General features: G+C 31.7%; 14 protein-coding genes and 2 long non-coding RNA genes across 32 annotated transcripts in view; 3 read left to right on the top strand and 13 right to left on the bottom strand.

Moving 5' to 3' along the window:
• Window positions 1–8,248: 8,248 nt before the first annotated feature.
• Window positions 8,249–9,237, bottom strand: LOC107411297 (uncharacterized). The gene has a single exon (XM_016018852.4). The coding sequence runs from the start codon at window positions 9,096–9,098 to the stop codon at window positions 8,436–8,438; it is 663 nt and encodes a 220-aa protein (XP_015874338.2). The 5' UTR covers window positions 9,099–9,237; the 3' UTR covers window positions 8,249–8,435.
• Window positions 9,238–23,825: 14,588 nt separating this feature from the next.
• LOC107411298 (histone-lysine N-methyltransferase SUVR3) lies at window positions 23,826–26,178 on the top strand. 2 transcript variants are annotated; one of them, XM_060812867.1, is made up of 3 exons: window positions 23,826–24,131; window positions 24,198–24,576; window positions 25,143–26,178. In XM_060812867.1, the coding sequence occupies exons 1-3, from the start codon at window positions 23,886–23,888 to the stop codon at window positions 25,529–25,531; spliced, it is 1,014 nt and encodes a 337-aa protein (XP_060668850.1). In that variant the 5' UTR covers window positions 23,826–23,885; the 3' UTR covers window positions 25,532–26,178. The 2 variants fall into 2 exon arrangements, with proteins under 2 accessions (XP_060668850.1, XP_015874340.3); XM_016018854.4 differs by having other exon boundaries at window positions 23,826–24,576.
• Window positions 26,179–31,150: 4,972 nt separating this feature from the next.
• On the bottom strand, window positions 31,151–34,695 carry LOC107405317 (uncharacterized). The gene is made up of 8 exons (XM_016012353.4): window positions 34,547–34,695; window positions 34,296–34,410; window positions 34,152–34,187; window positions 33,875–34,012; window positions 33,275–33,361; window positions 32,630–32,677; window positions 32,472–32,548; window positions 31,151–31,765 (listed from the first exon to the last, which is right to left on the bottom strand). Exons 2-8 carry the CDS (start codon window positions 34,368–34,370, stop codon window positions 31,618–31,620), a joined length of 609 nt encoding a protein of 202 aa, XP_015867839.3. The 5' UTR covers window positions 34,371–34,410; window positions 34,547–34,695; the 3' UTR covers window positions 31,151–31,617.
• Window positions 34,696–36,007: 1,312 nt separating this feature from the next.
• Window positions 36,008–36,838, bottom strand: LOC107405316 (RING-H2 finger protein ATL48). The gene is made up of 2 exons (XM_060812917.1): window positions 36,771–36,838; window positions 36,008–36,569 (listed from the first exon to the last, which is right to left on the bottom strand). Exons 1-2 carry the CDS (start codon window positions 36,836–36,838, stop codon window positions 36,008–36,010), a joined length of 630 nt encoding a protein of 209 aa, XP_060668900.1.
• A 6,862-nt stretch (window positions 36,839–43,700) lies between these two features.
• Window positions 43,701–44,817, bottom strand: LOC132800027 (RING-H2 finger protein ATL48-like). The gene has a single exon (XM_060812916.1). It carries the CDS (start codon window positions 44,815–44,817, stop codon window positions 43,927–43,929), a length of 891 nt encoding a protein of 296 aa, XP_060668899.1. The 3' UTR covers window positions 43,701–43,926.
• Window positions 44,818–46,383: 1,566 nt separating this feature from the next.
• LOC107405320 (uncharacterized) lies at window positions 46,384–49,849 on the top strand. 4 transcript variants are annotated; one of them, XR_007238324.2, is made up of 5 exons: window positions 46,384–46,838; window positions 47,404–47,560; window positions 47,756–47,934; window positions 48,302–48,436; window positions 49,713–49,849. It is a non-coding gene; the product is annotated as an uncharacterized LOC107405320 (long non-coding RNA). The 4 variants fall into 4 exon arrangements; XR_003054168.3 differs by lacking the exon at window positions 48,302–48,436 and having other exon boundaries at window positions 46,397–46,838; XR_003054169.3 differs by lacking the exon at window positions 49,713–49,849 and having other exon boundaries at window positions 46,397–46,838; window positions 48,302–48,602.
• LOC107405321 (LOB domain-containing protein 20) lies at window positions 48,962–51,057 on the bottom strand. The gene is made up of 2 exons (XM_016012356.4): window positions 50,144–51,057; window positions 48,962–50,063 (listed from the first exon to the last, which is right to left on the bottom strand). The coding sequence occupies exons 1-2, from the start codon at window positions 50,537–50,539 to the stop codon at window positions 49,698–49,700; spliced, it is 762 nt and encodes a 253-aa protein (XP_015867842.3). The 5' UTR covers window positions 50,540–51,057; the 3' UTR covers window positions 48,962–49,697.
• Window positions 51,058–51,689: 632 nt separating this feature from the next.
• On the bottom strand, window positions 51,690–57,609 carry LOC107405323 (probable inactive leucine-rich repeat receptor-like protein kinase At3g03770). 2 transcript variants are annotated; one of them, XM_048465084.2, is made up of 8 exons: window positions 57,340–57,609; window positions 55,244–56,684; window positions 54,424–54,557; window positions 53,696–53,936; window positions 53,300–53,505; window positions 53,155–53,207; window positions 52,761–52,872; window positions 51,690–52,302 (listed from the first exon to the last, which is right to left on the bottom strand). In XM_048465084.2, exons 2-8 carry the CDS (start codon window positions 56,577–56,579, stop codon window positions 52,057–52,059), a joined length of 2,328 nt encoding a protein of 775 aa, XP_048321041.1. In that variant the 5' UTR covers window positions 56,580–56,684; window positions 57,340–57,609; the 3' UTR covers window positions 51,690–52,056. The 2 variants fall into 2 exon arrangements, with proteins under 2 accessions (XP_048321041.1, XP_015867844.2); XM_016012358.4 differs by lacking the exon at window positions 57,340–57,609 and adding an exon at window positions 56,858–57,320.
• A 9,582-nt stretch (window positions 57,610–67,191) lies between these two features.
• Window positions 67,192–70,113, bottom strand: LOC107405319 (plant cysteine oxidase 2). The gene is made up of 5 exons (XM_016012355.4): window positions 69,281–70,113; window positions 68,780–68,904; window positions 68,481–68,658; window positions 67,665–67,868; window positions 67,192–67,495 (listed from the first exon to the last, which is right to left on the bottom strand). Exons 1-5 carry the CDS (start codon window positions 69,564–69,566, stop codon window positions 67,362–67,364), a joined length of 927 nt encoding a protein of 308 aa, XP_015867841.2. The 5' UTR covers window positions 69,567–70,113; the 3' UTR covers window positions 67,192–67,361.
• A 1,857-nt stretch (window positions 70,114–71,970) lies between these two features.
• On the bottom strand, window positions 71,971–75,972 carry LOC107405318 (small RNA-binding protein 11, chloroplastic). 2 transcript variants are annotated; one of them, XR_007238576.2, is made up of 6 exons: window positions 75,692–75,972; window positions 74,501–74,660; window positions 73,654–73,722; window positions 73,465–73,571; window positions 73,254–73,397; window positions 71,971–72,257 (listed from the first exon to the last, which is right to left on the bottom strand). XR_007238576.2 is itself a non-coding variant. In XM_048466182.2 (5 exons), exons 2-5 carry the CDS (start codon window positions 74,619–74,621, stop codon window positions 73,305–73,307), a joined length of 390 nt encoding a protein of 129 aa, XP_048322139.2. In that variant the 5' UTR covers window positions 74,622–74,660; window positions 75,692–75,970; the 3' UTR covers window positions 72,848–73,304. The 2 variants fall into 2 exon arrangements, 1 of the variants encoding a protein (XP_048322139.2); XM_048466182.2 differs by lacking the exon at window positions 71,971–72,257 and having other exon boundaries at window positions 72,848–73,397; window positions 75,692–75,970.
• Window positions 75,973–76,803: 831 nt separating this feature from the next.
• On the bottom strand, window positions 76,804–85,402 carry LOC107405322 (protein RRP6-like 2). The gene is made up of 14 exons (XM_048465238.2): window positions 84,561–85,402; window positions 83,347–83,502; window positions 82,840–82,998; window positions 82,678–82,761; window positions 81,890–81,969; window positions 81,729–81,779; window positions 81,055–81,163; window positions 80,386–80,468; window positions 80,086–80,131; window positions 79,765–79,852; window positions 79,451–79,620; window positions 78,210–78,548; window positions 78,015–78,116; window positions 76,804–77,756 (listed from the first exon to the last, which is right to left on the bottom strand). Exons 1-14 carry the CDS (start codon window positions 85,248–85,250, stop codon window positions 77,112–77,114), a joined length of 2,802 nt encoding a protein of 933 aa, XP_048321195.2. The 5' UTR covers window positions 85,251–85,402; the 3' UTR covers window positions 76,804–77,111.
• A 6,018-nt stretch (window positions 85,403–91,420) lies between these two features.
• Window positions 91,421–98,259, top strand: LOC107432764 (co-chaperone protein p23-2). Of its 9 annotated transcripts, none has more exons than XM_060813018.1 (10): window positions 91,431–91,637; window positions 91,755–91,938; window positions 92,368–92,527; window positions 94,488–94,522; window positions 94,619–94,664; window positions 95,023–96,117; window positions 96,573–96,675; window positions 96,844–96,928; window positions 97,633–97,673; window positions 97,918–98,259. In XM_060813018.1, the coding sequence occupies exons 1-6, from the start codon at window positions 91,633–91,635 to the stop codon at window positions 95,055–95,057; spliced, it is 465 nt and encodes a 154-aa protein (XP_060669001.1). In that variant the 5' UTR covers window positions 91,431–91,632; the 3' UTR covers window positions 95,058–96,117; window positions 96,573–96,675; window positions 96,844–96,928; window positions 97,633–97,673; window positions 97,918–98,259. The 9 variants fall into 9 exon arrangements, with proteins under 9 accessions (XP_060669002.1, XP_060669001.1, XP_060668998.1 ...); XM_060813015.1 differs by having other exon boundaries at window positions 96,837–96,928; XM_060813017.1 differs by lacking the exon at window positions 96,844–96,928.
• Window positions 98,260–103,495: 5,236 nt separating this feature from the next.
• On the bottom strand, window positions 103,496–104,346 carry LOC132799844 (protein PHYLLO, chloroplastic-like). The gene is made up of 2 exons (XM_060812575.1): window positions 104,078–104,346; window positions 103,496–103,877 (listed from the first exon to the last, which is right to left on the bottom strand). Exons 1-2 carry the CDS (start codon window positions 104,121–104,123, stop codon window positions 103,561–103,563), a joined length of 363 nt encoding a protein of 120 aa, XP_060668558.1. The 5' UTR covers window positions 104,124–104,346; the 3' UTR covers window positions 103,496–103,560.
• Window positions 104,347–105,569: 1,223 nt separating this feature from the next.
• On the bottom strand, window positions 105,570–108,205 carry LOC132799990 (uncharacterized). The gene is made up of 5 exons (XR_009634931.1): window positions 108,069–108,205; window positions 107,694–107,960; window positions 106,269–106,370; window positions 106,126–106,191; window positions 105,570–105,695 (listed from the first exon to the last, which is right to left on the bottom strand). It is a non-coding gene; the product is annotated as an uncharacterized LOC132799990 (long non-coding RNA).
• A 19,554-nt stretch (window positions 108,206–127,759) lies between these two features.
• Window positions 127,760–129,540, bottom strand: LOC107432761 (UDP-glucosyltransferase 29-like). The gene has a single exon (XM_016043943.4). The coding sequence runs from the start codon at window positions 129,309–129,311 to the stop codon at window positions 127,947–127,949; it is 1,365 nt and encodes a 454-aa protein (XP_015899429.3). The 5' UTR covers window positions 129,312–129,540; the 3' UTR covers window positions 127,760–127,946.
• Window positions 129,541–134,735: 5,195 nt separating this feature from the next.
• LOC107432758 (uncharacterized) overlaps window positions 134,736–138,408 on the bottom strand; it is a 5,659-nt gene continuing 1,986 nt past the window's right edge. For all 3 annotated transcript variants that reach the window (XM_048464824.2, XM_048464825.2, XM_048464826.2), the window contains 6 exons: window positions 138,121–138,254; window positions 137,810–137,987; window positions 136,829–137,384; window positions 136,308–136,420; window positions 135,956–136,199; window positions 134,736–135,245 (listed from right to left, as the gene is read on the bottom strand). In XM_048464824.2, coding sequence (XP_048320781.2) covers window positions 135,015–135,245; window positions 135,956–136,199; window positions 136,308–136,420; window positions 136,829–137,384; window positions 137,810–137,987; window positions 138,121–138,254 — 1,456 coding nt within the window. In that variant the 3' untranslated portion in view covers window positions 134,736–135,014. The remainder of the gene's footprint in view (window positions 135,246–135,955; window positions 136,200–136,307; window positions 136,421–136,828; window positions 137,385–137,809; window positions 137,988–138,120; window positions 138,255–138,408) is intronic.

The following is a 138,408-nucleotide window of genomic DNA, read 5'->3' as shown; positions in this document are numbered from 1 at the left end:
CATATATTTCAAAAAAGTTTACAATGTATATACACACTAACAAACATAAATGATTAACCACTACTTATTAAACAAGAAAGATAAAAGATAAAATATTCAAGCTCAAAATCAAGTTTCAGATTACGCTTTTTTCATGATAAACTGTACCAAAGTATTATTTACATCAACTGGTGATTAAAAAATAAAATAAAATGGTTCTTAGAATTGATCATAGATTAGGATAGATTTTAGATAAAGACTCTTTCCTTTTGGCCAGGGGAAGGGGGAACTTAGTATAAATATCTATAGATTAGTAGATATATGTGTGTTTGTGCATTTATATATATATATATATATATATAACAAATGAACATATATATCTTCTTAGCAAAAAATAAGTGTACATATATATCTTCTCCTTTTAGATAAGAACTAACAAGAATCACATAGCGAGATATGCAAGATCTGATAGGTTTAGAGGACCTGGAAACTATTAATAATTGAGCCCAAATTTAGGTCCCTGCCTAAACCTTTAGACACAACCCATTTTCTCCCACCTAACAAAGCATAAAATTCTTCCTTTAAACTAGTCATGACCTTCTAAGGCTTCAAAGGGCTCAAAACTTTTTCCTCATCTGGCATTGGCTCCACTCTCACGTTCACCTTTTTCAGGGAATACAAGACAAACCAAGCTATTCATCAATTAGCTAGGGACCCAATAAAAGAAGTAGACTCCAAATACTCACATCTTTACCAACTAATTAATCAAATAAAGCCTTTAATTATCTAATATCTTTCTTATCCATTTGTGGTCTATCAGTTCTCCCTTCAAAAGCTAGCTGATTGGCGTGAGAAATCTAGTCAAACTTTTAAACTAAAGGGGAAAGTTTTCTTTTAGGATTTGAGCTTAATCCTTGTTGTTCCATACAGATATATCTATATATATATACACATATAACTATCATAATTTCGTTTATTATAGTTTTTAAATTGATTCAAACAATGAAATTTTTAAAATATATATTAATAATTTTATTTAAGCCATATTATAAGGTTTATTTTGTCCTTTTAAAAATTTAGTATTTCCTTATATTTAGATAGTGCAGAACTATATTTTAAATTGTAATCTTTAAAATTTAATAGCTAATAATAATTTAGTCTTGTCATCGAGGTGTTCTTACGCAAGAATGATTGTGCATCAACTTCAAATTGTTATTTTACTTCTTTACTTGAAAATGGGGTATGTGAAAAAAGGCAAAACCATACATGTCATAACGCGTGTCATGTTGTTGGGCTTACGATATATGAAGATTCAAGAATCTGGAATTGCAAGGCAGTGCCTGAATTATATGTGAGCTTTATAAGAGAATGAATGGAAAGAAAAGAATTGAAAAGAAATAAAGACATACTTTGGTGATTAATTAATGAAAATGGTTGAATCGAATGTGAGACACGTGGCTAATGGGTCAAAATCGAAAAGTCAATGTCAAACAAGCAGCCAAGAGAAATAGTCGTAAATTATTTATGTATGTAATGTATAACAAAAGTAGCAGCATATATAGCCACATATTATATGTATTTTGGTTATCACCAAAAAAACAAAAAATCTATATATATATATATATATAGGCAATGGGTCATATAAGGCCTTATATATGCAAGATAAGCATAGATGAGTCGAGTTTAATGAGAAGGAGAGAGGAGATGAGAGCCTCTTTAGTGCTTGAAAGGGACTCTTCAATCATACAGAACTATGTCACAATCTCTCACCCACCCTTTATTAGACTCTTTTTCTGATCTGTTTTTGCTTTTCCCTTTGACACCCACTTCAAGATTTATAAACCCTTGAATTATATTATATATGTTAATTGAATGAATTTTCTATGAACAATGAATTACAAGTTCATGAGGATAAAAAAAATAATAATAAATAAATAAATATATATATATATATATATATATATATATATGATGCATATTTACACATATTTATTAATAACCTCATCCATCCACTTTAAGAAAGAGAATATAAGATTGCACAAGTTTTCCTTGTAGTTTGAAATTTTTGCATTCTTGCAATTTCATTTTTAGCAAAAACTTCCCATTTGAATTATACTTTATTTGCAATTTATCCCCTTTCTTAGTGTAAAATATAAAATTGGATAAAAATTGAATATGGTGTGACCAAAAAAATAATTAAATTAATATAATATATGTTTTCACTTTAAAAAATAAGGCTCAAAATTTTAATGTAATTTCTAAAAACATTAAAATTTTAAAATTATCATTATAAAATTTAATTATCTTAGTCTATCAATGACATGGTAAATTTTGTTCCTTTGATTCATTATGTTTCTTCTCTTAAATTTTTTATACAGTTTTATAAAAAAAAAAAATTGAAGAAATTAATTGTAAAGAAAGGCAAATTCAAAAGGAAGTTTTTGCTGAAAATGTGCAAGTGTAAGTATGAAATAACTTTAAACTATAAGGATGTTTCTGCAAAAGAAATAATAATAATAAATAAATAAAAAGGTAAATGTGCAAAAGTTTAAAGCTACCCAAAAAAAAAAAAAAGTTTGTGAAATTATCCTTGCAATTAATACCAGCTGAAAGAAGATTAAACAACAAAAACCATAAATTTCTTGTTTTGTAGAAAAAAATTAGTTTTGAGTAGTGTAAATTTTCATAGATATTAAAAAATTGTACATATAAATCCAACAACTCAACAACAAAGATTAATTTTGCGTAAACTTCAAGGCCTTAGAATTTTATTGAGGAACTCCTTGAGTACTCAAACGAGTTAGTTTTTTAATCATTTATATCCATAAAATGAGGAAAGTATTTCAATCAATGAGTTTGTTGGTATTCATCATTTAGATTGATTTTCGACAGGCTTACGTAACTATTACATGTACTCGTTTCCAACTGGTTGTTTATGTTCACTCCAACAAATTTTATTACCCAATGAAACATATTCAGTGTAACGGTGCGGACCCAAAGATATTTGGTGTCATTTATCAACATCATCTTCATCATTATTATTATTACTACTGATATCTGTCAAAGCTAGGCCATTAGCAAGAGCTTTAGCAATGATTTTGATTAAGATATTATTGAAAACGAACTGGTTAAGTCAGTTTTGCCAGCTTCTTCTGTTTATTATTATTATTAATTATCTTTTACATATTTTTAATTAATTGATTGATTAACTATAAAATGCTATGGTCCAAAAGGGGTTGAAAAAAACAAAGAAGCAGCATTTACTCTCGAATGAATATATATATATATATATATATATATATATATATATATATATATATATATAAAGTAATGGTCTAATAAGCTATCTAGTTCACTTTATCATTGACTATTTAAGAATAGAATTGACAAATCATATATAGAAATATTAATTTAATTTTTTTTTAATAATAAAAAGCTAGCAAAGTAAAGTGAACTCTTTAATAGAAGTCAATTAAATAACACTAAATTTTTTTTAAAAAAAATAAAAAATTTCATGAATTTTTTTTTAATCCGTATTTAGTTTTATGCCACATCAATATTATATACCATAAGGTGAGATAGATAGCATACTAAATTAAGAAAAGCATATTCAATATGGATTTTAATAAATTTTTATACGCTTTTTAAATGATGACTTTTGCGAGTTTATAGACTCATATAAGCTTTTGTAAAGTTTATAAAAGTTATGATAGATATTTATAGACTTTTCTAGACTTGCAGTTAAATAATTTTTATAGAGTTTATAAATTATAAAAGACTTTTATAGATTTTCATTTTAAAAGAATAATGAATTTTTATTGACTTTTAAATATAATATTGACTCTGTAATAACATAAATATATTTCTCATATCAATAAAAATATTTGTAAAAATAAAAAAATAAGCTACCTTAATAATTAAAATTTATTTATAAAAAAAATAGTAACGGAAATTCATAATAATTTTATATTTTTTTCAGTGTTTAAAAATATATTAGATATTTTAATTTTTTTTTATATGAAGCAATAGTAAATGACATAAAAGAAAATAAAAAAAAAAAAGGAAAATGGTCATTGAGGCCATTTCTCAAACCAAAAAATAGGTTTATTGCACTTTAATACATTTATATACTTAAAAAAATCAATTGTTGCATTTAAAAAAAAAAAGAAAAAATAATTGTTAAATCAAGAACATAGACAAAAAAAATATACTAAAATTTATTATTATTATTATTTGTTAGGCTTTGGTTTTGCAACAAAGGGGGAAAGAGTGGGAAGAAGAGAAAGGGAGGCTCCAAAATGAAGTATAATATAAATTTTAATTGGAGACGTTCAAAAAGTTTTTAAAAGTTTACAAACGTTTTGGGGGAAGCGAGAGAGAAATTGTGAGCTAAATATTTCCATTTTTAACTAAAAAGTCAATAAAAATTTGTGATTTATCAAAATCTGTAAAAGTCATTGAAAAATTAAATATCTCTAACTTTTATGGACTTTAAAAAAATTTTAATTGAATACACCATAACTTTTAAAAATTTTAAAAATGTTTTTAAAAGTTTAGATTGAATACTCCGTTACTTTGATCAACATTTTAAAGTTTTTAAAAATTTATATTAAATACCTCATGACTTTCATAGAGTATTTAAGTTTATATTCAATATACTCAAACTTTTCAACTTCATAAAAATCATTTAAAATTTGAATTGAATACACCCCCTAAATTTTTTATATATGTGTATATATATAATTGAAAATAACTTACTAGCTTTTTTAAACCTCTATTAATTATATTACTTTTTTCATAGAATGAAGTTTCCTGATGACCAAATTAACAGTAAATTAATTTTCCTTTAAATTAGTCTCATTTTAAGATAAATTTTCATATATTAAATGGAACAATAGATGAAAAAAATTATTGTGTATCATACTATTCTTGAGATAAAGTTTTCATGTTACAGTTTGCATTTACAACTAAATCATTACAAGATGTATTTACATATTTGGGCTAATGGTAAAGCTATTGAGACTATATCTTCATTTTAACAATCATTTTTTTATCAATACACCTTGATGAGTTTCTCATCAGGACCTTTTTTTTTTTTTTCAGTTATTCGATCTTTTTAAGAATTAAAATTTAAAAATGTATTTTAGATTTATATAAGTATAGTAAAATACTAAAATCGTAGAAGGACTAAATAAATTTATTAGTACTTATATAAATCCTAATGCGTTTTTAAATTTCAAACTTCGAAAATATCTAAAGGACGACATGGGAGGTCCTGATAAAAAATTTATAAGGATGTTCTAATGAGAGACTAGCTAATACTTTTAGATTCTGAATTCAAACAAACCTATTTGAAATCCTCCCTGAATTACAAGCCGATTCACCAAAGAGTTTTCGTTTATCACTCCAAGTAATAAGCATTAATGGGACCAACATTAAGATAAAATATATATATATATATATATATATATATATATGTGTTAAGTAGAGGCATTTGATTATGTATTGTTAAATTGTCACATGATGTATAAATTCTACTAGTATCCCATTACCATTGATGATGAATAATTTTTTTTTCCTTTACTAGATGTTTTTATACCAGGTTAAAAAAAAAAAACAAATGAACGTAAATGCTGATATAAGTAATTATTTAATGGCCTCCATATAAGGTAGTGGTACTCTTCATGGACATTATTATGTTATAACAGCTAGGTTTGATAATAGCATATAGACGACCACAAATTTGTTGTTTCCTTGATATTTCCTTTCCTTTCAAAGTATTACAATTTTGAGATTTTTATACTAATACCTTCTAAATTATGCATGGACATTATTATGTTATAACAGCTAGGTTTGATAATAGCATATGGGCAACCACAAACTTATTGTTTCCTTGATATTTCCTTTCCTCTCAAAGTATTACAATTTTTAGCTTTTTATACACAATACCTCCTAAACTATGAGATTATAACAACGTTATCTTATGAACCTTTTAAACCTTGATCACAGCTGTATTGTAATAAAGGTATTCGCCAATAGCACATAATGGTCTCCATCTCCATTAAATTAAAACACTAAATAGTTTTTTTTTTCCTTTTATTTTATATATATATATATATATTTTTTTTTTTTTTCAGATTATAACATTGGATGGATTTGATAAATGTTATTAGTTGGTATGATATTTGATTGATTGCAGTTTGGTATTATCAATTTTCAAAGTTTTACAATTTAAACTTTTAATTTTCTGACTCAATAATTTAGACCATCAATTTTTTAATTTATTGTTATTTGGACCTTATTTAACTTTTGACTGCTAAGTTTAATAATCGCATAACATGATTTCTATTTATTTGTATCAATTTTCAAACTATAAAGTATCAATTTTTAAATTATTTTTAAAATTTTACATTTTAGTATCCCTTTATTTTATTTTAAATTGATACAGGTTACCTAATTAGTATTACAACATATCAAAATTTAAATTAGAAAAAAAAAACTAATTATAAAATTTTGCACATAACATTTTCTAGTTTGAAATTTGATACATTTTAATATTAGTTATGTGAGATGGCTGTTAAGCTTTATTAATCAAAAGTCAAAAATGTCTAAATTGCAACAAACTAAAAAATAAAAAAATCTAAATTGCTAAATCAAAAAATTAAAACTTAAATTGCAAAACTATAGAAGTCAATATTATCAAAGTGCAATTAACCCTATAATTTTTAACATTAAAATGATTGATAAAGTCTAAACTCTAACAAATGTCTTAATGGGGCACTATTGAGAAAGTTTAAACGGTAATGTTACTAGTAGTACAATTAGGAGATAATTTACAACATTAGACATAGTTAGGAGGTTAGGAGGTTTTGATGCATCAATATCCTACAATTTTTAACCTTAATAAAAATGAAGAATTACTTGCGGATCATTATATATTTACCCTTGGGCTAAACATGTCCCATCGGCCATGTATTAAAATAATCACCAAGTCAAAGACTCCAGGACTGAAAAATTTAAATTTAATGGAAAATATCTTTTTCTTTCAGGGAAATTCAATGGAAAATATCTTCTATTAAATTGTACAGCATAACTTCAGAGATTAATTTGGATTTAACTTTAGAGATTAATTAACTATACGAATGATTTGACAACTAGTATTAAACTAGCCAAACAAAAATTAGTGGGGTAATCATTTTAAATATAAATTACACTTGAACTTGACAGGAAATTATATATGCGCGCAAATTAATTAAATAAAAATGTTTGCAAATACCAAGTGAAGGAAGACCAAAATTCCTTTTCTTTTTTTTTTTTTTGGGGGGGGGGGGGGGTGGGAAACCAAAATTCTTTGAAAAATATAAGGAGGAAAACAATATGGAACTGGTTAGATCTGAGTAACAGAGTTCTTCTTTCTCTTTATTTTATTATTTTTATAAGCCCATAAAAGGTATGATACGAATCGAAGAAAACTATACTCCGACCAAAAAAGTAAAAAAATCAAATCGTATTTGATTTCTTGTCTGGTTCATATGGCAGCCTAGTAGCTCAGCTTTGTACAACTAAAAGAAAGAACCAGAACCACTAATATCACCATCATAGAAAAGGAAAAAAAAAAAAAAAGTTATAATACCACTAGACAGACAAAGCTCAAAAACCTAATAAATCCAAAGCTCCAATTCACCAACCTAGAACGCGAATGCATTAAAATTCCATTCACTAACCCAAAAACACACCGCTCTGTTTCGAAAAGCACCCTTTACCTTGCAAATCTGGTACAATTTGCTACCTATGCCCTTCAACTTTATAAAAAGAAGAGACTCACAGCTTCGTATATCAGTTTGTAGACTCAATCATTTACAACCATTTGATCGTGCAGATATTTAATTATGGATAGCTATTGCCAACTACGTAGTATCCGAGTTCAACCATAATAATTCTGCGTGTATATATATATATATTATATACGTATATATAACTATAAAATTAATAATTTATATAAAAACCCTTCTTTTTATTATCAACATGAAGTAGATAACGACTGAAAAAGTGGGGGAAAAAACATGTAAAAACATGAACGAAAACTCAAAAACAAAAATGATTGTTCTTCGTCCAAGCTCTTTTTTTGAGATTAGTCTTGTTTGAATCTGACTCAAAAGCAGCAAATCCTTCACAAGTTAAAACATTTACAAGGCCGACCCCTTTGATTGACATACATATATATATATATATACTTTTTCAAGTATATAAAAAACTGACAAAGCCGAAAAAAAGAAAAGTAAAGTTCATACTGCTCAAAGTGGAGGGCTATGTCAAGCTTTCGGATCGAATTTCACAAATACATGTATTAATTGGTGTACATATATCTCTCTGTTTTAATCTCCATTGACAATCATGTCACCACAAGAACCACGAACAAAGAAGAGCGCCAATACATATATACGTATTAATTTGCATCATCGACCCCAAATGTTATGTGCTGGAGATTCAAGAGTCGCCATTCTTTTCTGCAACTTAAGGTCCTTATAAAACCTCTTTATGAACTCCTCAGCTTCCTTATCAACTTGACCATCTCCAGCTTGTTCGTCTTTCAACGGAAACGGAGAGTCCGTTATTCTCAACTGTCTAACCATCGGACTTTTCCCGAACCCTGGCAAACTCACCAACGGCGACGCTTCAACCGCCACGTCATTACTATTATTATTGTTGTTGTTGTTGTTAAGATATATCTCGAGCACTTTCTGAACGGCCGTAACCGTCGTGACGTCGTCGTATCGGTAGGTGGATTTGGAGAACAGGTGGTGGTGGTGCCTGTTGCGCTTGTGGTTGAAATGGAATGGATTAGAAGGACTGTTGCTGCAGCTGAACTCGTACTCTCTGGGAGAGACGAAGTTGAGCGCGTCGTTGGATCGGCAACTGAACGAAGAGTGGTATTGGTGGAGGAAGATGTTGTTGGCTATGGCTTTTCCCGCCATCTTCCCTCTTTTCATCATCAGATGGAGGTCTACCATTATTTTGCTCTTTGATAGACCTTTCCTCACCATGTAGAACACTATCCGTACAATGTTCCATAGTTTCTTCGCCACCTCTGGTGGGCTCGATTCTATTTCCATTTTCATAGCTTCAAAGAAAAAAAGAGAGAAACTCTGTGTGTGTGTTTTTTTTGTTTGTGTTTTGTTAAAATCGAGAGAGAGAGAGAGAGAGAGAGAGAGAGGAGAGAATTTCAAGGTTTCTCTGGTTGGATGAGCGAAACTTGCCGAGGGAGAGAGAGGTATATAAAGGACCAGAAAATAATTATTTAATTAACAATAATTTAAAGATTAATTGTTCATAATTACAAACGAAAGAGGTTTATTCAATACTCTCAAGCCTAGCGCGTGGACCAGTGGCGTGCCTTGTTTGTGCTGTTTTGTCGTTTCATGATCCATTAATCATTCATATCTGCCGAGTATTGGGTTTGGAGGACATCTCTATCCTTCCAAAATAATGATCCTTCTAAAAATAGATCCATTGAACCATCGAATCTCGTTTACTAAATTATAGTGCAACTCAATTGTATACAAAAATATAAAATTGGATTCAATTTCAAATGGTAGAATAATTTTTTAAAATTTTGATGAATGAATATGTTTGTTTCATTTTTAAAAAATTATATTAAAATAATAAAATAGTATATGTTTAAATAATAAATTAAATATTTTTTAACTTATAATATTTGAATAATTACAAAAATATTGTCACTAATTTAACATGTGAAACAATGGCTAAAGTATAAAAGATATATTTTATCATGTTGTAATATATTCGTGTTTTTTGGTGTCGTATCGTATGGTATTTATATTAAATTTAGTTATCTAAATATACTCATTGATAACATATGTAAATTTGAAAATTCAATTTAGAATAGGTTTCAAATCATGAAGTTATTTAAAAAGAAATTTGCAAAATGAATATCTTTGTTTCATTTTTTCAAATAAAATAAAAAAAAAATACGAATCGACATATGTATAAATAGTAAACTAAATACTTCTATAAATATAATACTTGAAGGGTTACAAAAATAATTTATTAATCGAGTATAATGGGTTTATTTTATGTTGTTGTGCTTCATCGATTAATCTTCGATAATTTATTAAATTTTATTTGAGTAAACTAGAGTGTAAACAAACTGAAAATGATATTTTTAAGCTCGATTCAAACATATAAAATTTTAAAATTTCTTGTTTAACATTAGCTATTTTGTTGATAAAAAAATTCAAAATTAGCTAAGCTCAGCTTATTATAAAAATAAAAGCCAAAAAAACAAAAACATTTAGTTTTATTAATTTGTTTACATAGCCAAGTTATTGATGTATTTCAATTATTATTTTATTTTTTTGGAAAATTAAATATAAAAAGAATATTTATGTATTGTAAATTTTCCATATATTTATGTATTTTATGAGTTTTATTTACAATTTAAAATTGATTCATTTTTTAGCTAATGAAGTTCAAATGAATGTAAACCTAGTTGGTCCTGAATCCCTTGAGTTTGTTTATAATTCTAGTTTTACTGATACAATTATGATATAATATTATCAATCCGAATACAAAAATTATTATGTGGATTTGTATTTTATGAGATTTTATCAAATGTAAAAGTAAAATAAAATAAGTGAAAAATAAAGGATTAGAGAGAGTGATATTCACGCGCAAGGGTTGGGAGTTATGAGCATGATAAATAATGGGGGGAATTTTTATATTTAAAAAAATTAGATATTTCGTGCTTGTTGTTTGAGTGTAAGTGGGACATGAAGTTACTAGAAAGTCCTTGTGACAGAGAGCAAATTACTTAAGCATGTCCTCGGGCTTAATGATTACCTAGATATTTGGAGCGTCCTATATTCCCTTAGCTTTAGCCTTTGCCATCGATACCAAGGTACCTCCTGAAGTTTCAGATGCTTGCTCTGGTTATCAAGTTTGATTCCATTTTTAAATATTATTTGTTTTATATATTTATTTCAGTTTTACAATAATAAATAATAATTTTAGTCAATTTTTTAATCTAATTAATCATACAAGAAAACAAATTTAATATTTATTCTTTCAAAAAAATTTTAATTCATGATTGGGAAAAAAATAATTTATGTAAAAAAATAAAATTGTACTACTTTGACTTTTAATATTTAGAACATAAGATAATAGTTTTTAAAAACAATAAAAATTAAAATATATAATTTAATTAAACTATTTTATTTAATAAGGTCAACAAAACGAATGAATAGGTTCAAGTGGAAAAAACAATGGGAAAGGAGAATGAAATTTCGAAGGAAAATAGCTGGTATTGGGTCTCACATAATTAAAGCTTGGTATAGTTTTGGTATGTCAGAGTTTGAAATCAATTTCTTAGTGTACTAGTATTTGCAGGGAAATTTCAATTTGAATTGTGAGTCTTCTTCTTCTGAAAAAAAAAAATAATAATAAATAAGAAGAGGAAGAAGAAGACTTGTGAAAATTAAATGGGAATTTTCTATCAAATTGAAGCTAGTGAAGGCACCATGAAATTAATTGGAACCATGAAAGGACTTGTATATACTCCTTAGACGTTGTTATTATTATTATTTTGTATGTTTTGGTACAAGAAATAATTTTCAGAATTCGCTACTCCATATATTATTTGCTAAAAAATTAAGTAGTCTGGTCTCTTACGCACCAGCTTCTTTCCTTTAGTTTATTTATTTATTTTTTTTTTTGGGAACCACAAAGCTTCTATTTTGATTTTTTTCATAATAGATTAATTAATCATGCATCAATTAGGTATATATTAAATTTCTTTATTTTAAGAAACAAATAGTCATTCGTTAGGCATATATTTGATTGAATATCCTTGTTGAATTGTCTAAATTTTTTGGTTGTTTTAAATCTCGAGTTTCATGATTAAAGAGTCAGGATAATGTCAACTAGGAATATTGGTTGGAACTTGGCTGCTAATGCAATGTATATTTTAAATTAGAGAAGTGTTCCAAATCAAAATATTTGATAAATAAATGGATAAATCCAACAAAGGAACATTTTGGATAATTAAGACCTCTGTTTAAACACCATTGAATTTTAAATTCAAGATAAACAGTTTAATACTAAAATCATTATTTTCTTCATCAAAACCTTTTAAGTTGAACAAAAAATAAAATCTAATTATATTTTCTAGCAAACAACTAAATGATAAAAATTATATCTCTTTTTTAATGTTGGATAACAGTTACATATATTTTTGTCGTGAAAATATAAACTTATTGAGAAAACCAATACAAAAAAAAAAAAAAAAAAAACAACAACAACAAGAAATTATTACAAATCGGTCAATTGATTTATTATAAAAGGTTCATTGGGACATGTTAGGGAGATCCATAAGCTCTAAAGCTCTTGAACATTTGGAAAAACCATTAAAATTAGAGTATGATAGATATTTTCAAAAATCATTCTCACAAAAAGAAACCTCTCCAACTTTTGTAAATTGCAATATTTTACATGTGAATGTGACAAAACATTGCTTGATTACCATATTATAACACGAGCAAAAAATTGAGTACCAAGATATTTAAGAAAAAGTTTCAAAAACCCATATAAACTTTGCATACAAAGAGGCCTAGAGTGGCGGCAGCATACAAAAATGTACAATCAAGCTGAAACAATGATATGACCATGCGGGTGAGATTCACGCGGCAGACGGTCATGTGGTTCATCAATGTGTGGGGCTTCAGTAATCGGTGGGTGACCCAGCCAGCCTGACAAGGTTGACGGAAATCAATAATAGCACCTACTCTCTACACGTGGCACTCAACTTGTAGTCCTGCTCGGCTAGATCTTTTACCACAAAAATGACATTCTTTTTTTTTTTTTTTTTGAATATATATATTTTTTTATGTGCAAATATATTTGAGTACATGTTCAATAATATATTTCTCTCTTCCTTTTTTTATATTACTTTTCATACAAAGAAATTATATGAAACATATCTATATATAAAAGGTTGAAGCAAAATGTAAGCAAGTTTGAAAAATTAAATGGTTTGTTTATAGTAATTCATTCTTCTTAATCTTACCCAAATGATAAGGAATTAAACTTCATATATTCAATAAAAATTGTCAATGTCTTGAAGACACGGGTTGATTGATTGATAAAAAAAAAAAAAAAATTAAAGAAACAGAAAGAAAAATAAGGAACAAAACACAAAAGGGAAAGTTAGAATAATTTAAGGATGTGTTTGTCGCGTGCGAAGACTTTGAAAAGCCACTGGCAGACACCTCGGCGTTTTGGTTCTTTCATGTAATTATTGGTGAAAATGATCGGCGAGGCAAACCAATCAGCCGGCCTCCACGCCAATTGGTGCATTCATTAGTCTTCTTCACAACCTTAATCCCTTCTCTCTCTTTCTCTCCCTCTCTGGATCTCCAGTCAAGTGATTGTTTTGGTGATATTGAAATGGGTAAAACAACTTTTGAAAAGATAAAATCACTTCTCGACCAAAAATAAAAAATAAAATTATACATATATATATATATATATATATGAAAATGCTTTTTGATGATTTTGTTAGAAATCACTTGTAGAAGATACAAGCTCTAAATTTATGTTGAAAAATATTGGTTTGACAATATATATTTTTTTAATCTTTTAATTTTTTTTTTCACAATTTTGTATTAATGGATGATATGCACTTTTGCAAGTTATAGATGAAAAAAAATAAAAAAATGAAAATAAAATAAGATATATACTGCTATCTTATAGTATTGTCCAATATAAGCTTGGTAATAATATTTCGGAGATTGTGTCCTTTCTTAGGAAATTTAAATTTCTTGGGAAAAAAAATAATTAAGAAAAGAAACGGTGTTAAATATATAATACATTGGAATGAAACTTTCAAGATGGGCCAGGCATAGACATAAAGATTGGAAACGTATAAATCAGCAAGGAGGAAATTAAAGCCACTGGGGACCTTATGTCGACCTGTCAACTGCTGCCTATGGTTTCTTCTAATTTCAAAAAGTACTTCTCTATTCTTATGGACGACATTTACACCTTTTTCTTTTTTGCGCAATACCAAGTGCCACATTTCATTCACCCAAAAAAAAAATAAATAAATAAATAAACAATTTTGCCACATTTCGTACCCACCCTTTAAAAAGATAATATATTATTTATAAAAAAAAAAAATTGATACGGCAAGAAGCTTACGAGGGACTTATAAAAATGAATACGAAGAGGATTTTTATATAGCTTCTATGTGTCAATCAAAATAATTCAAATAAGAACACATCTTTCAAAAACACATAATTTATATATATATATATATATATATTAATAAAATCTAAATAAGGAAAGAGCAATATCCCATCCATGTAGGGATCTTATATTAACTATTATTAGTTGTTGATTCTTTTTTTTTTTTTTTTCCAATTGGTTGAATTTTTTGTTTTTTTGTTTTTGTTTTTTTATCTATATAGCATCTTACATATGATATATTTTTTTTAAATCCTTTATAAAATCTTTACTATATCAAGATTATATATATATATATTATAATTTTTCTACCATAAACTTCAATTTGGTTCCACAGTCGGCACATAGCGACTTTCAAATGCTTGTAGGCGCCTAGACGCGCCCATCATCATATGCATATATCTGTTGCCAACTCTCAATGTCTGCTATGATAATCCAAATTGAAGTATATGACAATGACTGTTATTTAGAGCTTCTTTATGTATTTAATTTTTTTTTTTAAATTCATTTTCAATTGTTTTCAAAACTAGCTACCTAATAACAAGTTTTGTCATCTTATATTTATCTCTGGGTTTCCAAAATGATTAGTGCATTAATCAGGTATATAACTATATAAGCTAGCCTTTGCAGATCAGTGAAAAGTTTTATAATTTCTACTAATTTAAGTAATAAAGAAGAATACTTGAAAAGAAAATAGATTTAAAGCTAGCTAAAGTATTTAATTAATTGTAAGTGAAATTGGTTGCTTTATTGGTATGTCATTCACATCCGTATATATTTAGAAGATTATGAGTTTGAAATATCAAAACGGAAAAGAATTGTCATAAATTATATATATATCTTTAATAATTTTTTAAAATTAATTAAACTTTTGATATATCGGCCGTTTATTGGGCACTTGCTCAATCAGTTGTAATTTTTTCTTTTATGGGATCAATCAGTTGCAGAATAAATTAGAAAGTTTGATGCATATATATAGTTGAAACATGAAAATTTTCTTCTAATTTAGTTTAAACTAGAAAGAGATTACCAAATCTATAAGAAGAAGTCATAATTTTTCTACCAAAAACAGCTAGAACAAAAAGATACATCAAAACTAGGTGACTGTTTTTTCATCATTTGTTTGAAGGTGATTATTTTTCTTAAACAGGTTCAAAGACAACTTAATTATAAATGATAATGACATATAGATCAAGTAATGCCCAACTGCCGCCCTAAGGAAAAATAAACTATAGGAGCATGTTTCTCCAAAATGATTATGGTGGGGAAAACATGAAAATACCATGTTAGTTTTTAATAAAGCATTAATTATCTTAATTAAATTGAAAAAAGGTAATTAAAAGCATTCTCACCCTGATTAAAATTTCCCTTTGTGTGTCAAATTTTGATTAGTCATATTGTCTTCTTGTGATTGGTTAAAGTTGTTTAGGTTAATTGGTTATGGTTATTCTTTTTTCATGAAAGAAAATCGCATAAAGGGGTGTTTGATTGGGGAAGAGAAACGCTTTTTTCTATTTAATATTGACCTCCTTTTATAGGGATGCCATCTGTTGTTTTTTCAAAAAAGATTATGCTGCAATACAAGGAAAGCAAACCCACCAAACATGGATGGGACACGGTTTGTTTACTTCTTTTAATAAAAACCATGTTTGGCTTGCTTTTGTTTTGGGGGTCTTTTGCTTCCACTGGAAGTACATGAAGAACAAATAGAACTCTTTATATTGGGAGTTGGACTGGTAAGAAATTCTTTTGCATAGGACCCTTTTTTTTTTTTTTTTTTTTTAAATAATGAAATATGATTGGAAGAGTAGAGATTGGCTTACTCCCTTCGACCAAAGTAATAGTGGTACTCGCTCTCTTTAGTCAGAACAACCGAAACACCTTACAAACTTATCTATGAGCACCTCTGCACATAGAACTCTCCATTTGTTTAATATCTTTGCAAGGGGCACCAATTGGTAATATAATTAGGATTAATTACATTTTAATATCTTATATTTTTACATAGTTTGATATTGAATTTTTAAATTTAAAATGTTTTACATTAAATTTTTACTTTATAATTTGTTTCATAGTATATTCTTAATTTCCAAATTGACTAGTAGAAAAATTAAAAATTTAAGAAAATTAATTATTTTTTTAAAATTATAAACAAAATAAGAGAATAATTGATTAATGAAAAAACTAATCATTTTTTTAATTTTTAAACTTTTTGTTAGTCAATTTGAAATTGAGGGCTTAATGCAAAACAAATTATAAATTAAGAGTCTAATATGGTACTTTTTTAAATTTGAAGATCAATGTGTAATCTAGTCAAAGTAAAGGGTACTAAAGTATAATTAATCCATATAATTATATCTATATATTAGTGGTTAAAAAATTTATATTACCTAGATAAAATAAAGTAAACTCCAAATAAGTGAGTTATCGCATTGTTTGCTATATTATTTTTCGTAAACAATTTGATATATTTAGCATTGGTTTGTTAAATTGTATTTTTTCTTTTTTTTTTACAATATAATTATGATTGTTAGAAATAAAATTTTCAATATCAAGTAATTCTATTTTCGTTCCTTTGAGAATAGTCTAGACACAAGGTTACAGTTTTTTATATTAAAAAGTTTAAAGTTTGAATCCTCCACCACTATATTAAAAATAATAAAAAGAATAAATAAAAATAGAAAAACAAACAAATAAATGTTTTCTATATTAATTATGTACATTTTTATCTAATTTTGATATAGTGGGAAATTTATGAAGAAGTATTGTAAAAGACAATATTCACAGTTATCAGATCAGATATTTTTCCTGACAGTCCTTCTTCTATATCAAACCCTATATCTTTATTTGTTGAAGAATTTATAAAAAATCCATTTTATTAAAACAAAAAAAAGCATTTATAAAATCCATTTTCCATTTTGGGCTATGATTCAATTTGGTGAAAAAATTTCAAGTTCTCTCTTCCTTTTCTCACAAACTAACGAACCCCACATTTGTGCATCTTAAGTGAGTCCCATTAGTTTGTGAGAGAAAGGGGCAGTGCTACCGAGAGCATTGAAAATTTGCTTCAGTTTGGTGTTCTATCATTTATTTATTTATTGTGTTTTTTAACAATGTCACGATTAAATTATGACATATTTTTTTTAATGAAAAAATTGACATATAATTGATCATAAACTATACTTGAATTATATATTGTTTTATAATAATCAAATTGAAAAAGAAAAATATCAGACAATAGCTATATTTTTTTATTTTTTATTTTTTTGCTTCGAAAATATTAGACAATAATTGAATATACTATAATATGCATAATGGATATGGTATGTATAATGAATGACAATTTTTGCAACTTTTTTTTTTTTTATGTGAATTATACTTTCTTGATCATACTTTCTATGACATAGTATAGTGATTATATCCAAGAAAAAGTGCTTAAACTACTATTTTATTTTATCACCGGTAGTGAAATAAAGAAAATTGTATATTCTTTAGATCATATTCAATGATAAATATTTATTACTTTTAATATAATTTAGAAATTGATTTTTTAAAATGTAGGTGGCAAAAATATAATAGTTAATTCTAAAATTGTTATTAAATGATAATGTGCATCAAAATTATTTATGCCTACTAATTATATATATATATATATATATTCTCACAATTTACATAAGCAATATGAATAGGGTTTTAAAAAAATTACTCTCCAGTGGTAATATTTAGATTGAATATCAAGCTAATGTAATTTATAAATTATCAAGACGAATTCCTACTTCTAGAGGCTTTATTAAAAACATTGTAAAATTTGCTAAATAGCAAAAAATTTATTAAAAATTCTTTTTTTTTTTTAAAAGTTAATAAAAATATAATTAGTTAATAACCATAAATAGTTTTTGTACATATTATTATTGAAAAACAATTTTAAAATTGATTGTATATTTATACAAATTAAATTTAAATAATATTAATATCTATATCACATAAAAAAGAATACACATCTACAATTGAAAATGCTATTATAAAAATAGTTTTGATGCATGTTAAACTTACCATATATCTCTCTTTTTTGGTTTAAAACCATAAAATAAACAGATTAGGTGGTGTGGTAACTTCCAAATCCTCTTTCACAAACTTGTATCGAATCTTACATGGAATCTATATGATGTGACAGCTTTTAAGGAAATGAACTCGGTAGTCCCTGGACCTAGGGATGTCAATTTGCCCCGTCCATCTCCAAAACCGCGGTGCACCGCCCCTTTCCCCGAAAATTCGGGGATACGGAGCGGACTCAGGGAAAATGCCTAAAAACCGAGTCGGGGACGGGCCGGGGACGGGGAATAATAACCCCGCCCCGAACCCGCCCCGATATACATATGTATATATATATTTATTTATTATTTTTTTTATAAAATTTTATTTATGTAAAATCATTTTCTTCTTTTTTTATTATTTATTTTTCTAAATATGTATTTTATTATAATTGTAAATTTGTTCCTTGATGTATTTTATTATATTTTTATTGCATTGTAGTCATTTTCTTTATATTTTAATTATAAAATAATTTTTTTATATAAATTTTAAAAAAAAAATATCAATTAAAAAACAAAATGGGGAAAACCGTCCCGCCCCGTTCCCACCCCGCAAAATCCCCGATCCCGCCCCGCACCTAAAGAAACGGGGAAAATCACGGGGATGAGATGTAAAAATCCCCGCGGGAACGGGGACGGGATTTTAAAAACCGGCCCGGCCCCACCCCGTTAACATCCCTACCTGGACCACTTGATTTTTATTCTAAAACTAAATTAAATCCTTGGTATGTACTTAATACCTCTCAAATCCTAAATTTAACTTAATTCTTGTAGTTGTCAATTAATTTGCCTTTGTTGGGCATGCTGCTTATATTCACCCAGATTCGTAACACTGAAGGAAGGAAGGGAAATTGTTGTACATAATAAATAAATAAACTTATTTATGTAGTTGACAGTAAAAAAAAAAAAAAAAAAAGAAAAGAAAAGAAAAGAAAGAAAAAGAAAGAAAAGAAAAAAGAACTTAATTCATGTAAAAACATATAGTTTATTTCTTAATACAGCAGTGATGTGTCCACAATTTTAAGTGTCATTTGCATGACCCAATTAATGGAAAATATTTATGTTATTGATAGATACGAAACATCACAACCTCTTCATAATACTAAATATACTAATTTTATTTTTCAAATTTCAGCTCAAATTAAAAAAAAAAAAATCAGAACAAATAAATGCATGTGGTAATGATTTATTTATTAATATTTGGTCTTAATTATTTTTAATATCAAAATCACTTTCATTTATTATAAATAAATGAATTATTATATTGCATTAATTATTATATAAAATTTAGTATTTTCTTTTTGATGATCATAAACCAATTAACTCTTAAATAAAATAAGAAAATATATAAAAAAAATTATTTATATTTATAGTTATATTTGGGGATTATTCATTTTAGAAAGTTTATTTTGTTCTTTTAAATTTTCAAATACAAATGAAAATATATTAGATAGAGAAGTCATACTTTTTTTATGTAGCTAATTGATTGAGAATTTACTATATATATATATATATATATTTTTTTTTTTTTTGAAGAAGTGTTTTTATTCTAAATCACATCCCATTTAAAAGAATAAGATAGAAAAAAATTAACACCAATAATACTACCAAAACCAATTTATTTACCGACTTTGGTTAATGATGTTGTCATATTTTATTGTGATGGGTTTTTGTTATTTATATAATATATTTTCTTAATCACAATAACAAAGTTATTTATATATTTAGTTATATTATTTTTTAACCCCAATATATTGTGACATAATTTTTTTTTTTAAATGTATTGTGACATCAATTAGTAAACAAAGTTGGTGCTTGCAGCTAGCTTTACTTCTAACTATCACATTATCAATTCCCCCACCCCACCAAAAAAAAAAAAAAAAAAAAAAATCTAACATATTATCATTAATTAACTGCATTAAACATGTCTTGCAATTTAAAAAAAAAAAAACTATATTAAAATATGTAATTTTTTTAAGATATTAAATGTGCAAGTTTAGTAACTATTAGATTCCAAATATAGGACTAATTTCACTTTGGTATTTTCAATTATCTTAGTTTGGCGATTTAGGCCATTAATTTTTAAAAATAGTTATTTAAGCTTTTAAGTTTTTAATTTATTATAAATTGATCTAATTTTTAATTTAGCCAAATAAATAATTAACAGTTTTATCCACTTGGCTACTTGATTGTCTTTCCTCACAGACACTACCATATTTTATTTGCAGGATTGAAGAAGGTGACATTAAGAAGACTAATGACTTTGAGTCCTTTAATATATATATATATATATATTAATCAGTTTCAAGTAAGATTTATTTTAGTTTATTGAATTAAGATTCATTTTGGTAACTATTAAATCATATTAAAAGTTAGAATTTAAAATTTAAAAAGTTTTTAAATATGAATAAAGTGACATATTAAAATCTTATTTAAGAAAAGCGAATTCATCATAATCCAGTGATCAATAAATATAATTTTAAATCTCAATTCTCAATACGATTTATGAGCCGAAAAAAGATTTCATATAAAGCTTCATATTAAATACCATATTTGAGTTTGATTATAGATATATATATATATATATATATATAAAAGAAATCCAACCAATATCATTTTTAAACTTCTTTTATTTGAGAGGGCTTGAATATAATGGGGGTGTATGTAAGAGTTTAATGAATTTAAATTAAGTTATACATTTTGAAAGATTGTTATGGAATTCCATAGATATCATAAATAATTCATAAGAATCCAACGAAATTTTTGAGGTTAAGATTGGATTTTATATTAATAATTTTCTTTACAATTACTTTTAAAATCCTTTAAAATCTATTAAAATCCATCATTTTTTAAAATCTTTTAAATTTAATGACTTTTTAAATACCTGTAGATTTTAAAAGAATTCTACAGAATCCTAATTGAGTACACCTGAATTTTAATGAATTTTTATAAAATCTATTAAAATTTGAATTGAATATCATTAGAGTATAGATTCCTTTAAAATCTAAATTGAATACCTCTAAACTTCTAGATACTTTTAAAATTCTTTAAATTCTAAATTAAATACACCCTTAAAGTTTTTTCTAACTTGATCATATATACATATTTCCTATTTTACTTCAAGAAACTAAGCAATATTTATATATATAAATGGAAGTAATGGCTTTGCGTATTCTTTTTGAAATATTATTCTTGTTAGGATATATTGACCTATGCTTCAAGCACATTATTGTAATTTGTTATGCTTTATATCAATCTATATATATATATATATATATATACACACGCGCACTCTATTTTGGGCTGAACCAAATGACAACATATGAGAAAAAATGGTCTAAGTTAATTTATTGGTCCACTTGTATATATATACATCATGATAATCATATTCAACTAATTGAACAAGATCGCCTATTTCTCATGGGATAACCCTGTATAGCTAGTTAGCTTCAAAAGACAAAGTGATTAACACGGCACTATGCATGCATCCTACACAAAATTATTAGTTTGAGAATTGCAGCTTCCAAACTTGAAATTATGCAGAAAATGACTGCATATATATATATATATATATATATATATATATATATATATATATATATATATATATATATATATATATATAGGTATTTATATTTTTTCTCGAACATATAATATATAGAGTCCCAACTTATATTAAGTCGAGATTATTATTTTACTATTATGTTTTCTCTTTTTTTTTATTTAAAAAACTGAGAGACAAAATTTTATTATTAAAAAATGATCTATATGGATTTTAGTACTATTAAAATTCTATATAGATATTGTGAATTTCATATAAATCTATATAGAAGAGTTATTAATACATTCAAATCTTAGCATTTAAAATGATTTAAAAATTTATAAAGAAAATTTTGATGCTAAAAGGTTTGGATGGACCTAATATGAGTAAGTCAATAGTATATCCACACACACACACACATATATTTATATAAGAAAAGAGGAGTTAACAGCCCTACAAAGAACCACAAAGTCCCATGTCTTTTTGCTAATTGCCAACTACCTTGATGATTTTTCCTTCACTATTAAATAAAGGTGGATTGCTGCATTATTCTAGATACTTAAGATCTAAATTATTGGTGGTCCGGCACAAGACATGTACTAATTAGGGCTGCAATTTTCATGTCATTTTCCTGCTTGTTCTTCAAAGTCTTCTATGTAATTAAGCAGATGGTAAAGTCTCTCTTATTTATTATAATATGGAATCACCCTTCTATCATTCATGCATGCCATTTTTTTTTTATGGATATTAATTATTTTAATTGTTGAATTCCATTCCAGTCTTCCTCACCAAGTCTAATTATTCATGGTGGGCTCAATTATACATATAATGTATTCATGGTTGCTATAGAAGCAAATTAAGCCTGCTGCAATGTCTATATCTCTCGCTCATAAGCTTCTCCAACCTTATCTCTTATATAGTGGTGTGTGGTATGCATATATGGTCACGACTTATGAGTAGTAGTTTTATGTATGTCGCTGGTTTGTCTAGCTTTGAGTCATGAAGGTTTAAATATTAAACCTCTTTAAGCCCGCAGATAAACAAATAATGCTGGAAATTATATTAGGTTTATAATATGTGCATTAAATGACGGACATAGACATTACACAAATATATTGATAATGTATTAATCAGTGAATAAGATACATAACATAAATCCCGTTTCACAAACCAATGGAAGCTTGCTTTGCGTAAATCCCGTCTCACAAGCCAATGGAAGCTTGCTTTTATAGACGCTTTTCAACATGTCTCTTTAGCTCGTTTCAAAAAAAAAAAAAAAAAAAAAGGTCTCTTTAGCCAGTTAATATATAAATATATATATAATATAAAAAATATTTTATTTTCCGAAATATTTAATAGTTTTTTTTTAACATACATTAAATTGGGGATGAATTTTTTTTTTAATCATAATAAAAAAAATAAACTTCGGGCCTTATTACTCAATCTGAGGATTACCATATTAACCATTGTCATTATCATCCGAATGTAACTATTTATGTTTGGGTTGTAATTTTGGCAAATGGTCGGTTAATTTATTGGTACCTAAACAATTTTGAATATCTTCAACAGTTTGAAAATTTAAAGAATAATAATAGTATTTTATAATGGTATTACTTCATGAAAAAAATGGTATTATGTCCACAAATATTACATTTTAAATACCATAAAATAGATGAGCTGAGTTACTCTACAACCTAGAGAAGAAATTTAGGGTATATCTTTCTTTAAAAAATTTGGAAGTTAAAAAAAAGAAAAAAAAGAAAAAAAAAAAAAAAAGAAGAAGAAAGAAAGGAGAAGTCTTTCAGAAAATCAATTTGGTTTTTGGTGGTGTGTTAAAATGTTAGTGGGTGTATACAGTTTGTTCAATTGTGTAGATAGTTACACAAACCCCACTCCTACCTTCTCCAAGCCCAAGTGAAGCCCACAGCTTGACAGGCAAACAAAACCCGATCCACCTTCTTGCGAAACCCGTGAGAGCGAGGAGAAGGAGACAGAGCTTTTCACTTGCACTGAAAATGAGCCAACCAGAATCCAAAAAATTCTGCGAACCCATTTATCAAAGAGACCACCAAACACTCTCCAACAATTCGTTGCTCATCCAATGCGCAGATTTGGTCCTTCCATGGCTGAATCCCAAGGAACTCGCCGCCACCTCTTCCACATGCAAATCCCTCCGTCAAATCTCCAAATCCATCACTCTCCGCCGTTCCTCAGACTCTTGCAGAGCCTTCGAGAGCTTCCCAATTCCCTTCCATAACTCGGTGGATCACCAACCTTATGCGTTCTTCATCTATACCCCATCGCTGATCTCGTCTTCTTCTTCGCAGTTCCCACGTCGGCAATCTTGGGGCTCAAGCTCTGCTGAGGACGACAAATGGGTGGGTCGTCGATTCGCCATCGAAACGGTGCGTTTGGTGGACGAGTCGGGCGAGAGAGTAAGTGGGTGTGGTTGCCAGAAGTGTGGGGAAGAAGAAGAAGAAGGAGATGGGTTTGGGAATCGGAGGTGTCCGTGTTTGAGGTTTGATGGGTTTGAGGACGTGGTGAGTGAGTGCGGGCCGAGTTGCTGTTGTGGGTTTGAGTGTCCGAACCGGGTGACTCAGCGAGGTGTTTCGGTTCGGTTGAAGATTGTTAAGGATGAGAGAAAAGGGTGGGGTTTGTACGCCGACCAGTTGATTCCGGAAGGTCAATTCATATGCGAATATGCAGGTATTCTCTGAACCAAAAATGAAATTGTTTGTTTGTTTGTTTTACTGGATTTCTATAGCATTTTGTTGTCCTAGTGTATGATCCTTAAATGTTTGTAGTATGATTGGCTTTCCTAATTTGCTTATGTGTTTATTGGGAATCAATTATGTTTAGGCAAATAAACTGGTTGTGTGATTGTATTGTTTAATTCAACATTGGAATTATTATAATGGGAGTAATCAATAAGAAATAGGATTTTTCACCGGCAGGAATTAAGTAGGATTTAGATGGGTTCAAACTTTTCTTAGATTGCAGTTTGCAAAATTGTGGGATACTCTTTGTTAGATTATGACTATGGATATGTAATTTGTCTTTCTGTTGAACATAACATTTAAACTATGGCACATTTTGATATTCCTGAGATTTACCTATAAATCTGTGTGTAGAACATTGAAAATAGCTTGTGAATTGTATGCACTTATGTACTCTCTCTCTCTCTCTCTCTCTCTCTCTCTCTTATATATATATATATATATGTTAGATATAGTTTTCTGAATATTTGTTTCATTGTAATTTGCTTGAGAAAGGCGAGCTCTTGACAACCAAAGAAGCAAGAAGGAGGCAACAAATGTATGATGAACTTGCATTAGGTGGTCATTTTTCCCCCGCACTTTTGGTTGTGAGGGAGCATCTTCCATCTGGAAATTCTTGTCTAAGATTCAATATCGATGCCACAGTGATTGGAAATGTAGCTCGGTTCATTAATCATTCATGTGATGGTGGTAATCTAACAACAACACTGGTTAGAAGCTCAGGATCTTTGATTCCTCGCCTTTGTTTGTATGCTTCCGAAGACATAAAAAAAGACGAAGAGCTTACTTTTAGCTATGGAGGAATCCGGCTGCATTCCAAGGGTTTGCAATGCTTCTGTGGCAGCTCTTGTTGTTTTGGATCATTACCCTCAGAGCAGACATAACAGCTCTTTCTTGCTGCATAGTAAGGTTTCTCTGCTGCTGGAGCTTGAATTCTGTTCTTATAGTAGGGGAGAGAAAGGAGATTAACATTTGGGGGTTCCATATAGTAATGTTGATTGAGTCATAATTCCAATTGTAGATCATAGATTTTGTTATAGATAAAATTCGTTTATTTAATGCAAGTAAAGATCTTATCCAGTGCTGATTTTCTCTCTCTCCCTGTGATATAATTGAGTTGGAAATTCCAACGGCCACCCAAATATGGTATTGCTTTGGTGAGTTTAAATATGGAGTTTGTAGTTGGAAGTGTTTTGTAAGATTGCCAGCAGTTTTGATGAATCATGCAAGAAAAAGTTACTTCCAGTTGCTTCATTTTTGATGATTTAAGATGATGACCAATTTAACTCTTTTCAAGGGTGTCCTCTTTAGTCTGGTTTGAACCCAGTTTGCTTATCAGCCACAACATTAGTATGGTTTCTAGATGCACCTTAGAAATTGTAGTATACATTTAAATTTTTTATTATTTTTGTATTTATATATAATATATATACACACACGTATACATGTTGTATGCAGTGTTTATGTGAATGGATATAGATGTGGATTGGAATTACAATATTCTAGTTGATGTTCATCTATCTTTGGTCTATCTTCATTCTCTTGCACCTTTTCTTTAATGTTATGATTTTCTTGCTAAATCAAAGTGGATTAACTGCATCTATCAAGAAGATAGTTATCATTATTATAGTAATGTGTTTGCTGATTTTACTAATTTGGATTCAGAATGTGAATGAATCAAAATGTGAAAGATGAGGCAATTATATTATAGTGTTTATTGGAATCATGTTTGGAATTAGAATAGCAATAAAAACGAAGGTTTTACATATATGCTGCTGTATAAGTATGATGAAACATTGTTAGTACCATACAAAGAGGACCTGATTCATATTTATTCAACCAGGAAAAGATGCATTTTTTTTTAGTGAAAAACATGGCTGCAATTGGGCAGACAGGTCAATTCAATGCCAGTAGCAGATAAGTCTTGCAAGCAAATACTGCAATTGACCCCCCACCAACTGCTCTTGATTCTAATAAGAAGAAGAAGAAGAAGAAGCAACTTGAACTTGAAAGGCCTGCTTCTTAAACTCGTTAATCACATCAAATTTCTTTAAGTACCGTTATACGATTAGCCCTGACTCGGGGGAATACTAGCTGAAACCGATTCAATTTCCAGACGAGCCACAAATTGACATACAGAATTAAAATTAGAATTCTGATTCTGAGTAGTAGTAGCCAAAGCTGATGATGGAGCAGATGCCAGGGTGGGCAACAAGATCAACGATGCATACTGACTGCTGCTGCTCATCAAGGATTTGGGTAGAGTACTGGACTAACAGTTGCATTTTAAGTTTGAGGATATATTTGTGTTGGGGCTGGTGTGAGAAGAAGATCTGTGACTCCACTTACCATCACTTACCGTGGATTCTTGACATGGTGGAAAGGGAAATTGTTATGAATGATTAAAAAGAGAAAAAAAAAATTCCCTTATGGATTTACTGCGCTCTATTTGACTGGCACAATTTAAAAAATGTAATGACATGTGTTCATTAACTCATTGTATGGTTAAAATTATTTCTCATTATTTTAATATCAAAAACTTCCATATATAGTTTTTTTTAGCAAATATCTATTAAATTCAAAAGTAGACAATTGTAACCATCTTAATTCTTAAAAAAAAAAAAAAAAAAAGGGTAAACTAAGAAAATCTTGAAAAATAATAATAAAAAAAGTGCTAAAAAATCTGTACACATACTTAAAAAATTTGAAAAGTAATTTTTTTCTGAAAAATAATAGAATTTTTAAGAGAATAAGAAGTTCAATCATTTTAGCATTGAATCTATTATATAAATATATAAGATAATTTTATATTATTTAAACAAGAGAATTTTATCAATTATTTAAAATTTACAAAATAAATTTTCTAAAATTCATCTTTTTGTTCTTTTTTTTTTTGGGGGCTAAACGACATCTTCATTAATTAATGTTGTACCTGATTATTATTCCAACAATTTTGGTGAAGTAAATATTTCAAATTTAAAAAAATAAATGGCTCAAAAAAAATCAAAGATACAAAAATTATACTAGCAATAATTTTCCATTTAAATATTTTGATTATTTGTTACAAATTAAGAAACACAAAAGCAACTTAACACTATTTTAATATTATTAAAATATTATCCAATTTAAAGATCATATTCTTGCTTTATTTAAAAAAAAAATCATAGTTTTGCATCCATCGTAACAATTATAATTTATTATATTTGATAGAGATTCTCACATCTTCTATAAACATTAGCATAGATGTAAATGATTTACTGATTGATTTGATATCTATTATATTGGATTCCACAATATTAATTAAGGAATTTCCATTAATCATAAGCTTTGTGATGGGAAACACATGGAACAAAATGATCCATAAGAAGGGGGGGTAAAGCAGGCCGCTCGTAATGTCACATTGTGCAACCTTTAATATAATTTATACAATGATGTGGTACTAGTATTATCGAATTAAATTTGTTAAAGAAATCTTGCAAAAGAGAAAAAGAACTGGTAAAAGAAAGTCACTAAATTTATTTCTTGTATATCTTATTCAAATATATATATACATATATATTGATTTCTTGTATAACAAGCAAACCTTAAATACAAACAAAACAAATAAATAAATCAAAGTAAAATATTTATGGTTAATTCGAAAAACTATAAATGAGATAGTACTGAGGAGGAGATCAAACATTTAAATGGTTAAATTTGTCATCAAGATTTTGCAAACATAAATCTCTACAAATAGGACAAAAGTCAGATTTCTTCAACCATTCCAGAATGCATTTTTGGTGAAAAACATGGTTGCAATTAGGCAGACGGATCAAGTGAATGCCAGGAGCAGTAGATATTAAATCTTGCAAGCAAATACTGCAACGGCTTCCCATCAACTCCTCCTCCTCCTCTTGATTCGAAACTCGAAATCTCTTCAACTTAACAATTCCATCAATTTTCTCAAATTCCCTAGTGCCAATATTAGCAAAAAAGCATTCAAGTTCCACTTGAGCCACAAAGTGAAATATTAGATGATTGGAATCTGGATTTGAATTAGAATCAGAGTTCTCCAATGCTATTGCAGTCACAATAGATGCCACTCGCTCGGCCACAAGATTCATAGAGAGCACAGGCCACTGTAGCTCCTCTACATATATTGGCTTGAGAAGAATCTTTGCCGCGCAATGAAGGTGAACCTTATCGGGATCCGATAAACAACTTGAAAGTCCACGTTCAATACTGGACCTGCATATGGTGGGATTTTGAATATTGTCGGGATGACATGGCAGAGAAATTGAATCAAAATGTTTGCTGATTTCTGGCAATTCATAATCACGCCCATCGCTGCAAACAAATTTCATCTTGACTTTCATGCACATGTCCAGTGAAGAAGAAGAAGAAGAAGAAGAAGAAGAAGAAGAAGAATTAGCTTCTTCTTCTCTGCACTTCAACTGCTCCGCAACACGTTCTCCATCAACGCTTACATTCATGGCAATCCTCACCATGGCGCTGATCACCACAATATAGAAGAAAGAATTTTTATTTTTATATTTTATAAAATATATGAGCAAAGAAATTAGGTTTAATTAATGGTTATCTGTGTATATATATATATATGTGTGCGTAGAAATATAGGGATACCTGTTTGTTTGTCCGTATCCGATTCGTAGCTATCTTGGGCAATTTTAATTTTATTAGGAATGCGAATAATTTTACCTAATATATGTCTCCTTTTTAAGTTAAGCTCCACTAAAACCCTTAACTAAATAGGATAATATCAAGCAATTGCATGTTATTCGAATTAAGAAACTCTTTTTGTATATGTGTCTGTTATATTCGAGGTTAACTTAGGGACCTTATATATATATATATATATTATAAATGCACTACTTGCTTGCCACGTGTCCTTATGGAACAATACAATGATAAAAAAATTTGGACAGTAACCCAGAACTTGAATCTCCAACTTCCAATATTAAATAAAATAAAATAAAATAAAATGTTGCTTGCCTGGCAGGTGATTGACTATCGTATAGTTGGACCTACAAAAAGGCCATCTGGATGTGTTTGTGCTTTATCTGGCTATTAAGTCTTAACCACACTTTTGCTAACATTTTTGTTTTCGATTTTGTTTTCATTTTTAAATATATATTTTAATTGTGTATAATAGGTTTATACTTTAAATAATAGTTAGTCATTTTAGCTAGCTAGAAGATTAATTAAAAAAATAATAACAATAATGAAAGTCATATCAAACTGTTTATAAAATGAGTCTCACTTTTGTGAATGTTTTTCTTTAGATGATTGTTATTCACTACCATTCAAATATGCATTTAGATTTTTCAAATATAAAAATCACAAAACAAACCCAAGTTTCCAAATTCCAACAGTTTTTTTTTTTTTTTTTAATGTTTTATTTTAGCTTGGTGCCTGAACTCCAAACACGATTCTAGTTTTTGTAGGATGCATAATGATTTCTAAGAAAAATTGCAAGGCTACAAAATATATATATTTTTTTTTCCAAAGAAGAAAGGAGTATATTTCCAGTACTCCCGGAGCATGTTTTCCCCTTCTAATACATCGATGAGGCCATGTGTGGACTTCATCTCTGTAGAGCGTGGAGCATATACTCTGGAAGTAGTGTAGTTTTTTTCACAAAAAAATGTAGAAAAAAGTGAACATAGGAGAAAGGGGCTCTATTCTTAGTCTTCCTTCCCTCTCGGTTTACATCATTTTGTTGGGTAGATGGTGAGAGATATGGGCTATGGGGCAGACAATTCTATCTTGCATGCATGATTGATGAAAAATGGGCAAAAAATAATACTAGTAATTCAATTTGACATAATGTTATATTATAAAGGGGGAGATTAAAAAAAAAAAAAAAAAAAGGGTTAGATTTGGTAGAGCCCTCAGCCTCTCTCTAGATGTCCTTTTTTTATAATTGCTTTTGGAAGATATTATATAATTTTCCTTCTAACTAGATACAAGGGATTTCTGATTTCTGTCCGTTCAGAAATTTTAAAATCTATTCCATCAGTTTTCAACATTATAAATGGAACAATGTATATAGATGTTTGGGCAGCGTAAGTAGAATAGAATCACACAAGGTTAAATGATAGCTTTTTAGTAAGGGTTATTTAGTTCATTGCCCAATTTCTTTGTTGCAAATACCAAATAATAACTAAACACAATCGTCCCTGTAAAATAACGTTGACATTTTGACAAGTTGTGTATACAGTCCAAATGGTAGAGCAAATTAATTTTCCCAAGCATAAAAAATTCATACCATTTGACAATTAGGATTGACCCTTTTGCCCGTTCCCAAATTTGGTATTTAAATGTCCATTTTTAGTATCCAGAGACTAACTTTGGAATAACCAGTTAATATCATTGTTTCCATAGCCTTCAAATTAAATCCTTTATAGTTGAAGGTAAGTAATCTCTTCTTGTCTTGGATGTTTTATCGAAGAATAGGGGATGACCGAACGTTATCTAAATGATCACTTGGACTACAATGATAATAGAGAAAGTAAAACCACTGAAAATACACTCTTAATGCTGATCATTCATCACTATAATTTGAGACAGCAAAATAGACCTTAAAACCATCCCTTTCTACATAATCGACATGAGATATACCAGACACCTTCCTATGGCAGAAACATCTCTTTTCCATTTTTAAATGTGACTGCAAACATAATGCAAGCACAAAAAGGATTCCACGTGATTCAAAAATCCTGGCTAAATGGTAATGATCCATAACTGAAAACAGTTAAAAGACAATTACAAACTAGTTTTGTTCTGAGGATAAAAATAAAACCTATATCCCCCCAAAAAACTGAATTTGGAACATTTTTTCACCATATTTCTATTGCAAGACAAGGTATGGAATCTGACCGATGTGAGGAAATAAAACCAAAATTCAAAGAATCCTCTCCTAGATATAAAAACTAAGACTACCTATTAACATAGCTCTGTATCATCTGTTTCAGGCCACATTACCAAAAAGGCTCCACTCGTTCACCTTGAAGCTAGAGACAGCAAGTTTAAAGACCTCAGCCATTGGCATACATCCAGATTGTGTAGCAGGAACAGCAAAACCAGCAGCAACAGCATTAGCACTTTCGCTCAGAGGACTGCAACCGCAGCAACATAGGAACATAGGTGTAAGAGAATTGCACATGGACACAAAAAAAACCTTTACATTAGGAAGAGCTCCGCAAGTGGCTTTTCTTAGCAACCAAATTCCTTTCAACTATTTACTTCAAAATTGAGAGGGAAAGAGACTTTCTGCTCATATCACTTGCTTCTGAATTTTTATGCCAAGGGTCCTCAAACATCCACTCATGTCAGAAAAATTTCTTTAGGCCAAATTGATCATGGAGATGAAATCTTAACTTGGTGAAAGAAAAGTACTTAATGTCCCATTGAAGGCTGTATATCTTTAGGTTCTTGGAAAATTAAAAGAGCAGGACATTGACTCATTAGAGCCCTTATATCTTAAGGTGTTTGAAAAGTTAAAAGAGTAGGACCTTGACAGTTCATGTGCCATGACCATATCTTTCCTAACCATTGTCTAAAATCATTTTCAAGCTACAAGAAAAAAGGGAGATATACAGGGTTCTACTATATATGAGCAATTGTACTTATTTGTATGGACCTACTTCCCTCCTAAACTCTGTCTACAGGACATAAATGAGTTTGGGCTAAGCTACTTTGTAAATAGTAATTCTTTTGGTAGAATCTGTCCTGAAGGAGATCAGTTGGTAAAGGATGCTTTAGACAACAAAAAGCTAAAAACCATCTAAGTTGCAGCAACTTATACTTGACCTTGGTACTTACTTTATGTGAATGGGCTCATAAGCAGTAATTAGCACATCTGTAGTAACTTCCTTAAGACGCAGATTTGCCACATAAACCTGCAGGGCTTAAACAATAAACCCCAAGTTAACATTTGCAAACAACTTAGCAGGCTACACAAAGCAAAAAACAGAACGTACCCTCACAATGTTTTGTGCTTCCCTTCCTTGCCGCCCCTTGGAAATTGCCTGTGTTTAAGTAATGAAAATTAGAACAATCACTATCTAAGGCTACTTTATATAAAACATGACACAAAAAATGGATATGTGTCAGTACTTACTATAATATCCAAAAACTTCAAGGATCAAAACTAAGGAAAGAATGCTATCAAAGTTGGTATCTGAAACACAACACTAGACTAATAGATCTGTCTACTTCAGTATTTGCAGGGTGGTAGAAAAATGACAGCCACATGCAAATTTGTTTCCCTGAACATTATATTTTCGGTCTTTTTTTTTTTTTTTTTTTAATCCCAATTCTATTACAGTAGAAATATAATCAAAATTGTAAAACTATGTTACAGAAGCAATTACTAAAGAATGCACATGGGACTCAAATGTTGATATGAAGGAAAAAGAGGCAATAATTCCTACCACAACCCATTATAAGGTACAACTATAAAAAAGGGGCATGATGCAAGTAATCAAGACAACAGAAATAGGACAGTAAAATGACTAACAATATTGCAATGCCAACATTGTATTCAGTAATGATGTGAAGATGCATAGCAAGCAACAAATAAGCCAATGCTTCCGCTTACAAAATAGGCATTGACATAAACATACCATTTGGCCTACTGCAGTTGTAACAACGGCAGGTGTGTTCCTGTAACATAATGCAGGGGCCTCGATAACTCCAGACTGTTCAATAACCTGAATTAAATTGGAAAAATAAGCGTTAATCACGCTCAAAACAAAGGGCTACAATACCCCTCCAAAAGTGAAGGACAAGAGAGCACCAATATTTTTGAAATAATGAGTTATACAATCCAGAAGAATTTGAAGTCACTACATTTATATTCTTCACTTATAATGGCTCAGCTTCCTATCTTTGTTCATGGTAGCATCTAATTATCTACAATATATATAAAAACTTTATATCTATTTAGTTAATGAGTTATATTATCAACCTAAGCATGTAAAAAAGTGGAAGTATAGCACTTTATCCGCTACCTTACCTTTTGATCCTTGGAAAATAATTAAACAAATTAAGACTTTTTCTTTTTTTTCTTTTTGGGTGCAAAGTAAGAAAGAATAGGAAATGCATAGACAAATAGAAGGCTAAATCATTTACATAGTTTACATTTGTATATAAACATGATCAGAAAGTAAAACAATCAGATAACCAGAACAACATGAAGAAAATAAAGCTAAACATAGTAATACCATGCTTCCTTCAGCATCTTGTTCAGTGGCAAGATCTTGAAGAAACCATGTAGCACTTCCATTATCACCAACATCGTGCTTCAAATCCAATAGCTCAAAGATCAAACTCTCATCCCGGGCAGGGTCCACAAACACCTCCTTTAGAGCCATTAAAGTAGAAAAATAAATAAATAAATAAATAAAATAAAAACATTCAATATAATGACAAAAAATTGATACCCAGAAACGAAAATGAAAGATAATTTCATCCCTCCTAGAAGAATAAATAGCAGCCAACCTGATGATCAGGAACTTGCCGAATGTTGCTCACATCCTGAACAAGTGTTTAGCACCCAAATGAAAAAACGAAAAACGAAAAAACACAAACAACAACAATAACAACAACTGTAACTGAGTAAAATAATGTTGAAGAATGGCTAACCTGGAACCTATCAGGAAACGTGCTAGCTATTGCACCGCCGAACAGAGGGCGCTCAGAAAATAAATCTTGGTACATTTTTTTTCAGCAAATTGAAATAAAATTTTTGAACTTGTTCCTGAAATTCGAATCAAACCCATTAAACCCAACTCAGAAAATTGTCTATAAACTGAATCCGACCAAGCAAAGCAAAGATATGTAGAAAATAAAATAAAAAAAAAACTGCGAAATTGAGAAAGCCTTTGGAATTGTACCCTTGAAGAAGCAGTGAGAGCTCGAGAGAATTCGTGTCGGTATGGAGCTATATGTATATATAGGTTGAGGTAGCTTAAATTCTAAGCTTGTTTCTCTCTGAATCTTTCGAAAATGTAAAAAATATATGGATCCAAACGCATAGTAGCTTTGGTCTATTATGCCTGGCCTATCTATTGTTGGCCCACTATTCACACACTTAAATTGAAACGTAATCAATATTTCTTTTTTTCTTTTTCTTTTGTTGCAATATTTTTTTTAATGCAAAACTAATAGATTTACTCTTTGATTTAGTTGTTTTTAGTAGTAATCAAGGATAAGCTTTTCTCCATAAACCTTTTAAATTTGGTATAATTGAAAAACAAAATCAATGGGTTGATCTTTTATTTTATTGGCCCAAACTTCCATAAAATCAATGAAGCCTGCAAACATGTCCAACAAGCATTCACTAGAATAAAACCAAGTTTCTCTATTTATTTCTTTATTTTTTGAAAGGGGGTAAAGCATATTCAGAAAAGGTTAAAGAGTTGCAAAATGGTTGATGCATATTTGCAATATTTTGGGATACTTCATTTCTTAGTTTATCACAATGGATATACCATTTGTTTTTCTGTTAGGACATGGATTGAAATTATGGTATATTTTGATTTTTGGGATTTACCAATGCATTTTTGCGGACAACATTGACAATAACTTGTCAAGTGTGTACACGCGTTGAGTTTGTTCTCAGTGTCTCTCATCAATATTAGATATAGTTTTCTGAAAATTTATATCATTTTAATTTGCTTGAGAAAGGCTACCAAGAAAATAGATGGCGACAATATATATATATATATACAAATATGATATGGACTTGCATTAGGTGATAAAATTCCCCTGCAGAAGGATTGAAATGTAGCTCTGGTTCATTAATCATTCATGTGACTGTGGAAATCTATCAGCATCACAGGTTAGAAGCTCAGGAGCTTTGATCCCTAAACTTTTCTTCTATGCTTCTCTATCCAAAGAGATAAAAAGAAAAGGAAGAGGTTACCATTAGCTATGGAGGAATCGGACAGCATTCCAAGTGTTTGCAATGCTTCTGTGCCGTCTCTTGTTTTGGTACCTTAACACTCAGAACAAACATAGAAGCAGCTTCTTGTTGTAGAGAAAGGTATGTCTGCCATGGGGATTGAATTATGTTCTTACTGTTGGGGGAGGGAAGGGGAGTGGCTTTCCATATAGTAAAATGTGGATTGAGTCCCAAGTCCAATTGAAGTATCATAGAATTTGTTATATACATAAAATTCATTTTATTTAAATAATTAGTTGCATAATGCAATTGAAGCTCTTATACAGTGCTAGATAGTTGCATAATTGCACAATGCAATTGAGCCTGTATTTGAATCCCCACCACCCAAAGTTCAAAAATAAAATAAATTAAAACCCAAATATCTAGATAAAGTATTAAAATTGGTTAAATATCATGATTTTTGCAAACATAAATCTCTACAAAGAGGACAGAAATCAGATTTCTTCAACCATGAAAGGATGCATTTTAGGTGAAAAGCATGACTGCAATTAGGCAGACGGATCAAGTCAATGCCGGTAGCAGATAAATCCTGCAAGCAAATACTGCAATCACCCACCAACAACCCCTCGTCCTCTTGATTGGCTGAAGAAGAAGAAGAGGAAGAAGAAGCAACATGAAAGGCCTGCTTCTTCAACTCGTCAATTGCATTGAATTTCTTAAGATCCCGCTTGAAAATAAGCCCCATCTGAGGGGCAATACCAGTTAAAACAGACACAATTTCCACATGAGCCACAAAGTGAAACATTCCAAATAAATCTGAATTAGAATTGAAATTGGAATTATTCAATGATGATGATGATGAAAACGATGCAGAAGATGCCACTCGCTGGGCCACAAGATCAATGATGCAAACTGGCTGGTGCTCATCGAGGATTTGGATCGGTCTGAGAAGAAGATCTTTGGCACAAAGGAGTTCGGGGGATTCATTGAGGCTCGAAAGGCTAGACTCAATACTGGATCGCAAAAGGGTGGGGTTTTGAATATTGGAATGACAAGGAAGAGAGATTGAACGAATAGTAATAGGATTTATTGGGGATTCATAAATAAGATCGTCCCCACTGAATATATGCACCTTGATTTTCAAACACATGTCCAGCGTTGAAGAAGAAGAAGAAGAAGATTTAGGTTCTTCTTCTTCTTCTTCTTCTTCTTGCCGGTCCAACTGCTCTGCAACCTGTTCTTCTCTATCAACGCTTACATTCACGGCGGCCACCTTCACCATTGCTGTGCTGATCCGATGATCACCCCAATATCAGAGAAATATTCCAGGCGGCGGCGGCGGCTATCCGGAACTAATTTTTTTGAACCATATGATTCATGACAACAAAAAGAAATTAGGTTGAAAGCTGTACCTTGCTTAGGGGTTCCGGCATGTGCATTGCACATGCCTTTCATTCAATATTCTAGAATATTTAATTAATTGATATTTGAATGTTCAAAAATAAATTAAAATTTTAAGCTTTATTTAAAAAAAAATTAATAAACATATAATTTGGTGTTAGCTATTAGATGTCTAAAATAGAAAAATTATTATTACAGTAAACAAAATGAAAGAAAGTTGCCCAACAAAAAAAAAATACAAAAATGAAAAAAAAAAAGATCTAAAATTATTTTGGTTTAGACATTGAAAAAATATAGATAAATATTTACAATTTATAATTTGGAATAAAAGAAAAGATTTGAGTAATTAACATATTTAAATTAACGAAGCAGTTGACATAGAGCAATTTCTATGCATATGCTTGAAAGAAGGTACCTTTCCTATTAGACTAATGATGTATTTGGTATACAAAATAATTATTTTATTTAAAATAAAAATATTTATTTATAAAAATTGAAGAAAAAGGAAAAGTTTTTTTTTAATATATTTGGTTGTTATATTGAATTGAATTTAATATTTAGTATTTATAAGTATTTTTCTTTCAAAAAAATATTAAATTTGGTAAAAATTAATTTAAAATCAAAATTTATAATTATTTATATACTTTTAATGTAGAATAACTAATTTACACTTAAATATATTTAAATATGATAATTATGTTGATCAGTGAAATGAAAAAATTAGCAATTTAAACTTTTAAAATGAATAGTTATTCTTTGAAATGAGGAATATATATTCTATATAATAAAATGTTTTTCAAATTGAAAATATACCAAACAAAAAATTGTTAAACCTATAAAATAACTGTTTTATTCATATTTCACATATCAAACATATCCTAAAAATTTAAAAACAGTCATAAAGCAAGCCTAATTCATCAAATATTATCCTAAAATTTACATTTTCTTTCCCTTAAAAAAGGATATATAAAACGGTATTCGCACCATGGATGTATTTTTTTTTTTTTTTTTTTTATTTTTTGCTTGACAACATTGTTGTATTTTACTTGAAGCATTTTCTTTTTTAATTAAATCTAGTTATAGTAATTTATACTAGGGGAGGGGGCATGTACATGTCTTGAAGGTAGATTTTGACATAATCATTGCCCACTAAATCCAAATGGACCATTTGTTGGATTTAAATTTATATTTCTTTTAGTCAAAAATTTTGTTGAAGTAAATTTTTAAAATTTTAAATAATAAATGTATCAAATTAGATATAAGAATTATGTTTAAGAACAAGTAAATTAGAACCACTTTTTGACAATTTAGGAAAGGAAAAATTTTATCATCAAACTTCGGATATCAATGACAAATGTTCCTCAATTTAAAGATTTTTTTTAGATAATGATCTAAGTTCGAATACTCTATCTTCAATATTTAAAAAAAAAAAAAATTATAGTTTTGCATGTAGCATAATTATTATAATTTATTATATTGATGTAGAGTCCTGCCCTATAAACTTTGTGTTTATTTGTTTCATACACATTATTGGATTCCACAATATTAATTAAAGGATTTGCATGTACGAGATAATGATAGATTAGGAGAAAAGTTATTTATTCATTGGCTACGTGAACAGTTATATGCACCAGGATGTACAAGAGATAAACCAGATAAACTATAAAAGCTAACTTCCTATATACAAGTGATAATGATAATTACATGGCAAGTATAACATCTGATAAGTACAAAGGAGACCTCAACAGTCATGTGTCCTTGCTAGCCTCCCTCAAGGTGGAGGGTCCGTCCAAGACACCAATCTTGTGGTGGAAAGTTTGAAAAATGTTTTGAGATACTAGTTTGGTGAGGGCATCAGCAAGCTAATCACTGCTGGGAACATGAGAAACACGAATGGTGCCATCTTGAACCTTGTCATGGACAAAGTGAAAGTCGATGCAGACATGCTTCATCTTAGAGTGAATTTTCTGATTTGGGCAAACATAGGTAGTCCCCAAGTTGTCATAGTAGATTGTGGGAATGGTTGAGAGCCGCATGTGAAGTTCATTGAGAAGGGAGATAAGCCAACAGAGTTCCGAGGTTGTATGAGCAGCGGCATGATATTTGGCCTCAGTAGAAGAACGAGACACGAAGCATTGCTTACGTGAGGACCAAGAAATTGGGTTGCTGCCAAGGAATACAATGTACCTAGTTGTAGAAGTATAGTCATCACGATTACCAGCCCAATCAGCATCCAAAAAGGCATGTAGTTGAAGAGGAGAATTCTCTTTGAGGAAAAGACCATGGGAAGATAACAAAGAAGACGCTTTGCTGCTGTCTAATGCATAGCAGTTGGCTTGTGCAGAAATTGAGAGAGTTTATTGACAGTGAAAGCAATGTCCAGACAAGTCAAAGACAGATATTGGAGGCAACCAACAATTTGTCAGAATTGAGTTGTCGAAACTAGTGAGGTACCATCATCAAGGTGCAGAGCAATTGTGGAGGACATTAGAGTGGCAACTCCATTTGCCATTATCATGCCAACCTTGTCCAGAATATCAAGGATATATTGGCATTGAGACAGAAACAAACCTCCAGCCGAAGAGGTAACTTCAATCCCAAGGAAATGATGAAGATAACCAAGATCTTTAATGGAGAATCGAGTAGAGACAAACTTATTAAGAAGGAGAAAGTCACTGCCAGTGAGGATAATGTCATCGACATATATCAACAGATACATGGTGCAGCTAGTAGAGAGATAAATAAAGAGTGATGTGTCAGCATAAGAATTTTTGAAGCCCTAAGATAGAAGAAGTGCCTTTAAAGTGTGGAACCAGGCCCTTGGAGCTTGCTTGAGGCCATAAATGGCCTTTCGTAATTTACACACATAGGAAGGATGTGTTGAGTCAATGAATCCTGGAGGTTGAGACATGCACACTTCCTCTGATAATGAACAATGGAGGAAAGCATTATTGATGTCTAATTAGCGAAGAGGCCAATTGTGAGAAAGCGCAGCACACAGGACCACATGAATGGTGACTAACTTGACAATCAAACTGAAGGTGTCAGCATAATCAACCCCCGGCCTCTGTTGGAAGTCTTTGGCAACACGATGGGCCTTGTCGTGTTGCACCGACCCATCTGAGATTCGTTTTATCCGAAAAATCCATCTGCAGGCAACCACATTTTATGAGGAAAAATGAGGCACCGGTTCCCAGGTTTGATTGCATAGAAGAGCTTGATATTCAGATTCCAAGAGCTCACGCTAGTGAAGAGTTTTGAGAGCTTGGGGTGCTGTTCTCGGTTCCAAATCTGAAGTAGGAGAAAGCTTTGAAGCAGAAAAGAAGTCAGATAGGATTTTTGGTTTGAAAATTTGGTTAAGTGCGCGAGTACGCATGGCATGGGTGCATTTATTTGGTTCTGACGGAAGAACAGAAGAATAGGGAGCAGGAAGTGATTGTTGTGAAGGGATGGTAGGTGGAGGTGTGGTGTTGCAGGTGCCATGTTGACATTCACGTGATGGCCAAGACCCATGTTTAGCTAAAGTAGAAGATTGAGAGAGAGTATAAGGAGAGAGATGTGAGGGAGGGACATGTGTAGGTGAGGACCAAGGAGAGATTGGATGAGAATGACATGAGGAAATAGGAAGAAGTTTTGGAGATAAAGTGGAAGTCACAGGTTGGAAAGAGGAAGTCACGGGTTTAGGTGAGATAGGTGGAGTAGGGGACAAATACTAATGAGGTGAGCCAGCTAGAATTTCAGATGAGGTGGTAGGTTTATTAGGAGAAGGATTTGACAGAAATAAGGAAGTTTTATAAGGAAAGATATGTTCCTCAAAGATCACATGCCGTGAATGAAAAAAAATTTCAGTGATAGGATCAAAGCATAAATGGCCACTTTGGGATCTTAGGGGACCTAAGTATACACACGGTTTTAAACGAGGGTCTATTTTATTGGTGGTGTAGGGTTGGAGCCATGGATAACAGAGGCACCCAAAAATTTTTAAATTTAGGTAATTAGGAGGTTTTTGAAAAAGAATTTCGAAAAGAGACTTGTTGCCTAAAGTTGAAGTGATTAACCGATTGATTAAATAGGAGGCAGTATAGAATGCATAAAACCTAATTTTTTTAGGTAGACCTTCTTGATACAAAAGAGTTAAGCCAATTTCACGAATATGTTGATGCCGTCGTTCAGCATATCTGTTCTGTTGAGGTGTGTAAGGAGTTGTAAGAAAGTGATTTATGCCATGATCATGAAAAAAAGTATTTAATTTGAGAAATTCTCCTCTATTGTCTGAATAAAATGATATAATGGGTAATTGAAAATATTTTTCAACCATGCGTTTAAAAATAATGAAAGTATTTTCAACATTAGATTTGTACTTGAGAGGATATAACCACACATACTTTGAATAATGATCCACAAAAATAATATAATAATTAAAGCCATCAAAAGAAGTTATGGACATAGATCCCCATACATTGGAATAAATAAGTTGAAGAGGTTGATAACTTGACAAGGAAGAGTGACCAAATGGTAGTCTATGAGACTTATTACACCTACAGGAATCACAGATAAATTTATTTGTGGAAGAGACAGGTAGAGAATATTTGGAGACAAGTCAACGAAGAACATTGGGAGACGGATGTCCAAGACATTGATGCCAATCTCGAAGACTCGTGTTGATAGTAGAAAAATTAATGGAAGGGATGGGAGGCTAACATACATAAGTCAGCCATTCGTAGATGTCACCATTAAGAGGCCCTATAAAGAGCACCTTTCCAGTCCGTAGATCCTTAACAAGAAAACCATGTGAGAAAAATTCTATGGAAACATGATTAGTTTTACAAAATTTGGAGACAGATAGCAAATTGCGTTTCATCCGTGGAACACAAAGAACATTGTGCAAGAAAAAGGAATTAGTGGAAGAAGAGAGGGTAGTGGTATCGGTGTGAGTAATAGGTAATTTATGGCCATTACCTACAGCAATCTCATCAGTTCCATCGTATTCAAAGTGTAGTGATAAATTCTGAAGATCTATTGAAATATAGTGAGAAGCTCCAAAATTTAGGAGCCAAGGCGTATTGGCGATGGTCTAAGGATAGAGCCAGTAGCATATGCTTGGGGTGGTGGTGGTGAATGAGGAAAAGAGGACTATTGCTGAGGAGTGTACGTCCATTGTTGACGCAGCAAGGAACAAAAACATGCAGAGTGACCGAGCATGGAGCAAAGCTAACACCTTCCTTTATACAGGACCAAAGAGTTGAGCGGACGAGTAGTGGAACCAAGGACACCCACTGGGTTGAAGCCAGGTTTCCAAAAAAATGATGTAGTAGTACTAGATCAAGAAGGAAAGCTTCTGAAATTATGATTCTTGGTGCTAGAAGCTCGGCTGACAGTGTTAACAGTCATTGACAAATCCTCTGATTTTGGTGCAAGCCGCTTCTTGTAGTTGTCATGCTCCACCAGTTTTTCGTAGAGTTCTTCGAAGGAAATAGATGTATCTTGGGTTCTAAAGACAACAGAGATGGTTTTGAAATCATTGGATAGCCTGTTGATGATATATAAAATGAGATGGTCATTACTAACGGGATTATCAATTAAAGAAAGCTCATTAGCAGTGGCTTTGACATCTTGTAATTAGTTCATGATTGTACGTGTGCCTTGTGAACGAATAAGACATTTACGTAGACTCATTAACTGTGGTCGGGATGGTTTGGCAAAAGTGAGTGCCAGTTTTTGCCATGCTTCTGTAGATGTTTCAGCAGCTGAGACAAATCAATGAAGCTCTCGAGACAATGATGCTAAAATAGCACTGAGAAGGAGAGAATCCTGACGAACCCAGAAGGTATAATCAGGATTTGGAGAACTAATGGAATCACATAAGACCGGGATGGACATGATAATGTTCCATCAATGAACCCATAAAGATTGTATCCTATCAATAAAGCATCAAATTGCTTTTTACATGGAAAATAAGTAGTTTTTGTCAACTTTAATGGGGCTTGAGTTGCAACATTAATCACCACAAGATTTTGGTTAATAAAAAGTGGTTCAGTGGTAACAGTGAGAGGACTTGGAGAATTGTGTTTTGAGATGGATGTGGAGTCAGTTGACACGTTGAGAATGTGAAAGACGGGAAAAAAAAAAAAAAAAAAACTCGTTTGAGTAGGAGAGGCTCTGATACCATACGAGATAATGACAGATGAGGAGAAAAGTTATTTATTCATTGACTACGTGAACAATTATATACACAAGGACGTACAAGAGATAAACCAGATAAACTATAAAAACTAACTTTCTATATACAAGTGATAATGATAATTACATAGCAGGTATAACATCTGATAAGTATAAAGGAGACCTCAACAGTCACGTGTCTTTGTTAGCATGAATATAAACTTTATGATGAGAAACACATAGACTGCTAAAAAAATGATACATAAGAAGGTTGGTAAAGGAGGAATACCTCCTATCTATTTTTGTTCTTAGCTAATTAGCAAACTCTATATCGCTAAATACCATGGCAGTTATCATATATTTGTGCAAGCTTTAATATAATTTGCATAATGATGTGGTACTAGCTAGTATTATATATTTGTTAATCTCGCAAAAAAGAAAAAGAAATATTGTTAATAAAGAATTAATGGGGAGCTTAGATTAAATGATAAATATGTGTGAATAAGTGGATCAATATTGAATCAAAGAATGTTAGTAACACTGAGAATTCCAATATGTAGATGCTTAGGGAATCAGATTATATATATGTTAGGATTCTAGCTTATTAGTTCTTAAGAGTTGATATTATAAAATTTTATATTTTCTTTAAATTTAATTAAGACAACCTGTTTTGAATTAATTAAAACATCAATGCTACTAGGAGGGCAAGGTAAGGTAGTAATAAGAAAATTATTCATTAAAATATATAGAATAAAATTATCAAAAGAATGAAAGCCAGAGTCGTTGCAGAATTAATTATTAACATTATATTTAAATGGTTAAATCAGTCATGAGATCATCTAGATTTTCCAAACAAAAGTTTCTACAGAGAGGACACGAATTGGATTCCTTCAACCATGAAAGGATGCATTTTTGGTGAAAAACATGGGTGCAATTAGGCAGACGCATCAAGTAAATGCCAGTAGCCCATAAGTCCTGCAAGCAAATTCTGCAATCGCTACCCACAAATTCCTCCTCCTCCTTTTGATTTCTTGAAGAAGAAGAAACTTGAAAAGTGTGCTTCTTCTTCAACTTGTCAAGTGCAATAACTTTCTTATTTTCCTTCTCAAAAATAGTACATATAGCTGGGTTAACACCAGTTAAAACAGTTTCAAATTCCACACGAGCCGAAAAGTGAAATAATATCAATCCAAATCCATCTGAACAATTATCAGACTTCTCGGCCAAAAGTGATGATGCAGTGGATGCCACTCGCTGGGCCAAAAGATCAATGGCGCTTATTGGGCGGTGCTGTTGCTGGTCAAGTAGTATTGGGGTTGGATCAGGAGATATATACGATGATGGGATGAGAAGAGCGTCTGCGGCGCCATGGAGGTGGGCCTGGTCGGGGTCCGATAAACAATTTGAAAGTCCAATTTGAATGCTGGATCGGCATATGGTGGGATTTTGAATGCTATTGGGATGACCAGGCAGAGAGATTGAAGTAATCTGTGTGGGAATTTCTGGGAATTCGTAATTGAAGCCATTGCTGCAAACCATTCGCATCTTGACGTTCAAACAGATGTCCAGCGTAGAAGAAGAAGATGAAGAATTAGCTGCTTCTTCTTCTTCTTCTTCTTCTTCTTCCCGGTTCAACCGCCCTGCAACACGTTCTGCGTCAACGTCAATGTTTACATTCATGGAGGCCAATGTCATCACCATGGCTGATCACACCACAGTATTAAAATCCAAACGGCTATCGAAGAAGTTTTTATTTTTTATTTTATTATTATTTTTTTTATTTTTTTTATTTTTTATTTTTCCTTTTTTTAGAACGATATGAGCAAAGAAATTAGGTTTAATTAATAGTAATGTATACGTATATGTATAAATAGGGGTACTCGTTTGTAGGTATCCAATTCCTAGCTAGGGAAATATTTTAATTTTATTAGGAATTCAATTAATTTCACTATATATCCCTCTTTTAAGAAAGAAATAAAATAATGGTTAACCTGCACCAAAAAAGTTAAATAAAGAATAGGATAATATCTGCTCATAAGCTTGTCCTAACCGTATAATCATTAAAAGTCCATTTGGATTGGATTGGATTATTGAAAGTTTTATTCAATTTTATTAAATTAAATTTAAAATACTTCAATCTAATTGATCTAAATTTAAAATAGTTTAATATAATCCTGCAACACAAATGAACTATTAAAATCTATAGTCGGATCTAAGATTTAAACCTTGACCTGAATGAAAATCCTTTATTCCATGTTTTAATAAAATATATACATGTATGGTAAAAGATTTAGAGTTGGTAAAATACTCTTCATGTAGAGAACAACCTTATATACATTATAATTTTTATTTTTATATTGAAGTGAGTGAATTCAAACTATCGCTTAATTATCCTAGAGACTATATACGTTGTAATTAAATTGAACTTATATCTATATAAATATATATAGATAGAACAATGCTATATGATTGATCCATGTCTGGTCATACGCATGCAAGGTACAAAGGGGCCTATGAGTACTTGGTTGGACATGTTCACCCACCATAATGTAGGCATTGATACCTACAATAGAAAAATTTTATAGATCAGACAAATATACCTACCGTTAGATTATATAATTTGAAGGACTTAAATTATTTGTTAACTGCTTAATCAAAAGGCTTTGTGTAAGGAACATCCCATGAATACAAATGTTTTGGACAAATATATTTACAAATAATTTTATTTTTTTAATTTATCTAATCAAAAATTTAGATTAAAAAAAAATAGCATTATTGTTTAGTTTATATAAATAATTAATATTTTCAAAATCAGATTATATTCGAACTCTAGCTATCTTCATTTAATTATGATAAGTTGTCTTTTGTCTTTTTTTTTTCTTTTTTTCGGTTGTAATAGATGAGTTGTTCATATAAAAAAATAGATAAGTTGTTTTAAATTAATTAAAATATATAGAATAAAATTATCAAAGAATGAGAGCCACAACACAGATATCTCGTATATCTATATCTAGTGCTACCCTTGAATTAATGACAACCTTTCTGATAAAATTAAAAGAGCCTCAAGTTTTTTTTTTTTTTTTTTGGAATAATAAAGAGCCTTAAGTTGGGCAAATAAGCCTAATTGAACAAATTGAAAACATTAGAGGCTAGGTTGAAACAAAAATAAAATTAGAACACATTCTATTGAAAACATTAAATAAATAGATGATGTGCTGAAATTGGGCATAAGCGTGCGCAAGAGGCAGGTTAAGACCAAGCCCAAGCCTATTCATAACCAAATTGACAAAACAAACCCATAGGTTGACAAGCAAAAACCCAACCCAACCACCTTCAGTAAAAAAAAACTCTGCAAATCCAAACGGTGCTCATCAATGGCGGAAAGCTAGTCCTTCTCTCCCATGGCCGACGCCAAAGGAGCTCGCGAGCCATTTCTTTCACAAGGGAAGTGGCTCTACCAAATCTCCAAATCCATTACTCTCTCCGTTCCCTCCGACGCCCACAGAGCCCTTGAGAGTTTTCCCGTTGCTAATCTCTCATCATCTTCCTCACAATTCTCTCTGCGCCAATCTTGGGGCTCGAGCTCTGCCGAGGACGACTAAATGGGTGGGGTGGACTCGGTATGGAAAACGGTGCGAATGGACGATTCGGTCGGCAGTGTGACAGGGTTTGGGTGCCGAAAGTGTGGAGAAGAAGGAAATTATCCATATGCATTAATGCAGGTATTTTTTTTTTTTTTAACCCATAATTGAAAGTGTTTGTTTTTCATTTTTCAGTGAATTTTTATAGTACTGTGTTATCCTAAAAAAAGTTATTATGATTAGCTTTGCTTATATGTTGATTAGGTATTAATTATTATTCGATAAATCTACTGGTTTATGTGCTTGTATTGTTGTATTCATACACTGGAATCAGTGTAATGGAAGGGATCAATTAGAAGATTTGTCAATGGAGGAATTCTACAGCTGATAAAACAAAATATTCTTGCATTGGGTTTAGGAATTAGATGGCTTCAGTTTCTCTGTAGTTTGATCAAACCAAAAACAATTGGCAAAATTTGAGAGACCACATTTGTTGTCTTTTGACAATGGTTCATCATTTGTCTGTCTGATGGACATAGATTAAAATTATGGCAATTTTTTATTTTTGGGAGTTTTTAGTGCGTCTGTGTGGAGAACATTGGCAATAATAACTTGTTAAGTGTGTGTATTTGTTGAGTTTGTATTCTCTTTAATATATATTAGGTATATTTTTCTGAAAATCTTTCATTCTACTTTCCTTGGGAAGACAAGCTCTTGACAACCGAAGAAGCAAGAAGGCGGCAACAAATGTATGATGAACTCGCATTAGGTGGTCTAGTTTCTCCCTGCAATTTTGGTTGTGTGGGAGCATCTTCCATCTGGGAATTCATATTTAAGAGTCAACATTGATGCCACAAGAATTGGTAATGTTGCTCTATTTATTAATCATTCATGTGATGGTAGTAATTTATCGAACATTACTGGTAGAAGTTCAGGAGCTCTGATTCCTCACATTTGCTTCTATGCTTCCAAAGACATAAAACAATATGAAGAACTTACTTTTAGTTATGGTGGATTCAGGCTACGTTATAACATTTTGCCATATGTTTCTGTGGCAGCTCGAGCTGTTTCGCATCATTACCCTCGGAGCAAACATAATGGCTCTTTCTTGCTGTAGAGTAAGGTACGTCTGCTGCGGGGGCTTGAATTATGTTCTTATAGCAGGGGAGAAAAAGGAAATGAGATTAACATTTGGGGCTTCCATATAGGACAGTTACATTGAGCCATAATTGCAATGGTAAAGTATGGATTTTTTTATGGATGAAATTCATTATTTAAATAACTAGTTGCATAATGCAATTAAACCCTTGTTTAGTCCAAATTTTATCTTATATTGTAATATAATTGAGTTGGTAATTCCAATGGACACACCAATCCCGTATTGCTTCATTGAATTTAAATTTGGACTTAATTTGCAGTTGGAAGTTTCATGTAATAACTTACCAGCAGTCTAGATGACTGATCATGTTAGGAAAAATTGCTTCCATTGCTTCATTTGTTGTGATTCAAGATGAAGACCAATTTAACACTTTTGAAAGAGGTCCTTATTATTAGCATGTTTTCAATCTAGTTTGCTTATCAGCCAACACTAGACGTCCTTGTAGGTGACATTGGGTGATTGATCCCACCAATGCAAGTAACTACAGCTGTTTTGATGCTCCAAAAGTGCTGACCAAGCCCTTGCTGTTTCCAAATTATGGGACTTTAGTAGTCGTGGGCAAGCTTCCTTTATATGATTAGTATGGTTCCACACACACCTTAGAAATTAAAGTACACATTTATTTATTTTTCCCTTTTATGATTTTATAAATGTGGGTACATGCAGTTTTTATGTCAATGGGTATTGGATGTGGGTGGGTATTATAATATGTAGTTTTTGATCCATAGTTGATCTATCTTTCTTCTCTTCGACCTTTTTTATTTTTTCAAAAAATACATATATATATATATATATATACACACACACATAATATTTTTTGATTTTCTTGCTAAATCGAAGTAGATTAACGACATCACGAAGATGGTATTAAATTATTAACAATATCTTTCTAATTTACAATTTTTTTTTTTGGGGTGAATTTCTAATTTACTAATTTAGAGTTAGAATGAGCAGAAAATCAAAATGTGAAAGATTACGCTTTTTTATTTCAAAATGCTTATTCCATTAACGTTGGAATCGAATGACAAAAGAATGATGATTGCACATTAAATATGGGTGTGTATAAAAATGTGTTAACCATTGTAAGCAATCAAACTACTGTTTCTTTTTTTTTTCCTTTAATTTGTTTATTCTTTTCTGTGATTTATAGGCATATCTTTAGAAAATAATAAACTTTTGCAATGGGTTCTTAATTTTGTGTTTAATTTTCCATTTTTTTAGTGAAAATTATTGTCTATCATTCTCATTCTTTAAGTGTGGTAAATAATGGTGTTTCCTCATACCTAATTTTGTAATTAAAACATCATTTTCTAAACCTACCCTCATTACTATTCGTCTCGTTTCACACTCAAATAAATCGATTAAGGGGCATATATATTTTTTCCCTAAAAATTAATAATTTCTCTACCTTAGATTCTTCTTGGTATATTGACATGCATTTATGACCTTTTTGAAAAAAATAAAATAAAATAAAAAAATGAAAAATTGTTGGATGTTATAAAATAGGCGGCTCAATGTGACCGCATTGTTTAATATTTAACCTCTCCATATGATTAAACTAATTTTTAGCATTTTACTTTCTATTACGTTATCTTTAATATATAAATTTATATTATAATTCCATTCTTCATGTATTAGGCTTCTAATAAAATCAAAGCATAAAACTCTCGCATGCATGCCAAACTTTTTACTTGGAAATCATAACAAAAGCTTTTGTCTATAAATATATAATGTGAAAGCGATAATGGCAATACTGATATTCATACTTTTCTGTAAACTGTATGTATCTTTTGGTATTAAGATACTAATAATAATAATAACAATAATATTGAAAAACTTATTCATCTGCGGTGAAGAATCTCATTGATGAACACATGGGGAATCCGACTCTCTTCCTCATCTTCCTCTTCATCTTGGGATGGCCGAGAAAGCTGCAGTGGCTCCAAGCTCTGAGAAGACGGTGCAGTATCGGCTCCGGCAAGCTCGAAAGTAGAGGTGAAGCTGCCTATATTGATGTGATTAATAGAAGCTGAAGAGTTATTGGCGGAGTATGCCGGCTGAGCCTGCACCATCCCAATGCTCTGCTCTTGCACTACTTGCTGTTGAGCCTGTTGAAGCTGTGAGTTTTGCAGTACGTTTGCAAATGCAAACCTACTGTTCATCAGTTGGCTCTGCACCATTGCCAGCTCCGATTGTAATGCAGCCACCTATGCATATAATATACATACATATTATTGTCCTATCATATGCAGACAAATATAATATGCCTTATGTATTTGTATAGAACCTGTTGTTGTAGAGCAAGGATGGTGGAGACACAACCATAAACGGGATCAGAGAGCCTGGCTTGAGCTTCATACGAAATGGTAACCACCGCATCCTGTCTCCGGTTTACCGGAATATGCAACAAGAGCTTGGACACGTTGCTAGCACCGAACACTTTGTGAACCGCAGCGAACCGAGCAGCTCCTTGGTCAGAACCAAAGTGGGGTGCAAAGATGCATCCACTAACACACTTCCTCCTCAAGAACTTACAGGCTCCACATGGAGCTGGTGGTGCTGATTCACTTGAGGCTGCCGGGTCTGCCGTTGGAGAGGTAGTAGCACGCTTTCCGGTGGGCTTTCGTCTGGATTCGGAGATGGCATGGTCGGGAGGTTGTTGGGGGTGATGGTGATCTGACATGAATGGAGGTTGAAGCTGGAGTTTGGGAAGAGAATGGCAAAAGATGACAAGGATGGTGCCATGAGTGCTTATATGAAGGTGGAGGGTGTGCACGTTAGTCTCGTGATAAGGAGGGGGTTGGCAAGGTGAATGAGGTAAGCTTTGGTTTTGGGAGAGAGAGAGAGAGAGAGAGAGAGAGAGAGAGAGACGTTATGGAGTGAAGGAGGGTGAAGAGAAAGAGAGTGGTGGTGTGAGGTGCACGTGCAAAGGGAGTGTTATACATAGGATATAAAAATTATAATATATAGTTGGTGTTGGTTAAAATAATAGAGTAAAATAATGGTAAATGACAATTGTATGGAACATGGAGATGGTTTAGCCCCTCATGGAAAGGCACTCCCATAATACTTGTGCTGCATATTTGGTATGATTGCTTGGCTTGCTATATAGGAATTTTAATAATATATAAAATTCTTGTTCATATTTTATAGCTTTAACGTGAATTGTATAACAAACCCACTAATTAATAATCATTTTCTTTGTTTTTTTGGAAGACTTTGCTAGATAGGAATAGGAAAGAGGGAAAAAAAAAAAAAATGAATGACAAAAAAGAAACAAGATAAAGAATTGATGATCGTATATATGAGGATAAAAATTGTTAATCATTTTAAGAATAGATGGATTGAAATTTCCACCGACTGTTAAAACTAAGCAAAGAGTCATCCTAAAAAAAGAGAAAAGAGTTGTCCCAACAAGAAGGAAAAAATAAAATATCCTAGCAAAGAGGGAAAAAAAAAAAACAGAAAAATGAAAGCACTATAATATCTAACAGTTTCCAAAAACTAAAAATTTCAAAAGAAACTACTTTGAGAATTACTATAAACTTGAAATGGTTCACAAATATACTTAACATAAAAGAGAAAAATAAAATTGCATTTAGTCTGTATACGGTTTGGACAATACAGCACAACTCATGAAATTCGCAGATGCATAGCTTCTTCATGTTTCCTCTTTTGATCACTTTTGAAACCGCGTCGAGGAAGAGCGAGCAAGCAAGCAAACTGGGAGACAATTCATGAAGAGTTGTGCTCCACAATCTGTAGGGTTAAATTAAAATCCTCCACATGATCAGTAAGATATATAGTACAAAACCTTTTTTGGTAGAAATGTATTGTACAAAACTCGGGATTCTTTATAGACATCAAAATTTGATTTTACAACTTCCATCAATCAGTCAAAGAGATATAAAAAGACTTGGTAATCACAGAAATTTCAGAAATGAACAGGACTCCTAGCTGCAGATCATATTTATCACAAAGGAATTTGAAAATTTGTAATAACTTTGCATTGACTCGCTTATTATTGATCTAGCTCTTTCCCCTGTCATCATGAAACATCAACAAAATCCCACAAGGGGATTAACAAGTGAAACATTAAAGTCTAAAATCACAAGAAAGTGAACTTTTTTTCTTTTCTTTCTTTTTTTTCTTTTTTTTTAAAATGTTTGGAATAGTGAAAGTGAAGGGTTTTTGAGGTTGTTAAGGTGAGATTGAAGAGTCCTCGCTGCTTCGGTATTCACCCCTCCATGCATCCTGAACTTGAGCAGCATACTGCAAGTTCCACAGCACGTCCTCAACTGAAGGTCTGTCTTCTGGGTTCTTAAGCAAACACCTAATACATATTTCCATCATTGTCTTCAATGATTGATCCAAGCAAACCTTATTAACTGCTGGATCAACGACGCTTCTTCTAGCTGAATAATCAGCTGTAACTGCTAGTTGTATCTGCATGGTGTCAAGGAATTTTGTGTACAAATTATGTTCTGATAACTCCCAATCGCAAAGAAAAAGAAAAAAGCATTTTACTTTTTGGTTCTTCAACATGGTACTTGTTTCTTGTGTCCCAAGTTTTCAGATCAGTATAGAAGGTTTGAAAAGTAAATGTAGGAAAATAAAAATCAAGAGCAGAGAAAAAGATCAACTATCTTAAAATTACAAGGCTGCTTAACCATTTGCCTTTCCAAACAACAGGGACAACAATTTTGATCACCACCTGACCACTTATCAATTGTTGTTTGTTGTTGTTGTTTCTTCTTCTTCTACTCCTTTTTTCTTATTCCTTTTCTTTTTTTTTTCTTTTTTTTTTTTCTTTTTTTTTTTTTTTTTGGGTTGGAGAAAAAATGAAGAAATTATCAAAAAGGAGTTCAAAAAGAAATTATAAGAGAATATCAGAAATCACTTACGTGATCTCTGAGTACATCCACTTGATCTGCAGACTTTATTGGTTTCCCCCTGATGATTTCTAATAGTATCACTCCAAAGTTGTAAATATCATTCTTGTTTTCCTGTTCCAACCTGTGAAATAACAGATTTTGAAAGGAAAAAAGTTTACAAGTTAACCAAATAACAATTATAGGAATACATTAAAGTGATTTATCTGACACTTGATTCAGACAAGGATCTCCTTTGAGGAAGATCAAGAGGGGACAAGGTCAGAACAAGAATAATGTACTTTTTTGAGTGCTTAATTGAATCTTTACACCTATAATTGCTCTGTTCATGTAACAATTACAAGCTTTTTATTCATTTGGAACCTTCAACTTCAAGAATCAATACCATCTGAAATTTTTTACCAACCTTGTATCAATGCTGAGATCTCTGGATCCACCCGAAGAAATTCCATGACCAAACTGTAAGGTTGAGTAGAGTAGTAACTAATTCAAAACTTATCAAGGAAAGAAATTAACAACACAGGAAGTGGGAAAAAAAGCTTTCTTCTTACCTTAACCATGTTGTCACCTAAAAAAGGGAGGTTATAGCTGCTAATTTTCGGAACAAGGTTTAGATCCAGTAAAATGTCTGTTATCTCAAGATTGTTTGAATTTACACCAGGTATCATCAATGATTGCAAAAATTGTACACCCTTTGCAATGCCTATAGCAGCTGCAATGCGATCCATCCAATTAAGCGATCGTCTTGGACGACCCTCTGTCCAAATAGAACATAACAAATAATAAAAATGCAGTCATAGAATGAATGTAAAAGTATAAGGAAAAAGCCAGGATAGAGGACAAATGGTGGTTAATTGTAAAAATGGAGAAGTTTCGAATTTGCTTATTTTGGTCAAAGTCTTATATCCTCCACCCCTGAAATTGAATGATGAAGTAAATGGATTTACCAGATATCCAGCTCCTAAGTGTCCCATTTGGTACATATTCAAAGATGAGAAATATTCTGCTGACACTAGAATCATCCAGGTAACATTCGAAACAATGTCCAAGAGCACTGACCAAATGGCGATGTCTGAGTTTCAAAATCAACTCTAGGTAATGCATAAAATTTTGAGTGCTTTGGCTTTTTTTCATTTTTTGGCAACTAATGACAACAAGAGAGCCATCCTTCAGCTGTCCTCTGTACAACTGAGATCATAAAAGTAGAACTCAAAAGTTACAATATGAAAAAAAATTCTGCTAAATCCACAGCTGCACTAACTTTAAAGAGAAATCTTTTCTGGTATTAGATATAGGAGATAACTGATTAAGGCCTGTTTATACTATTCAATAAAACAAACTAAAAAGACAAAGAAGAATTTGAATACATAGAAGTTATATATTTTTTCTTCATAGAATCATTCATCTTTAGCAAAGAATGAAAAGTCTATACTGAAAAGTTAATGAAATAGAGTTTTAGCTTTATGCATCACCATAAGTAACTAGTTAATGACCGGTAGTGTAAGCTAGAAGTAGTTCTGCAACATGACTGAAAAGCAAAAGCATGTCTTCTAAAGGAGATCAAGTTAGCTCTTTTAGGCATGTATTCCGAAACTCATGACAGAAAAATATTCCCCACCTCCTAAAAAAGAAGTAGAAGAAGAAAAATGAACACAATTGTAGTAAATTAGCATACCTGTCCATGAGAACCTTCACCCGTAAAAGCAGACGAATCGAAGTTATCTGTCGCCTCCTTAAGTTCTTCCAATGAAAAGGTTCGATAACCTGGAAGACCAAGTGCTCCCAGCTTCACTGTTTGAGATATATACCCTTCAGGTTAACAGAGAAGAACATAGTGTCAGATTTTCTGAAAAACGTTAGAAGAATTGACAAAAGTGCTCACATAAATTTATATATTTATGTACACACACGTATATATGTATGTAGTTTGCAAGTATTATAACTATATCTACTACAGCTACAAGTATTAGGTTTATGAAAGATCTATAACTTGGATGTATGGTTTGCAGATCAACTCCTCCCTGCCCCCACTGATAAATCCAGAAAAGCATTTTGCTACTAGAACATTCTTGCTATTCAACTCCATCACATAGCTCACCTATATATCATTTCAATATAAAGATTCATAAACTTTTACAGATAAGGAAGTGCTTGTTGTTCTTTTAAGGATAAAATTGTATTCATTTCTTCAACTACAGATCGAAGACAGGAACTTAATAAGTTTTATTGCTGTATAGAGTTTCTGACATATTACATGATATAAACCAGAATTTGCAGCTTAGTTTTCAGTTTTAATAAATTTGTTAAGCCAATACCTCCCTAGAACACTAGAAAATCACTTAGTATCCAGAGACAGCATGATCGAATTGAAAAATTAATGGAAGTAAGATATATTTGAGAAATTCAAAAGTATCTGTTAGCCAAGCTCAAGATTTTTCACAGGAAAAAGATATAAATGAACATATCTGCATTAGGAGAGAGAGATGAAAGCTTACTTGCATCAGAGAGCAACTTAGAGGTATAACCAGATGACGCGTTCTCTGTTATTGATCTTGTTGGAGATTTGTTAATTGCCCTCTTGGAACTGAGTCTTCTATATATTAAGAAAATTAAACCAACAAGTGCAATCCCTCCGAATACACCTCCAATTATACCCAGGGCTAGAACTGCTTTCGAAGCTTGCTTTTGTTTCTTTCTATCTGGTAAGATTCCCACTGCTAAAGCCTCATTTCGACAAAATGGAAATGGATGCTGATTTTGTTTCCTAGTTGCTAAACAATTCCTAGAAAACAGTACAACCTTGTCCTTAGAGTCAGGCACAAGACAGTTGGGTAGACTCCCAGTCAAAAAATTTGAGGACAAATCTACAAATTTAAGATCAGCATTGCAAGATAGGTTATCGAAAAGCATTCCTGTGAGTTTGTTTTCTGCAATATTTAGATGAGTAATGGAAGGCAGCGACAGCAACAATGTCGGAAATGGCCCCACAAACGTATTGAAAGAGATGTCCAGATATTGAAGCTGATAATAGGAGCTCACTTCAGCAGGAATACCAGACCTAAACTTGTTCTTACTCAGTACAAGGGTAACCAACTTGTTTCCAAGTCGAGGAAACTGCGGTCCAAATGCATTATCTTCCAATTCAAGAACTTGAAGGTTTGTCAAGTGACTAAAATCAGGAACCTGACCATAAAAATGGTTATGTGAAAGGGAAAGAATTCTTAGATTTTCCAGATCAGAAAAAGAAGTTGGCAAAGAACCATTGAACAGATTGTTCTTCAAACTCAAAACGGCCAAAACTGAGAATGAACTCAACCAATTTGGCAGCCTACCAGAGAACATGTTATCATCAAGAATGATTGTTTGGAGGCTTGTCAATGACGAAAGCTCCTGAGGGATGGCACCATAAAGGAAATTCGAACTCACATTGAGTATTTCCAATGACGGTAAACGCGAGACTTTACCAGGCAAAGGTCCCCATAAACCAAGAGAAACCAATGTCAAGACTTTCAAATCTTGAAGCTTGACAAGAGTTGTCATGAAGGAATCTATAGAGAAGTTCCGAGGCAACAGAGGAGCTCCCTTTTTCCCAATTATATGGAGTTGGGTTACGCTTCCTTCATAGCAAATAACACTGGAAGATGAAGTTGGTTCAGAGTTACAAAAATCTGTATTGTTATCCCAGCCACTTAAAATGGTTGGAAAGTTTAAAAGTGCCTGAATTCTTAGAAGGGTCTGAGATTGGGAGGATTGAGCTTGCTCAGAATGACAAATTGAAAGCAAAATGATAACAAGAACTAGAAACTGAGAATGGTGGGATAGTTTTGCCATTGACTGTAAACCCAGAACAAAGTGCCAATGAACATAAGGATATTGCAAAGCTTTCACAAACTAGAAAAATTTGAACAAATTGAAGAAGGTAATGAAATGATCCTCCTGCAAATCATATTAGAACAATAGAGCAACAAAATCAAACACATCGTTAATACATCATATAAACAAGGAATCAATTATTAGGAACTTTCATTCTGTCGTATACATTATATGTCTTCAATTCTTTCTATGTTTATAGAAGTGAACATGAATTATTCAGAATTCATGGAGCTAACCTCAATGAAATTTGGAAAAACAAAACAAAACTTTGACTCTGAGTCTCATTCTCAAACTTGGAGATTCAAATTAACCCCTCTAACAAAAATTTTCTGGATATGTTCTTTTTTTTTTTTTTTTTTCTTCTTTTTTTTTTTTTTTTTTTTTTCTCTCCAACAATCAAACGGGATATAGATGTAGGTAATTGAAGTCCACAAGTTTTTTGGTCTGGTACTGTTTCAAAAAAGTCAGATAAAGCAACTAAAAATAGATGACTGTGACTTGTAACTGAAGTAAATATCCACCATACATGCTCCCAAATAAAGTACATAAAAACTACACTAAAATCCTATTTTCAAAAACCCCCCAAAAAATCATACTTAGCAATTCTCACATCTCAAACTTCATCAAATCCAAAAAACCCATCAAGAAATCCAGACAAGTTACACAAGCTATTCAAATCACCCACTGGAAAAATGTTAAAAAGACCAAATTCAGTAACCTGTTTAGGAAGTACTTCAAATCTGATAAACAGACACAGAATGGGAGTTTCTTCTCCAGAAGTCAGTTTCTCATGCTCAAAGAGTACTCAGACAGTCCAGTGACACGTGGTTCAAAGGAAACATGTAACAGTCAAAAGAGAAACCACTGACATGACCTGGAAACATTCACAAACCGACATATGAAATTTTTTACCAAATAATATTAAAATTGAAACCCACTATTTTTTTCTTTCTTTCTTCCATTTTTTTTTTTTTTGGGGCCATAGTTATTTTAATTATTGCTTTTTTGGAAGGTCTAAAGAGAAAGCATTTGTTGGACTAAAAAAAAAAAAAGCCAAAAAGATTCTTGCAGAGGAGAACCCTTTATTCCTCTCTCTCAGAAACCTTTAGAAACAGTGTGGAGTCCATCAGATTTATTTTTGGCATGTTGGAATTGGAACTTACTCAAAATTTTATTCCTTTATTTATTTATTTTTTTAAATAAAAAAAAATTAAAGGTGGGCAAATGCACAAGGCACAGACTGTCATATAAGCTTTCACTTTCTGGGTTCTGATATGGTTTGGCTTTCACTTGTCATGTCACTTTGTGAATGTGGCCCCTTATTCATGGTCTCTTTGCTTTTGGCGCCTTTTTCTTTTTCCCTCTTAACTATGCTTTTAGAGTTATTCCCTGTTTTCCTTAATTTTAACAAACACAGAAAAGACAAATTTTTCTATCTAAAATTTATTCCAGATATTTTGATAATTATTATTAATTGGAAACCATTTTTGGGTTCAACGTGTTAATATAGCATGAAATTTACTAGAATAAAAAATTTTGTTGTTGGTTTTTTTTTTTTTTTTTTTTCTTTTTTTTTTTTTTTTTGGTTTCTTTGTGTGGATAAAAACAGATGTTGGTATGCTTGAAAATTCTGGCTTCTTTATGGGGCAGAAATGAAGGCAAAAATCCTAAGGCTCCTATCTAGGAAACTTTTTTTGCTTGGCCCAGTCCTAATGGCAAGGTGAAAACACATAAGAATCGAAATGGTTGTTGGATGTTCACCATTAATTCTTTTATGCACATCAATCATATTCATATATAGTTTTACAGGTTAGGACATCATACTTATCTGGCTTCCACATTCACATATGATAGCAACATACACATGTATGCAAGGAAGGAAAAAATAAAAAATAAGAAAACGTATGTAGGCGTGCATGCATATATGTGTTTGACTGAAAATTAATGCCATCGAAATGCCTTAAATTTATAAGAAAATAAAAAAAAGTTGTTAAGTACTAATCAAATCAACATGAAGTGAAGGACGAGGATTAAAATTAGGAATAAAAAAAAATTAAAATCACTTTTTTTTTTCTTGATAAAGGTTTAAAATTTGAATTTCCACCTTTAATACATATATATATATATATATAAAGACTATTTGGATTTAAAAATTTGGGTATTTTACAATAGCACTTTTCTCTTAATATAATAAAAAATATATTTTTTCTTTATAGTAACAAAAAAACCTATGCTTTTTTGAATTACCAAAAAAAAAAAAGAAAAACTATATGTTATATTGAAAATTTACTTTATGTTAGAAAATATATGTCCATATAATTTTAGCAACATAAATTTAAATTACACAAATGTGTTATCTTTAATTTGTATAAATAGACACTCGTTTTTCTTTTTCTTTTTTTTCTTTTATTGATAAATACAAAAACAATAATGTCATAGGAAGGTATGTGTTTATTTTTTGTTTGAAATGGGGATAGGAAGACTTATTGGCTAAGAAAATAATGCAATGATATTGCAGGTACCAATTTGTTTATCTACTCTTAAAAAAAAAAAAAAACTAAGAATATTTTCAATGGTTTTTTTCCTTTTTTCTGTTGGAGCTTATGTGTCAACAAATTTGGAAACTGTTGAAACTTAACTGATATAGTATATATCAATAAATAATATCTATTTAAATTTTTTTGTCCAATAAATTCTATTTAAATCTATGAATAAATAATATCTATTTAAATTTTTTCTCCAATAAATTCTATTTAAAATTTAAAATAGAATGAGTTGGCATATAAAAAAAATTATGAATTGATAAAAAGGGAGATGAGAGAATATGTTGAATCTATGACTCATATTGTCTAACAGACCTTCTATAAGTAGAAAGTCTGTGAAACAGTATCTATTTTTCTTGCTACCACGAGTTCACGTTAACATATCTTTTCCATAGTATCATTGGAGAATATTTTTAAAAAAAATTATATATCCATCTGATGTGGTAAATTTTTTTTTAAAATGGACAAAACTAATTAACTTTATATTATAGTTTATATTAATTTTCACTTTTATCAATTAAAAATAAAAACAAAAAAATTAATAAAAGCCATTTATTTATTCATATTTAATTTAACATATGACAATCAAACATGAGTTTTTTTTTTTTTTTTTCCTTTTGTCTGAGTTTGTTCCTTATTGGAAGAAAACGACTTATAAACAAAAACAGGGAGAAAATTTTAAATGCTTTGATTGCTTTAATTGCTTTTTATAAGAATTTACATATATTTGATGAAATTGTTGTGCAAGCGGTTGATTAGTTTTGGTGGGTGACAAGCTCTTACTCCTAATTTCATCTCCTTTCCATGGAAATCACGATATTCTTGAATTCTTTACATAGGGGATAAATAAATAATTAGTTTAGTTTATCCAATTTTTTTCTTAATCAGGTAACTCATTGATTCCTAACTCATTAGATCGTTGTCTCTTTAATTTTAGTTTAGAAGTCATTTTCTTTGTATGACACATAAAATGAATTAAAATAGTCATGTTGTTATTATGTATTATATTAAATGACCATTAAATTAAATGATTTTAAAATGAATGATTAAAATAAAAAATCAAATACAAACAAAGACCTTCGGTCTAATTTTTAAACTATTATTATATTCTTATATCATTTTATTGTGTCAATTGATAATATTGCATCACTCAATGCAAAGAACACCAACTACATTAGATATTATTTTAATTTTTACATTTATTAAAATAAAATAAAATAAAATAAAAAACTTACCTGATAAAATCGATCATGTGTGTTGATGGGTAAAGAAGTAATTAATTAAATAGCACATAGGGTAATATTATATTATTATTATTATTATTTTTTGAATAATGATATGAAATATATGGAATAATATGTTGCATCGAAAAAGACCGATTTGATACCAATATAGTTCCATCCTTATGTACGATAATGTACATACATCATTATCCTCTCCTATGCATGTGATATGATGAGATTAAACCAACACTATATTTGTATAGCTTGAATTAGCAATGGGGATCTGATGGTATAATGCATCTGATCGATTTCTGACATAATACCTTATTATTATAATATAATAAAAACAAAGTTGTTACTTCAAATTCAAAACCATCCAACTTACTTAACCCAATTGGTAAGAAATCGAACTAGAAACCAAAAAGGACTACATAAATTGCAGCAAACCAGCTATATATACATTTTTTTTTTCATCCCAATAATAATTTGAGAATTATTTTGTCGGTGGTGGTTAAAGAAAGTATCTAGCAAGACAACGAAGATGAACAGGGAAAAAGCATGTTTGCATGGCGTTGGGTAGCAATTGGGAATCACATTAACTTTTTGAGTCAAGACCCACATTATTAAAGTGAAATATGGTCAAGCAAACAAAAGCTCAAAACTCAAAAGCCATCTCTCTCTCTCTCTCTCTCTCTCTCTCTCTCCCCATGGAATTGAGAGCTTTATAATGGACATTTAAAGATGGTTATGAATTTAAGCCCCACACTCTCAGTCATATCCCACCCTTTTCCTATTTAATTATTTGGCTTTTCGGTTCCATTAATGAATTATATATTTTCCCAGGATTTTTTTCATAAGTTCATACCCCAATCATAACTTGACAATTCACATATATATATATATATATATATATATATATTGATATGCTATATGATTTTTGTGAAAAAGATTGGATATTGGTGTTCTTTAATAATCCCAAATCAGTTAAAATGTATAGGCTATGTATAGTTGTTTTGACACCTTTTATGCCTTTATTCTAAGGGAATATAATATGGATATGTCCTTTTGGGTGGGATCAGAATTCAGATTTACTTTAAAAACGCTAAGTTATAACGAAACATGTACATGTTTTGACTTTTAAATAAGAATTTCACTTTCATATCCTATAACCTGTAACAATTAAATTAAGGGTCACATACATTTAGACCTTCTATATACTCTGCATTTTACTTCCCAACTATAAAATAAAAAGTTTTACACTGTTTCACTTTTAATTAGTGTGTCTCTCTAATTTTGCAAAATTTATTAAATAAAATTGCATGATTGCACTAACATGATAGATTTTATTTTATTTTTTAAAAAAAATAGAAAATTAGAAGGAAAAATGCAAACAATAATAATAATTTTAGGATGGCAAAATGTAGTGAACGCTTAAATTTAACATGTAAACCATAGTTAAATTTCACACAATTTGCTAAGGTGTCTTCTAATGAAAACTTTTAATAGGATGCTACACAATATTCCTCAAAGATTAAAATAGTCATCAAATATTGATCATAGTTTAATTCTACTATGTAATTAAATTGCATTTGTTCTACACAATAATAAGTTGAGGCAATTAGAGAGTTGCACTAATTATAGGGCTTTTCTTTTTTCTTTTCATTTCTGTTTCTTGGTTTTCCCCTTTTTTTTTTATCTAGTTAATTATGTTTTGATATTCAATGTAACGCAAATGATTAATAATAGTTGGGAATAATGGATAAGCAGGAAGAATGTTGGCCTGGTGCTAAAATCCCTCACCCCTAATTTATCAAAAATATATATATATATATATATATATATCAGGAGGAGTGTTTGTCTACGAAGTATGATATGGTTGAATGTATTAAATGAAAGATTTGCTATTTTTCCATAAGTTTTGCATCAAGAAAGATAAACATGGTTAGCAAAAATTTGCTACTAATTTATACCTAAAACAAAAATTGCTACTAATCGTAACTCTTTAGCATGGAATGAGGAGGGGCTTATTGGAGGGTTTATAAACTACTAATTAATGAAATTTCCAATTGGTTATCAAAAATAAAATAAAAACTTGAAATCCCTTCAATAAATTATAAGTTGGAGGATAAATTTCTATATGTAGCACGTGCTACTATGTTTATCTTTCTTTTTGAGAGAGGCGGTAAACTCTCAACATATATATGAGAAAATTCGAAAAATTAACCAAACAAATTTTTTTTAATAGTAACTTTGATTGATAATTCCACAAACTTATATAGACAAAAATTACTCCTTGTTCATATGACTGTATAATATAACTTTTACTTTTTGGTTGAAATTAAGTGATTGGACTTGATTAGTCTATATAAGACATGGAAATGACATTATAAGGATACCATCTTGAAATTGTATCCACATATAATAACATATATGCATTATATATAGTTAATAATTGAAGCATTCTCCTATATGCATGCATTTCAGAATGTAACGATGAAAATGACTTGTCAAAGCATAATTACTATTGAAGTTTTTTTTTTTTTTTTTTTTGAAATAAGAGAAATTCATTAATCAAGAAAAAGGAATTCACCTAATTCGCTAGTTAGTTATACCAATCATAAAATTATTCAATACTCAGATTCATTAGCCTTATGTAACTTCATCTCTAAATTGAGTCATTTCAAAGATGCTGGTGAGGATAGAGTAGCAGTATTAATCATTCTCTCTCTTAATGCAACTAACAAATCGAAGGGTATTAAATCTAAAATATAAGAGAGAACACCGAAGGGAATTTCCAAAAATCTTACAGTAAATGCTTTTAGTGCTTGTTTGGCAAGTTTTTTTTTTTTTTTTTTAGTCAAAAGTTCTATTTGAAAGCTAATAGTTTTTTTGTTAAAAAATAAAGATATTTGACAAAAATCAATAAGTATTTGTTATAAAAAAAAAATATAGTTATTTTAGAAAAGCCCAAATTTTATATTTTTTTTACAAAAGCTCTTTTTTTTTAATTTATATGAATACTTAATAAGCATTTAATATAATTATTTTAGTTTCTATGGAAACTTATTGAGTATTTAATACAGTTTTTTTATTTACAGCCAAATACTTATTAACTTTTTAATGATAGTTCTTTTTCAAAAAGATCTATTATACAAAACTCTACAGACTAAAGCTCTATTTCCATTAATTATACCAAACAGACCTTTAGCATACTGATAAAAACAGCCCAAGATGGTTCTTTTGTTAATTTGGGCTCCATATATAGAAATTTTACTATTACAAAAAAAAATAATATTTGAAAAAGGAAATAGTTTAAATGACATTAACTATCTTATTATAAAATATATTTGAGCTATGATGTTAAGGCTCTATTTGGCAGGGCTTTTTTTTTTTGCTTAAAAGCTCTACTGGAAGGTTAAAAGTTCTTTTATAAAAAATAAAAGTATTTGACAAAAATTAATAAGTATTTATTGACAAAAAAATAAGCTTTTTTAAGTTGTTTTAGATAAGTTTAAATTTTAAACTTCTCTACAAAATTTTTTTTTCTTTTACCTTATATAGAAATTTAATATAATTTAATGAGCATTTAATGCAGCATTTTTATTCATAACCAAACACTTATTAGCTTTTTAATAAAAGCTCTTTTTCAAAAAGATCTATTTTATAGACTAAAGCTCCATTTTTATCAGTTATACCAAATAGACCCTAACCTTTGGACCCAAAAAAATAAAATAAAAAAATAAAAAAACTATTTCATTTGATTCGATGCATTTCAAAAGTCTCTAATTAGTTAAATTCTATCTAGTATAAAAAATGAAGTATAAAATAAAGGATAGGTTAGATATTTTCCCAAATTAGCATGATGTTGGTATACCACAAATTATAGCATTAGCATGGTATATCATGTCATTAATGTACCACATATCTAACCTTAGGTTTCACCACTAAATAATAATTAATACATGGGTGATATGGTGCAACAAACTATTTATAAATAGATATTAAATAAATATTAAAAATAAATTAATTGAATATTATATATCATTTGGTCAACAAGTTTAATAAATATTTAAATAAATCTAACATTATTGTTAAATAAATATTTTACTGGATCGATATGTTTTATTTTATTATCATATAATATTATGGATGATCATGGATCATTGAATTTATATATTATATATTTTAATTTATCATTGTATAATCTTATATATGATTATAAATGATTGAATTTATATAGTATATGATGAATGAAAATAATAAAAGGTGACATGCTGCTGCTACCGTTGTATGCGGCCGACCAAATTAGTTGTTTGGACCTACCATCAGTGATATTGAATTTAAACACCAAACCAACTTGGTCTTCCGTGGCACGTTGGGTTAGACAGTAGGTTGGTTTGGACCCAAATTTATGGGACCGGGCAAATCTTGTAAATCCAATTGCCTTCTAAGGCTGGGTCCATGGGCTGTATTTTTCAACTTAATAATTTTTAATTTTTAATTTTATTTGAAAATGGACAAAATCCAAATAACTTTACAATGATGATAAAAAATAATAAAAATAATAACTTTACGATGCAAAAAGAATATTAATTTAAAAAAAATATTATATAATAAAATATAACAATTTTTTTTTTTAATCACTTAGAACATAAAATCTTGAAATACACCTATAGCATTTCATTTGCAACCATCAATTAAATCTAAATTCTTTTTTTTTTTTTTTTGGTGAATAAATGAAATATAAATTTAATAGAAGCGCAACTAATTTATATTTTTCATTAATGTAACTTTACATTAGATTTTCGAGTGGAATGACTTTGAGAGATGTAAACGACTCATTGAATTTTAACAAACAGATTCCCTTCTGCCCATTTTCCTGTAAAGTGAAATGTTGACTATCCAAGATTTTCTATTGTTTTATCATAATAATAATAATGAGTGTTTGGCCATCAGATCAAGGGTTAATGAACTTCAAAAATTATTAGTTTAGCTGTGCCACACAAAAAATTAGTTAAATGTTTGATAAATTATATTTTGATAAGAAATTGTGAGAAGCAAAAATTACTTTGTGTTGGTAACCTTAAATTAGTGTAAAAATTTTCAATTATTAAAATAGATATGATATATATAAATGAATATATTTTTAGAAAAAATAGTTTATATGTTATTTATTTTGTGTTTTTTATATTAAAATTTATTCCAAATTTATTAATAATATATAAAATTATCAATAATCATATTAAATTCATAATTAATATAATTAAAAAATATATTTTATTATTATTATTTTAGTTTGATGTGAAGATTATTTAGGATTTTGGATTGGAATTCAGGATCGGGTTAAAGATATGGTAGTATGTTTCTATTTCTCTTTGATGGGAAGGATTATAAACTATTATAAACTATCCTGTATAAATATTAAAAAAGAAAAACAAAAATACAAAAACTAATTGTATTTTTAGCTTTTCAGAATTACAAGATATTTATCTATACAAAAAATAAAATATATTTATAAAATTTAAGTTGTTGATTTTTTTGTCGTTGTTGTTTTAAAAGAGTTATAATTTGAGTGTGAATGTTATACAAAATGAGGATAAATATAGGTGGAATTTTAAAATGATAAATCAGAGATACTTTAGAAATTTAAAACTTAGAAGCAACAACCTCCAACCTGATTTTTAAATCTAATTTGCAAAGGGCCAAGTTATAATTAGTTTTACCAAACATAAAAGTTTTCTAAAATAATGAAAAAAAATTGATTCGAAAGGCCAAGGCCATGTTTAGCAGGTAAGTTGAGAATAGATTGGAAATAATGATAGAATTGGAGTGGAATAAACCGGTTCTAAATGTTCAAACTTCAAACAGATAGCCATGAACCTTAGGGGTTGAGCAATGCTAGCTGTTGGCGGCAGTTGTTCAGGGCATATAGGAAGCTGGTTTAGTTAGGACAAGCATTCAAACCCAATTCTTATAAGGGAGGGTATGTTCATCAAGGCAGGTTGGATAATATCCATCCTTCCAATTAACCATCCAATTTTAAAAATCGCTTAAATAAATTGAACTGAATTAGATTGGATTTAATTGGTCAATCTCTTTGGCATAATATGGATTTTTTTAACACCCATAAATTCAACGCTAGCGGTACACAAGGCTTTAAAGCATGACATAGGCATAAAAAGTTTGCATAAACTGTTTATGATGTTGATATGTAGCTTTCTTATTGGACCATAGAGCATATGTAGCTTTAGTTTTTCTTGGCAATTACCTACCCTTTAGTTTTTTTTTTTCAGAGGGCGAAGCTCAGTGAGCCTCCGGTCAATTTCAGGTGCGAGAACTTTCTAATCAAAGCACTAAGCCGTCATTTTTGTGAGTCAAAATACATATGTGGAGGAATTTCTATTTTTACAATATATATATATATATACCCATTTTGGAATCTCTAAATATCCTCCTATATTTGAAAATTGTTGAAAAACCAAAACCATTTTAAATGTGAGGAATATGTATAAAATTATATTCCGTAGTGAAAAATTGAAGAAATTGAAGGCCCATGGACAGATATGGAATTAACTTTTCCATTTATTAGAGGTGGGAATAGTAGCTAGTTTTATTCATACCAGGTGCTACAGCTGGACTCCTTTGGTATTCAGTGGGTTTATGGGCTCGGTGACTGACCCTTTTGTTTGGTCAAGTTGACTAGAAAAAAAGTCTAGCTTAGCTTAGTGACCAAGTAGTCCATATATATAAAAGTAGACCGGTAAAACAAGCAGGTTGATGCCCCTTGTTTTTTACAAAAATCAATCAGATAATTTGTTTTATTTTTACTGAAATATTGAATTGATTAATAAAGTAAACATCTACAACAAGAAATTTGTATAAAAAGGACAAAAAGCTGTGTGTGAAATAAAAATAAAAGAAACAACCTTTGTAAAGGACATTTATGTTTATGTGCTAGGGGAACTAATTAACAATTACATGTCCATAACTTGTGGACCCAAATATTCAATTCCATCCATGTGTGAATTCTCAGGCATCTCAATCTCTTCCAACCATGCATAACAATCTTCTCCCTCCTCCTTACTCACTTGTCCTCCTATCTCTCCATCTGTGCATATACATTAAACATTATTAAAGTTAATTACTTGACATGTATATATTGATATTCTCATAATTAATTGATGGGAAGTAATTCTGAATAATTGAGTCTAGTTGACAAAATCACTATTTTATTGGATAATTAATGAAATTCAGAATAATTTGAAATTAAAACTTACTTGAAAATGAAGCATAAGGATGATCTTTGTAATAGGAACAGTCTCGACCATCTTCTGAAGAATAAGGAGGTCCCATTACATCAAGCACTGCGCAAGGGGTTATAGATGTAAAGGCATGGATATTCCCTCCACTTGTTGGGTATAATACAGACGTATCACAAGGAGCAGTAAACACACTATCAGCTTTCAACTTTGCCAATCTCACTGCAACATTTATTTAATACCACAAATTAACCCCCATATATATAACTATGTATAACACGTCGGAATGTAAATTATATAATATATATATATATATATAAAATACGCGCATATATATGTATAGCCATGTACAAGAGTTCCTATTGCATACATATAATATGCGCATATATATATATATATATATATTATGATAGACGCGGTACATGTTTTATTGGATATCTATATCCATTGTAAAAAAATAAAAAAATTATACATAGAGTGAATGTTTTATTGTCCAGATCAATTTATATCTATTCAAAAAATAATAATAATAAAAAATCAATTTATATCTGGCAATAAGTCATTTATCAGCAGTAATAAAGGGAATCAATTTATATCTGGCAATAAGTCATTTATCAGCTGTAATAAAGTGATTTGTTGCCGGATATAAGTTAATCCTGGTTGAAAATATTGCTCCAGCAATAAATCACTTATTAAGTATAATAAAGTGATTTGTTATCAGATATAAGTTTATTCCGGTTAAAAGAGAATTCTCATGTGTATAGGTATCTATATATATATATGTATGTATATATGTACGTATAGAGAGAGAGAGAGAGAGAAGAGGTTAATTACATTGGGAGATCGGTGTGAGAGAGTGATGATGTTGATTTGAATTGGCGATGGTAGGAGGATCAACCCAATCATAAGATTTGATGTGCATCTTTCCCATAAGAAGTTTGCTAAACACAGTCATTCCTGGATGGTTGTGTAGAGGAATCACGCCATTTGCAGGAATGAAGAAGATACACAACTGATCCAATTCATGATTACCAAAACACCAAACACAAAATTATCAATTTTATTTATATAATATATATAGTTAATTACACACACACACACAAATAATAATTAAGGGATCTAGCTAGACTTACCGAAAAATTATGGCACTTGTAAATGGTAGTGTAAGTGACTCTAGGAGTCCCTTTGAGATGTTGAATTTCTGGGTTAAAGAATTGCAGATCCCGACATAACCCTACATCTTCTGGCTGCATAATATCTACGTAATCCCATCATTAATCATGTTATACTTAATCCAAATGCTCACATTAATTTAATTATACTAAGAATTAGTGCATAACCAAAAAATTAAAAAAAAAATACTATATATAGTTATACATACACCCTTCTTATATATTTCTCTTGGATTTCTATATTTTTTATATGTATGTATGCGTATATGAGTATATACATATATCTTTTATCAAAAAAAAAAAAAGAGTATATACATATATATATATATATAAATACATATATCCATTATATACACAAGACACCAATAATTCGTCTGCGTAGCTTTATATAAACATAATAAATGATTAAGAAAATGTATATATTAGCCAACAACAAAAAAAAAAAAAAAAAAAAAAACTTACCAAGAATAGTACATAGGTTTTGCACATCAGCGGGCAAAGGAACACTTCCAGGGCCATGGAAAACTTGTCGGCAAGACAAAAACAGCTGCTGAAGAACCATTGAAACCTCCGGGGGCGAAGTCGTCTTTTTAACTCTAACACGTCTGCATTTTCGCTTCCCGATTACCCTCTTCACGTATCCAACCCGACCCATATGTCTATGCGGACCATGCCTAACAACAACCACGTCCTTATTATTATTATTCCCCTCCGTCTCCACCAATCCAAAACCATCATCCATTTTCATCCAAATTACAATTTTGTAAAATATGTATAGAAACAAAACCAAGTCAAAAAAGCTGATCAGAAAAAAAAAGATTATGGAAACGATCACGTTGAAAAGAAGAAGAAGAAGAAGAAAGTCTCTGTGATACGTAAAAGTTATATGAAAATAAGCGCTATATATATGTATGTGGGTTGATATATATGTAGAGCAGAGAGAAAAAGAAGTAACGATACAGTAGAGATGAAAGAAGAAACAGATCTGTTACTATATAAAGGTAGGGGAAGAAAAGAGAGCAAAACCAGGGGCTATATAAAACAGGAAAGTAAGTTGGTCTAAATATAAAAACAGTTTTTGAAAATTCAAAAAATAAAAAAAGGGAAAACCAATGAAGTAAATGGTGGGGGTGGGGTTTTGAAAATACAGATTGTTAAGGGAGGATTGAGAGGCCGCCCCCAATATTTTGTTGAAACTGGCGGTTGTACGACCCCTGGTTTTGGTCCAAAACCAAAAAACTATATTCTAAATTACCCATTTGCCCTCTTTGGTTATGGATAAGGCATTTTCCAACTACTGCTTTTCTCTCTCTCTCTCTCTCTCTTCTTCTGTGTTTGCACAGGGTTTCACGTTGTTGGGTTTTCAAAAAAAATCATCTAAGTCGCATGGTAATAATATACTATATATATTATATAATATAAGATCTTAGTCTGAATCTGAAGGTGGGTTTTTAATTTTTTAACTTGTTTAATTATTATTTTCACATGGAAAGTGTGCTATAAGCATCTGGTTTTGTAGCTTAAAAAACAAAAAAATAATAATAATAATTTAGATATTTTCAGTGTAGAAAAATAATAATTCTTTTCTAAGAAGACTTAAAAAAAAAAAATTGAAATGAAAATGAAATAAAGAAGGGACTTGTTGTTGTGTTGTTGACACGCTGCTTCATCCACGGCATGTTCCCCTGATAGGTGGTAAGCTATCATTAGTTGGGTTTTCTTCCAACTTTTAAAAGATCCAAAAAAAAAAAAAAAAGTTGAAATATATTGTTGCTTTTCTATAAAAGTTTTATAAGTGGAAACCATTTTGTTTTCTTAATAATTACTCTTTTTCTTTTTTCTTTCTTTCTTTTCCGTATGATATTCCTCTGCTACTTGATGATTGATTCATACGAACAATTTAAAAGAAAATATCAATTAGAGGATTATATATAATTTTATACTTTTAAACCTTCTTTACAAGATATCACATGTATTGTGTCTCTCCCTTAGCCGATAATCAAGTAAATACTTTTAAGTCTTTAATGAAATACGAATTTACATTACCTTCAAAAGTACATTAAATAAATTTTTGGTTGTCTTAGGATAAAAAAAAAGGTACTTTATTAGCTCCTTTTTTGCAATTTATAATCAAATTATTTCCAAAACTCTTGCATCGTCGGCTAAATTATCCCTTTTTTGTCATTTATTTCCAATTTTGTTTAATAAAATGATAATTAAACTGAAATGGCAAATAAATAGTAGTAAATATATATATATATATATATATATATATATATGTATATATGAAAGCTTTTAGATTTTTTTATATAATTATTATAATTAGGTGTAAAGATATTCTAACAAGTGTCCGAGAAGGCGCCGCAAGGTTGTCCCACTTGGTACGAAAGATTTTATGATTTAAAAGATAACTTGCAAAACGTGGAAAAGTTTTAGGGGGGGGGGGGGGGGGGGGGGAATGTGAAAACTCTTAATTTTAAATTGAAAAGTCATAACTACTTATATGCAAAACAAATGTCAAACAATTCAATACTTCATATGCAAGGATGAATATGTATATACAGATTTGTTATAAAAAATCGCATCTCCCTTTTTTTTCTAACGTTAGACTAACACGTAGGAAATCTTTATCAAATAATCCGTTATTTAATGTTATTTAATGCTAGATGCTTACGGTATGAAGGTGGACATTTTGCGTTTTATAGTAAAATTTTGCTAAATGCTTAGGCATGCCCAAATTAAGCTGGATGTATCTAATCGATTACATGTAATCCATTAATTATATACCATAAATTATATATAACCGAATTACATAACTTACCAGGCACTTCATGTAATTAACCTACCACACCCAGATCATAGTGGATTTGTCCACATATAACAGCCCATATATATACATGGACGATAAAAACTACCGGGTACCCCCGAAAAGCACCAGAAATTCACTCCACATACACACTAACACACAAACACACACGCGCGTGCACACACAATACATACGCAAAACATGTGCGCGCCCACACACACACACACATATATATATATATATATATATATATATATATATATATATATATATATATATATATATATATATAAAAGGTGACGTTATGGTGCGGATAGTCCGTATCATACAGTTACACATAAAGATATACTGCATCATAAAATTATCCTATCTATATATATATATAGATATATGTATGTATATATACACATATTATTATCTTATAGTCAAATCAACTTTTGAGTAAATAAAACATTGCCACATCAATTAATATTCAAAAATTGGTAAAAACAACCTAATATGTATCCAGAGTGTTGCTCTCCGTATGAAATGGGCAGAAGGTTCGGTTAAACCCCAACATCAGTTTGATCGTCTTGAAAAGCTGAGATCATTTGGTTTCACTACGATACGTCTAGCCCATTGATTTCGCAGTTTCTGCAATTAGACATTGATTAGCATAAAATAATAGACTTGGAAGGTACGAAATCCGCGGGACCAACTTTCATTTCAAAACTACTTCCTACTCCCCACTTTGTCATGCCGAAAGGAATATACATTCCTCGGGAAATAATATATAAAACATCAATACCATCAAAACCACTTCTATAACACCTCAAGTGCAAATGAAACTATGATGGTTGCTTATTTCAACTATTTTTTAATTAGAGAAACATGCTACCTAGAAGTTACTACAAAAAACTAATTTTATTAGCTAGAGACATAACTACTTCTCAAGCACCAAAAGCATGACATGATACAGGAAGTTATACCTTGACTTTCTATAACACCCTCCAAATTTTTTAACTTCTCTCGAGTCACATTTAACATCATGACTTCAACTACTCTCAACTTCCATACCGTCCCTCTAGCAATGAGAAACAGATGCTGCTTGGAATATTAATTCTAAATTTGTTTTACTTTTTTCTTCTTGCACGTAAGAAAACTTCGAGATGCACTTGTCCATTGAAAACCAGGGATTTGGTTATGAAAAACAAACAATCCCATAAATCCAAAACTCATAACGATAACACTAAAGTAGGTAGCTTGACTTATGTCACACCTTGCAACAAATTGTTTTTTCCATCACAAATCCAAGTAATATAAAATCCTTATGAAGGGAATCATGTAAGAGGCGTCATTCATTCACAGTCGCTGTGAGGATAGAACTAGTGATTCAGTGCAACTCCACAGAGAATAGAATGTTCTACTAAACTCATAATGATAACACTAAAGTAGGTAGCTTGACATATATCACTCCTTGCAACACATTGGTTTTTCCATCACAAATCCAACTAATATAAAATCCTTCTGAAGGGAATCGTGTACGGGGCATCATTCATCACAGTCACTGTGAGGATAGGACTAGTGATTCAGTGCAACTCCACAAAGAATAGGATGCTCTACATGCTAGTTTAAAAGTACCATATGTACCATCATTCAAGGAGAAAAGCAATGGTGAGAATGTCTGAAGGAAATCAACGATCATCCACCGGCTTGATTGGTTCTCTTGCGAGCATCCTTGAAACGTCTTTCAGGAGATTTATTGTCTACAAGGAGAGCACGCCCATCCAATAACTGCAAGTAATTCTATTGTCAAAATTGCAAGTTGCAATGTTTAATCTAAACAGAAAATGCATTTTACCTGTCCATTCATCTCCATCTTAGCCTTCTGGGCATCACTTTCACCAGTGAACGTCACAAATCCAAAACCTTTAGACTTGTTTGAGTCTTTGTTCTTCACTATTTTAACTGCAAAAGAAAACGGGCCACACCTTTGGTGATTGTTGACATGTACACGTATCAAAGTTTGTATAAACAAGTTGGAACATACCTTCAGTGATTTCACCAAATTGTGAGAATACTTCAGCCAACCTCTCATCTGTTGTAGAGAAAGGAAAACCTGTAACAGAGCCATCAGTTATGAATATGGAAAGAGCACAAGTATGAAAAGTTTAGGTGTCAAGGAATGCAACGTTTCTGAAAAAAAATGAAGAAAAGGTATTCTTTCACACATTATGTTGTCAAGAAGAATCCCATGTCTAAGAGGCAGATGTTAATGGTGGCAATTAAAATTCAGATTCCCCAATTCCTACTTTCGGGTTTCCAATATTGCAATAGCAGTTTCAATGTAGCTCTAGAGGGATCAGATTCTAAGACTGAATTTAACATTAACATGAGACATAATGGCAAGCAAAATGGGTATCTAATGTAGCATAGACGACTAATAAATTCCATGCTGTGATGAATTTAGTTTAACTATGCTTAGTGCAGAAAACAAAGTTTTCACTTGTCATACTTAAGATTGAATCATAAGCACTCATGCAGTGCTTTGCCTAATTGGACACCACTTGATTGTCTTCGTTAATATCAAAGTTTCAAAGCCCCAGACTTGAGTTTTCCTATTTAGAAATAAAATAAAATGAAGAAGAAGAAGACATTGAATGTTATGGTAAATTATGTACCATGTATAAATTAGCATATATGTATGTGTGTTTGCATATCATGTTTGATTGTATATATGAATTTAGGTGCCAAAGTTTACTACTTTATTAACATAATAGACTACCTATTTTTATCACAATGGTGGAAAGCCTTTCTAGTGTTCAAATGAAGTATATTTAAAAACCATACATTGTAAGGTGAATGTATATTTGCTCACATGGATGAAGGTGTAATACCTTTAACAATGATTGTGGAAGAAAATACCCTAGAGAAGCAGTACGATGAAGACTTGTTTGGATTCGACATGCAGGTATATTGAAGACAGTTTCCAGGAATTCGTCTTACAAATGCAGCCATTGGGGAGAGAGAAAGACTGGAGTTTGAAGAGGCTCAGCCCTGTGAGAGTGAGGTTAATTAGATTATCTAGTTTTTTTTATTGCAAACTTCAACAATATATTTATATAGCTTAGTTTTATGACCAAATAAGGATTTAAAAAAATTAATAAATAAATAATCTGTTTTGAGCCAAACTATGAAATGTAGCTGGTATGTAGCAACAAAAAAGTAAGCACTTGATTTTCACTCTAAAGTACATATTTAGAATGATCACTCGGGCATTGTCATACATCGAACCCTGCATGTTTGATCATCATCAACTGAACGAAAACACCTACTCTACCTCAAAATCTTAGTTCCATAAATCAACATAAGCAACTTGAGAAACAGTCACCTTAAACAAAATCACATTTATTAGGAGAAACAAACAGCAAAAGCCAACAAACTGAAGAAAAATCAACATTAATATGGCTAGTATACAATCTGCAATAAAAAATGTATGTAATCCAGTTGGACAAAATTAGCAGCAACAGTTTAACCGAGGACAGCAGCTTCTACAGAATTGGAATGGAAAGGAGAAGATGGTAACACGAAAATTGAAGATAAAAAGCATTTTGGGTCAAAAGGATCAAATACAATATTGAACTGTCACTAAGAATGTATAATGCCACTTAAGGTAGCTTTTTTACTCCCCACATAGGCTTTTCTTTCAGAATACTTTGAAGTATGAAATTACAGAAAAGAACTAAAAAATATAAACTTTTTTTTTTTCTTTTTTCCAGTTTATTGTTCTACAATTTAATAATAATAAAACGAAGAAGAAGAAAAGTAATTAATAACTTGAACAATTGCCAAAAATAAAGTTTATGAATGCAGGTAGTGAATACTACAAAAAGAAAAACGAACCCATCAAATAATAATTGTTTCTTGCTAATTCACCCAAAGACAAAGTTAATATTATTAACCAAATTTCGCATAAATCCAAAAATCCCTTCACTCTTCTACTACAAAATCAAATTCACAAAACAAAATAATAATAATAATAAATAATAAAGGAAAAATTTGAAAGAAAATTTCGAAGCGAGACACACCTAGAATCCCCTGCTGGAGCTCCACTAAACAAGAGATAGAAACAGCAGCGTCCGTGGAACACTGGAATCTTAGTCTCAGCACGAACCAACAACAGAATGCGAGAGAGAGCAACAGAAAGTCCACACTTCAAGATTGCGGCGAGACTGAGCCAGCATCAAATTCAAGGTGTGTTGTGGTGGACAGAAACGAACAAAACGCTAACCGCTGACCCCTTTTTTTTTTTTTTTTTTTTTTCAAATTAATTGTTCGAACCCTCTATCTTTTAAACCTGCCTGATTAAGCTCTCTATTTTTCATTTGATTAAGCTTTCTATTTTTTATTTGATGCAAATTGAGCATTTTACATCATAATTATGTTTTTTTTTTTTTTTTGACCTTTACAAATTTAATTGACAGTGTATTATACTTTGCTAAGTTATGTGAGAATCGTAAACATAATTCTTTGTTAGTTAATGCTGTAGAATACAGTAATAATCGCAAGCAATTTGCACTAATAAAAAATAAAACGTTCAATATGGTGGTTGATTTTCATTTATCTAATAAAAATATGGTAAGTTTTTAAACCAAATATCTAAATTATAAAATTATAAAATTAAAAATATTAAAATGCAATTAACTTACTTTTCTTTTTAAGATTGCTCTCGTATTTTCTACAAATTATACATGTCCAAGTCTAATTTTATACTCTCTTTTTTTTTAATGTAAATTTAAACTATTTTTCTTTCTTAAATTTTTTTATTTTTTTAAAACTTACATAATAGTAACTTGAAACAAATAATAAATTGAAAACTTGATATCAAACGTTTTAAATCCTAATATACAGTTAGATCAAAATATAAAGTTAATTAATTTTAAATTTTAAGGATTTTTCTACCATATAAAGAAAGTTTTAAAATATTACTTCAAATTGGAAAAATGTAAAAAATCTAACCCTTCCCTATGATGGGAATAATTTATTGATCATGGAATTAGTAAACAAATTTTGAAATAAAAAGGCAACGAAAAGAGGGAAAAGAATTATGCAAAAATAGTAGGTTTTAAAATGAGTAAAGAGATTTTTAAATAATAATATCCTCTAATAAGTTTAAAACCCCCATTAACAGATACTCTGATTTTTAAATAAGAGTGTTTCTATGTTTTCACCTTTTCTTTTCTTTTTTTTCACCATGCGCTAAAGATTGGAACTTGGAGACTGTTTACATTAAGATAGTGGACGTGTGCCACCAGACTATCTCCCGCATAAGATAGCCCAAAAAAAAATAAAAAAGGAAAGAAAAAAAACCCTCCAACTTCTCACAAACTTTAAAAGACAAGATTTACAAAACTGTGCTTTCTTTTCTTAATCTGTTTGATTTCTTTTGAAAGCTGAGAGCATTTTTTTTCCCAATTCTGTTGTACAGAAAAGAAACAGTACAATGGCTCAACGAAACGTTCCACTACGGTTCCCAGTTGCCGGAAAAGCTTGACGCCTTTTACCTTGTGATAATTCTCTTGATCCATCAACTTTTACGACTTGACCTGTAACAGAACTCTTCTTTTTTCCCCCATAATAATGGCTACTGATTTGTCCATCACCTTCTGCTTCAATATCTTCCTTTGAATCATCCCCAAACACTATCTGTTTCCTTGCTGCTTCATAGTCAAATGGTTTAAACTGCAAACTGCCAGATTCTTGAGGTTTATCCACTTGTCTGGCTTTCCTATTTTGTTTGGATGACTCAAAACATTGTTTGAAGCTCGAGGACAAATCAGAAAGAGACATGGATTCATCTTCTTTATCCATTTCCAAACCAGACACGGCCAAAATATGTTCCTTGTCTTCTTTTGTAGTTTCCAAATCACCATTTCTGGATTCCTCTAAATCTTTATCATCTTGCAGCATTATAATATCTTCTAAATGAGAGCTTGGAGATGATGCAGTAGCAGGCCCTTCAGAAAGTGGAATTTGAGAGGCTGCAAAGGATGCTTCCACAACTGGTCTTGTCTGCTCAACTGTGCCAGAAAATGAATGGATGGGGAAGTTCACTGAAGCTCTAATTTGCTCCAACTTTATTTCTTCCTTTTCCTGAAAAACCAGGAGTTTCAAGATATCATATATAATCTAATAACCAATAATTTCAAATTATTGCCACTTTGGTTTTGAAAAAGGACCACTTATGCGCATTAAAATATTCAATTCTTGGACAAAGTTCTAGCATCATATAACACTGTTTTCTGACAAGACACAGGGAAGGAGAAGAAATCAGTATTTGCCAGGTTCAACTCCAGAAATTGGATTCCACAGCCATGTGTTGTATTATCCATGAAAGCATACAATACTGACCTTTTTACCAGAATCCAACTTCCTTTTTGTGACTGTACCACCAAACAGAGCACCAAAAGCACGGGTAGGCTTCTTTTGCACCTGAACAGTTGCTCCAGGAACCTACAAACGAATAGACAACCATTTCAAAATAAAGCTCTTGGAATAAAGAGACCGAAACACCATAAATATCCAAAAGACATTGATGACTTATACCTTCGCTGAATCAGAGACAGAAATATTGGTACTTTCTTCCTTCTGCCCTGAAGCAGTAAGATTCTCTCTGGAAAGGACTGAAGCATAATTACCAGATTCAATCTTTCCACTCCCACTTTCACCGTGAAGCTCGGAAGAGCTCTTTTGCCTATCTCTGTTAAGTTCAGAAGCATTGCGCCCAAGGATCAAAGATTTATTTTCTTGTGTCTGAGAAGCAGCTGAAACTGCAGAGGTATCACCATTGATTTCATTAACACCATCGCTGCTTTTAAGATCTGCAAGAGTATCAGGCAAGGGAGCTCTTCTTCCATCTTCAGCCACTATATTTTCTTCAGGCACCTACACAATTAAAAGTGTTAACCAATTCTCCATGACTCTTTTAACTCTACCACAAGTATTCTATCACATCGTTTGAAAAGTGACTAATCCAGTAAATTCAAAGACTATATAGCTTCGACCAACCAACTGCCAATTAAACATCTAGAAGATTTCAATATCAATTCCAGTTGTTCTAGGATCCATACAGTTACGATGAAATACATGCTTTGCAACTGATAGATGCTAAATGAGCTAGAAATATCAGATGAAAACATGAGTTCATTGTATACATAGATATTATTAACCTAAGCAACCATAGAATCCTTAAAGAGGACTATTATGCTTCCTGGCAACATAGGAAAGAGGCTTAACCATTATTATCAGGCTAGATCTTGTAACAGAAGACTGCAGATTTATCATGAAAATCTCAAACAAGAACAAGAATATTAGCATTCAAAAATGTGAAGCTATCCTATATTTTTCTTTGAATCATAGATTTCAGAAACTTCATGAAAAATTCAACAGATCTGGTAAACCTTCAACACGCTCAAGACAAGCTCTATTCAGAAGTATCCAGTGGATTGTGACCAAGCGTGCATACTGAGCCATTCAAAGAATGTCCTAATAGAACGAGCTCATTGTTTCTAAAGTTCAATGAATTAAAATAATACCATAAATCTCAATTTCATTAAAACTATTCTCCTACCCTACTTAACAATGAAATGATAAAATATAATCCAACTTAAGAACTAAAGCAAAAGATTCAATAGTTGCAAAATATTTGAAAAGCATCATATTAGTTTGCATTTCAATAATGAGCAAGAAATTGTCAGCAATCCATCCCGGGCAAATCAAGGTAATACAAATAAAGATCCAAGGTCAATTTAATTTTGTAATCATCAATCTGTATATATAGGCCTTACCGTTCCCATGCATCCTTCTTTCAGACGCTCTGCAGCAGCCTCATATGCAGCAGCATTTTGCATAGAATGTTTAATGATGCTAACAACAGAACCAAGATTGTGCTCGATATATGGGTGCTTTGACTTAATTAACTGCCGTAACTTGCTAGTTGTGACAGGCATCTGCTTAGCTTTACAATGTAACACGAGAATATGTAAATAAGTTTGAAAATTTTACAATGCAACTGAGAGATAGAGGTGGGGTACAAAAAAAGAAGAGCCAAAACTGAAGTAAACAGAAGAAGCTGGTAGAATTTTGTGCAGGTTCCCATTACCAATTTCAAGAAGGGTTTTGTTTGGCAATATATAACCAGTACTTTCATCTTCTGCACGAGCAACAATGTCTCGCCACTGACAAAGCCCCTGCATTTACATTACATGAGTCAAAAACAAAATAACAATGCATGACTAATCAAAAACATTTAACCTTTGTTCATCCAGCCACTTTATCATCATAACAGTTGCTCATCGGTGATAGCACATTTTATAAAATACATGGTGTGATGACATTTCAGTGGATTACTACCACCTAGGGTGTACAGTAAATTAGTTTTAAACTTCATATAATGCGTAAAATAAAATGTGAATCAACATACTGCAACTACGGCAAGTTGCTGAGCATTAAGATTAGCACCCTGCAACCTGCATTACAAAGAATAAAAAATTAAAACATGCAATTAATTAACTATAAAATGGCATTGGAAAAAAAAATACAAAAATAGATAAGCTTTACCAAGAAAAGGTAGCCCCCCCCCCCCCCCCCCCCCCCCCACAAAAAAAAAAAAAAAAAAAAATGGATGCTAAAAGTAGCGGAAAAAAGGAGGTGAAATTTGTAATAACAATAACAAGCTAATGCAGCAAGAATCCAACTGAAACTTGGGCAATGTGCAATATACCCATATATATAAAGATATGAATTATCTGTCAGAAGCTCTTTCTCATATAGCTGTATGCATACATCATAACTGCGCTTGTAAACCTGTCAGCCATAAAGCACTTCAATTAGCATGCAAAAATCATTGTGTATTCTGTTCCAAATAATGTATTACATATAAATACATAATATAATTATTCAGAACGGGAACATATTTAGCTCACTTGCACAATATAAACTTCCAGAGACATATGACTATCTATGCACCATACTCATGTTACTGACTCTGAGAAAACAAGTTATCTAGACCAAAACTAATCAAATCAATAGTTAAATTTATCACTCCAATAGCATCAACCTTTGGACTGCTAATATACTTATACTTTTTAATCAGTAAGCTTTGGCTTTAAATGCCCATAACCTGGTTCAAACCCAGGTTAAGTCAGGAAATGAAAATGGCCTTTGCCATCCTAATTCTCCCCTAGGGGCAGTTGCTAAGCACAAAAAAATGTTTTGCAGTGCTTATGAGTGCCACAAGGCGAAGAAATCATATGTTCTATATAAACACAGCTCAAATAAAAATATTAGAAACATGACATAAAAAGCAAGAAGAAAATAAATAAAGGGAAAGAGAACAAACAATAGAACTGCAAGAACACAACAGAGATACAAGGGTTTAAAGAGATTGTACCTCTACTAACAAAGCATCAGACTGTTCAGACTCCTCCGACATTGCGATTAATTGTTTTCTCATTAAATCATATATATGCAATAAATAGTGTGTATCTTCTCTGGCGTATCTGCCACGCAAAGAAAACTCAATTAGATTGATGGTGTCAGTCCAACAATCCACATCAACCCAAATCTAATACCTCTACCACATGAGAGAAATGGCAAAGAAGATATTAGCAAATTGAGCACAAAGAATAATTTATGATCCAAGTGAATACCGTGAAATATATTCCCCAAATCAATTTGCTTCAGTTGAAGGAGGTTCTTTAAATCAACAGTCTAGTTTTAAAAACACCACTAGAGATAATTCCAACAACAACATTACAAATGCTAACTAAAACAAAAACCTATATTACATTTGACAGAAGTAAACAACCACGAACCTTTACAAGAAGTTAATGGGGTTCCATTCATTCATACAAAAAGAAAACAATAGACAAAAGGTCTTTAAAACTTGGATTAGAACAATATAGACAGCCTCTAAATATTGCTAATTACATTATAACTAAAAAAAGGCTCATAATTAAATGCATGGCCTGGACATTGAATTAGCACCAGGATAAACAGTGTCATTAAGTATTCATCTTAACTAGCATCATCGACTCACGAATATAGTACAACTTGATTTATTACCTCTCCATCTCCTCAGGAAGAGGGCGTAATCTCCAATCTGCATTCTGGTATCTGAAAAGAGCTGATGGTCAACCTTATAGTGCAAGGGGAATAAGTAGCTGAGTTCAGCAGAAGATTAAGCAACTTCTACTGAAGTGAGAAAACTAGAAAAAGAAACCCACTCTTTGTTAGCATTAACTCCACAAAAGTGGTGTAGAAGAAACTCCAGACTATTTCTTTCCAATTTCAATACCCTTGAGGCCTGAGGATTAAGACAAAACAAGGGGGAAAAGAAACCCAATCACTAAGTATAATAAATAGAATAAAACTATGACGATATTCTAACAGCCAGAATCCTCTTTTTATATGATTGCTGGGGGATTATACTAGAAGCAGCGAGAGGAACTTAGGGTCTTATGCCCCATGACCAGCTAGCAGACAACAAATAAGCACACAATTCATAAAAATATATAATGAAAACTTAAACAGCTTTACCCTTTAGTACAACCTTACAAACAAAGAAATAACTTCTAAAATATATCCATTTATCTCAAAAAAGTTGGTATTGCCAAACCAAGTCTCTACTTCAACCACCCAAAAACATTTGGCTTATGTTTGCTAAGAATCTTAGAAGGGGGGAAAAAAATGGAAGCAAATCCCAGCACATGTTTTCATGAAAGTTAGAGTTTCTAAAAAATCTACATTGTTCTCTTTTTATTTTTATTTTTACTTTTCACCTACAACCATTATTATAACAATAGAAGCTAAAATCTTCTCAATACTTTTTCCCTTTCCCAAGTGAACTATTAATTTAAGCCTAAGTTGTAGCAATAACATATGAATTGGAATAATTTTAGTCACAAAAAGTGGATTTGACAAACGAAATTAGTTTCTCTACATAATCAAATGGCAGAGGTAAGCAAAACTAAAATGAAATCCATGTCTTCAGTAGGTTCCAAAGCCACAATACCTGGCCAGTATCAAAGAGATTGCAGACATAAATGCCAAAGTCACGTTGAAGCCACACAATATCTCGATCTGCTCCATGCATTACCTAATTGAATATAAGTATGATTATAAAATGTGGTAGCTCTACTATAAAGCCAGAAAAGAAAATGTGAAAGAAATCAACCTTTCTCTTGGTAGGGTCCTTGAAAACTTCCCTAAGATATGGACCAATATGAACTCGAAGCTTTAAGGCATCTACTATAAAATCTTCAGTTCTCGTAGAAATTTGTATCAAGCAAGTCAATCCTTGAAATGAACGATATTGGTTATGTTCCAAATCAACCTGGACAAGAAATAATAGAAATGAAAATGCTATACTGCCAGGTAAAAAAGCAAGAACCAATAAAAAATGAGCCAAGTGCCTACCAATGTAAAAGAACGAAAAGCTAATAAAAAAGGTCTACATGACAACATATAAAAAAAATTGTGCGATACAGCTTACAGTTTTCTTCCAGCGAAACTGAATTCTATTAGTGAGTTTGTCATTCAAAGAAATACCTCATTTTTCAAATAAATACAGCCAATTCTAAAACTTCAACACACAGTCTAGCCACCAAAAGAATGTTACAGAAGTACAATTGGTGAGCATCACTATGCCAATAAAACACAAAATACTGTAGTCAAATTTTACCGCAAATTCATTTTCACCACGCAATTTTGCAGCCAGCTCCTTCAGATCTCTGACTTCCTCTACAAGCTTGTATGGTGTACACTCTAATGAGGGTGGTTTGACAGGCTCAACATCCCCAATATCTTTATCAATAAAATCCATAACAGAAAGGTTTTCCTTCATAAATTAAAAAAGAGCACTTAGAAATATAACGTATTTACCTATGTTGGCAACCAAAAAAAAAAAAATATATATATATATATATATAAATAAAAACCAAGGAACTTGAAGATGCAAGGCTGTAATACATATATATAATTGAATAAGCATAGGATATGAATAATTCATATAAACAAATCTCAATGCCTTTACACAATCTCATTTACTGAACAAAGATTAAATTACACTCATCACCACGGCTCAACAAAAGAAATTAATGTGGTGGATTTACACAGGTTTATAAGTGACTAAAAATGCATACAATAGAATGGTGTTCTTAGTGATATTCAATTGCTTTGCAATAGCTAATAAACAGCATGGCATCTTTGAAAGAAAAAAGTAATTAAAAATATTCAATAAAGTTGCTCACACCAAGTCATGTTACATTTCTCATAGTATAATCAAAGTGATCACAAGGATGCATAACAGGACCACACCATCATTCTAGGATGCATCACTAAAAATGTGAAAGTCTTAAAGTCAAAATTTATGGATACAACCACAAAAGAATCTTCACGGTTATCCCCATGGGCAGTCTATTTGCTTCAATAATTTTGTTTTCTTCTTTTAAGAATAAATATTCATCATTCCCTATTACATTTATACCTTGTCATATACAAATAAATAGAATGAAAGGAAAAAACAAAGCTCATGTACCAAATAATCAGAATATATTGATCATGGGAATCTGCAGAGGACCCCCTAACTTCACACAGGCTCAAGGACATACCTTTCACTCTTAAAAGAGCATATATTGACATCAGGTTTTGAGATATGAAACTTTTCATGAAACCGTATCAAAATTCAAACTATGGCAGCACATCAATACAATCACTTAAGACTCCACACAAGTATTATTTTCTCTCTTTCTAATCACAAACCATTTTATTTTTATTGAACAAGGTCACCAAACTAAAACCAATATAAAAATAAAAGAAAACTAAGACAGCCCAAGTTGAGAAGCAAAATCAAATATCAAATACAACCATACCCAAAGTTATGAAAAGGAAACTAACCAGGGGATGAATAAACCGCTGACCATCCTCACTCTTCTGCAGCCAAACATGCTCAAACGGTTGGTTCAAGTTATTCACCAGAAAATTGTATTGGTCCTGAGGCCGCTGAATAGTCGGTACATGAAATGGCACCTTCGGCTTCACTCCAGTAGTTTTCTTATCTTTTTTCACAACCTTTATCCCAGACCCAGGACTCGAATCTTGCCCCCCACTCACCGAGTTACTCAGCTGACTCGCTGCCTTCTTCTTCTTCCCATACACCAACTGAAACCCACCCTCTTCCAACTCCGCAGCCGTACTCATCCTCCGACCGGTCTCCTCCTCTTTCTTCCTAATCCTCTGAAACTCGTCCACCGACTCGCCGAACCTCTCGAAAACGTCATCGTTTATATTCACCAACCAATCGTACGCGTCGTCGATGTCTTCGGGCAAAGGCATTTCTTTTCCCCATATCCTCGTCGACGAGCCAATCGACTCGAGCATAGACTGCGATCGCCTAGCGATTTCTTCGATAGGGGACTTGAATTCGCCGAAGTTGTAGAAAAAATGGAAGTCTTTGTTCGAAGGTATGGCACAGGACGAGCCGGCGAGTTTGGATATCGAGGAGGCTAATGGACCCGTAGTAATAGATTGGAGGGTTTGAGCCTTTGAGCTCTGTGATTGGTCGACGTTCATGGTATCGTCGTTCATGGTGATCGGCCACTGGAAAAAAAAAAAAAAAAAAAAGTCCGTTAGGGTTAACGGAGGAGGAGGAGGAGGAGAAGAGGGTTTTAGGTTAGGGTTTTAGGGTTTTCATTATAAAGGGAGAGAGCTCAACGTGTGCGTTCGGTGGTGGTGGTTTAGTAATTTTCTCAGTGTGAACTGCTGTCTTTGCAAAGAAGGTGAATGTCACGTGACAGCGTCGAAGGCACGTGGTTGTTGTTGGCATCGAAATTACGTGAAGTTGAAAATACTTTGGACTTTTGGAATTTCATCGCGCACAAAAATTGCATGTTAAAATGCTATGGATTGAATTTTTTTTTAAATAATCTTTGTTTGAAAAAATAAAAAATTAAAAAAAAAAGTATATTATACCATTACACTAAATTGCAATTTACACTAATACGCCTTAATTTTAGCATATGGGAATAATTTGCATAAACTGGATGGAAGTTTATGTAATTTTAGAAATTATGAAGGCATGTATTCAAATAAATAAATAAATAGAAAGTGTAAACTATCCTATTAAAATTTTATATCTATATATATTATATATTTTGATTTTTTTTATATAGCATTTTTAAACTACCCCTTTTTTTAAACGAATGCTATGGAAACTATTTGAAGTTTTATATATATATATATATATATATATATATATATATATATATATATATATATATATATATATATATATATTATAGATATTTTAAGAATATTTAACATTTCTTTTTTTTTTTCCCCCCGAAAAGTTAAGTTGTATTTAGGTGTATTCATTTTCTCTTCAAAAATTTTAATTTTATATATATATTATTTTAATAAATCAAATAGCAAAATGTTATATTGTGACAAAATGATATGTTATCATTTTGTTGATTGAAATTTAATATATGTAAATTGCACAAAAACATGGTTTAGGCAAACTCTAATAGTTAGAATAAAAAAAAAAAGTTATTTAGGAAAAGAGAAAAAAAAAAAAAAAAAAAAAAGGAACCATTTTGTTATATCAATTAAATACATATTGATGTTATTGAGGATAATTTTCAAAAAGCACCATGTATTTCAATCTATATTTCAACTAAGTTTTGGATGGAAAATATATGTAAATTGCACAAAAACATGGTTTAGACAAATTTAAAAAGACATTGTACTTTAAAAAATTTAAGAGATTTATTATTTGAAAAGTTGGGTTGGTGTTGAATATTTAGAATGATAATTTCAGGATCTCTATGAATGTAAGTGAAAACCATGTGGATATTTTTTATTATGTCTCAAATTTATATTAGTCCACTAAGTAATTGTTTTTTATTGTTTTGTAAACATGTAAAGCTTTTAAAAGCTAGTAGCACTTATCTCGTGCGATACACGAAATGTATAACAATAATAGATGATATTAAATATAATGTATAACAATTAATTATATTTAAAAATTTATTTAAAAAGTTTTATTTCTAATAAGTATATTTGGATCATTTTGCTTTTAATCTAAACTATAAAAGTTTGTTAAGAATTATAAATTTATTTATATATATAGTACTATTCAATTATAAAATTTAAATTTCAAAATTATCTACATATTTTTTTTATCTATGATGTAACCATAATAGATGATATTAAATATAATCTATAATAATTAATTATATTTAAAAAAATTATTTAAAAATTTTATTGCTAATAAGTATATTTGGATTTTTTTTTTTCAATTTATACTATAAAAGTTTGTTAAGAATTATAAATTTAATTTCTATATATAATAATATTCAATTATGATATTCAAATTCAAAAATTACTTATATAATTTTTTTTTGTATATGGAATTTTCTTATTTAATTTTTTCATCTATAAAATTTAAATTTAAATTTAAATGTATTTAAATAATATTTTCCAACTATAGAATTCAAATGTATTTTTTGGTTTCTTACAAATAATTAATTTCTATATATTAAATACTCATAATATAATTTAATTATTTATCATTATTATTATTATTTATCCTATAAATATATTTTTATCTTATAAGATCAATTATTTATGGAATTCAATTACAAAATGTTTACCTATTTAATTTTTTTCATCAATAAAATTTAAATTCAAATCCAAATATATTTGTATGATTTAATTCAAATTCAAATGTATTTATATAATATTTTCCATATATGATATTAAAATTCAAATTCAAATATAGTTTTTGATTTTTTGTAAATAATTAATTTTCTTATATTAAATCCTTATGTTTAATTTGACTAGATAAATAATTCAATTTAAATGAAATAATAACATCCTCTATATCTCTTTCATAATCTAATATATATATATATATATATATATATATATATATATATATATATATATATATATATTAATTTAATGGGTCTTTTTTTATATTTATTTTAAAATATTTTTGATAAATAATTATTTTCATTATATTTTATAACTCATTATTTCTATTTATAATTATTTATACCATATATAGAATATTTTTAACAAAAATAATTATTTTATGAATATGATTGCATTGGAAAATTTTCTTCAAAAGCGTCAACAATATTAGTCTTGGACATAAAATTTAGTTTGTATTTGTATCTTGTGGTCTTAAATGTGAGATTGTTGAATCCAACTATAAAATTTTACATTAAATACAATTGACTTTTATGAATCAGTGAATTGAAATGACGAACCAATAAACACTTTATTGTAGCATAAATCCTTCCACTCTATAAATATTTGTTAAAATTTTTAAACCTTAAACAAAAGAATGGATGCATAATATCATAATATTATTATATATACATAAGATTATATTGTATAATCTATATAATAATAATAAGTACAATAATAATAATAATAATATATTTCATATAATATATTATATACACATGCATGGTATTGTATATATTATATACAATAATAAGTATAATTATAATAATAATAATATATATTATATAGTATATTATATACACATGCACGATATTATATATAATATTATATTTTATAATATAAACACATAATAATAATAATAATAACATATAATGAAAATAAAAATTTTAAAAAAATGCTCATTCATTAACACCATTTCAATAATACTAATTTATGATTTGTCATCAAAGCATGAGACCTTTCAAAGTCTTAAGACATGAACTTTGAATTTTCACTGCATTTGTTAACATTGATGCGGTTGATAAAATCGATCTGTTTGGACATAGTCTCCAAAATAAAATAAAATTTTTATTGATAATAAATATATTTGATTTGATGATCGTATTGCTTTTTCTTGCATGCCCTCAGTCTAAATAATTTCCTGTGTCTTCTTATTTTTATCTTTTTCTTATTCATCATCTTGAAAAAGTTGGTAGGCAAAAGTAAATCAACAAGCAAAGATTTTTTGTAAAAAATATCTTCTTATTTTTTAAGAGTTTCTACATCAAAATCATCAATTTCTTCCAAAAATCTATAGCATGATTCACGTATATACTTATAATTAACATGATCATATTTAGGATCTATTAAAAAAAAAAATTAAACCCTGAAACATAAATATGAGAGAAATAAAAATTAACAAAATATTGTATAACAAAATTTTAAAAAACCAAGAGGTGTCATTTACTAATTTATAGCCAAATATATTTAATTTATTTGGTAAATAAAATAAAATTAAATATTAAATAATAATACATGCAAAGGAATATTCTTTAAATCTTTCATTATATATATGCTATACATGCACGAGCCTATGTCTTTAATTATGATTACACAAACCCATAAATATATATTTGGTAAATAATATCAAATCAGATATTTTATTAAAAATTAATTATATATATATTTGGTTATATACATAAAAGGTAAGATAATGAATGATAAATAATAAATAATAATAAAAATATTTCAAAATTATTATCATATGTAATTAAATTATATCAAAATTTAATTTTATATATATTTAGTTGTATTTATAAAATATAAAATAATGAATAATAACTAATAAATAATAAATAATAATAATAAATAAAATTAAAAAAATATATTTTTAAAGGAAATTTAGAAAAATGGTGTGCTGACACGTGGTGCATACGGTTTTTTTTCTTTTTTTATATATTATATAGATTTTAATGCGAATAAAGAACATGTTTGTTTATCTCAATGGTCTAAGCTCATGGACCAACATGATGAACAACTATGGGCCATCCACAATGAACTGATCACCCTAAATAAATCACAAACATTCAATAATATTACCCAAATTAATTACCATGTTACCAATGTTTAAAGCTACAATCACAAAATGTTGTTTCTAAATTACACTTATGCTTAAAACTACAATCACAAAATGTTGATTCTAAATTACACTTTAGATTCTATTTTATATTTATAAAGAAAAAACCCAACCCAAAAATCAAATAAAAGGACCAGCATATGCACTTTATTACATTCTCTCATGTCAATTTACACCATTTATTATTATTTTTTTCATTCTTCAAACTTTAAATTTAAATGTAAAATAATAAAAAAATTGAGAGGAGGATATAGAAAATAAAAGTTTCTACGAGTATGAGTATATTGAAGTAAAGGAAAAAAAATTGAGTAAAAAACTTTCTAAAACAGCAATACCAAACTTCTTGCTAAAACAAGAAATTGATTATTGGTATACCTACCGTACTCGCTATGCTAATCTATGGCTCTGTATTACCAAAAAAATCTGGATGGGCTATGTGGCTATTTGATATTTGGTCATCTTTAGAATTTGATAAGAGATAATAAATAAATAAATTAAATAATTAATTAAGCACTTAATTTTTTGAAAAAAAAAAAAAAAAAAAAAAACAAGGGATGGGCCTAGTGGATGGCCTAGGCATTCGTCAAGGACAATGCAGTCGGACAACCACCCAAGTTAATCTTGACCCATATAAGGTCTCATTTCAATGGATCGTTTATATTCATGGCCCAACTATTTTTTTATTTTTATTTTTTTTCGAAGATAGGGATTTCTGTCTATTTATACCTTGTACTACTAGTTAAAAAGAGGTATTAAAAAATTTACCATATTTTCTAAGTGATAATGTATTATTAATTTATTCACTTATATTGAATTATATTTATCTTTTTAAAAATTCATTTATCTCAAACTATATTAATTTTACAACAAAAACAAGTATTAATATATATTCTTATTGTATCATCATGATAAATACATTAACAGATTTTTTGATAGTTAGCACAACTCATAGCTTAATTAGGCGTTCAGTCACAATAAGTATAACCTATAAAAAATATAGAAAGAAATATAAATCAAGAGAAAAAGAAAAGATAAGTTGCATGAAAGAGGGGACAATTAGGGTTGTCTTTAATTATTAATAAACTTATTACAAGCTTATTGTCTTGAGTTTGTGAATTTAACAAAACTTTAGGTTGAATTAGAAAATGAAAAACAAAACAATTTGTTTTCATATGGTTTGAGATCAATTTGTTGCTATTCTTGCATAATGTTTTTGGATTTTAACGTTTCGTCATTATTATTATTATTATTTTTTCAAAAGAATCAAAATGTCATGTTTTTCATAATCATATGCAGGAATTTTCCATCCATTCAAAGTAACAGAAATTGTTGACGGAGTGGCTAATTTGAAACTTGCTGATATAGATTGATAGTATATCAAACAAGAAAAAGAAGAAGAAGGAGAAGAATAAAACAAATGCCAAAAAAAAAAAAAAAAGAGTTTTCTCTTCTTTTTTTTTTGTTTTTTTTTGAAATTTACCCTATTGTATAAATGAACTACAATTAAATGGTCAATTTAATGAAATTTTAACCCCCCAAAAATAACAATTGGATATTCTCATTAAACCTTAACATTATTTGAAAAGAAAAAGGATTCTTTTCTTTTTTTGTTGGAAAGTCTTTCAAAAAATCTTTTTTTGTTGTAAATGATCAGAGATAAAATTGAATCCCCCACCCTTGACATAATATATATATATATATATATATATATTTTTTTTTTTTGCAAAACAAGAGAAAAGAAAAGAAAAGGAAAAAAAAAAAACAATGAAAAAAGAAAAAAGAAAAAAGAAAAAAGAAAAAAGAAAAAAGAAAAGGCATATTTAAAGCAGAGCAGCAGATACCAAAGAAACCGACAAACAAACAAAATGTTCTCATATATCACACACTTTATGTCATCAAAAGGTGGAAAAGGCATGGTTCTCACTTTACACCAACCAATAACGAATCGTTGACTAAAATTTGACCCCATAGACTCAACAGCGTAACACTCATTCATCTGCTTTCTATTTTTTTTCCTAGGGTTCTACTCCATTGCCCTGCTGATCGCTGCCATCATCATCTCTCTCTCTCTCTCATATTTGATCACACCAATCCTCCAAAATGAGGTTCACAAAAATCCATGCAAAATTCTATAGCTTTTTGTTCTCATTGCTCCATCAATTTCTGTTTTCTGAAAGTGTTTTTTTTTTTTTTTTTTAATTTTTGTTTTGGAATTCGAACAGTCGGCATCCGGAGGTTCTTTGGGCTCAGCGCTCCGACAAGGTTTACCTGACGGTGGCTCTGCCGGACGCTAAAGATATCAATGTCAAGTGTGAGCCTCCGGGTTTGTTCAGTTTCTCTGCTTTGGGTGCCCATGGCGAGCCCTTTGACTTCAGTTTGACACTATACGGTCCAATAGTCCCCGAGGTTAGAGATTTTCACATTATTATTTATTTATTTATTTTTCCCATTAATCATATTTTTTATTTGTTAAGTCTTGTAAAGAAGTAAGATTAATGTAGAAAATGTATTGCAAGTAATCCATAGACAAGTCTGTTTCTCTTGCCATTTTAATTCCAATAATTAAATTTTATGGTTATTTAATCATGTTAACCAATCAAACGTTATTCTCCCTTGGAGTACTTTAATGGGTGCTTTTTAGAGTGATTGAATACACTGTGATTTTTTTATTTTTTTTTCCCCATTACCATAAATGATTGTTTATTTTTAATATGTGTTTACAGCTATTAGTTCTCAAAGTTTCTTCAAGATAAACTTCTAGTGGGATTAGATTTCCCGTTCTCATTTTTATTTTTATTTATATTTATATTTTTGGTTGGCGTTATTATTGAGCAGAGTTGTAAAACTAAAGTGGGGTTAAGGAATATACTATGCTTCATCCAGAAAAAGCAGAAAGGATGGTGGAAACGACTCTTGGAGACGGAAGAAAAACCCGCACCTTATCTTAAGGTTGATTGGAACAGGTGGTGTGATGAGGACGAGGAAGAGTCAACTTGTAAGTTACTGTGCATTTTCTATGTATTAGATCTTATTGTTGGAGTATTTTCCGTATGCACGAAAATTTTCAGATTCGAGGCTTAAATCTAAGAACTTATTTGTGGACTTCAAGTCCTCATCATTAGAGCTTTTTCCCTGCACCAGAAAAAATAAAAATAAAAAAATGGTATATATATATACATTTTTGTTGCCTTTCTCTGGAACTCTAGAACAGGATTCCTCATTGCCGAGTTGACCTTTCCAGTAGAGTAGACCTATTCATTGTCAGTAATTTTACTGGAATATTATTCCAAAGTTTGTGACTGATAATAAAATTTTGGTGTTAATTGATTTGATAAAGAAAAATATCGCACATTATCTATTCTCCATTTCTTTAGGTGAATATATTCATGCTGTTCTTTGTCAAGTAATATTTAACATGTGATAGTTTTATTTTGATCACTCAACTTATGAGTTGCCTACTATTTTTGAGTCCAGCTGTAGATAGAAAATTTATGTTACTTCAGTTCTCACCCGGAGATTGTTATATTTCATGTATTTTGTGCTGCAAATTACTTCATTAGGTGTTCTGTTCGGTTAGAAACCTACTTAGTTACGGGTGGTATGTGACCATTAGTTTCTATTTCCCTTTGGCACTTTTGTTCTATGACTTCTGTTAACAAATATAATATCCTATGAGAAAAAGGTTCAGTTATCTTTTTGAAATTTACATCTGCAGATATCTTGTACAGACAGGTGCCACTCAATTATGTAGTTCTATTTATTTCACTGACTTGATATATTTCTTCACCATTTCTGCTCTTCGCAATTTTTAACTAATTCACAGGAACTTGTAATTAGCAATTCGTTTTAGAAATCAAGGAGAACTGTAATTGAGATGTGAGGACAGTAGTTGAGAACTGTAATCTGAAAACAGTAACTTGCTTGTTTAGAGAGGAATTAGTGGTAGTTGAATGGAGTTGGTTGGGATTTGAAGAAATGGTATGCAATGTTAGGAATTGCATAACAGCAAGGAAATTCAATAGCTTCTGGTAAAAAAGTTCTTCATTGAATTCTGAGTAGTTGAAGAATTAGAAAGTCCTATACACGGGACCACTAAGTTTAACTTGTAACATAAGGAACAGAAATATTTAATTTCCAACTTTAATATTAACTATATTCAACAAGATGGTTGGGCTCAGAACAAGACCCATGGGCTGCTTGCTAGTCATTGCATTGCAGCAATTCTTAAAATTATGAAAATACTTGTGATGGTGTTACCTATTAAGCCAATAGAAAACTGACTAAAATGAAACCAGAAGCAATATTACCTAAAGAAAACATAAAACAAGAAATGTCTGCTGTAAAGTTCATTATGCAAGGTCCTCCAGCTTTTCCTCACCTAAAGTATGGCCTGCAAATTTCTCTATCATAGGCTCACAGGTAAAATTTTCTTTCAGACATGAATAGTAATTTTTTTACTTGCCTATGAAAGATAAAAGTGCAGTTCTTTTTCTGCATTTTTTCTATATATTCATGAATCTGAAAGAAAATCTTAAATTAATGTTGAAGGAGAAATGGACAGGTGAAGATGTTAGAGCTATCAAACAATTCATCTTAATCTATTGTGTAGTAGTTATTTATGCTAACGAATGTCCTTATGGTCCTTTTCCACAAATACAACGTATCAAGCAAATTGGTGATACTGTTCTCACTTCCTAATAGTTTTCTATAGGATCTAACAGCATCTCTGCAATGTTTAGGCTGCTAAATCCAGTATCTCTTGTAGACCAAAGACCAGAGGTCCTTGAGCAGCTGGAAAATATTTATTGTTGACGGTTTTGTTATGCATATATTGCACCGGCTACAAATATTTTATTTTTATTTTCATTTTCATTTTTTATTTTTTTATTATTATTTTTTTCTGAATTCTCATTTGAAAGAATGTGACTGAGAGGTGTGACCGTCTTTTTTTGCAGCTGACTTGGCGTCCGAAGATGATGATGATGCTATGGTATGTTAACTCCATCCATTATTTATAAGCAAGGAGTTTAAACCCTTATGAGCTTTTGACCAAATCAGGTAGCATTAATGGTGTTATATTTTGCAGTATGGCAGTCAAGAGGCAGGAAGCAGTGATGATGAAGGAATGCTTTGTAAGTCTAAATTTTCTGTTCTCTAATGCTAATTTTTGTTGTGCCTTGAGAGGGTGTCATGTATTTGCAAAAAGAAAGTTATTTCCAGTTAAAAGCATGCGTATATGCATAGTATTTTGTTTTATGTTTCGGTAAATTTTCAAGACATTGTCAATGGATTCCTTGTCTTGATTTGATAAAATAGCAGATCTTATAAGATGAAAATGACAACTGATCTATAGATCTCTCTAGATTCTCTTTTTCTCTCATGCGTTGAAGGAAAAAAGTTTTGCTCCTTAGCGCCTTTTACCAATATATATATATATATATATATGTATATGTAAAGTCTTATAGCGTGGCGTGGTATTTGTGGTTGCAGATCTCCCTGACTTGGAAAAAGCAAGAGGAAACTAGCAATATGGGAATACTAACAAAAATATGGGATTTGTATATATCCAACTACGTTTTTGCTTTGGTTTTGTGGCAATGCTTTGTTGCATCAAAAGACCTGTGAAATTATTAATGTCATTTGTTCTACTTAGTTTGTTTGTTGCTTAGGTGTAGTTTTGATCTAGTGGGTTATGTCCCCATCCTACAGCGCGTGATATTGACGTGATATTATACTAAGTGCGGTAGAAAGGGAAAAAATATAATTTTTTTTGGATCTTAATTGGAAAATGTTAAAATCTTAAAGGAAGCTAATTCTGCAAATTAGTTTTACAAATTTACTTTCTTATAAATTAGTTTCTTAGAATTTATTATTTTAGTGTTTGGCTAGTAATGAAAAAATTAGGATATACAAATATTTAAATTAATTTTATTTATCAAGAAAAAAAAGGTAATTAAATTAATTTGTATTTTAAAATTGAATATAATTTTTGTATAATTTTTCATATCAAGTAAGTGTTCACGGAATTTGAGAATGATATTTATTTTTTGTAGGAACAGCTTTCTACCCTGGGAATTTGATTTTTATGGTTTATGTTTTCTCACTCAAACGTGTTCAAATACTGCTTAAAAAAAAAAAAAAAAAAAACTGTTCAAATACTAAAAACAGAGAATTGTAAATTCACGTAAACTTTCATACATTCCAAATGGGCTTTAAAAGAAATAGAACTTGTCAGAGGGGAATAGAATTTGTCATAGGGAATTTGACCCAATGCCCTTCTTTTAAAGCTTCTAATAAAATATACCTCTCATTTCTTAGTTTTTTTTTTTAATCTGCCCTCTGCTTTCCATTTTATCCCCAATGAAAGTAAAAAATTACTCTATTTTTCTTTCTTCATTCCTTCAGTCCGAGAAACCCAGAATCTTTAGTTTCTGCACTTTGTTTTTTTATTTTTCTTCATCCCCCAGAAAACCCACACACAATCTCATTAAGAAAAAAAAAAAAAAAATCCATACTCCATCTCCCTGCATCTCTTACTTCTTCTCTTGCAAACATATGAAAGACTAAGGAAAAATTGCGTTTGAGGTAAGGATCTGTGTATTTTGATTGTTTTTTTGTTTTTTTTTTTAGCTTGGGTTTTTGCTTGATTGGCGAAAGGCGAAGACGATGATTGGAATGGAGGAAACTAGTCGAAATCAAGTAGTAGTAGTAGTAGTAGGTTATACAATTTAGTGGGGTAATTAAATATTATGAGTGAGCTTTAGGGTCGGTTTCTTTATTACTTTAAGGTCAGAAACACTTCACGAGTGTTTGTTGAATTTTCTGATTGCAACAGAATATTAAAGGAAATTGAAAGAAAAGAAAGCCCAAAAAAACAAAATTGAAGAATAAGTTGAAAGCGGTTATGGTTAAAATCTGCTTCAAATGTTGAATCATTTGTTTTCTTGTTTATATGACACTCACCATCTTGCTAGATATCATAATTTAATTACATAACTTCATTTTGATTTTATGTTGGTTTCTTGTTTATGGTTATGAAGGTGAGCGGTAGTTGTGCAGAGGAGCTTTACTTGGAAAGTTTGCAGCATCAAATAGAAAGTGATCTTATGCCAAGTGCCCGATGTGACCAAAGTGATTCTTATGGTATCCTTTTAGTTATATGTTCTATGGCGAATTATATAAGTAAACTTTTTTTTTTTTTTTTTACAATTAGTTAATATTTAAAAAAGATGTTATACCTGCTATTTGGACCATGAGGTATACTATCTGTGTTGTTTAGTTTGCCCTAATTTCTTTCTGTTTAGTTTTCAGACAAGGTTGGAATTTCTTAGGCTTGGCTGGTGGAACATTATTAATTTTCAAGTTGATTACAAATATGCAGTTGGGGATAGGATAGGTGAACTGTCTTATACTTACTCCTATTTTATGAATTTGAGGTTGGTTGCCGAGATGTGGTATTAGTTTGCTTGTGGTTTTGTATTATAGGCTAATGGCACTCAAGACTTCCATGATAAACTGATATTTACAGATTGAGAAACCCATACTATTGGTTACAATTCCAAAAATGTGCTTGAAAATGCCTTAGGTCAGGTGCATATCGTTATCCTTGTGCACTTGGTTATGAGGTTGATGTAGTGTCCCTCCTTAACATATTGAAGTTGTGGGTTTATTTTTATTTTTATTTTTTGTCTATAAGTAATAATCGCTGCCCCCACACCCTTTCTGTGAATTTCATGTAACAATTGGTGTATTACTAGAGTGGATATCACGATGGTCTCATAGCAAGAGAAAAAGCTGTAGCGCAAGAGGGATTTAATATTGACTTTAAGGAATCAGTCCTTGTTGGGTACAAATGGGGTCTAGTTAGAGGTGATACTAGGTAAAAGAAAACAAAAGAGGAAAATAATTTGAATGCTCTATTGCTTATAGAGTTTTTAATGAAATTGCTATAAGCATATGATTAAAAAAGAATTTAAATGCTCTGTTACTCATAGAGTTTTTAATGAAGTTGCTATAAACATACGATTAACTTCTTTTCTCTGCTACTTTTGTTTTCCTATTTTGTCCAATCTGCATCTCCATGAACTGCCTTCACTTTAGTTCCTGAGGACTTGAAAGAGAGCATTTAAATTCTCAAGATGGTAACCAAACTCTCAAAGATATGAATTGTATGGTTGCTTTTCATAAGGGTTTGATAACATGGGCTAAGTGGGTAGATTCTACTATGAATCATAGTAAAACCAAAGTCATCTTCCAAGGAATTTTTCTTACCCACTACCATTAAGTTTACTTCTTTCCCATCACCAATTTTTTTTTTTTTGAAAACCAAAAATTAATTTCGTGAATTTCTTTGATGCTTTTTTTTTTTTTCCTTTTCATATTTAGTGGCAAGGGATTGGAATGAGCTAGGGGTGACAAACTGTGGACATGAGACAAAACTCCTTAGTGGATCAGTCTATCGAGGCGGATTGCCCAAGGAATTATATGTGGTGAAAGATGTATTAACTGGAATGAGAAAACATGTTCATCTGCTGGACATAACAACTCTATCACAACTCAGAAAAGATGCACATCCTGGCTTTTATAATGGCTTTAGGCGCATGGACTGTAACCATTGGTGTATTGTTGGACTTCTAGATACTTGGAATCAAATTTTTATGCATTTCTCATAATTGTTATGCTTGTTCTGGTATTTTTAGTTTATAAAAATGATCATACGGTTGCTTAGGTCCTTCCTTCCATAGATCAACATTTTTAAGGGAATCAAGTTTCAAAACACGACCGATCTTTTCATTTTCAATGTTAACTAGATATTGAGAGTTAAACATCATTAATGAAACTCTACAATCCTGGATAATTTAGAGTATTTAATATATTCATAATTTGAACCATAAATTTGCACGACTCTTTGATTTTTTTTTCCCTGGTAAATATGTCATTTAAAGGCCCACTCTTTAATTCTTTGGTTGTTAAATATGTCATTTGATAGTTTCCTGACCTTGCATGTTACATTAGTATATGAGTCTTTGGAAAATTGCATGGTGACGGAGGAATGAGGCAAGGCTGCATGAGTCAAACATATGAGGGATGCAAAGTGGTTGAGACTAAGACAAAGTTTTGAAAAAGTTCTCAAATTTGCACAAAAATTTGATTATTGTAGGGCTTTCAGTAATTACCAATGAAACCAACGGTAATCAATTTGTCTTTACTTGAAAAATTACCATAAGTTTCATTGGTAATTACCGAAATTCCTATGGTAATCATATTTTACCAATTTTTTGGGCCCTACAAGACCCCTTACGTGTGTTAAATGAAAAGCCATGCAAAATATGGATTCTAAAATTATCCCAAGGAGGGAAAACCCCAAAATATCTGAAAAATTTCTCAAATTGGCCAAAAAATTACGATGACTGTAGACCTTCGGTAATTCCCGATGAAACCTTCGGTAACCAACATATACCCTCTGGAAAAATTACCGAAGGTTTCATCGGGAATTACCGAAACCCCTATGGTAATCACGTTTTATCAATTTTTTGGGCCCCACAAGTCCCCTTACGTGTGTTAAATGAAAAAACATGCAACATATGGATTATCAAATGATCGTAATGAGATAAAATCCCAAAATTGTTTAAAAAGCTCTCAAATTGGCCCCAAAAATACGATTACTGTAGGCCTTGGTAATTCCCGATGAAACCTTCGGTAACCAACATATACTCTCTGGAAAAATTACCGTAGGTGTCATTGGTAATTACGGAAAATCCAGTGGTAATCACATTTTACCAATGTTATGGCCCCCACAAGTCCCATAATGTGTGTTAAATGCAAAGACATGCAAAATATGGATTCTAAAATTATCCTAAGGAGGGAAATCCCCAAAATCTCTGAAAAAGTTTTCAAATTGGCCAAAATTTTATGTTGACTGTAGACCTTCGGAAATTCCTGATGAAACCTTCGGTAACCAACATATATCCTCTGGAAAAATTACCGATGGTTTCATCGGGAATTACCGAAACCCCTATGGTAATCATATTTTACCAATTTTTTGGGCCCCACAAGTCCCCTTACGTGTGTTAAATGAAAAACCATGCAAAATATGAATTTTTAAATTATTCTAAGGAGGGAAAACCCCAAAATATTTGAAAAATTTCTCAAATTGGCCAAAAAATTACGATGACTGTAGACCTTCGGTAATTCCCGATGAAACCTTCGGTAACCAACATATACCCTCTGGAAAAATTACGGATGGTTTCATCGGGAATTATTGAAACCCCTATGGTAATCACATTTTACCAATTTTTTGGGCCCCACAAGTCCCCTTACGTGTGTTAAATGAAAAACCATGCAAAATATGGATTCTAAAATTATCCTAAGGAGGGAAAACCCCAAAATATCTGAAAATTTTCTCAAATTGGCCAAAAAATTACAATGACTGTAGACCTTCGGTAATTCCCGATGAAACCTTCGGTAACCAATATATACCCTCTGGAAAAATTACGGATGGTTTCATCGGGAATTACTGAAACCCCTATGGTAATCACATTTTACCAATTTTTTGGGCCCCACAAGTCCCCTTACGTGTGTTAAATGAAAAACCATGCAAAATATGGATTCTAAAATTATCCTAAGGAGGGAAAACCCCAAAATATCTGAAAATTTTCTCAAATTGGCCAAAAAATTACAATGACTGTAGACCTTCGGTAATTCCCGATGAAACCTTCGATAACCAACATATACCCTCTGGAAAAATTACGGATGGTTTCATCGGGAATTACCGAAACCCCTATGGTAATCACATTTTACCAATTTTTTAGGCCCCATAAGTCCCCTTACGTGTGTTAAATGAAAAACCATGCAAAATATGGATTCTAAAATTATCCTAAGGAGGGAAAACCCCAAAATATCTGAAAATTTTCTCAAATTGGCCAAAAAATTACGATGACTGTAGACCTTCGGTAATTCCCGATGAAACCTTCAGTAACCAACATATACTCTCTGGAAAAATTACTGTAGGTGTCATCGGTAATTACCGAAACCTCAGTGGTAATCACATTTTACAAATGTTATGAACCCCACAAGTCCCATAATGTGTGTTAAATGCAAAAACATGCAAAACATGGATTCTAAAATTATCCTAAGGAGAGAAAATCCCAAAATTGCTTAAAAATTTCTCAAATTGGCCAAAAAAATACGATTACTGTAGACCTTCGGTAATTCCCGATGAAACTTTCGGTAACTTTTCTAGAGGGTATATGTTGGTTACCGACACTTTCATCGGTAATTACTGAATGTCTACAGTCATCGTAATTTTTTGGCCAATTTGAGAACGTTTTCAGAGATTTTGGGGTTTTCCCTCCTTAGGATAATTTTAGAATCCATATTTTGCATGGTTTTTCATTTAACACATGTAAGGGGACTTGTGGGGCCCAAAAAATTGGTAAAATGTGATTACTATAGGGGTTTCGGTAATTACTGATGAAACGTATGGTAATTTTTCAAGTAAGGACAAATTGATTACCGTAGGTTTCATTGGTAATTACCGAAGGCCCTACAATAATCAAATTTTTGTGCAAATTTGAGAACTTTTTCAAAACTTTGTCTTAGTCTCAACTGCTTTGCATCCCTCATATGTTTGACTCATGCAGCCTTGCCTCATTCCTCCGTCACCATGTAATTTTCCAAAGACTCATATACTAATGTAACATGCAAGGTCAGGAAACTATCAAATGACATATTTAACAACCAAAGAATTAAAGAGTGGGCCTTTAAATGACATATTTACCAGGGAAAAAAAAAATAAAGAGTCGTGCAAATGTATGGTTCAAATTATGAATATATTAAATACTCTAAATTATCCAGGATTGTAGAGTTTCATTAATGATGTTTAACTTTCAATATCTAGTTGACATTGAAAATGAAAAGATCGGTCGTGTTTTGAAACTTGATTCCCTTAAAAATGGTGATCTATGGAAGGAAGGACCTAAGCAACCGTATGATCATTTTTATAAACTAAAAATACTAGAACAAGCATAACAATTATGAGAAATGCATAAAAATTTGATTCCAAGTATCTAGAAGTCCAACAATACACCAATGGTTATAGTCCATGCGCCTTACACATCATATTGACACGAGAATCATGTACAAAAACTAAAAACAAAATCTGAATTAGCAAGAGGAAATTGTACAAGCGTTTTATGAATAAAAACTAGAGAATATTACAGCTCCTACAAAAGCCTGTGTTGGTATCAATCCCAAATTGACCCAATGTTCCCCATCAATGTCAAAATCTCGAACACCAACTGGCACCACAATTGGTATAATGCCAAACTTTAGTGACAACATTAAAAGCATATGGGGCACCTCCACTAAAACGGAGACCAATTTGATACCTGGATGAAATCAAACTAAATATCTGCAGTTAGTTACAATATTTAGCATACAAGTTTCAAAGAAAATAATTAAATACCTAGAGTATCCATAAAGAAGTATAAAGGTTCAATCTCTGCCAACCTTCCAAAGTGCAGCATCAAATTCATCCACCAGTAATCTAACAAATACAAAACATGTAGCAGAGAACAAACTACAAATCACAGATGCAACAAATCAAACAAAACATCAACATGATCAACATTCAACAATGCTTTGGAATGCCAATAAACAAAAATTAATAAAAATAAATAAATAACAAACAGTAGAAGAATAAGAAAAAGCATACCATTGCACAACACAACTACGGTAATAAAAATATAAGCAATGGCACCAGGCAACTAAGTACAGCAAAGACATACATTAAATAAGTATCACATGTAACTACGTAAAGCAATAAATTAAATAACTATCACATGCAAAACCGTGACTAATGAACAGTCGAAGTTTTACCCTTGTTTTGCAAGAGCTCATTTGTTCTATCTATGGAGAAACCACAAACATTACTTAAATTTAATAGCATCTAGCTACCATTTTTAGAGCTGTCAAGGAAAAGATTCATACAAATCTAAAAGACCCAAGTATCCATGCAAAACAACGTACACCTAAATGCAGATAAAAAAATTGCCACTACAGTATACATCATATTTGCAATACCAAATGCAAATTACCAAACACGCAGGAACCTTTTAAGGCAATAGATTTTGCATCATAATTAGATGCATAACCATAAGCAACTAACCATCATTACTTAATCAATTTTTCATACCAACCACAAATTTCCAATAAATGGACAAAAGTATTCTAAATTTCATAAAATGTTTTAGAGCCTTTAGCATATATGTTGAAACATTCCTTACATAATTGCCAATGAAGAGTTCACGTTAATATTCAATTTCATTCCTGCCTTGTCATTTTCCAAATAGACCTTTCAAAAAAATAACTAACAAATCTTGAGTTGTTATTCAACACATATTCCGCTCGTTAGCCTAAAGCCACTTAAAAAAATGATTACATAACCTCCTGCACCTTGATGTCAATGGAATAGGGTAAGCCGTAAGTCTCAATAGCTCCAAAATTGTCCATGACCCTCCAAATAGAAGTTTGAAACATCCATCTTTCAGACTAACTATTCAAAGGAAACCTTTTCCTTTATGGAGTTGGGGAACCGTATTACAGACCCCCAACTTTAACCAGTTCAGCCATCAAGCTCAATAGGAAAAAAGGAAACTCTTGTCCTAATAAAGTTAAAATTATTTTTGCATATATATATATATATATAATGAACAACAGACAACAAACAATAAAAACCAAATGCAACCCCTAAATCATCATAGGAGACGCTTTTGATGAGTGAGAAATAAGAGATACGAGAATCTAAACCTTTTGCTCGTTGTCTTCTCTCCTGAGATAGAAGAATAACTCCGTGTAAAGTGAACAGCAGACCCAATTCCAAAAACTCCAACGGTTTCATTCACATACAATCACGATTTTATGTTTCCTTCGACATAAAAACAGAGGAAAAACTTCGCAAGACTCTGACTGACAGGCAAACCAATCCAAAGCTTTCGCACTGGAAGGCACAACGACCTTTAGAAATCCTCACAGAATCACATATGAAATGAAAACCAAACAAAACGACATAGTATCAAAACAGCAAAGTGAAACGACATAGTATGTGAAATGAAAATAACATACGGAATTTTCCAGTACCTGAAACCGAAAGAACCCATTTGAGGTAGAAGGAGGATTTAGCTTCAACTTCCCCACAGCATCTTTGATACTCTCTAATGCCTTCTCAAGCGTCAATGCCGGGGGTAGAGTATGCGTAATGCAAGTCTCCACCACAAAATCCCCGTCCTCCATTCTCAAATCCTTGCCGATTTCCATTATCAGACCGTCAAATCGCACACCGAACACTACCTAAAACAAAAATTATAAAAGCAAAAGGAAAAAAATTACAGAAATAGTAAAAACAAAAAAACATAACCCTAATTTCGATTCCAACTTATCCCAAAAGCAATTAGAAAAAAAAAAAAAATACACCCCACAAATGTTTTAAATAAACCCTTGAAACCACTCAAATCGAAAAGTCAAAGGAAAAATGAAGCAAACAGACCAGGCATTTTATCAGAGAGGCCAAGTGAAACAGCAAGCTTACGCATCTGCTTCCGCCATGCAGTACCACCCTTGAGCTTCGTATACAAATCCACATCCTCCTTCTTCACAATACCCTAATTTCGAATTCCAAACCATCAATTTCTTTCTTTGTATGGAATTTTGGTGACCGGAGAGACGAAACGGGGCTGTTTGGGAAAACAGCAACTAGGTGAAGAAAGCTTGATGGATGAATGAGAAGAGATGAGCCAGGTTTAGGGAAGCGTGATGAAGGAGAAGAGAACAGTTGGGTGAAAGAAAAGAAAGAAATAACATAAAATAAAAAAAAGTAAAAATATTTAATTTGGATATAAGGGTATTTTGGGATTATTAAAAATTGAAAGGGTAGAAAACAAAAGATAGCAAATGAAGGGGTAGAAATCGTGAAGCTCATCCCTATAGGGGCATTGGGCCAAATTCCCCAAATAATAATAATAATAATAATAATAAATTCCACAAATTAGCTAATATTCGGTGTCTCATCACATAAATGTGTTGAATCTATTAAAGTTTTTTAACAAAAAATTAAAAAAGGACTCTAATATTTTGGTGTCTCATGACATAAATGTTTTGAATCTATTAAAGTTTTTTTAACCAAAGATTAAAAAAGGACTAATGGTGGTGGAGTGTTTGGATGAGTTGGAGGATATGATTGTTAAAACCAAAATAGGAGTCACAAATTCACAATATAGTTGAAAGACTACTTATATATACACTTATTTATTTGTTTTATTGGATTCATACAAACGGTCTTGGATTCGAAATATTTTTAAAAAAAAATTATTGTAAATAATTAAGGAAAATTACAAAAGCATTTTGTTTTAAATCTCAACCTAAAAAAATGACTAACTTTTTTTAATACTTGACAAAAAAACATCTCTGATTTAATAAAATAAGGGATTCCCTCAAAAAAATTTTAAATAAATATAATGAGAACTGAAGACCTTAGCTGTCCTCATATGCGATAAAATGTTGTATGCAAACTGTGAAGAGTAGAATTATTGGTCTAGACATCAACAAAGGAAGAAAAATATCACAAAGCGAGTCATTATCAAACTGTCTTGTAAGTAGTCAGTATGCAAGTGGATATGTTGTCCTGAAGATTGAATTGGATAATCAAAATAATTAAGTCTTCCATCTAAAGATCTTATTTCCATTCACTGACTTCATATAAGAAATTCTAAGGAAATTTCAGAAATCATGGAAGCAACAAAGTATCTAAAATGTCTATAAAACAGATGAAATCAGAAATGGAAAGGCTTGAAATTGTCACAGCAATTAAACATCAGCCATGGTAGTCAAGGATCACCTACTGACAACACGATTAACTGTTGGTTGAACAAATATATGAACCCTGCAGAAAGCAAGTCGCTGTAAATAAGCAAAAAATACTATCTAGTTTACATGAAAAGAATCATGAAAAGGAAACTCCATATGAATGATAAACTTTCTAGGTACCATTTTTCAGGGAATCATGAAAAGGAAACTCCATATGAATGATAAACTTTCTATGTACTTTCATGATTTTCTTCATTTGGAAAATTCTCCTTCCCTGTATCAGACTTCTTATCTGCAGAAACCTATATGAACAACATAAAATAAAAGTGAAAAATATAATGAGCACTAGGAAATAAAAACCACCATAGCTGAATATATTAACCTCGGTAGAAATGGAGGTTTCTGTTAACGTATAGAATGTGCAACCATGGAGTTTAAACAGTAAATTTCCTTTATGATTCTCATGTTGATAATGAAGTAAATGCAATAACTGACAGTTTGCATTAAACATTAAGGAAAACAAGAATTATACATGACAACAATAACTGATAACAACGAAAGTAGTTATATTTAATCACCAACAGCAATTATAGTAATAAAATAACTATAACTACAATTATATTAAAACACAAATAAGCGTGCAGACAATTAAATTTAATAAATAAGCAGCATTCAATAGTGGAAAACACACAAGACCCAAAAAACTAATAATAATATAAAACACACAATTACCATCTTTAGAATAACCTCCACAGCACCTTTGCCATCACCAAGAGCTCCATCTATTTCATCAATCACCTAGAGAAAAAGTAGTAACTTGTTTCTTCTACATACATTCTAGAATAAGAAGGGTAACCATAAAAAATAATACCAACCAAGCACTTTGGCCTCGAGTCAACAGTGACAGAGTTCATCTGCACTACATCAAGAATTTTTGCTTCAATTGTTGATGATGACCGATCATCACTAGCATTAACCTACAGAGTAAAAAACACTTGAGGGAAAGATAAAGGAAATAGAAATAACAGACTAGAAGAGATAACAATGAAACTAAAAAGTAAAGTGTTAAAAAGAAAAAAAAAATGAAAAAAAAAATGTAGGGCAAAAATAATGTATGGGCTCATGTTTATGGACTCTACTAACATAAGTTAATAACATAGACACACACAAATATAAAATCAAGAGAAACAATTACTGCATACATCAATCAATCATATACAAGTCAAAGAAACATGGGAAATGTAAAGAGTATTCCACTATAATGGAAATCTTGTTTTCCAGTTCCTTGTTATGCGAAGGATATTTCAATTAAACTTGGGGATTTATCGGTGAGCAAAAGAAGTCCAGAAAAAAAAATTTCACCAGTTATTGCAAATCAGAGCTCTTTTTCCCTCAATTTTTATACAGATCAATCTTCAAAGCAGTTACTTTCTTTTCCAAATACTTAAGCTAAGATTTCCACATTCATTGTTAGCTACTGTGACTTAGCAACAATCTGCGGCTTACTTATTGGAGACACAACATCCTCAGCATCTTCACTTTAAGAAACCGTTTTGAGAAAACCATTCATTCGTCCATTAATACAGGCTACTTAACAACTATCCCAAATAAATAAAGGACCAGTTGGTTTTCTTGTTGATGAACTCTCCTTTGCTAGGTTTTTATATATAACATTGAGGTGATCATCAACATTATATGAGAGAGATGAAAGAGAAATATATATGAGAGTATAGAATCAACAAATCCAAATGACTAGGGTATTTCATAGTATATTTGCAAACTGGCAAACCTAATCAAGGCAGTTTTTATTGTGCAAATAGTATGTGTCCTTGATCTTATACAGGAAGCCTTGAGAATGGTGAACATGAGAGCTAATGATAGAATAAAATTATCAAAAGATTGAAAACAAAATATCAGTAAATCAACTAAACCAAAACCAAAAAAAGATTATCCAGCAAAAAATTCCACAAGACAAAAGAAAGGTTATTCAGCAAAAAATTCCACAAAGGAGAAAAATGCCACCAGGACTTCTGGGAAGCTACCCAAAAAGCACTTCCTAAGCGATTGAAAATATCAAATATTTGTAACATGGTCAATGCTTCCTCATAGTAAATGTGACTGGCATGTGGCAAGCACCTATCAGAAACATCTTTTTACATGTTCGATTTTACAGTATCTAGTACCGATACAGAAGAAAATCATTACTAAAAACATAATAATTTCATCTTATGTTTTGAAGAATGCATAGATCGATAAGATGCATATTAAACAGGACAAAAATATAATGAAAAAAATCTTACCTTCTGTTCTGGTGGACCTGTAGACCTTGATTTTTTGTTCCACAAGTCTTGAACACCTTTCGCACCACTATCTTTATGGTCCAAAGCATTAGAATGACTAAAATATTCCTTATTCCATCTTGATCCTCTGTTCTTCCTTGGAAAATTAGAATCCAGAGATTTTTGATGTTGAGAAATTGAAGAATGTCGTCTTAAAGCAGATAGAACATCATCTGGGGTACTCCATCCAGCATCATATCATCATACACATCTCTCAGCAAGAGATGCCTACCACCACCGTTATTTAAAAAAAAAAAAAAGAACACAACTTTCACAATTTCTCCCAAAAAAAAAAAATCCCAAAACCACAAAAAGAAAATCAAAATTAGAATCTACCTTCTCTGCGCGGTGAGAGAACCGATAACAGTGTTATACTCAGAGACATTGCTTGCGTAGTTCCTCCTTGTGTATTCCTCTGTTGAAACCGCACTGAAGTATAGCCGTCCCACCTCTCGCAGCACTGAATTACGCTACCCTGAATTATAACAATCTAAAATATATTATTTATTTAAAAAAAAAAACTATTTCATTATTAGCGAAACGAGTAAAAAAATGTCTGGGAAAAAGCTTAAGAATTTGAAAATGGAGAGGAGAAGATTACCAGTGATTGATAGAATGAGCCTCATGCTTTCCTACTTTGCTGTTGCCTACCTGATGCTTCTGCTTCTGCTCCAAGGGCTCTCTAAAACCCTGCAGTTTTCTCTCTAGTCGCCTCTTCATCATTTCCTTCAAAACGCACAGTCTCCAAGCTTACAATCCGGCCGATGCAAAAGGAAACAGAGGGCTCCTAATGGGCTGGATATTGATTATAAGAAGAAGAGAAAAGTCGGATGAAGAAAAGAAAGAAAAAAACATAGAAAAAAAAAGAATAAAAATATTTAATTTGGATATAAGGGTATTTTGGGATTATCAAAAATTGAAGAGGTAGAAAAAAAAAAAGATATCAAATGAGGGGGCAAAAATCGTTAACCTCGTCCCTATGAGGGTATTGGGCCAAATTCCCCTTTGTCAGAGGTTAATTTTGGACCCGTTAAAAGCCCACCACAATGAACCCAAACCCAACCCAAATCTATCATAATTTTAAAACAATCTTTTGACATTATGACAGCACTTGTAAGAAAAGCTCTTTATGTGCAATGGCAACCATGCGTCAACCATGCAAGAAGAAGGAAGGCAGATGGGAACAAGGGAGAAACCAAGCAGGAAAAGCTAGGATATGTATATGTATATGTGTGTATATATATATATATGTACATGCGGATGGAAACCGTTCAACATCTACACGGTAGAAAAATTATATATATATATACATACATTTATTAGTAGAAACTATAACTAGGATTACCAAGCAGGTAGGTCCACCTTGGTGAAATCGGTTTTCAGCTCCATTCCCTTGTATGTCATGTTGATAGTGAAGGTTCTAGTTGGGAGGTGTCAAGAGTTGGAAAAGGAAAGCAAGGAGGTTTGTGTGATGCAATGATTTTTTGGGAATTTTTTTTAGCCCTATTTTTTTGGAAAAAAGTTTGTATCCCAAGCCAGTGTGGTGGTTTGGGTTTGAAAAGACTCGAATTAATGAATGTGTTTTGTTAAGTAAACTTGGGTGGTCTTTTGTGAAGGAAGATGACAAACTATGGGTCAAAGCCTTAAAAGCCAAATATTTTCCTTTCTCCTCTTTTCTTTGTTGCAGGAAAAGAAAGAGCTGCACTTGGTTGTAGGAGGGAATTTTTCACTCCAGGAAGTTGGTGATGAAAGGGAGTTGTTTTGAAGTGGGGAAAAGGGGATAAAATCAACATACGAGAGGATTCATGGATTCCTAATAATCCTTGATTTCACCCAGTTCCTCTTTCGAATACCAATTTAAAGTGGTGTGGTATGGTGAATTCCTTGAAGTGGACAGATAGAAGTTGGAATGTTCCTCTTCTTAAAAGCCTGTTTAATCCAAGCACAGTGCAAATATATTTGGGCTTACAACGATAAGGGGGGACAAATTAATCTGGATTGGTTCAACCTCGGGTGCTCTCTCAATCAAGTTTGCTTATTGGATTAACCAATGGGAGGGGTTAACTTTGGTTGGTTGGTGGAAATCCCTATGGTCCTTTAAATTACATGAAATAATCAAGTTCTTCCTTTTTAGGTTGGCAAACAGGGGTCTTCCTGTTTTCTCAACATTGACGGGTTATGGTATTGTGGTCTTGAATCCTCTTTGTCTCCATGGGTGTGGAAATGAGGAGAATGAGATTCTCTGTGTTTTTTCGGTGCTAAGTGGCTAAAGCTGTGTGGTTTGCCTTGCCCTAGGATATTTATGGGGAGAGTTTTAATGGAGCACTGTAAGATTTCTTGATTTTGTTATGGGAGCTTGTTAAGATCCTACTAGTCCATCATAGTAATAAAGGTGATTTTATTATTTTCATTGCTCTTTACTTTAGGTCTTTTGTGGAGAGTGAGAAAACGAAAGTTTGCATGGGGAGAAGGTCTTTGACATTGATGCGTGTCTTCTGTAGAAGTCTTTTGGAGGTAGAGAGTAGGAGGGATACCATGGTTGGTTCGAAGTGTTTCTCTAAGGTTGCAGTTAAATTAAATTTTGATGCTTCCATTAAAGATAATGCTTATTGCATTGGTATGGTTGCAAGAGACTTTAAAGGTCGTGTGTTTAAAGCTGTTATCAGTAAATATCCTTTTGATTTAGTTATGGTGGCTAAAATCTATGTCATCTATGAAGTTGTTCTTTTTGCAATTGAGGAGGGTTGGAAGTCCATTGTAATGTGATGCACTACTGGTTGTGAATAGCTTGAACAAGCCTTCTAATTTTAGGATACATAGGGGAGCTGAATGTTTTTTATATAATACTTTGAAATGTTGTAGAGTTCTTTTATTTCATTTCTTCTAACTAGGTCTCTAGAGAAGCTAATGGTTTAGCTCATATGCTTTGTAATTGGGGATGGAGTATCTTTGTCTCTATGGTGACTAATCTCGAGTCTTTTCCTTTTCTTGAGCTTGTATCAAAGGAGGCTAATAGCTTAGCCACCTCCTAATCTGGCATTGAGGCTTTCCTTTTGGTTTATAAAACATAGCAGCAGGTTCTGGTCTTATTTTGTGCTTAAGAAATGGGATTCTAAAAAAACCTTTGAAGAAATAAATTTCAAGAATATAGCTTTTTGGATGCAAATTTATGGGTTACCTTTGCTATATATGACCAAAAAGAATGCTTTAAAAATTGGAGAATTGATTAGTAAAGTGCTAGAAGTGGATTTCAACAACGATGGTAGGGTGATAAATCAAAGATTTTTGAGAGTTGGGTGGAAGTGGATATAGAAAAGCTGCTGACAGCAAGTTTCTTCCATAAGATAAGCCTTGAACAAACTACCTAGATCCAATTTAAGTGTAAAAAAATTTCAAAATTTTGTTTTAAATGTGGAAGATTGGGGAATTTACTCAATGATTGTACAGAAAATTAAGAAAGTTAAGATAACTGCACCTAACGGAAGGTCTGTTATCTTATATGGTTCATGGTTGAGGTCAGATCATGCTTGTAATATGTTTAATAGTGAATTGAATGGTCCATGGTTAAGGTTAGATTATGTTGGTAATATGTTTAATAGTGAATTGCATGTGTTTCCAATTGCAAGCAGCTCAACCATTAATACATTAAAGTTACATATGAAAATCAGAGGAGTGCCCAAGCTAACAAAGTGGAGTGCTTAAATAAAAATATTTTTTTATGCAATTAATGAATGATGGTGTCAAGACCCGTCCAGAATTCCTTCCCCGGAACCCTAGACAAGCCCTGATCCCAGGGAAACCCTACCGGACCCTCCAACGGAAAATCCGGCAGAGCCTCCCCTAAGGGATTTACTTACCACAAATTACCTGCACTGAAAACACACTTCTAAAAACATCCCCTTATTCCTCCCACAAACTACAAATTTGTTCCACAAATTTACAGCACTTCAAAGAACAACAGCAACTCAGTGCAATAAAAACAGCTACACGTCCAAAACAGTATACAGAGCATTATACAGATACATGTGGAATTTATAAAATGACAGATAAGAAATAACACAAGTTCGAGAGGAAAAAGGGAAGAAAACTTCTTGAACCTTCGGCAACGAACTGAGACGTTGGGCTCGCCCCGGACAATCAACGTCTCCAACCTGGACCTAGGGGAACGGAATTTAAGAGTGTGAGATGCTAATCATCTCAGTGAGTGACCCTATCTACTATACAATATAATACCACAGTAATAACGTAGATAAATAATAATTATTTGGAAATAATAATTTCTCTCAAAACCCTTACAATTCTCTCAGTTGGAAAAGTTCCCCTTTCAAAACCTTTTCACAAAACCCTTTATTCATATTCCCCGAAAACCAAGACATCAAATAAATACCAGAAACAGTAATAATTATTTTTAATTCCAATACAGCTTTAAAACATTTTATTTTTAAAACACAGTTCTGAAATCAGTTGATGCACCCACTATATACCAGTGGCTCCAACAGTACCCAGCATCCTAAGGTACCGCCAGACAGGAGGTTATAGAAAGAAACCGGCATACGGTCGCGTGGCGTCCCACTGCGCCGCTGCTAACCTGGTGTCCCGGCCATGGGGGGTGGCCTACCCTCATCCGATGGCAACCACAGGACAACCTCATAATATCAACCGCGCGCTACTCACACCCACCTGCGCGCTAATCACAACCGTGTGCACAATATCCATATCACATATAATCAGAACACCAGTACATGCACGGTGCATCTAAAAATCATAAAATCCACAAATTTAAATTATATATCAAAACTCACATTTTTTGCATAAACATAGCGGGCATAGTCCATCCGCTTGAACCGGAAATTCTCCACAATTTCTTTATAATCAATACCATAAATTTCATGATTTTCAAATCCACCAACTCCCAAATCCACCAATTCAAATATCCACATTTTCCCAATAGCATAAATAATTCTCGAAATATAATAATCAAATCTCATAATATTTCATGGGCATATTTTATAAAAATTGGAGTCACCAGCATAAACAAATATTTTCCTTAAAATATTTGAAAATCAAATCATGCCCAATTTAATATTAAAACCACAAGAATTCCAAAATTCTCAAATCCATAAAATAATTTCACATGGCATAAATTTGTAAAATGCACATTTTCTTAAATCCAATAAATTCACCAATAAATCCACAATAATTCAAATAAATATTTGGCACATAGAATTTAAATTCCAAATATTTAAATAACACATAATATATTCACCAATTAAATTTCCAAAATTAATTTGAAGGTGGGTCACTCACCTGGAGCACGCAATTAACCCATGATCCACCACGGGATCAATTTCACGACTCACCGGTGCTCCTAGAACAAAAATCACAGACAGTCAAATAAATTAATATTTTATTCGGGTAAATAATACCCGGTACCCGGGGGTCAAACACAAACGTTAACCAAAATAGGCGAATGATATACCGAATCGAAGCTTGAGCGACGAGGATTACAAATCCGGTCTCCATCGACCCCAATTCTGCCAGAGGTGGCCGGAATTTGGCCGGAAAGCTTCAGCCGGTTTTAAACTTGAGGGATCTTTCAAATGGTGGGGATTTTGGCAAACTAACCCCGGAAATGGACTCAGAGGGGTCGAAAATAGCGGGATAGAGGTATGGGTCGGGCTGGGTTGGTCGGAAACGGCGAGAATCGCTGGAAAAATTTCACCTCGCCGCCGCGACTTCGCCGGCCCGATCTGGGCGCGTCCGGCGGCGGCTGGCCGGGAAATTTGGTGGCCGAGGTCGCGAGATGGCGGGCTACACCGGTGGCCGGCGCGTGTAGCATTCCGGCGGCTGAAATCCGGCCAAACGCCGGTCAAACAGGGAGAGGGAGAGAGTCAAAGGAGAGAGAAAGAGGGAGAAAATAATTTTTACGTATTTTGTCTCTCGGGCTCGGGGAAGAAGAAGGAAGAAAAGAAAAAAGAAAAGAAAAAGAAAAAAGGAAATGGTGTTTTCCCACGTGGGGAAAAGAAAAGAAAAAGAAAAAGAAAAAGAAAAAGAAAAGGGAAAATAAAACAAATAAATTCAAATTAATTAAATAAAAATATTATTGTTTAAAATAATAATAAAAATAATTTGATTTTACACATGGTTGACATGTGGCTTCTCAACATGGTGACACATGGTCACCTTCAGTAAGTCACACGTGGCACATCGTTATACGTTTAAAAAAAATAATATTAAAATAATACGGTGTTTGAAAAACTCTACAGGTCCATAACTTTCAAACCACATGTCCAAATCGGACGTGCCGCTAGTCTACGGACTCGTATCGACGAGCACTTCACAACCATGCATGAGTCAAAGCTCAACCTTGCATGAATAAAAAGTCAACCCCGGCACCCCTTGGACAGTTTGGACCTCAACTCGTTTTGCTCAAAACTTTCAAACCGTAGCTCCGTTTTCAACGTGCTACCAGTCTACGAACTCGTGCCAACGTATACCCCGTAACGGTACCTCAGTCAACCTAGAATTCCAACCGGGTCAAAAAGTTAACTTTTGACCCCTTCGGTCAACGGTCAACGGTCAACCTCGGTCAACGTGCAAAAATTTCGACATGGTTCGAGACGGGGTGTTACAGATGGAGACAAGTTAATTAGTAAAATGGACATGGAATAGGAAGTTATATATGTGGCATCTAGAGAACCTCAGATCTGCCAGAAAATTTTAGAAAACTCAATGACAAAAGGAATGCCACATTGACATTATTAATTGCAATATTCAAGAAATATCATACAGGCCCTGAAGGATGCTGCAGAGAATTGTAATGAAGGAAGCTGCAGAAAATTTAATTTCCACTCCAATTTTCTTCAGTGTTTCCCTGATAAAGAAGTGGGCTATAATATGTTTCATACAGGCCCAAGTCCAAGAGCTCTTATCAAGCTTCAAGAGGAAATTAAACCATGGTTTTGAAGAGCAACAACCTATTAAAACTAGTCAATCCTGTTGGACAGTAATGGAAAAGAATAATAATTCATGCAATAAACTGGGTGACCATGAGATACAAATCATGAACACTTACAGTGTTTTTAATTCAAATGGCATGGAGAGATCGTTGACCTAATTTAATATTGGTAGCAGTAGTGCCAATAGTTCAAGAGCAGCAAAGTAAAAAAGACTCGAGGTAAGTGCTAAAAGATGATCCCTAAGGATACACACAATAATGAAAATTCCATAGAGCACAATGTAAAGAGTGATGAGATAGAAGAAAGGGGAACGAATCTTGCTTCCCATGGCATCCAAAAGGTTGAGGAGGCGGGCCTTATTAAGTCCCACGAAGAGCCATAAGTCTTATCTTTTGGAACTGTTGTGACATTAATAAAGTTGCAACAATTAGGGCTCTATGAGGCCTGGTAAGGAAACATTAGCCAGACATATTATTCTTGATGGAGACCAAAGCATGCCTAGGAAGAATAGAGCAATTAAAATGAAACATATGTTTTTGATCATATGATTGCAGTTCTTACAAAAGGTTAAGCTGGAGAGTTAGCACCTTTTTGGAAATCCCAGGTAAATATTAATGCTAAAATGCTTCAAAAAATATCATATTATGCATGTTGATTTGGGTTTTAGGAAGAAAACAATTGTTTTATGTGGATGCTACTGTCGTCCTTAGTTGAGAGAGAAAAAATCCTTTTAAAAGTCATTAAATGAGGTTGTTGGTAGAGTTATAGAGCCATGGCTGTGCTTTGGAGATTTTAATGATGTCATTAGTCAAGAGAGAGGGGGGGGGGGGGGGGAGGAAAGCAAGTTAATTCTAAGAGGAATTAGTATTTGCGGAATTTTATAAATGATGAGAGGATTGTTGATTGAGGATATGTAAGGAATAACTCTATTTTGTGCAACAAAAGAGCAGGTTACACAAACATAAGGGAAATGCTTGATTGCATTCTATGCAACAATGAGTAGAGAACCATGTTTCTTAGAGCAGGAGTAACACATTTGGAGGCCTGTAGATCTGATCATTCTCCTATAAAAATTTAATTGCAACAAGAAAGCAATTATCTTCCAAAACTGTTTAGATTTTTGGCTGTTTGGGCTAGAGATAGTTCAAGTTCTGAAGTAGTCCATAATATATTTAAGGTATAAAAACAATAGAACCAATGCTATAGTTTACTGCATAAAATTAGAAGGATCCAAAGGGACCTAAATTTGTGGAACAAAAACAAATTTGGATTTTGTCAAACTAAGATTCGGAAGTTGGAGCAGAACATTGTAGAAATTCAAGGTAAAGAAGCTATTCAAGGAATTTTAGTTCAAAAGATAAACATGCAAGATGAATTGGATGAAACCAGAAAGCTCTTAAAGCTTATTTAGTGGCAAAAATAACGCAAATTATGGCTAAAAGAAGGTGATAAAAATGATCCTATTAATTAAGAATGATGATGGAGACTGGTTGGATAATAGAGAAGATATTGGCAATTTCCTTTTTTCTAAATTAAAAAGGCTATGGGAGTGCTCAAATCCATCTTTTTCTAACAATTTGGATAACTTTTTTAATTCTTGTATTTCAGAAGAGGAAAATATGGAGCTTTGTTAAATTCCAACTCATGAGGAGGTTTTACGAGTTATGAAGATATCAATCTATTAAAAACTCTGGGTCCAAATGGATTACCTAGATTCTTTTTCAGCATTATAGGAAAGAGACTGAAAAACAAATTGTGGATTTTGTTCAATATTTTTTAAGAGAAGGATGCATGTCTAAAGAAATCAATCAAACTTTTATTGTGTTTATTCCTAAATCCAATCAAACAAACAACTTCAACCAATTACGACCTAGTAGTCGATGTAGTGTGACTTATAAAATTGTTGCAGAGTTACTTGCTTTGAGATTGAGATCTCACTTAGAGAGGATCATATCACCTTCTCAGCCAGCTTTCTTTCCAGGGAGGTGGAATGCCGAAAATTCAATTATTACGTAAGAAGTAATTCATAAGATCAAAAATTGTAGAAGGAAACATGTCTTGATGGGGACGAAATTGGATATGTCAAAAGCTTATGATAAAATGGAATGGAATTTTCTATTTCAAGTACTCAAAAATTGGGTTTTTGTCAAACTTTTATTAATTTAATTGAACAATGCTTGTCTTCCTCCTCTTTTTCTCTTTTACTTAATGGAAGTAAATTTGAAGAATTTTTTAGCTTCTCATGGCTTAAGGGAGACTGAATAACTTTCACCATATCTTTTTATATTGGGATCTAAGGCTCTGTCAAGGATGCCAGCTGTGGAGGAATATAGAAGGAAGTTTCATGGTATTATAGTGGCTCCTACTGCTCCACCTTTTTCATATTATTATTTGCTGATAATATTATATTGTTTAGAAGGGCGAATGTTCAAGAATCAATAAGATTTAACAAATATGCCAAATGATCTGGACAAGATATTAATAGTTTGAAATCGGATATTTTTTTTTTCGAAAACAACAAGTGGAAAGACTAAAGTAGCAATTAAAAATCTATGGAACTTCAAGAGACTTAACAAGGAATCTGTTTATATCGAAAATTCATTGTTCATTAGTAGAAGCAAGGTGCAACTTTTGAGAGGCTTAATGAAAAGCTAAAGAACAGAGTTGAGCATTGGCAAGGAAGACTTCTATTTTAAGGCTGCAGAATAGCTTTGGTCGGGGAAGCTTTATCAACATCCATGCAAAGAAATGTTGTATTTTGGGCCAAAAATTTGAATGATTTGTAAATGGGCTTTTGGGCCTTTATTTTTGGTTTTTGTCTCCTACGTTTGATGGAAAAATGGTGTTTTATTTTAATAAATAATTTAAATATTTTTTGTAAGTAGAGGTTGAGAGTTTTAAGAAAATAAAAACTCTGGGATAAGTGGTGGAAGAGGACACATTCTTTCAACGTTCTTTTCAACGTATTTTTCAGTTTTAGAAAACATAGAAAAAAAACTTTGCTGCAGTTCTTTACATGAAAAACAGAGAAAAAATCACAATGATTTTGATACAGTGGTAAAGTAAAGGTACACTGATAGTTCGACGAGAAAAGTTTCAGAAGTGCTGAATCTGAAAGCTTTTGCAGCCGTTGTATCCTGGGAGACGACCGTCAGAAAACATTTACACCGGTGGGGTGGAAATCGTCTTAAGGAGACTGTGGTACCACACAGACCTCGGTTAGACTTCTAGAAATCATATCTACTAAGGAAATACAGGTTCTAATTATTTTAATTATTTTATGTAATTTTATTTATTTTATATTAATATTTCCACATGTATCTACGTATATATATTCATACTTTATTTCAACAATCTTAAGACGATCTCAAAATTTTGTATATGTATCTATATGTGGAGATTTGATCTATTTATTATATTAATTGATTATTGTGTATATGTTGCATATACATGGTTATATATATATTGAATATGTGTTTACTATGTGAGTTTCCCGTTGGTTGAAAAACAAAAAAATTTGCACCATACCCATGTACTGTTTTATGGTTGGGCATGGGTATAATATATTTATTTGTAATCAAATTTGTTTTACCCAATCTGATACATGCCTTGTTCCTATTTCTTATATATGTTTAATTTTAAGCTCCGTTTGTTTTGGCCAACAAAAAAAAAAAAAAAAAAAAATTGCATCAAACCCATGGAGTTTAAAAAAAAAAAAATTTTGGGCAATGATTAAATTTTGTTTTAAATTAAAATTGTTTCCAAAATTGATTTGCCCATGAATTTCTAAACCTTTCAACGATTTAACTGGCAGAACAGTAGATTTGAATGGAAAATTGAACCGGGTCAAAAAAAAAAAAAAAAACTCGTTTACCAGTAAAACGGGTCGTGAAAACCCGGCTGGAGGTTGAAGACAGATCAAAATTTGGATTAATGGTCGGAAAAATAGGTTTGGGTAAGAATTTGGGCCAGTGGGCCTGAATTATCAATTCTGTTGGGCCTGGCCCAGTTTCACAGCCCAGCTCGCGGTTAGAACAGGTTACTGTTCAGCCTAATATCTAGGCCCGATCTAGACCTAGGCCCAAGTCGAAAGGGCTTGATTGTAATTGGGCTCGCCACATGTCACGATGATAAATTGCCACGTGTCGAGCCGAAGTGTTGACAAATGGCCCACAGTGGCAAGGTGATGTGGTGTCCCATGGCTAAGCCCGTGTCACACAGTCGCGAGACCACGTGTCTACCAGAAGTTAAGCCATGTGTATGCAATGGGTACAGACACATGTCGACCTGTTACAAGTGACACGTGTCCGTCTCGCGGAACGCCACATGTTGCCTCCTGGATACGGCACTTGTCGACCTGATACAGGTGATACGTGTTAGTATCTGGCAGTGACACGTGTCGGGCAAGTGTAAGCCCTATGTTCACGTGGCGTTAACACGTCAGCGGCTCGATGATGTGGACTTGTGCCACATCAGCCCGTTGATGATGTGGCTGTGCACCACGTCAGCCCTGGTGGCATGTGGCCTATGCCATGTCAGCTCTGATGATGTGGCATCGTGCCATGTAATCGGTATGATGATGTGGCGATTTGCCACATCTGGAGAAAGAATGTGGTTGCATGCCACTTCAGCAGGGTGCCATGTGGTGGCATGCCACATCAGCATAGTGTCATGTGTCAGTGAACAGTGTCGATGAATAGTGCCACATGAACAGTATTTTGGGTGTATACATTAATTTTTTGTAGTGTATTCAGAAACCCTAAAAATCACATTTTGTGTGTTTTCCTGTTGGAAATTGCTTACAATTAGCTTGTTGAGATAGAAAATAACAACTAATTGATTTCTGTTTTGTGATTTTACAGAAATGGCAAGTGGAGACAATAGGACTATGCCTACGCAGACTTCTAGGATTCAGATGCCTCCTTCTGCAAGTCATGCAGAAAAGCCTGAGAAGTTTAATGGAGCAAACTTCAAAAGGTGGTAGCAGAAGATGCTATTCTACCTGACCACCCTGGGACTTGCAAAGTACTTGATTGGAGATGCGCCACCCAGTTATGAAAATAGTGATAGAGAGACACTCATGGTAGTGGATGTTGGAATAATTCCGATTACCTGTGTCGGAATTATGTCTTGAATGGCCTTTCTGATGCCCTGTACGGAGTATACTGTGGCACGAAGTCAGCTAAGGAGCTGTGGGAAACACTAGGCCGCAAATACAAGACTGAGAATGCTGGGTCCGAAAAGTTTATTACAGGCCGATTCTTGGACTACATGATGGTGGATACAAAGCCATTAATAAACCAAGTACGTGAATTGTAAGTGCTGATTCAGGAAATGCTTGCTGAAGGGATGATTATGAATGAAGCCTTACAAGTGGCGAGTATGATTGAGAAGCTACCTCCAAGTTGGAGTGACTTCAGGAATTATCTGAAGCACAAAAGAAAGGAGATGGATATGGAGGCTTTTATTGGCAAGCTTCGTATTGAAGATGACAACAGAAAGTCTGATAAGAGAGCTTCGAAGGTCAGATTGAAGGCTAATGTTGTGGAGCATGGTCAAAGCTCTAATAACAAGAAGAAGACTGGAAAAGCTTCCAAGTTGGCGCCTAAAGGAGGAATCTCCAAGAAGGCCAAGTTTCAAGGCAGGTGCTTTAACTGTGACAAGATGGGTCACAGAGCTACAGAATGCAGGCTGCCAAAGAGAAAGAGGAACTAGGAACATGTGATGGAGGACATCACTCGGGAGGTTGATAAGATTGACCTTAATGCTGTGATATCTGAGGTGAACTTGGTGGGATCCAATCCCAGAGAATGGTGGGTAGATACTGGTGCAACCCGCCATATGTGTTCAGATAGGAGTATGTTCACTTTCTTCGAACCTAAGAAGAATGGGGAGAAGTTGTTCATGGGGAACTCCGCTACCTCAGAAATCCAAGGTGAGGGCAAAGTAATCCTGAAGATGACCTCGGAAAAAGAGCTGATTCTGAATAATGTACTGTATGTTCCAGACATTCGCAAGAATCTGGTATCTGGATCGCTGCTAAGCAAACATGGTTTTCGCTTAGTGTTTGAGTCAGATAAGGTTATTTTGTCCTAATTTGGGATGTTTGTGGGAAAGGACTATGTAGTCAATGGTTTATTTAAACTCAATGTAATGACTGTAAAGCCTAAAGAAATGAATAAAGTTAGTACTTCTTCTGTTTACTTACTTGAGTCTTCAAATTTGTGGCATGGTAGACTAGAAAATGTTAATTTTAATTCCCTACGGAGGTTAATTAACTTAAATCATATTCCCACGTTTGAAATAGATTGCAGTCATAAGTGTGAAACTTGTGTGGAAGCCAAATCAATAAGGTCATCATAGCAAACAATTGATAGAAATAATGAACCTTTAGATTTAATACATAGTGATGTATGTGATTTAAAATTTTCACCGATTAGAGGTGGTAATATAATATTTTATCACCTTTATTGATGATAGCACGAAATATTGCTATGTATACCTGCTAAAGAGCCAAGGATGAGGCTATAGAGAAATTTATTCTCTATAAAACAGAAGTTGAGAATCAACTTAACAAAAAGGCTTAAAAGTGATCGTGGTGGGGAGTATGTGACTCCATTTGGAGAGTATTGTGCTCAACAAGGTATAATACATGAAGTTACTCCACCATATTCACCACAATCAAATGGTGTGGCTGAACGAAAAAATAGAACTTTGAAAGAAATGATGAATGCAATGCTGATAAGTTCTAGAGTACCTCAGAACTTGTGGGGGGAAGTCATTTTGTCGACGAATGACCTTTTAAATGAAGTGTCCCAGAAAGATCAGGTAAAGACACCCTATGAGTTGTGGAAGGAAAAACAACCCTCCTACAAATATTTACGAGTGTGGGGGTGTCTAGCTAAAGTAGTGGTACCTACACCTAGAAAGGTGAAGATAGGTCCCAAAACTGTTGATTGCATTTTCATATGATATGTATAGAATAGTAGTGCATATCGGTTTCTTATGCATAGGTCAGAAATTTCTGATATTCACAAGAACACAATAATGGAATTGAGAAATGTATCATTTTTCGAACATATTTTTTCATATAAAGTGGAAGAAGGACCGAGTTCGTCTAAACGAACTTACGATGCTATCGGTGATGATGATAACGATAATGATCGAGAGCAAGAGAATGAAGATAAGATTGAGGATGAGATTAGACGTAGCAAAAGAGTAAGAATCAAAAAATCCTACGGTCTGGATTTTCTTACATATATGCTAGAAAGTGAACCTCAAAGCTTCCAAGAAGCTGTAAATTCTCCTGAAGGGAATTTATGGAAAGAAGCCGTAAAAAGTGAGATTGATTCCATCTTACAGAATCACACTTGGTAATTAGTAGATCTTTTTCCACGTTGTAAACCGTTGGGTTACAAATGGATCTTTAAAAGGAAGATGAAAGCAGATGGAACAATAGATAAATATAAGGCAAGGCTTGTAATTAAGGGATACAAGCAAAAAGAAGGCCTTGATTATTTTGACACTTATTCTCCAATAACGAGGATAAATTCCATAAGGATGGTACTGGCGATCACTGCATTGCGGGATCTTGCAGTACATCAAATGGATGTGAAAGCAACCTTTCTTAATGGAGATCTCTATGGAGCAACTTGAGGATTTCACTGCTCCAGGACAAGAAAAGAAAGTCTGTAGATTGGTAAAGTACTTATATGGACTTAAACAAGCTCCAAAGCAATGACATCAAAAATTTGATAATGCCATGCTAAAAGATGGATTTAAAATAATGAATGTGACAAATGTATCTATGTAAAAGATACAGAGAATGGATATGTCATTCTATGTTTGTATGTAGATGACATATTCATAGTAGGTAGTGACGATAATATGGTCCGAACTACAAAAGCCATGTTAAATTCCAAATTTGACATGAAAGATATGGGGCTTGCTGATGTGATTTTAGGTATGAAAATCACGAGAACTTCGAATGGAATCATTCTTAGTCAAACTCATTATGTAGATAAAATACTGGCTAAATTTAGTAATAATGATACGAGTATAACCATAGATTTGAGTTTACACTTATCCAAAAATAAAGGGGAAAGTTTATTTCAAGTGAAATATGCTAGGGTGATTGGAAGTCTGATGTACTTGATGAGTTGCACCAGACCAGACTTAGCCTACGCTATAAGTAGACTGAGTAGATACACGAGTAATCCAAATGAAGATCATCGGAAAGGATCGTCAGAGTACTAAAATACTTGCGATATACTCGTGAATACGGTCTGCACTATACAAGATATCCTACTGTATTAGAAGGATACAGTGATGCAAATTGGATATCAGATGTTAAGGACTCAAAGTCCACTAGTGGCTATGTGTTCATATTAGCGGGTGCAGCCGTGACATGGAAGTCCTCAAAACAAACTGTGATAGCTCGATCTATGATGGAATTTGAGTTTATCGCATTAGATAAATGTGGTGAAGAGGCAGAATGGCTACGCCAAGTTTTAGAGGACATTTCTAGGTGGCCTAAACCTGTGCCAGCAATAAGTTTATATTGTGATAATCAATCCGTAATTGACAGGGCACAGAATATTATGTATAATGGAAAGTCTAGACACATTCGTCGTAGACACAATTCCATCAGACAGTAATCACAACTGGAGTTATCTCAATAAACTATGTAAAGTCAAAAGATAACATTGCAGATCCGCTAACTAAAAAGTTAAATAGAGAATTAGTTGAGAAATCATCGAGGGGAATGGGATTAAAGCCCGTGAATAAAGTCAATATGATGGAGATCCAACCTAGTTGACTGGAGATCCCAAGATCTAGGTTCAATGGGACAACACAATTGTAAAGACTGGTATGGATCACTGTGGGGGTTAATCCTCTGCCCATTCCTATGATGAAACAGTGATAGAAATAGGTTAAGCATAAAGTATGCTTTTAATGATTCCTACAGGTGTGTTTTGGTAATCTATGCATAGTAATGCTAATTACATTGGAAATAGGAATCATCTATGTGAGAGAGAAGAGTGGCTGCTTCTAAGGAGAATTGTTGAAGGGGCAATTCTTTAGAAACTCTCGCAGAACCAGGGAGGTATTCAGGGCCAAAATGAACACAACAGTGAGAACTGAAGTGTATCAGGAAGGAATCATGTGTGGGCTATGTTGTCATTTACACAAAGGATGAAATGGAACAACGCAATTGTAAAGATTGGTATGGATCACTATGGGGGTTAATCCTCTACCCATTCATATGATGAAACGGTGATAGAAATAGGTTAAGCATAAAGTATGCTTTTAATGATTTCTACAGGTGTGTTTTGGTAATCTATGCATAGTCAAGCTGATTACGTTGGAAATAGGAATCACCTATGTGAGAGAGAAGAGTGGCCGCTTCTAAGGAGAATTGTTGAGAGTGCAATTTTTTAGAAACTCTCGCAGAACCAGGGAGGTGTTCAGGGCCAAAATGAACACAACAGTAGACCAGGAAGGAATCATGTGTGGGCTATGTTATCATTTACACAAAGGACGAAATGGTTCAAAGACATCGCATCTACCATAAGTCAATAAAGAATATGTAGTCTCACAAGGGAAGGTTTAAAGAGTAACATTTACCTATCCTATGCAGGTTTCAACTGCAGATCTTTACCACAAAAGTTATGTTTGTTTAAGAAATCAAATCATTCATGTGGGGGATTGTCGTATTCTGGGCCAAAAATTTGAATGATTTGTAAATGGGCTTTTGGGCCTTTACTTTGGTTTTTGTCTCCTACGGTTAATGGAAAAGTGGTGTTTTATTTTAATAAATAATTTAAATATTTTTTGTAAGTAGAGGTTGAGAGTTTTAAGGAAATAAAAACTTTGGGATAAGTGGTGGAAGAGGACACATTCTTTCAACATTCTTTTCAATGTATTTTTTAGTTTTAGAAAACATAGAAAAAAAAATTTTCTGCAGTTCTTTATGTGAAAAACAGAGAGAAAATCACAATGATTTTGATATAGTGGTAAAGTAAAGATACACTGATAGTTCGACGAGAAAAGTTTTAGAGGTGCTGAATCTAAAAGCTTTTGCAGCCGTTGTATCCTAGGAGACGACCGTCAGAAAACATTTGCACCGGTGGGGCGGAAATCGTCTTAAGAAGACTGTGGTACCACACAGACCTCGGTTAGACTTCTAGAAATCAGATCTACTAAGAAAATACAAGTTCTAATTATTTTAATTCTTTTATGTAATTTTATTTATTTTATATTAATATTTCCACATGTATCTACGTATATATATTCATACTTTATTTGAACAAGAAATAAATTCAATTTTGAGAAATTTTTGGTGGAAGGGTTCTAATCGTTCTTCAAAGGGTTGGAACTTAATTGCGTGGGATAAAATCTATCAACAAAAATATTGTGGAGCATTGGGAATAAGGAGAATTGCTAATTTCAATGTTGCTCTTTTAACAAAGTTGGGATGAATAATGGCTACTAATGAAGACAGAATATGGATAAAAATGAAGGCTAAATATTGTCGCTTGGACAATTTCTTGCATTGTAAAATTATCCAGAATTGTTCATACACTTGGAAAGGAATTATGGCTACAAGAGAAATCATTAAACAAAAATCTTGCTTTATGGTCGAAAATGGACATTCTGTGGATATTTGGAAAAATTCTTGGATTCCTAAATTGATAGGTTTTAGACCTTCTTCATGTTCTAGGGGCATAGATAATATTCCTTTGATGGTGGACAATCTAAATAGCCAAAATGGTTTTTCATGAAATACCGATTTAGCAAAAGAAATTTTTACTGAAGAAAGTGCAAAAGATGTCTTAGATATTCATTGGGCAAGATCGTACCTTGAAGATAAACTTATTTGGCTTGCTTCTCAAAAAAGAAAATTTTCAGTTAAGTTAGCATACTTGGAGATAAATGCCAGCTAGTTTAATCTAGACCATTCTTAAGTATGGAAACTACTATGGAAGGTTGATATCATGAGAGGCTAAAAGTATTTTTATGGAGAATTGCAAGAGGGGGTTATCCACCAAAGCTTTATTAAAAAAGTACATTGCTAATTTGAATGGTGATTGTCCATTTTATTTTCAAAATGCTGAAACTGTAGAGCACTTATTTATCACATGTGGTTATGTGAAAATTTTATAGTTTGGGAGTGAGTGGTGTCTCAGGTTAGAATTTAGATTAATTGGAGGTTAGCTCATTTATGGGTTTTTTAAATTTCATTCTTGAACCACCTTATGATTCCCTTAAAATGGAGAAGAAGAAAGAGTTTGCTCTTTTTGGCGCTCTAATTATAGAGTTTATTTGGAGAAAGAGAAATCAATTGGTTTTCAAGAACGAAACTCTTGATCCAATTTATGTTACCAATACTCTAAATTCCAGAGTAAGGGAATTTATTTATTTATTTATTTTTTTTGCAGCAGGGCAACTTAAAAAATTGTCTCTTAAGGCTCGAGTATCATGTAATGTGAATTGGAGACCACCTCAATATGATTTCATTAAATTAAATGCTTCGATTAAACGAGATGAGTAGTGGGCAGAGATCATTGTGGAAATGCTCTAAAAATATGGTCTACGAAAATTTCAAGCTCAAACGTTGATATTGCTGAATGTACTACTTTAGAGTAGGCTATTGATCTTGCAACTTCTCAAGGTTGGAGGAATTCATGGTTTTTAAGGGTGATTGCCAACATGTGATTAATGCAATCTTATCAGCTAAAAATCATCCTTATTGGGAATGCATTTTAGCACTACAGGACATCTATAGAAAACTATCTAATTTTAGTTGTTATAATATGCAACGGGTGCCAAAAAAATTATAATTCAATTGCTCATTATTATAATCTTTTAATTTAAATCAATGTTAGAAGGAAAGAAAAAAAAGCATAAAAAACTATTTACATTGTGCTCCACCAGAGAATCCAACATTGCAGTGCCAGTAAATTATAAGTATAACAATGATAAATTGTACCATCAACACTATTGATTATTATTTTATAAATTGCTCTGCAATTGCCATCCTCTGCTTTTGGCTACCAGAGAATCCAATATTGCATTGCCCCGTTATTTGTTTTTTTTTTTTTTTTTGCGTAAATTATAATAATGATGCATTGTACCATCAACACAATTGATTATTATTTTATAAATTGCTCTGCAATTGCTATTCTCTGCTTCAGTGCTTCTGGCCACCAGAGAATCCAATATTGCATTGCCCTGTTTTAGGTTGATTTGAGTAAATTATAATAATGGTGGATTGTGCTATCAACACTATTGATTATTATTTTATAAATTGCTCTGCATTTGCCATCCTCTGCTGTTAGCCACCAGAGAATCTGATTTTGGATTGAAAAGACAAATAATATGAACACCCATTCAACTAAGGTCATTAGAGCATGTGTATACATATTTCCACAGAAGAAAAAGTCTGTTGTTTCCCATTCGGATATCACAATTATGGGATCATAGTTTTATATATAGTGCCCTTTATTTTTTTTATTAGAAGGGAGATGAAACAAAGAAGACTACAACAGGATCTCCCGGGAATACATACTTCCCAAACTGTTTCATATGTAATGCTCTATTAACTTCAAAAGCAGGCCTAGAACAATCTTCAACTATACTACTCATTCTTTTGCCTACTGTTTCTGTGTGGTAATCCAAGTTTTTTTGGCTTCAAAAACAGAACTTTTTTCCTAACTTCTTCATGCTCTAACTTAAATAAAAAAGTATTAAATTATAAGACATTTACCTGGAATGGTTTTGAGACATTACAAGCTTTCCGACGAATGACCGTTACAACATTCTTTTCTAATGTTTTGTTTGAAATAATTTTATCCATCAATATTAGATCCACTACCTTTTTTTGCATTTGTTGAATCTGATGTTAGCTGAATATCTTCCAGTACTGTTTGATTAATGACTCCATATCATTTGACGAAACCTTCATCATTAAACCTGATTATTACGTGAGAAATGAAGTATAAACTAATCACAAAGGCAAAGATTCAATTGATCAATAGAAATAGAGAAGATGAGAAAACCACACAGTTGGAAGGGCATCAGACAAAGCTGTGCTGATAGTACAATCCATCATTATTATAATTTACTCATAACAACATAAAACAGGGCAATGCAATGCAATTTAACAGAAATAGAACGACATCTAAAACAAGCCCCAAAAGCAATATAAACAACAAAAATATAAAGCCAAAAAAAAAAAAAAAAAAGCATTCATTTATTCGGTTACATTAATGTCCGCACAAAGCCGTAAAATTTCATTTTCCAACTCGTTTATGGCTTCCTCATCAACTTTATCTCTTATTTTATTACTCATTTCTTTTGCATTCCTCCTAATATCCTCCCCAATTTTTTCCACCATAACCTGTTTGATCACTTTTGTAACATTTCCCCTTTCAATCCTCCCATCAGAGTTCCTCTCAACCTCCAAACCAACCCCAGAAACCACTATAACTCTAGCATTCCATGGCTGATCATGTTGCATAGGCATGGCTATAATTGGGACACCAAATTTCAAGCTTTCCATGACTGAACTAATCCCACAATGGCTTACAAACCCACCAATACTCGAATGGTTCAGAATCTTTACCTGCGGTGCCCAATTCTCAATAACCAAACCTCGATCTCCTACCCTTTCGAGAAACTTCTCCGGAAGAGATTCTTCAAGCTCCATTTTCTCTCCAACTGGAAATCTAATAACCCATATGAAGTTCACCATGCTTAGCTCTAACCCATAAGCCATCTCTTCCATGTCTTCCTTAGATAGATAACACTCGCTGCCAAACGACACGAACACGGTCGAGTGTTTCTCTTTCTTGTCAAGCCAGTTGATGATGTCCATGCCCTCGTCGTCGGTGTTATCAGGAACAAGAAAACCAACAGGAATAACCTTGACATTGAAAGAAACAGAGAGATAATCCATATATTTCCCTTCAAGCTCCCTTAAAGATTTAATCAAAACGACATCACTGTATCTTTTATATCCACTTTCATTGTTAGTTGAAGAACTTGAAAGTTTTTTGACTAACAGTGATTTAGCTGAATCAGGACAGATCTCAGGGAAAGGAAATTCATCACCACCTTTGTTTGATGCAAGATGAACACCAAAACAGATCAATGAAGCTCCACTGATCATAAAAGAAATGGTTGGGATATTGAGAGAATAAGCCAAGCTGGATACCCAAGTAGGAATAAAATCATGGATTAACAAATCTGGTTTTAAGGTTTCGAGGATTTTAGAGAACTCAGGCTTGGCCATGTCCATGGCCATATTGAGAGAAGGCAATAGATGTGGTGGGAGTCCTTTGGTTGTGTGGTAGTGAGGAGGAAGCTCAGGAAGTGAAGATGGGAGATAAAGCTCAACTAGGTGTATGGAATTTGAGTAGGAGGCGTTTGGATGATGAGAAAATAGTTTTTGTTTGATGGAATTGAGATTTACAGGTGTGGAACAGAAATAGATTTGGAAATTTCTATGAGCAAGCTTTTTGGCTACCTCTAAGTAAGGAGATATATGACCATGAGCCAACCATGGAAACATTAGAACACTGATATTTCTCCTCCTGATCGGCGTATCATCCCCCATGATTCTCCTTCTCTCTTCTTCTTCTTCTTTCTTTCTCTTTAATTCTTTCAGCAGCCTATATAGTGGTTTTGATTCATTTTGTAGCTTTTGTTTATGTGAGTGTAGAAGATAGTACTAAAAGATGATTCTTCTCTTTTGCCCAAATGATCCATTTTCATCTAATGTATATTATACTACTGAACATCAAGATCTAAGCTTGGCATTTTAAAAATATTTTTGTGATATACAATATTATTCTTACATCGAGAATTATTGGACTTTATTAACGTATATACAATTATTGAAAAATACTGCCCACCGCATTGAATTTGGGTATTTTCTGTCCCCACTCGCAGCTGTCTCCATGCATGTCTTTCTCAAAATTAATTAACAGCTGACACGTATACGTCACTTGAAAATTTACTGAACTGTTTTGGATTCTATTTTATTTTATTGTTTCCTGGTTCTGCCATCTGTACTCGTTTGGATCTACGTGTCATTTGAAAAAATATACAAAGTGAACAGTTTTATATTCAATTTTACTGTAATTGTTATGTGGTTCTGCCATCTGCACATGTTGGGTCCCATTCCCAGTGTGTAGGGCACATCTCTCGTGAGAGACCGGCACAACTCTCTGGGCATCATAAATTTGCTCATACAAGCCTGTGCTGTTTTGGTTTGGGACAGTGTTTGGCATTTCTCATCTCTTGCTAATTACAATAATATTATAATATTATGAAAATATTTATTTAATTTATTTATTAAATAATATATATTAAAATATTATATTATTTAACAAATAAATTTAATAAACATTGTGATGTTTTTAATTATTATTTTTTAAAAAATAAAAAAATATTAATAATTTGATACATAGACACCAATTTATTTCTATAATAAAACGAAGTATCATTATTTTAATTTTTTTTATTTGATAAAATCGAAATTGTTTAACTTATTCTTTCGATTAATCTTTCAAATAATAACAAAAATCAGAAAAAAATAATAATAATAACAGAAATAACTTGTCTTCTTTACCACATGATTCATTGAACAATTTGGTGTTGTAACACCGTGCATTAATTAATTCGCACTCCTTTTTTTGTACGGCTAAAAAAAATTCCCATTTGACCATGGTAAAGAACTATCATAGATCAGGTTAATTAATTTAATATGATAAAATAAAGGTTAACTAATTCAATATATAGCATCATATATATATATATATATATACATTGAGCGCAGTCAATCTGTTGACCAGGTTTCTCCTGGCTATTGTCGGTCTCTTTGGATGGTTTCTTCACATGCATGTATATGCTTCTACCCCCTCAATAACTATGAATTTTTCTTTGATTATTTATTATTATTATCATTATTATTATTATTATTTTGGTATATCAGAATCTGATATGAAAATTCCATCTAAAGGTTTGAAAATAATCTTGAACTCGGGTCCCTTTGGGATAGTTAGCTAAACTGAACTTTAGGATGTGCCATAGACATTGATATAAGATAACAATAATAATAATAATAATTATATTTTAGATAATAATAATAATAATAATAATAATAATAATAATAAATATGATATTGTCCCAAGTAATCATTTTAATAATGGAACTGATTTGACATAACAATTTATTTTACTATAATATAACTGGTTTTTAAAAGTAATAAAAGTGAATTAATTGATAATTATTATATAAGTCGTGGGTATTTTTAAAGTCACAAATAGTAATATTTCAAGTTATTATTATGTATGATTCGTAAGTCCCAAGTTATAATGTATTTTATATTCGGTAAACTTGAACACTTGCTATATACCATTAGTTTCTGACTCATTTTTCTTCAAAAATTATGTTATTATTTGTCCTGTATCGTGCAAATGAGGCAAATGCGGGGACCAGTGTGATATAGCAATAGCAATACAATATAGAAAAATAGTATAGTGCCGTCCATCCGCATGCAAATATGCCCGTACCGACACCAACACAATATATATATATATATATATATAAATATAAATATTCTAAAATATAATTGTTAAACACAGTCCAGATTTATGAGCAGCAATCAAGTGCTTTTGAGCTAAAATGTGCCCGATCACGAACCCATAAAAATTTGTCAGAAGGGGTTCCCTTATAAAATATAATATAGTTGTTTTCTAATTTTTGATATTTTGTGGATACAAACTATATAAAAGAATGAAGTATCGGCTTTATATGAAGCTCAAATGATGAGAATATTTTTTTAAATTAATGAAGTCTAAAAAAACTTTTTTTTTAAATTTTTCTTCAAATTTTTTTAAAGAAAAAAATATGATTTCACTGTTTAGTTAAATATGATTTGGCAATCATAATAGACTATTTACATGTACAGTTTCTTAAAAAAAAAATAAATAAATTGAAAATTAGGAGGAAAAAAAAACTTATAACAGAATTGCAAGAGTAAAATAAAGAACTGACAGCTCAATATTTCTTTAATTACAAAAAAAATAAAGCAATTAATATTATAATAAGCATTTTTTTGTTACTTTATGTACGTAATTTTTGTTATTAACTAATTATAATTGTAATTAAATATTATATTAAAACGACTAATTAAATAAGTATTGTATGAATGAAATTATACATAAATATTGAATTAAATAAAACAATTATGATAGAACATAAGTAAAATATGAAAAAAAAGAAGAAGAAAAAATATTAAGAAAATTAGAAAAAAATAAAAATAAAAATAAAAAAGTACCCCTTAAAATGAGAGAGGGGGGCATTAGTCACTTATGGGTAAAATTAAATAAAAGATTCAAAATTTTGAAGGGAGAAAAACGCCTCTGAATCCTGTGAAGGTCCACCTATATTATGTGTCCCCTTCCCTCCTTGCCAGCTCAACTCGCATGGTCACTTACCCACCCAAAAAAAAAAAAAATAAAAAAATAAATAAATAAATAATTTCTTAACTTGCGTGGTCGCAGCGTGGAAATTAATGCCATATAAGGATTATTGAAATAGAAATGGGATAAAAAGTAAAAGGTAAAAACAATAGGCAATAGGCAGTAGGAAATGGGCGCTATGAATGTCTAGCTAGTTATCAAGTCTAAATATATTTCAGTTGTTATTTTAAAAAAAAAAAAAATACATTTGTTTATTTTATAATTGTTTTTGAGTTCTTTTCTCTTCCCAATGTATTTTGAATTTTTACCAAAATTCTATCCATGTATAAAGCTTTCCTATATATGGTACAAAAGTTTGTCTAGTTTATTATGGGTATTGTTTGTCTACAACATGTAGCAAGTTCTTACCTACCAACCAAAGCAAGCTATAACCCTGAAACATAAAGATGAAGGTGGTTGGGGCAAAAAAGAGAATATCTAGGCTCAAAACAATTACATTAAAACTAAACTTAGACAGATGTATAACCAAGAGGAAAAGAGGTCAGTATAAAAGGATTAGAGAGGCCTCTTTTGGGGACAATTCTTGAGTGTTAACAGGTATTGAGAGATTGATCAATTATGCACAATAGTAATGATTACTCTATTAATCACCAATTGATGGAGGAAATCATCAATATGTTTGTATATTTGTAGTTTTTATATTATAAAAATTTCATGCGAAAGACCATACCAATGAAAGGCATGTCATATCAATTGTCCAAAGAAAAAAAAAAAAATTCAATCAATTTTAAAAAAAGTTGAAGACTTGAAGTGATTACAGAACTTGAAATGATTACATTTGAATCTCATAATTTCGTTTTCGTTCATTTTTTATTGTCTTAATTCCTCCACTTTTTGTTCTCCCTTGCCTTTTTAGTTAGTATGACACCTCTTTGCAGCAAAAAATTCCATCATCTTTGGTCGAGGTTTACAAGTTTTTTTTTTTTTTTTTTCCTTAAGTAAGTAATTTACTATTCAACATTTGCATTTGGCATTAAATTAAAAATAAGATGTAGACAAGATGATCCAGTCCAAAACTCAAGCTTTGTAATCTATTAGTTCTTTATTTTTCTTTAGTTATCATCAATATATATGTTAATTCGTTTTCCTAGCTAGTTTTATAGCATCTGTCTCATGATTTCAAATAAATAATGCTTGCTTTCATAATAAAACTTCGATTAAAGTTTTCTTAGTTGAAGTTGAATCTATTTTGTTAAACTAAAAGATCATTTTCGCTTAGGACTTTTTTTTTTTTTTTTTTTGGGTCAACAGTTTAGGGCATTCTGAAAGGCATAAGAAATGTATCTTTTGATCTATGTGGGACATGCATCAAATTGATTTTTATTTGAACTGCATAATTATTAAAAATTCTTACCAAAGTTAATTAGCACTTAATTAAAACCCTATCTTACGGATCTGAACTTGAAGTATGATAATCTTTTTGATGCAGGTGTAAATTTATAAAAAATAAAAAATAAATAAAAAACATAAAAATTCATAATATTGAGAAAGAGCTTTAAAAAAATAAAACAATAAACTTATCTTAAAAGTTAACATTACAAGATAATATTTAAATAATGTCTCGATCGAATAAATATACTGGCTTTTTTGTTGTAATTATTACCATGCTGGCAAACGAGTTTGACCTTTGACTTTTAGGGTAATGCTCATAAAAAATGGTATAGTTTTTCAAAGGACTTATTTATATATTTTTAGGGTAATGCCCATAAAAAAATGGTTTAGTTTTTCAAAGGACTTATATACTTATATATATATATATATATATATATTTTGGCAAATTATATGTTTTGATTATTCATAGTATTCATAGTATTGAGGGAGGATTTATCCTCTAGAATACACCTACACCTTGTCAATGTTGAAGAAGAAGATGGTGGCCCTCTTTATGTCACCTTATTTAAAAAAAATTTAAAAAAATAAAACAAAAGTCCCAGATCTTGTGACAGTTTTTTCCTAACCTATTCCTGCCTATTATTAAAATAATACCATTTCATTTGAAAATATTAACAAAAAAAAAAAGGAAAAAAAAAATTAAAATAATACCATCTCATTTAAAAATATTAACAAAAAAAATGATAAAATAAATAATTAAGATGGACAGGAATGGAGATCTCAATCGGCAATTGGCAGAATACCCTAAAAACTGGACCCCTATTTATCATTTCTGTCTCTAAGTTGCTGCCAATCACCTAAAGATTCTGTAATGTTCGGCACAAGTAATTGAAATATAGCGTGCACGGGAGGCTTTTTCATGCACCCTTTAATAAGAACCTTGAACAACTAAAGTAAATCCAAAAATAAACTTATTTTTGGCCCTTTATGTTTAGAGATTTGTATTGTCTAAAACCTAAATATTCTATTCATTCCTTATTATACAGAATTTTTTTTTTAAAAAAAAAAGAAGTCAAAATCTAAAAACTACAATACAAATATTCTTCAATATTTCTTAGTATAGAAAAAATAATTAACCAAAACAGAAAAAAGAAAAAAGAAAAACGAAAAAATAAACTCATACTATTATTCACTTAATTTGTTAAAAAATAAACTCATACTATTACTCAACTTAATTTGTTCCTGTTTTTCTCACTCAGAGCCTTCCAACATCATTCACAGATAGATACATATATGAATATGGATGCCATTGATAGTTTATACTCTATCTATAATATGTATAGCTCTTTTTTTTTTTTTTTTTTTTGGTTCACCTTATAAGTATAATTATTTAACAGATTAACCATTTTGATGACTCACCACCTTTAATTGCATAAAAACTATGTAGGATGGCCCTCAGGCAGCTTGTCTACAACCCGTACAGGAACAACTGGTATTGAATCCCACCATTCTTTGAGTCTTCTATTTCCTTGGTGGCTTCCAAAGTGATTCCCTACCTTTGATGTTGCTGAGAAACCATACAATATGAGGCCCATTATTATGTATTTTGTTGGGACCAGTGCTAATAAGATTGCCACTCCACTCATGCCCATCATCACGATATCTGCATGCTGCATTAAACAATTTATGGGGTAATATGAAACTAAATCTCATTAGAAACTCTCTGAAAAAAAAAAAAAAAAAAAAACATGTATAAATCCAATTTCATCAATTTAAGCACCTTCACCACTACCAGAATATGGAACAAAATGTCATTCATGAAAAAAGACTGCATTTTAGTGCCCTGTTTGTCTCGGATTTTGATATACTGGTTTTTGCTGAAAAAACCAAACCCAATGAATTGTAGTTTCTCTGGAAACTTTTTTGAAAAAATAGAAATAGTGAAAGAAGCATAATCAGGAAATTATCCCTAATGGAAACCTAAATCTTCCTCTTTGGCAATTCTTTTTTAGCAGATGCTAGTGGGATTTCTATTCAATGATGTAATGGATGATTGTTTATTGTTAAATATGTAGCTCTTACAACCCCAAAAGACTGCATAAGGCCGTTTTCTTGCAATGCAAGGCATAATACATATTGACATTCTGTGAATTAAAATACCAATTCATGCCAACAAACAAATTTCATAAAAGGATCTTTTTGAAAGCTTTCTCTAGTACCATCCTATTTCAATGTTGGCATGACAAATATTGTATCATAAAGGCAATTTTCTAACTACTTTTTGAATTTATGCTACTTCTATGAAGTATTATAATATTGAGTGTCGATTGTTGCAGCAAACAATCTCTCATAGAAAATGTTAATATGCTCCATTATTTACCTTCCGAGCCTTTGAGACGAATATTGACCACAATTTCAATAGTGTTATGTTTGCCTTCTGCACCATCTCATGTAAAGTTTGTAGCCCATGTTGAGCTGATACTATGCTTTCCATTGCTGTACTGTCTGAGGCGGTGCATATAACTATCTCATTGCATTTCTCACTGATCCTTGCTTTTCTTGCCATAATCATCACTGCTATCAGCCAAAAGATGAGAGCTGCAATAGCCTTTCCAACCCACTCCCTACATTGCCAAGATATTGTAAACTCTGTCTCTAATTTGAACAAATTTTTGGAACTTCAACAGCTGCTTTCAGAACCTTAAGATTTTCAAGATTGAAAAATTACTCACTTGTAGGTGATAATTAAAGCTGCACTAGTAACAGAGAGTGTCGCTGCTGGCCTTTCCCACATCACAACTTCTTGAAGCAAGGGCAGAAGATTTTTAAGCGGCTTCAATAGCTCCTATACAATAAAATCAAGTGCCATATCCATGAGATTTTCTGTACACATAAGCATGTAATATGATATTTGATCTTATAAAAAAGAAGAAACTGGGTTAATATATCGAGAATCAAAGAAAAGTAAAAATACATAGAAACTTCAGGCTAACTGAATTTTGTTATATTAGCTAGGTTCAAGACCTCTATTGATGTCCAAGACCAACCACTTAGATCGCCACCAAAGTATGATAAACAATTTCATTTCTCTTAAAATAATAATGCCCACCAAAGTATGATAAACAATTTCATTTCTCTTAAAATAATAATGCTTTTGTTCTTTCTACTGTCGAATAAAAGCGAGAAGAAAATGTTAAAGGAATTGAACAAAAGAAAAATCGAAGAGTTCGATGGAGGTTAGATCGATGCTTACTATAAGAACAAGAGTGCTATGACTTATTCCTTCCTCTTTCAAACCCTGTGTGGTAGCTTTGGCAACAGCAGCCTCCTTTTCTTCCTCTCTAGCTTGATCGATAGCAGTCTCCAAGGATGAGAAGTCATCAACTTGGCCTTTTAGACTTTCCTTGTCGATTTCTTGTACTTTTTCTCCACTTGAGAGAGCTATTTCTGTCGTGTTCATACACCTAAGGATTGAACTAGCACTGCACGGATGCCCACTATTCGTCTTCTTTAGATTCTCAGCAAGCTCTTCTAGTACATAGTCTCCCTTTGGTAATTCATTGAACAACGAGAAAATTAAGAATTTTGTTGGAGCAGGGGTTGATATTCTTAGCATTTCTCTTGCTGCATGGAGCCTAATTATACATAGTATAGTTCTTGCATGCATTTCCCATGCTTGTATTGAAGATTCCACCTTGAAATTTTGTAAGAACTGGTGCATAAGCATGATCTCTCTTGTGATTGCAAGCCAATGGTCGCGTCTCGTGGAGCTTGTTATCTCTGGGAACTCTAACACAATTTCTTCTGATCTAATACATTGGGAAAAGTCAATCATATATGACAGCAAAAGCATATAACAACAGTTAAGCTTTCCAGGTTATAATTTGTCTGAAGCATGCAGTTTAAATGCACAAAAGGCTAATAACAGAAGCAAAAATATGCAGCTGACAACTAAAGAGCACTCCGATCATCAAGCTATCTATTTGGTCACTTTTTAACAAAAAGATAGACTTTCTGGTAAAATTTTTCAATGGTGCAGCAAAATTGAAAGTGGCATGGCGAAAATAAGTAGTCTGTTTTCCCCCTGTAGAGCCAACAATATACAGAGAAGCTTAAATGTGTTATGCAGGTATGTAAACCTTGAAAATTATGACACGGTTGTATTCCTTACACTTAGATATGTGTTATGCAAATATGTAAACCTTGAAAATCATGAATGGTTTGTATCCCTTACAATTCTGGTGACTCATAGGCCATGGCCTTGTCAAAAAGAGGAGCACCCCATGGACCTGTGGCAGCTGCTTTGACATTCTGTTCAATATTTTTCGAAAGGTTGATCTTAAGTGCATCTTCATACCTTATAACTCCCGAAGCCTCGAAGTAGAGCGCGTAGTTGGTCAGTGTAAGCCTACCTGGAACAGCAAACAATGTGGTTAGATGAAAATGCAATCATTATTGCGTATTATATAGTTTTGGAAAGGTCTTGTTTTGAACTTTTCGTACTAAATAGTGCAGATTTTAATCAAAGAAATAGCAAGGACAAACCAGGCCAACTTGTTGCTCCTATGTGGCGTACTACTCTTTGTGAAGTAGGCGTTCCTTCCACATGCAATATGAATTCATCATCAGCTAGCTCTACTCCCGTGGGCTTTGCTTGTTTACGCAGATGTTTTATACATCTATAAAACACAGAGAGATAAAATTAAAATTTAAAAAAAAAAAAAAAAAAAAAAAAAAACCAATGACAATTCTGAAGAGAAGTTGGAATATGAATCACCCATTTCCAAATGCTCATAGATAAATCTTTTTCTTAATTTCTAAGTAATTTTGTGA

Source organism: Ziziphus jujuba, chromosome 11, assembly GCF_031755915.1.
Source record: "Ziziphus jujuba cultivar Dongzao chromosome 11, ASM3175591v1".
NCBI classification, from domain to species: Eukaryota; Viridiplantae; Streptophyta; class Magnoliopsida; order Rosales; family Rhamnaceae; genus Ziziphus; species Ziziphus jujuba.
Note: the sequence above shows the minus strand (reverse complement) of the source record. Positions and strands in the feature narration are given on the sequence as shown.

Excerpts from the sequence above, each read along its gene's own strand:
- LOC107411297 (XM_016018852.4), bottom strand. The coding sequence starts at position 9,098 with ATGAAAATGGAAATAGAATCGAGCCCACCAGAGGTGGCGAAGAAACTA.
- LOC107411298 (XM_016018854.4), top strand. The coding sequence starts at position 23,886 with ATGAGCCAACCAGAATCCAAAAAATTCTGCGAACCCATTTATCAAAGA. Across the intron at positions 24,577-25,142 it reads ATTCATATGCGAATATGCAG|GCGAGCTCTTGACAACCAAA; the intron begins GTATTCTCTGAA and ends TGCTTGAGAAAG.
- LOC107405317 (XM_016012353.4), bottom strand. The coding sequence starts at position 34,370 with ATGTACCAAGATTTATTTTCTGAGCGCCCTCTGTTCGGCGGTGCAATA. Across the intron at positions 34,013-34,151 it reads GGCAAGTTCCTGATCATCAG|GAGGTGTTTGTGGACCCTGC; the intron begins GTTGGCTGCTAT and ends ATGGCTCTAAAG. Across the intron at positions 33,362-33,874 it reads AAGATGCTGAAGGAAGCATG|GTTATTGAACAGTCTGGAGT; the intron begins GTATTACTATGT and ends AATTTAATTCAG.
- LOC107405316 (XM_060812917.1), bottom strand. The coding sequence starts at position 36,838 with ATGGTGAAGGTGGCCGCCGTGAATGTAAGCGTTGATAGAGAAGAACAG. Across the intron at positions 36,570-36,770 it reads GTTGCAGAGCAGTTGGACCG|TATTGAGTCTAGCCTTTCGA; the intron begins GCAAGAAGAAGA and ends TTTGCGATCCAG.
- LOC132800027 (XM_060812916.1), bottom strand. The coding sequence starts at position 44,817 with ATGGTGATGACATTGGCCTCCATGAATGTAAACATTGACGTTGACGCA.
- LOC107405321 (XM_016012356.4), bottom strand. The coding sequence starts at position 50,539 with ATGTCAGATCACCATCACCCCCAACAACCTCCCGACCATGCCATCTCC. Across the intron at positions 50,064-50,143 it reads TCCTTGCTCTACAACAACAG|GTGGCTGCATTACAATCGGA; the intron begins GTTCTATACAAA and ends TTATATGCATAG.
- LOC107405323 (XM_048465084.2), bottom strand. The coding sequence starts at position 56,579 with ATGGCAAAACTATCCCACCATTCTCAGTTTCTAGTTCTTGTTATCATT. Across the intron at positions 53,506-53,695 it reads ACTTAGGAGCTGGATATCTG|AGGGTCGTCCAAGACGATCG; the intron begins GTAAATCCATTT and ends CTATTTGGACAG. Across the intron at positions 52,873-53,154 it reads GATCTCAGCATTGATACAAG|GTTGGAACAGGAAAACAAGA; the intron begins GTTGGTAAAAAA and ends GTTATTTCACAG.
- LOC107405319 (XM_016012355.4), bottom strand. The coding sequence starts at position 69,566 with ATGAAAATGGATGATGGTTTTGGATTGGTGGAGACGGAGGGGAATAAT. Across the intron at positions 68,905-69,280 it reads AAACCTATGTACTATTCTTG|ATATTATGCAGCCAGAAGAT; the intron begins GTAAGTTTTTTT and ends GGGATTACGTAG. Across the intron at positions 68,659-68,779 it reads ACAAGTGCCATAATTTTTCG|TTGTGTATCTTCTTCATTCC; the intron begins GTAAGTCTAGCT and ends GAATTGGATCAG.
- LOC107405318 (XM_048466182.2), bottom strand. The coding sequence starts at position 74,621 with ATGGCTGCATTTGTAAGACGAATTCCTGGAAACTGTCTTCAATATACC. Across the intron at positions 73,723-74,500 it reads TTCCACAATCATTGTTAAAG|GTTTTCCTTTCTCTACAACA; the intron begins GTATTACACCTT and ends GCTCTGTTACAG. Across the intron at positions 73,572-73,653 it reads ATTTGGTGAAATCACTGAAG|TTAAAATAGTGAAGAACAAA; the intron begins GTATGTTCCAAC and ends TTTCTTTTGCAG.
- LOC107405322 (XM_048465238.2), bottom strand. The coding sequence starts at position 85,250 with ATGAACGACGATACCATGAACGTCGACCAATCACAGAGCTCAAAGGCT. Across the intron at positions 83,503-84,560 it reads AGCGGTTTATTCATCCCCTG|GAAAACCTTTCTGTTATGGA; the intron begins GTTAGTTTCCTT and ends TAATTTATGAAG. Across the intron at positions 81,164-81,728 it reads CTTCCTGAGGAGATGGAGAG|ATACGCCAGAGAAGATACAC; the intron begins GTAATAAATCAA and ends TTTGCGTGGCAG.
- LOC107432764 (XM_060813013.1), top strand. Across the intron at positions 91,939-92,367 it reads ACGGTCCAATAGTCCCCGAG|AGTTGTAAAACTAAAGTGGG; the intron begins GTTAGAGATTTT and ends ATTATTGAGCAG. Across the intron at positions 94,665-95,022 it reads TGATGATGAAGGAATGCTTT|ATCTCCCTGACTTGGAAAAA; the intron begins GTAAGTCTAAAT and ends TTGTGGTTGCAG.
- LOC132799844 (XM_060812575.1), bottom strand. The coding sequence starts at position 104,123 with ATGCGTAAGCTTGCTGTTTCACTTGGCCTCTCTGATAAAATGCCTG. Across the intron at positions 103,878-104,077 it reads CCTCTCTGATAAAATGCCTG|TGTTCGGTGTGCGATTTGAC; the intron begins GTCTGTTTGCTT and ends TGTTTTAGGTAG.
- LOC107432761 (XM_016043943.4), bottom strand. The coding sequence starts at position 129,311 with ATGGGGGATGATACGCCGATCAGGAGGAGAAATATCAGTGTTCTAATG.